Here is a 115343-nt window from a genome sequence, read left to right on the forward strand (position 1 = left end):
ATCTCCTGAAGTTCCCCCAGAACCCACTCCAGGGATGGAGTTATCTCCTAAAGTTTCCTCAGAACCCACTCCAGGGATAGAGTTATCTCCTGAAGTTCCCCCAGAACCCACTCCAGGGATGGAGTTATCTCCTGATGTTTCCCCAGAACCCACTCCAGGGATGGAGTTATCTCCTAAACATGAACAAGTGGTTGAGTCATCTCTTGAGCCATCTTGCGAGTCAGGACGAACAACTGAACTTTCGGTTGAACATCAGCAATGGACTGAGCACTGCTCTGATTCCGGCCAAGGAATTAGTCAGCAGCATGTGCGGTGTCTCAAGAACAAACGGTGGCTTAAAAGGAATCTGGACGCCACTGCTCCGCCAAGTGAAAATAGTGAATCTGCTCAAGAGGCAGACAGCATTTTAAAAATTCCTCTCCCACCAAAAAGCGCTTCAAAACCGTCTTCTGGACACACTGAAAGGGTTAAGCTGTGCTGTGGACCCATGCAAAGGACTGACGTGTGCTCAAGACCTGTTGAGCCCAAATATATCGAGGAGCTCCTTCAATCCCCCCAAGAGTCTCTGGCATCTCAAAACACATGGCATGTATTTGAAAGGCCTACAATGACCAGACAAGGGACTAGGTTGCCAACAGAGACCCATGGCGTTTTTCAGCCACCTATTAAACACCAGCAAATGAATGAGAGGTATCCTGAGCATGATCATGGGATTGAACCGAGTCTGAAGACCCACAATGGTTCTGAGGTCTCTCCTCAGCCGAAACCACAGACTGAGCTGACCCAAGAACCTCAGGTAGTGTTCAAGGTGCCTTTACCCCCAAGAAGAAGGGCAAGGCTATCTTCTGTGCACAGAGAAAGGATTGAGATGTCCAATAAACCTATACAACACAGTAGGGCCTTAGCAAACTCTGTAGAAGAGTTTAAAATGCCTACAGAATCCAAAAAGGCTGAGCAAAGGTTTGGTGTTTTCCCTGCACCTGTGCAACTGACTGAACCACCATCAACAGTGCCTCAAGGAAAGTCCAAGATGCTTTCCACACCCAGGCAATGGTCTGATGAAGATCCCCGCCGCTCCTTCGAGAGGGGCAAGGTTTTTCAAAAGGACAGAAGCGTAACCCCATACACTTACCAAATATTAACTGGGGACGATGAAGAGGAGACAGACAAGAGGAATCTGCATCGAGTAGAAGATTCAATTGATGAGTCCAATGCCAAGGAACAGCAGGCGGACTTCCCCTGTGATGGTAGGGCCCACTGCCCCCTAAAAACAAGCTCGGCGACGAGCACCTTTTCAAGGGCATTTGGACATGATACAGCCATAGTACCATCCACACATCAAGGCATTCTTAGTTCTGTAAATATGACCAAGCAGTCCAGAAAAGCACTTAATTTTTCCTTCCAGAGTCGCAAGGAGAGTAACGACAAACTGGATATGCCTGGAAGAAGCTGCACAGAAACCCGACGCACCAGTGCGATATTCTTTCCCCCTCAGACACCCGAGGCCACTACTTTTGGTCAATGCACTTGTAAAGTGGTGAGCACCACCTTAAAACGCCACTACAGCTATGAGGCACAGGAGGAGAATGAGCATAATGGCAGCAAGACTTTGAAGAGTCGAAGAATCTATAAACCCTCCCTATCCATTCCCATATATTATTCAGGCAAGTGTGTACCTTCCAATGTGCCTGCTCTCCCAATGCCAAGTGATTCATATTCTATACTTGAGGGAGAGCTTAATGATGGCCTTAGTTCTGAAACTGAAGGTGCCCGGTTGAGCTCATCCAGCCACATCCTGGGCGAGGCAAGTTTCTCAGGCAAAAGGAGCAGGAGCGGAACGATGATGAGGGGAAAAGGGAAGCCAGCAACCAGCTCAGAGACAGAGACAGGCAAACCCCCTCGTAAGAGAAGGAAGGAGACAAACACGAAAGCCCCATCAGAGGAGAGAGACTCAGATTTGTAGGGTTAATTTCCCATCACTACTTTGCAACTTCTCTTGTATTACTATGCAACTTGTCTTGTATTATTTTATTCAAACCCATACATTCTGATGTTGAACGAAAATTAAAATAAAATATACAGCATGGTAATCCTCTGTAGCATCATAATCTGTGTTGAAGTTAATTGGTATATCTATTGTGGATGACTATTTGATGGATCAATAGAACAGAATCAACCTGTGAAGCATCAATAGAATACAAGAAAAATTCACAAGCGTGTGTTTCCAGGTGAGATATTTAAGCAATTGACCACGAGAGGCAGTGGGTTACAGGGAATTTTACCACAGCTACGGGGCGTTGTTAGGCCCGACGCGATAGCGGAGATGAGATTGACGGCGCATTAATACTAATTGCTAGCCAATCAGAATCAAGTATCCAAACTCTCCGTTGTAGAATTGCACATTAATCCCATGTGGTCACCAACCTGCGATGTGGTTCAGCCGGCTGTAGAACAGACCTCCACTGCTCCTCTGTGCTGCTGACTGTCTGAAGCACACCCACCTCTGCCCTCCCGATGCCCCGTCGCTGAGTGAGCGTGTGTCCAGCAGCCCTCAGGTCCTCCAGACGAGACTCAGCCTCAGACATCACACTCAGCATGGCCTGCACAGCACAACAAAGGGTAGGGGGTGATACATTTAAAATAACAAACTAATAAAATAAAATAAATAAATAAATAAATAAATAAATAAATAAATAAATAAATAAATAAATAAATAATAACAAGCAATTATTACTTTTTGTTATTATTTTGCCATGGGCCATTTAGAGTATTTTGAAGAAAATGCACATACTGTAGAAGGACAAAATACCTTATTTTATTACTAATATTTAAAGACTCATTGTTGCTTACATTAAGTACCATTGGTAGCCAGAGGCCTCCCTTCACCATAAAACAGGTCTATCCCCCTGGTGGTTAGTAACGATCCCTGAGCTCCCTCACCTGGGCCGTGAGTAGTTTCAGCCTGGCTACGGGTGGCCGAACCATCATCGACTACAGAGTCAACCTGTTGTCGCAGGGCCGTAAACCAGGCGCCGGTGTCTCTTGCCAGCGTCTGGAAGACCTGGGTCTCAGCAGCAAGAGATCTCTGATCGGCTTCGGAGGCGAGTATGATGGTCTGGAGATCGCGGAAGCGCTCCAGTAGCCTGCCAGCGTGCTGAAGGAAGGACGCCTCCTTGAGTGTGCTTCTGTGTAACGATGTCACCAGATCAACAAGGGCCTCCGCCTGCTCACTGCAAGGGGAATTGAAGATGGTCAAGTCTGTGTGTGAGGAGGCCATACAATCTTGCAATGTGTGACTAGTATCATTACGATTCTCATATTATTTTCATCACAGGATATACATGCGTGATGTAGGATATGCATAAAATATGAAATATGAGATGAGATATGAAAAGACTTTTGATAGATTGTTTACCTGTGCTCGAGTACTTCCTTTTGCAGACGACTAAGGTCCTCTCCTTCCTCTGCTTTCGGTTCTGACGCTTTCAGCCACTGCTCTAGACTCTCACACTGCTTCTGCAGACTAGCACACGTGGGAATTCTCATTAGTCGACACACCCATTTACAAACAGCAGTGACATTCAGGTTGAGCGGAGAGATTAGGAAGAAGAATGCATCCTGAATTCGAGAGAGCAGGATTAACTTGTTTCACGACCCGTCATGCATGAAATGACATGGAACTGAACTTGAAGCAGTATGGTGTTATAGTCTGTGCAAAGTCTGCAGTCAGTGGCCATGTGCATATACTTAGAAGTATTTTTTTTTGAGAAAGTGAACAGCTGGAAAATTAGCATAACATTTCACATTTTTCACATAGGGTTTCCCAGGATAAAAATTGAAAAACATATTTTTGAATACATTAGACAAACAGATTTTGGAGTTAACCCCAAAATGGGTGTAAACCTGTGACTGTTAGTACCTCGCCATTCTCCAGACGTCCTCCTCAGCCTGCGCAGTCGTGAGAGCCAGAAGCTGCCGGGCTGCGCAGACGCTCTCCTGCAGACGCAGGCAGTCTGCAGCCAGGTCCTGCAGGCTCTGAGGGCCGGTCACGGAGGCCAGGAGACGCAGCTCCTCCATCAGGCCGTCCGCCTGCTCCGCCTGCGTCTGCAGCTGCGCAGACAGCTCCTACGCCGAGAGAGAAGACGTTTTTTATTTTGTAATTTTTTTTATTTTGTAATTTTGTATCTTTTGTTTTTAATTTTTTAATTTTTTAATTTTGTATCTTTTGTTTATTGTATATTTTATTGTCTTTTTTATCCTGTACGGTGACCTTGAGTGACTTAAAAGGCGCCTTATAGATAAAATGTATTATTATTATTATTATTATTATTACAACATTACTATGTGTAGATGTACTTCTCAATCTGAACAAAAAATGAGGCCTTAGAAATGGCTTCTTTTTAAATTTTATTTTAAATGTACCTGGATTTGTGTACAGAGATCTGTGGGATCCGAGGCAGCGAGGCGGCCCAGTGCATCCTGGATCTTCTGGACAGACGACTCACACTCCGCCATCTTGGCGGTCACCTGTCCCTTAGCTGCCACCAACTGCCTGTGGATTTCCCCCGTCTCCGAGAAGAACTCGTTCACCTGATCGATCTTCTTCCTCATTTGGGTCCCGATAACCTGGAAGAGGAGGATGAGGAGAGTCAACTCTATATGCATAGCACTTATGTAATGTAAAGGGTGCGATAAAATTGACTTTCACAAAAATAAATGAGCAAAAACAGCTAAAATGGTGCCTACTGCAAGGTAACAGAAATGGTGGACTGTTAGACCAAGAATTGTATTATTTTATTTTTATATTATTCCAGACTCTCCTATTTCCCGTTCTTCCGCCCGAGGCTGACCCGCGTCTCACCCACCTGGAGTTCCAGAGGGGTCTCCTGGCTCTGCAGCAGCGCCTGGATCTCAGAGGCCCTCCGCTGGAAGCGCTCCAGGTTGTCCTCCTGGGCCTGGAGCTCATTCTGGGGAAGGACCAGAGATCAGGAGAGGTAGGGACGGGCTAACTAAACTACTCTGTAAGCTTCACAACCCAGCATGAAGTGAAAGACACATTTCACTGAGAATTCAACAATTCAGCCGGAGGATCTTTGCCTTAATTATTATAATTTATTATTATTGAATATTGTATTTGTTCTGTTGTTATTTGTGTATTTGTGTGAACTCGTCAACACTGTAAATGAGGGAAACCTCAGTGCTTTACGAGTATAAATAAAGGTTTGAAATGAAATGAAAATCAACCGTATGAAATCACACACCGCAAAAAAACGCAGAGGATGGCCGGGTGACTTTACCTGCATGGCCGTGACCTCCTCCTCACTCTGGAAGAGGTGTGACTGGGCAAAGGAGGCCATTTTATTGGTGGTCCAGTTCTCCACCTCCTCGCCCAGCTGGAGAAGCCCCTCCCACAGAGCCAGCCCCACACGCAGGTTGTCCAGGTGGGAGTCTGTTCTCTCCGATATTTCTGTTCACTGTTTTTTTAATCCGATCTATATTCCACGTTAGAGAACTGTCTTTCTAACAACTTAAATTCCAAGGTACAGTAGCCACCCTGTAGCCACCAAGTAATTCCACGGCCATTTCCTCTAACATCCTGGTAACTTGTCCCCCGTTAACCAAAGTATTATATTGACAGTTACATCTGGAACAACACTCAGCGGCTCAAACTTGCACAAACATACTACAAAATATAAACAAACAACATACAAACTGGCAAAAAAAAGCGCAACTGACAAGGCTGTAAGACATTACATTACAGTCATTTAGCAGACGCTTTTATCCAAAGCGACTAACAATAATTGCATTTAACGTAGGAAAAGCCAACGTTCTACTACTCACCAGAACTCACAAGTGCATCTCCTCTCTAAAACAAGTGACTAAGAGCATAATCTAGTGCTGAAGGCAAAGTGCAAGAATAGCAATCTAAAATACAGTAGGTGCTTAAGAGAGTAAGAGAGTAAGTGAGAGAGAGAAGGTGTCAGGGTCCAGGGTGTGGTGGGGCGGGGCGGGGCGGGGCAGGGCAGGGCGGGGCGGGGCGAGGCAGGGCGGGGCGGGGCGAGGCAGGGCGGGGCGGGGCGAACTCACATCCAGCCAGCGGTCCATGAGCGCGGCCGCCTCGCCCTCGAAGGGGGCGTCTGCGCAGTCGGGGATCTTGCGCAGCTGAGTCTGCAGTTGTCTGCAGATGCTGCGGATCTCCTCCACCCCGTCTCCAAGTTCACATAGCTCCGCCTTGCTGGCATGCACCTGAACAAAAACAAGCGCTCATAAATAGACACATACATTGATACATACCTATCAAACTAACAAAGTGAGCACATTCACACACATAAAGTAATGCCCACTCAGGCATACACATTTCCACAAAAAAAAAAGTTATTATTTAGGAAAAAGAAAATGAGAGTCTGCTGCCATCTAGTGGTCGCAACTGGATACAGCGCGTTAACACCATGAGTGTTCTCCACAGTGGTCACACTTCACTGAGGATGTTTACTAGCAGCTTGTAGATCCACGACATGTTCCTGCTCTGAGAATCCTTATCATCAGAGTCCACACAACGGCGAATTACTTAGTTAAAGGAGTAGTAAAGGCAAAATGCATGTTTAGCCCTGTTTTAAGGTTACTTATGATCATATACAATGGTTCAGATCAAAACGTTGACAAAACTAGCACTTTTGAGAAAGTCTGATAATAGCTCTACCACTGTTTTGGTCATACAATGGATGTGGGTGGGCTTGAAAAATCATTCAAAAAACATGTTAAACTCTCAATTTCAAAGACTCATAAGTAACCTTAAAACAGGGCTAAACATGCATTTTCCCTTGACTACTCCTTTAATGAAAGTGAACGCTACCTTAGTGAGGAGTCTCTGCAGGTTGTCTTTGCCCATGTAGGAGGCCTGTTGAGCGATGGTGCGCTCTGCCCTCTGTAAGGTGCTGCTCAGGTCACTACGGACGCTCTGGAACCTCTTCAGCAGCTCTGCCAGGTCCCGGCACTGGGCCAGCCTCCATAGAGAACACACACCGTGAGATTAGAGGCTGATCTTATCATACACAAGCAAATAAACACACACACACACACACAGGTGATCTCACCATACACAAGCAAATAAACACACACACATACACACACACACAGACAGACATACACACACGGACACACACACACACACGGACACGGACACACACACAGACACACACACACACATATACACACACACAAATTACATTATTAAATACACACACGGACAGTCATCACACAGTTATTTATTTTACTAATGATTATGTACCAATGATTTAGAGGTGACATCGATTTTATAAGCCCTTAGGGGTTTTCTAGATGTTCACCTGCAAATAAATGAATCTAAAATCTAAATCTAAAACATAAACACCCGTGGAAGAGCAAGTACATGAATAAACAAGCACACACAACAGCAAACGAGTCGAGTCAAACATACTGTAGTTCAGTGACAGAAGACAAAATCTCACACAACCACATCACATTCTCCCCTTAGTCTCCCCCGCGTCTCTCCTCTCTTACCTCTCTGTGACGGCCTGACGCGTCTCCTCCCACAAGCTCTGCAGCTCCTCCCTGGCCCCGCCCCTGTGACCTCGGGTCCCGTGGGGTCTGCAGACGCACTAGTCAGGCGCTGGAGCTCCGGGCGCAGGGTAGTATAGCCTACTACCCACGCCATCCAGTGAAAGTGACAGGCTCCAGTGTTCCATATTGTTCATGTTTGTGACAGACTTCATTTCACTCTGCATTGTGTTTTTGTGCTCCAAAATAGAATGGCCCATGCTACACCCCTCCACTGAGTTTCATGAAAATGGAAAAAAATGGAAAACATCTACTTCCTAGGGCCCTCTGCCTGGTCTTGGTGTTGACTCAGCCTCAACCCCTTAAAGTCTTGGTCTTGTCTTGGTCTCGATATTCTCTGGTCTTGGTCTTGACTTGGTCTCGGGTTAGGTGGTCTTGACTACAACACTACCCAGTATCTTATAAACCCATGAGGAGCCCACCCCCGCAGGTGACTGGAGGACTGGGACTGGAGGACTGGGACAGGCACTCACCAGGAGAGGAGGTAGAAGGAGAAGGAAGCCCACTGTCAACAGTTGTGCCTGGGCGGTTTGGGCATTCTGAGGCAATTATGACTCACATTCCGGAATGTGTATTTTTGAACATCTTTAAATAGCCATGTTTCTCAGTGTAAATTGGCCAGGTGTGGCTAGGTGAGTGGTTAGCGTGTGTGACTGCAGCGGGAGTCCCTTACACTCACTTTACCACACTTCCTTTTCCTTTACCATGTGATTTTTAACATTGAAAGAGTGTTCCTGCATGTTGTTTACAGTTGAATTTCCTCTTCTATTTAAATTTTCTTTTTTTATTAAACCTTTATTTTACCAGGGAAGTCCTATTGAGACAGAGGTCTCTTTTACAAAGGAGCCCTGGCCCTGAATAACTACAGTTAGAATGATTGACATTATATTCACATTAGTGCAATCATTTGTACAAAAAAAAGAAAGAAAAAAGAAAAGTAATTTTATTAAATTTATTTGGAATAAAAGTGTGACATTCCTGCCTTGAAAGGGCTGTGTATAGGCCTAAAACGCCATAAAGGGATTCATTTCAACAGAGCATTACATTACATTAGTCATTTAGCAGACGCTTTTATCCAAAGCGACCAACAATAATTGCATTTAACGTAGGAAAAGCCAATGTACTACTACTTGCCAGAACTCACAAGTGCGTCTCCTTTCTAAAACAAGTGACTAAGAGCATAATCTAGTGCTGAATGCAAAGTGCAAGAATAGCAATCTCAAATACAATAGGTGCTTAAGAGGGAGGGTCCTAGTTGTACTTCTTGAAGAGATGAGTTTTGAGCCTGTGGCTAAAGATGGGCAGCGACTCTGCTGTCCTGACCCCAGTGGGCAGTTCGTTCCTCCACTGTGGGGCCAGGACAGAGAAGAGCCGTGACCGCATTGATCGACCACAGGGGCCTCGGAGTGACGGGGCAACCAGCCGCCCTGAGGTAGCAGAGTGTAGCGGTCAGGAGGGGGTATAGGGTTTGACCATGGCTTTGAGGTAGGAGGAGGCTGTTCCTTTCAGTGCCCTGTAGCCTAGTATCAGATTTTTAAACTAGATCCAAGCTGCTACAGGGAGCCAGTGTAGAGAACAGAGAAGGGAAGTTGTGTGGGAAAACTTGGGGTGGTTGAACACCAGGCGAGCAGCAGCTTTCTGGACAAGTTCCAGGGGTTTAATGGCTGACGCCGGGGCCCCAGCAGGGAGGGAGTTGCAGTAGAACAGGCGGGAGATGACCAGGGCCTGGATGAGCACCTGCGCCGTTTCGTCAGTGAGGAAAGGGCGAATCCTCCTGATGTTGTAGAGCAGTGGTTTTCAAAGTGGGGGCTGCCAGGGAGAACCAGGGGGGCTAGTTGGAAGGAAGATGAAAAGGGAAAAAAAAAAAAAGAGAGAGAGAGAGAAACAAAATCCACTTCAATTAAAATGTAATTCATAATATTATTGTACCGGTTTAAAATAAAATATCAATTGAATACTGTAAAATCCATTCATATGGAAATGAGGCCATGCCCTTTCAGTCATGCCCAATCTAGCTCACGTTATCTTTACCGGATACAAAAAATGCACGACCACAGAATTCGTCTTATATACGCCTATGCCAGTTTTTTTGTTTGGGATTTTTGCCATCTTGTAAGAGGGGAGCTAGCCTGGCATCGCCAGACCCTATTCGCTTTTCGCAAATGCGGAGAGAAACAGATGTGAGCTCACGTCATCAGGATGGCGTTGCCAGGCTAGGGGGCCGCAGCCAGAGGCTACGGTTATTTGGGTGTCCTTGGCATGGAAAAGTTTGGGATCCCCGGTTGTAGAGCATGGATCATGCAGCTGAGGATAACAGCTGGTCATCCAGGGTCACACCAAGGTTCCTCGCAATCCGAGTCGGCGTCACCACTGTGTCTTCAATGGTGATGGCCAGGTCCCGGTGCGGGCAGCCCTTCCCCGGGACGAACAGCAGCTCAGTCTGGACCCAAAAGCACTCTTCAGTGTAGACTACCCTGCCAATCCTGCTACAGTCTTGCACCACAAGGCTCCAAGACATTAATCAAGCACAAGTTATATTTCCAACAGCAACCGTAGAGCATGTGTAGGTGTAGGCTACTCCCCTCTCCTCAGGGCCGGAACTACAGCAGCACTGCCCCTAATGAATTGAAACCTTTATTGCCCCAGATGAGAATTTGTTTAGCACACGTCAAGCATACAGAAAACATTAAAATGTACACCCATCACCAACACCACAATGTCACCAACCACCATCATCGTCATCACCATCTTCACCAACATCATCGCATCAACATCCCCAGAAAGCAAGCTGGGCCATTTATGGGCCGGAACTAAGACACAAGTGCCAGATCTGGCCTGCATATGGCCCTGATCGGATTGCTGTCTGGGTCATCATCACTGCAACAGACAACAGCTGTTCAATAATTTAATGCATCTTGGCACAAAATAAGTGCTGGCTCGTTTTGTCCTTGTTTTGGGCCTTCTAAACCTGCGTCCAGAGGGGAGTAGGGAGAACTCTGAGAAGAGTGGATGGGAAGGATCGTCCAATATCTTCGTCTGGCAAGATTGATGGTATATTGATCAGAGAGCTGAGAGATACTCTGAATATCTGAGCCAGTGACTTTCCTCCCCGTCTTAGTAACCTTGTCCAGCATGTTTCTGTTCTGGATGGACAGACTTCCACCCCAGCACTGGATGGCGAAGGTCACCACGCTCTGAATGAACGTCAGGTAGAACAGTCTCAGTGTTGTTACGTCTGCCTTGAAGCTGCGCAGCTTCCTTAAAAAGCTGCGCAGCTTCCTTAAAAGCTCTCGTGCGCGTGTCAGCCGCTGAGCTGCGCCACTGTGCCAATCGAGTAGTAGCCACCAGGGGGCGCCAGCTACAAGGTGAAAGAAAGTAGAGAAGAGGAGAGAGTGTGAGGGTGGTTGGATGGATGGGAATGATCATGCTATATATATGTTTTGGACAGTGAGACATTTTTGTGGCAGAATCTTAATTCTTGTTGACAAAAAAGAAGAAAATAGAAAATAATTGGTTAATAACAATAATTGTTTAAAAATAAGAATTGATTTGTTGGAAGAGAGTGGTTTGTTCTAACAAAGGACATACATACACACACACACACACACACACACACACACAGTCAGGCACACACACGCACAGAAGCTGCAAACAAAGCTTGTAATAGTTTGGGGTGGATTCTGTTTGAAATTGTTCTCTTCTGACTCGAGGTGTGATGGGAAGAATATATGTTCTGTGTTGGTCTCCAACTCTGTGTTCTCCGATCCCTGCGTTGGAACCTTCAAATACCTGGATATGTTCTACAACTGTACTTCCACAAGTGAGTAACTGCGCTTGAAAGTAGTTCTCTTCAGTCCAAGCTAATAACAATCTTAATATGTCAATCAATCAATAATTCCATCAAAACTTTATTCATATGTATATGCGCACGCGCCACGATGGCAGCCCAAGTGTTTTGGTCCAAGGTGCGTGTCCCCACATAGATAGTTAGAATACGGGGCACTGTGTGTGTGTGTGTGTGTGTGTGTGTGTGTGTGTGTGTGTGTGTGTGTGTGTGTGTGTGTGTGTGTGTGTGTGTGTGTGTGTGTGTAGGATGTGATCATGTAGGCCCTATGACAGACTTCTTCACCTATGAGACCACCAAGCCTGTGGAGTTGAAGAGCTGGACCATCAGTGCTAGTGCAAGTGCTAGTCCAACTCCTCACCATCATCTACTTCATAGGGTGTGTGTGTGTGTGTGTGTGTGTGTGTGTGTGTGTGTGTGTGTGTGTGCGTGTGTGTGTGTGTGAGATATAGGATCACAGACAGTGTGGTTTCTCCTGTCCAGTGACTCATGAGAAAGATGCAATTGACTGTGTTAGCTTCCTTATTCTGTGTGTGCAGAAAGTTGAGTTCTTATCAGTCCTTTTGACTAAATAGTATACTGCATGTAAACACCTTTGAAATATTGCTCCAAGCAATACTTTCCACACATGGGCCCCGAGTTCCTAGTTGGGTTTTATCTATTCATGTGCATCATTGTTGCTGTAATGTGGCCTGAGCCACAACAGAGCATTGTGGACTTGGTTTCATGTCTTTTCCTTCACATATTTGAAAAAGAAAGAAAGAAAAGAATCCAGCTGCTGTTTTATGAGTTGGCTCATCTTTGTTCACCATAGAGGTCGAAGAAGCGGAACATTTCCGTTGTTCCTTTTGAGGCAGAAAATGATTTATTTCTTGTGAATGGTGCTCGTGTCCTTGGGTGTTTCTGCATAGCCAGTGCACGGCACAGAACAGCTTTTTCGATACCGTATAAAAGACTCCAGGCTTCAACACAATGTTCTGCCAAGGAAAATAGAGGCAGGGGAAAAAGAGCTCTGGCCCATGATTTTAACTGAGACACCTCCTGATGAAATAGCCTGCTACCAACGGCTCAGCTCATCAGCACAGTTGCACTTATTCAGCCCTCAGCCAAAAAGCAAACATACAGTCTAATGCAAATGAGAGGAGGATCAGAGGATTTCCATTTCAAATTCAGTGTTATCAAAAAAGACATTTGCATCTTGAAAACGTTTCCCAAGACTATTCAGTGGGATTTTTCTAACAGAAAATGGCTTTGTTTGTCAATGTATTGCTTAAACTTGGTGACTAATGGGAACATGGGCATTTTGTACTTCTTGTTAGTGCCATTCCATCCTGGTCTTGTGTCTTGCCTACTCTCAAATTGGACTTCTTTGAATATAATTCTGCGATCCCATTGTGTGGTCATTATTGTGCCCCACATTGATAATGCCACCTTGTCTTATATGACGAAGGACTTTTGCATCCAATTCAAACATACAGTATTAGCACTACAGTAGCTTATGTGGAGAGCATTGTACTGTAGACACGTCTTGTAATCTTTTGGATAAGCTCAGGTCACGGCACACAAGTAGTGAATGTAATGTTTTCATTGTAAGAAAGTAAACTTTCAGTTGTATCTGATGTTAAAGGAGTAGTAAAGGGAAAAATCATGTTTAGCCCTGTTTTAAGGTTACTTATGATCATATACAATGGTTCAGATCAAAAAGTTGACAAAACTAGCACTTTTGAGAAAGTCTGATAATTGCTCTAATAATAATAATTGCCGTTTTGGTCATACAATGGATGTGGGTGGGCACCGTGAAAAAACATTCAAAAAACATGTTAAACTCTCAATTTCAAAAGAAACTCACCGAGGTGTTAGTTGGAGTTCTGACACATAATTCGGCATAAAGTAAGATTCTAGTTCATCTGGAAAGGCTTTTTTAAATATTTAGCATAGAACTATTTAGTTGCAGCACAAACGTGTGTAAACTTCCGCAAACTAGGTAGCCTAGCAACATAAACAATAACAATAGCTACCGTAAGTAGTTCCGCTTCCTGAATCCCCTCTGCGGATTGATCTACACATCTACAACGGTCGCGTCAATACTGTTCAATCAAGTCAATGGATTTCATAAAATGATCAATAAAACCCTACAGGATTCATACTTTGCGGCGAATTTGATGTCAGAACACCAACGGACACCAATTACCCCCTCAGTGAGCTTCTTGTCTTTGAAATCGAGAGTTTAACATGTTTTTGAATGATTTTTCAAGGTGCCCACCCACATCCATTGTATGACCTAAACAGTGGTAGAGAAATTATCAACTTTCTCAAAAGTGCTAGTTTTGTCAACATTTTGATCTGAACCATTGTATATGATCATAAGTAACCTTAAAACAGGGCTAAACATGATTTTCCCTTTACTACTCCTTTAAGGGTGTGTAGGTTTTGGAATGAGTTTTATTTGTAAGGGAAAATAATGTCTACAAATGTGTTATATTCATGATGATTACAAAAAGTCATAGATTTATAAAAGTGTTATTTGCTGGAAGCGTCTGCCAGAAATCTACTGGAACTTTGCCACGCTAAGCACATGCAAAACAGGCAAAGCAGTTTGGCAAAATCCTTTGTGTGAATGTACAGTATGCGTGTGTGTGTGTGTGTGTGTGTGTGTGTGTGTGTGTGCTTGTTTCTGTGCAAGCTTGTGTTTGTAGACCACAGAGAATGCTGTGATGGTTGGGTTTGGTGTGTACAGTATACTGTAGTATGGGTAGGTCAGAGCATGAACTGTAATAATAATAATAATAATAATAATAATAATACATTTTATTTGTAAAGCACTTTTCTTAAAAAATCTCAGAGTGCAGTAGGCTAAATGACCAGTGAATAAGAACTCACTGTGCGGTTAGATCCCTATAATATCACCCCGGTCAACACATCAAAGATGAGAAGCTTCACTCTGGTCCCACTGTTACCCCCTGCTCTCTGTGGCCTGGTCCTCAGTAGGTGGCATGTCCATGTGCCTCAGCCTATGACATGGAAGGATGCTCAACGTTACTGCAGAGCAACGTACACCGACCTGTCCTCAGTCGCTAGTGACACAGAGAGCCGTCCCTCTCCACGGAGCGATCCACTTCTGGAGGCTGGAGGGGGTCTGAGGGGGCAAACCCACTCTGGGAGCCGGGATACTCCGGCATCGCTGGTTGGGACTGCGTGACTATCAAGAGAGCGACATGGAGCGAGTCCACTTGCGAACCCACGCCAGCTCTTCTGCTCTTCTGGACGGAAGCTGGTTGTGACGAGGAAGAACGAGATCAGGATGGAGGCCCTGGTGCACTGCAGGGAGAAGTACAACCACGTCGCCAGCTTGGATTCGCCGCACGAGTTGGTCAGGGCCTAGGACCGTATCGCGGAGGGCCAGGCGGGCCGGCCGTGGACGGGCCAGCGCTACCTGGTCGGGTGATGGCTGTGGGTGAACGGGGACACCCTGGGGCACCAGGCATGGGAACAAGGGAACCAGCCACCCTTTCACTGAAGGAAGAAGAGGGAGTTCTGGCAGAACTGGGACTTTGCAGAACGGATGAACTTGCTCTGTTACACAGGGTGGGAGGGAGAGAGAGAGAGAGAGAGAGAGAGAGAGAGAGAGAGAGAGAGAGAGAGGGAGAGAGAGAGACTGGTTTAATTGATGGTCCAACCAGGCTTTATTCAATATAATTATTTCCTGCTTGCTTTTTTTAATAATCATCTAGAAAGCATTCATTATGATTTGGATGTAGGCCATTTTTTATAAGTTAATGTGTGAAAAATGAAGATGTGTGAATCATATCCTTTTTATTATTGTAGTATTGCATGTATTTATACTTGTGTTTGCATTGTACTGTACTGTAGCATGTCAATTTTTAACACTTAAATAATATAATACCATCATTCTAGTGTAGGTTCCTGGAATGTTCAAACATTATAACACTTCAGACCAAATACTCCAACTAATAAAGTGGACCTCAGAACCTGGAAAGGATTTTTATTTATCCTTTATTTATACAGGTTTGTCTCATTGAGATTAGCATCTTCAGGAGAGACCTATTCAGTGGTAACACGACATACAGTAACATACAGACATAAAACAATGGACACATAGGCTACAGTACACATAACAGTACATACACATAACAGTACACAGAGCAAATACATGACATAACAGTACATACACATAACAGTACACAGAGCAAATATATGACATGATGATAGATGATAAATATGATAAATAATGTTTTACTGTAGGTGTATGGTTGAAGCAAAAGGCTCTGTATCCGGTAGCTCCCACTGTTAATGTGATATTACATCATATACTGTATGTCTACCTTACTGTATCATACCGTATAATCTGAGTCAGTCCTGAAAACACCCCTTTTAAACAGAACCTTGACAAGTACTGAATAACGTTCCTCATTTTAAAGATAAGATAATTTGCAGATAACACTGGGACAGCCAGACTGATTTATAGTGCTTTTTTCCATTATGCATCTGGAAAGACACATACGCATGTGCATGCACACTCCCACGCATGCGCGCACACACACACACACACACACACACACACACACACACACACACACACACATACACAGACACACACACAATGGGTTTTGGATTCTGTCTCCAGGCTGCTTTAGTGTTCCGCAAGAAAATTTAAATTACTGACATTAAAGCAATTATTCTGTCCTTTTATAATGTGATAGATACAAGTGACAGACACTGGATCTGCCTTTGACTCAAGGATCAGATTATACAATGAACCTTGAATGATCACAGGAACCAGACAGAGTTTATGAATGACCATTATATAATTAGCAAACTGTACCTGTTATTGAGTAGCATCAACTCTTAGTCTTTTCTAATGAATTGCATAAAGACAGCCAACTAAACTACTGTGTTTGAGGTTGGAGTCTTAATGATAAGACAGTTGATAATTGACTGTCGAAATCCCCATAGCAAGACTTAAAAGGCTGACTTGAAAGATGGGCTTAGTTTAAGTATGTCTGGAGGGATATTCACGAGTAGGAAGAAGAGAAGATTCCATTCCATTGCTTCCAAATGATGTCATGTGGGGATATGAAGTAGGCTACTTTGCTCAGTCTGGAGTCATCCCAGTGGACTAAGCCCCGGGGGGGGGAGAGGAGAGAGAGAGAGAGAGAGAGGGAGGGAGGGAGAGAGAGAGAGAGAGAGAGAGAGAGAGAGAGAGAGAGAGGGAGGGAGGGAGAGAGAGAGAGCGCAGAGCAAGTCAATCAATGTGGAACATTCCCCCCCTAGCTGGATGGGCATCATTCGTATGTAGGAGTCTCCGTGGCGCACGGTCCCACTGGCACTGACGTTCACCTGTTACTTCGGTTTCATTGGTTGCATTTAGCGCCAGTAGTGAACTCGTCGCGGTGTGAACTGAGTGGAGGGTTCGAGACCCACAATTTCGCTCGTCTGGGAGTGGAGCAACTCGACTAGTGACTTTGATCGATCGATCGATACCGTGAATTGCGACACAGATTAGCGTCGTTAAAGGTCAATGGTGGATTATATTTTATGTGGCTGTTAATATTTTTTTCTTCTAGACTAGCGGCGTCATGGAAGTGTCTAAAAGTTTCTTTATTTTAACCTTATCCTGCACGTTTGGAATGGTGAGAATCGCCTTCATCATTTCTTCCTGTTTGTATTTTGTTATTTATCGAACTAAAGTTGAACTCTTTTGTGAACATGTTCTTATGTAGTAGCCCCGTACGTTTGTTTTGGTCAAAGGCAATCATGGAGACTAATAGGCTAGAGAAATCAAGCTTCGTGGCAAAGGCAAACAATTGGACACTCCAACGAAAATAAATAGTCAACTATGTAACTAGTAGGCCTACATTTATTCTGTTCTAATAGGAATTCAAGATAAAGCCGTTGATGTACCCGGGATGATGTGGACTGATCCAGGTGATCTTGTTCATCACTGGGTTGTTCGCTGGGTCAGTGTTCTATCGTATCCTGGGTGATCCACGGTGCGCACAGACCCCCAAACTGTAAAGAGCGCATGCTACTGGTGCGCTTTGGACTATATATGCAAAGTTGTGCTTAAAAGCTCTAGAAATACCTAGAGAACAGAAAGATGGTGTCACCTTACACCTGATGTTGGATATTGACCCTATAGAAATGAAACAATTTTGAACAGATTATATAAACTTCCAATTGATCTTGTTTTTGTAAACCTACCTGATGTCAAATTGATCAAAATGTATGAACCAACAATTTTTAAGGTGTGTGCATGTCACACCAATATGTTTGTGTGTGTGCGTTTGTGAGAGAGAGAGAGAGAGAGAGAGAGAGAGAGGGAGAGAGAGGGAGAGAGAGAGAGTGTGTGTGTGTGTGTGTGTGTGTGTGTTTTGTTTTTTGGATGGAGCCAGTAAGTGTTTCCATTACATTATGTCCTGAGGCCCTTTTTCAAACCTTCCATATCTTCATTCCTTAATGCCCGACTGATATTTATTTAAGTTCTGCTACTGTATCACATTTTTACACCCAGGTTAAAAGGTGGGTTCCAACAATTGCCTTCCTCTGACACTTTTTCACATTTGAGGCTCTTTCTTATGCCCCCTACATGTACCTACATGTACCCTCAGTTCCCATATGAATGCCCAACCAGAGTCCTCTATTGGAAGCCACCAACACGCCGAAGGATAAAAGCTATGTCTGCTCTTCTCATCACCTATACTCTAGGTGTATTGGTACCTCTCAACAGGCATCCATGGCAACAGCCTCCTTTGTGTTGCTTCATTGCTGCTCTCACTTGTCCTTGAACACAGTGCTCTCCGCGGAGGATTTGCCGTTTACTGCTGATTTACCGTGTCGCTGGCTTTTGTAAGGGTAAAAATTAGTTCTATACAATGTTCCAATGAGAAGACGAGGGGTTGGTCACAGAGAGGTTTGGAGGACGTGTGTGTTTGGAAAGGGGGGATAATTGCCTTGGCCAGTTGGTTATCTTCACACTTATGGTGGTGTGGAAAAGGCAGCCCTTCGGTCTGTGTTCTGGGAACTTCACAGCTGGGACTGGGAGGGTCAACATCCAGGTTTATGGAGGGGAAAGGGGGAGTTGCAGAGCTTCTGGTTAAAAGCAGACACAGATCAAATTGAGGTGCTCTCTCAACTGACCAGCCTTGCTGCAGGTTGCTTGACAAGAAGCCACTCGAGTGTTCGTAACAATCCTTGGATGAATAAACTGGTAACTCTGTTGAACTGTTTTGCTTCTTAACCCATATTGAACGAGGAAAGGAACACTTTCCGACCCACCGCTAGCTGTGGTGGCCTTCCTCACACCCCTCGCGCTCCTCTTCATCATTATCAACGCCCGTGGTTTGGCTTGAATGTAAGGAGTCGTCATCCGTGTCCTTGGGTATCATGTGGGCTGTGATATCATGTGGGTACATGAGGGGAGTCATCTCTGTGGCCATGTGGGCTGTGATATCATGTGGGTACATGAGGGGAGTCATCTCTGTGGCCATGTGGGCTGTGATGTCATGTGGGTACATGAGGGGAGTCATCTCTGTGGCCATGTGGGCTGTGATATAGCATGTGGAGTAGCTGGAGAAAAAAGGAAAGGGACAGTGATGAGGGTGTTGAGGAAGAAGGAGATGATGATGATGATGATCAATCAATCAATCAAAGCTTTATTTGTATAGCGCATTTCATACAACACAATGAGCTTTACAGAGAACAAGGGAGGTGGGCACACGACCCACCTCTACATATTCCAGAGGGAAGCTGATGATGGGGGTGGTAATAATGATGATGACGAGGATGATGGTGGCGATGATGATTGATGATGATGCTGATAATATGATGATATGATGTTGATGAGGATGTTGCTGATGATGATGACGAAGGTGATGATGATGATGATGATGACAATATTGTTTGTGATGTGGAAGATTATGCCCATCCAGCCTGGGCAATGTCATTACGGCAACACATTCTCCTGGTTGCTCTTGCTGGTAATTTCGCTTAAGGACACCGGAACACTAATTCTGTCACCATCGGTAACAGTAACAGGAAATAGGCTACATTTAGTCACCTAGAGGGGAGATCATGGAAGAGCAGTATATATAGGTTCTACACAGCCTTAGGAGGCACATTTACACACACACACACACACACACACACACACACACACACACACACACACACTAGTTGAACCTCAAACCCTAATGGGGGACTCTCCTTGTGCAAGAGAGGAGAACCTCTAGCCATGTGGACCCTAACCGAGGCTAACAATAGCATGATGGTGCAACCTTGATTAATGTCTTCACTGACGGTCTCATCCACCTAAGTGAAGTCCATAAATCACCTCGTCCTCTGGATGACTTTGACAGAGAGAACTATTCTCTGATGATGAACGTCAACACCAAGAGCAAAATTGGGTTCAGCTACCAATAAAGTAAATTGATGATTCATGGCATAATGACCTAAGGTATTTCCCAAACACATATTTATCCAAAGCGTTGGAGGAAGGAATGTTGTTTTCAGTATCATAAATTAACATGCAAGGTCAGGAATCCAGTAAGTACAGTATACAGTATCTGACATGCATACTGTAGTAGTTGAAATTATTGATTTGTTTGCTTTGGTCTTTGTAACACCACACGGAAGCTACTGTGTTGACACGGTGCAATAAATGAAAAACCAACCACACGATCTTCTCTGGTCTACCTGGATATGACGACATGAAGAGTCGGGATATGTTAAAGACTGTCTGTCTTTAGAGGGTCTGTCTTTCAAGAGTAAAAGTAATATTTCTGACATTCTCTCTCCACAGATGTTTGGGCTACATATGTGTGACATCATGATGGAGATTGAGAGGGAGAGAGACATGTGCCTGTCTCGAGTGGACAATATTACGTCAGGTATGATCAGCAGCTCAGCATACAGACAGAATTCAGAAAAACTCAAGGCTAATATAATTAACTTTGATTCAGAGACTGTAGTAAGCATATGGATGCATAGTTAGACATAATTAGAGATACTATAAATGTGTTTAACAATGTGATATTGACATTACAATATGATATTACATGATCAAATAGCCCAGTAAGCTTGCTAACACCACGGTCACACTCTGTATTCCCATGGCCCGTGAAAGCTCCACCATTCATTATCATTCTAATTTAGACGTGAGTTTTATCTTGTAGCGCTACTGTCGGGTAGGAACACGGCTAAACCCCTGTGGATGATGCTGCACACATCATAAATTGCCTTCTCAGACTCCAATATGAAATGAAAAGGGAGTGTGTGTGTAGGCTGTTACTCCACCGTATCACTGGAAGCAAGGCTCACTTGTTTGGGGCTACACTTGGAGAGAAAATGTGAAATGTGAAGAGATGAAAGTCAGTGTTTTATGCAGGACGACCCTTGATTAGAATAGTCATGAGACTGGCCATGTGGCTGCCCTGTTCCTCTGTGATGCAGCACGACCTTAGATAGATCTGCTGTCATGGAAACAAGCACACTCGGGCTCCTATGTCACAGCAGAAGTGCATCAGGTTGCTCTTTGTCATGGCTTCATTATTCAATGTTGTTTTCAGTGCAGCCTGTTTTTCTTTTAAGAACAGCTGTTTTCCAATCGTTTTTTATTTATCACATGAACAAAATATGGTTGTATGATATAATACTGTAATTCATTGTACAGTGTTTACAGGTGCATCTCAGAAATATAAATATTATTTTAATTGAATTCAAAAAGTGAAACTTTCATGTATTCTAGAGACTTTTTTTCGTTTTAATCTTTAGGATTGTACAGTATGTTTACTATGTTCATTTATACACTTACTAGTCGGGGCTCTTTTTGCACAAATTACTGCATCAACGTGGAGCGTGGCATGGAGGTAATCAGACTTGAAATATTTCACTTCATGTGTAATGAATCTATAATATATGAAAGTTTCACTTTTTGAATTCAATTATGGAAAACAACAAACTTTCCACAATATTCTAATTTTCTGAGATGCACCTGTGTTACGGCATGGCTCAATTTTAATACCATAACACAAAGGGGGGAACGACACCAGGTTTGTATTTTAAGAAATAACAAAATGTATTTTACAGAACTAAAACACCCAACACAAACATAAACCTAAATCTACATATACACAACACACATAAGACCAACTAACAAACAGATGGAGTCAAACTGAACCTAAGAAACACAAACCAACAGAAGAAAAGAGAACCAAACACAAGAGCTGGTACAGGCAGGTGGGAGCGAGAGAGACACACGGGGAACCGCCACCTCTTATCAACTCTCCCCCAAGTGTCACTCATCACTCATCAGCATCAGCATCCTAGACAGGAAGGGGAAGAGACACAACAGCTGCCACCTGGAGGAGGGAGGAGTGTAACAACCTGTACTGTACAATGAAATACAGTATTATATCTTATGTTGATAATGTTCTTGTGTTCTCTCTCCTGCCCTCTCTCCCTGTCTCTCTCTCTCCCTGCCTATCTCCCCCTCCCTCCCACTCTCTCTTTCTCTCCCTCCTCTCTCTTCCTATCTCGCTACCTTGTTCTCCTTCCAACTCTCCCTTTCTCTCTCTCTCTCTCTCTCTCTCTCTCTCTCTCTATGTCTCTCTCCCTCCCCCATTCTCTCCAGGTTGCAGTGGGGTGTGGGACAAGGTGGCCTGTTGGCCCAGTGCCAGTGTGGAAGAGGTGGTCACCATTCCGTGCCCCACGTACTTCATCCTCTTCACCAACCAATTCCATATGGGTTAGAATCGGACACTATGTGTGTGTGTGTGTGTGAGAGAGAGAAAGAGAAGGAAAGAGAGAGAGAGAGAGGGAGTGTGTGTGAAAGAGAGAGAGAGAGTGTGTGTGTGTGTGTGTGTGTGTGTGAGAGAGAGAGAGAGTGTGTGTGTGTATGTGTGTGAGAGAGAGAGAGAGAGTGTGTGTGTGTGTGTGTGTGTGTGTGTGAGAGAGAGAGTGTGTGTGTGTGTGTGTGTGCGTGTGTGTGATTGTGTGTGTTCTCAAGAGAGTGCTTTTTAAAAACAAGTAGCATGAAAAGATGCAGTCATGCATCACTGAATGCTCTCAGGCTTTATTGAAATGTCTGATTAGAGGAACTTGCGCGCAGGACTTCAAAGACAGCTGAGAAGAAACGGTTCCTGTAAATCTCCTCTTCGCTCACCATTCTTGAAAGTGTCATAACATATAATGATGTTTTCTAACTACAGAGACAGGCGTAAACAGCTGCTGAATCTCCTATTATTACTGCTGCTTAAAATCACTCCTTAAAAACTCTACAAAGGAACGAGGGGAGGACATCTGAATACAAACATACATTTTCACTCAACATCGCAATATAATAATAATAATAATATATAATAACATAATAATAATAATGTTTCCGGTGTCAGGTCGCTGGTGGTTCAGCAGATGTATGTCAGCAACTTGACTTTGACAAAGGCAGCAAGGCCGAAACGTTGGTTTTTTATTGGTGTTTTATATTTTTTGTTAACTTTTTTTTAAAGGATATATAATTAGCAGAATGTTTTTATCAAGACATAGGCTAAATTAGCAAACTCTTAGCGTGCACACAAAGAAAAAGAAAAAAAACAACATTAATCAAGAACAATAGCTCAGCCGCCCAACTAATCTACCGCTCAAGATAAACATACACCAAAACCGTGTAAAGAAGAGCAGGACCAAAACATGTGACTATGTGGTCGGGGCCTGATGGCATCTGTCACAAATGGGGTCAATATACAGTATTGTTAAATGTAGGCTATTGTTAAATGTAGGCTATTCGATGAAGGATTTTACAGATTGAAGAGGAGTTCAAGTATATCAAATCCACTGACAGTAAACTTATGGGACGGTAACTTTCACAGGAAATTGTTTCCTTGTTCTTTTTTAGGATTCAAGAGATTCATTATACATATCAATAAGAATCGGTGCTAATTTATCAAAAAACCTCCTATAAAATTCGACTGGATAACCGTCAGGACCTGGGCATTCACCTGCTTGCATAGCATGAGCGGCCTTCTTAAGCTCCTAGTTATCGGTTCATAGCTTCTTAGCTGAGTCACTCTTAGGAAGGTCCAAAGAATTAAAAAAAACAGTCAAAAGAGGATGGATCATTTGATTGCTCGGCTGTATAAAGAGAGGAGTAAAATTGTTTCAGTTGTTCATTAATTTGTTTGGAGTCAGTAGCCTAGTTATACCTGTTGGAGTTCGGATTTGTGGAATGTGATGTGAAGCTGACTCTTGTCTTAATTGGTGAGCTAATAATGCACTTGCTTTTTCACCATATTCATAATAAGCACATCTAGATTTAAATAGCCTAACTATTCTTCAGTGTGGGCATTGGAAAGAACATCAAATTCTGCCTGTCACAAAAGACGTTCCTTATACAAATCTGGCGATGGAGTGATAGAGTAGACATCATTAATCTGTGTGTTTGGTTAAATATGTTAATTCCCTCCAGCCTAACAGCTTAACTTTTCTCAATCACATTTAATATTTCTCACAATGTTCTCCTAATTTACTCCTGTGAACGCCGCAAGCCTCGTCCTCTGACTCTTTGTTTGTGCATTCCTCTCCTGAGAGCTTTAATGTAGGAGAGAATCATAAATTATGTATTAAGGAGAGTTCGCTGGCTTCAGAAGTAGTTCGCTGAATGACAGCCGGTTTGAATTGCTGAAAACATTTTCCTTTGACTTCATCTCTTCTCTCATCCCTTCATTAATGACCAGTAGCCTGGAGGCCCTTGTTTTCAACCACAGAGGTCCAGCAGGCATATTTTAATAGCACTAGTTTGGGATGAGAAGGTTTCAAACAATGACATCATATTGCTCATAATTAAGACATTGATAGTGCACTTCAGGCTGCTTGTGGACAGTTGGTTATTGTCACAGTAGCCACAGTAACGGTCAAGTATGATTGACTCGTGAAGTATTTACAACGGGATTACTATCACTTGACAAGTCCGAACAGCATTTGCTTATCTAAATTAACTGAATCGTATCTGTGCATGCAGCCTAAGCCCCTCCACCTGGTTTAAACAGCATCAACATCGATATAAATCAGTATGCGGTCGCTGTGTAGATGAACTACCCTCGTGAGCTATCTAACATTTCCTATGTCACATTCGGGTTACGAGGCTGTGGATTTATCTTCTCTATGGGGCGCGGAGAGTTCGCAGCGAAGAGAACATTCCGGGAACCAGCGAGGATGGGAGTGCGCGGGTGACCTGGGAGCGAGCAGCGCCCCGGGGAACGGGGGGGCAGGGCGGAGATTAGAGGGGGATGAAGGGCTGCAGGCCGGAGAGGTGTATTTCACTGACCTGTCAGAGGAGCCTACCGTGAGAGAGGGACCGAGGGGAAAGGGCAAAAGCAAGAGAAAATAAATGGAGTCTAAACCTACGGATGGACTGAGCAATGATGGAGGTAGAGGAGCCGGAGTGGCGGTGGTGCAGTCATGCTGGATACCAATTATCTAAGGTGTGCTGTAGGCTAAACGGCAAAAAGCTATGTTTAAATAATGTGTGTTTTTTTTATGAATAGGTCTATTTATAGTAACGCAACACCAAAGCACTGACTGCTAGAGTCTTTGATATTTTGAAAGTGCCGCAAACAGATGGGCTCCAGTGTTGGAATTCATTTTGCTTCTCAACTCCACTACCATCAATCACAATTTCTAACGCATTCAACTGTAGGCTACAACCTAAAGCCACGGTGCCACAGCGACAGGATCATAAATTCTGCAAGGGTGGAGCCCACAGTTTACACACACACACACACGCACGCACGCACACACACACACACACGCACGCACGCACACACGCACACGCACACACACACACACACACACACACACACACACACACACACACACACACACACACATCATCCACACACATCATCCATCTCTTTAAACATCTCATGTCCAATTCTCGATTCACACACTCCCCAATTCTGACAGAGCATGAGGAATGCGTTCAGCGCACCGACATGTTTTCAAACTCTTAACGACATTCATATGAAGATGAATCTGAATATGAATCTGAATCTACACACATCACATGCAAGATTTCCATCCCGAATGAATCATGTACCCCAAGGCAGCCCTAATCAGTCTTCTTCACTGACATGATAATGCGGTGCGGTGAAGCAGCCCGCGGAGGCGACAGCCAGCGGGACCGTATGTTCACGGCGGGAGAAAAGTCCCCCATCAAAACAAACCCCTGAAACGACACACTGCTGGGGTGATTAACTCGTTTGAGCTCTTCCCGTCGTTGCGCAAGACATCAGAAATCCTCCCTCGCTTGTTTCGGTGGAGGATGAAAGCATTCTTCAGGCAATCCCTCACAGGCCGGGACCACGCGGCGGCACGGGCTGAAACACCGGAGGCTTCACTTGCCCTCCATGTTTTCTCCCACTGTTTAAGATAGCTGGAATAGCCAAGACTCAGCAGAAACCATGGCATTTGTTATCAGGGTTTTTTCAGATTTACAAATGCATCCCCCCAAAAAAGGATTATTATACTTATTTTGAGGAAAAGCTAATCTAAGAAATAGCTTGATCTTATATTGTTCACCGAATATGTGAAGGTTGCCTTCACAAACGTCTATTTTTGCAGCGTTTAGGCTGCAGCAGTCTTTGAGTGACAGTCTGCATCTGGAGGATTACCTAAGTGGGTATACACTAATGACTGTAATGACTGTAAATATCTCATTGCATCGGGGATAGGAATGGCACGATATAGGCCTGACCAATCCCAGGAGATGTGCATTCCTGGATTACATTCATCCACCAGTCTCGCACACAGGCTATTTTAAGGTATGCCTAGATCTGACAGGCCTTCTTAGTAGCCTACATTGTTATTACATTTACAAACATCAGCCTATTGCACTATAATGCTACTTATTGTGTTGTGGAATGATGCTAATCATTAGAGTAACTACATATTGTCTTCTGATTTTGGCCATTGCTAATGATATTGTATATAATAATAATAATAACTAGAAAGTTATTACATTTCCTGGAGAAAATGTGAGGTGGGCTAACAGCTACTGCTAGTACTACTACGGACCGGGCAATCTCCTTGCACCCACCGGTGAAGACCATGTGTCTCTAGCCCACTCAAGGGCTGAATTGTGGGGTCCGTGACGTGGACAGTGGCGTGGTGGCGAGACTCCGCCCCCTAAGGTCAGAGCTGGTCGGGGACAGTGTACCCCTCTCTGGGTGGATGGTGGATGCATGGAAATTGCCTGGAGGTCACTGTACTGTCCCCAATTAGCTGTGACCCAAGGGGGCCTAGCCTAACCAGCACGCCACTATCCACGCCACGGGCACCACAACTCAGACCCTGAGTGGGCTAGAGACACACGGTCTTCACCGGTGGAGTCAGGTAGGTGGCCTGGAGAGGGGTACACTGTCCCCGACCAGCTCTGACCTGAGGGGGCGGAGTCTCGCCACCACGCCACTGTCCACGCCACAGACCCCACAATTCAGCCCCTGAGTGGGCTAGAGACGCACTGCCTTCGCCGGTGGGTGCATGGAGATTGCCCGGTCCGTAGTAGTACTAGCAGTAGCTGTTACATACAGCTGCAGCAGCTAGCCCACATCACATTTTCTCCAGGAAATGTACTTTCTAGTTTATATAGAGCTTTTCAATAACCCAAAGGCGCATTACAGAGGTGTCGGCAGGAGCAAAAGAACACAAAACACACATGGAACAAGCAACAGATAACAAACAAGGTAGAGACATTCAACAGCAGGAGCAGGAAAAACAGCACAGACAACGGCAGGAGGGCTGGGGCAGGTGGGAGACAGAGGGAGGGCTGGGGCAGGTGGGAGACAGAGGGAGGGCTGGGGCAGGTGGGAGACAGAGGGAGGGCTGGGGCAGGTGGGAGACAGAGGGAGGGCTGGGGGGCCGAGGGAGACAGAGGGAGGGCTGGGGGGCTGAGGGAGACAGAGGGAAGGCTGGGGGGCCGAGGGAGAGAGGGGCAGGGGCCCAGGAGGTGGTCAAGGGCAGGGACGGTCATAAGCTAGGGAGAAGAGGTAGGTTTTTAGCCGGGATTTGAAAATGGGAAGTGAAGGTGAGTCTCTGACAGGCTGGGGGAGAGAGTTCCATAGTCGGGGTGCTGCTCTGGAGAACGCTCGATGTCGATAGGTTTTGAGTTTGGATGAGGGTACGGTGAGGGTGAGAGTGGAGGAGGACCGGAGGGCTCGGGTGGGGCGGTGGGGGATGAGGAGGTCAGACAGGTAAGGGAGGGGCCAGGTGGTGGAGAGCTTTGCAGGCGAGGAGGAGTACTTTGAAGTTGATGTGTTGTTTGATGGGGAGCCAGTGGAGAGTGTGGGGGACGGGGGGGATGTGTTCACGGGACCGGGTGTGGGTAAGCAGGCGGGCAGCAGAGTTTTGGACCATCTGGAGTCTGTGGAGGGAATGGGAGCTGATGCCAGTGAGGAGGGAGTTGCAGTAGTCGAGGCGGGAGGAGATGAAGGCGTGGATGAGGGATTCAGCGGCAGAGGGGGAGAGAGGCAGTGTCTGATTTTGGCGATGCGGCGGAGGTGGAAGTATGAGGTCTTGATGATGGAGCTGACGTGGGGATCAAAGGAGAGGGTGGGGTCCAGGATGACGCCAAGGTTGCGTGCCTGGGAGGAGGGAGTGATGGTTGAGCTGTCGATGTTGAGTGAGATGGGTCCGGTTTTGAGTGTGGATTTTGTGCCAATGAGGAGGAGCTCTGTTTTGTCACTGTTGAGTTTGAGGAAGTTGAGGGTTAGCCATGTTTTTATTGCAGAGATGCAGGTTTCGGTGTGGGTGAGGGGTGGGTTGTTGGGTGGATTTGGTGCTGAGGTAGATCTGGGTATCGCCGGCATAGCAGTGAAAGTCCAGGCTACCTTTCGCTACATTTCGTCAATATGTATTCATTATTTAAACAGGGTTTAGTGTTAGTCTATTGAGACCTAGGTCTCTTTTACAATGAGAGAAAATAATAATATATTGCTTCAGAGACACACTTTCCCCTAAGCTCTCCCCCTTTAGACGCCAGAGCAGAAACAGTTGAGTGGAATATAGGACGGCCCCTTGCTCTGTGAAAGGGCGGAGTAATTAAGAAGAACACCGAGCCCTGGGACGCGTGGGACGACCGCCTCTGAGTGTCGGCCGGTGGAACCCGCAGCGAGCCTGAGGCCGTGACTTCTATTTGCTCAAGTGTTGGAGGAGGGGGGGGGGGGGGTCCAGTGAGACTGTGCCGTGAGATGATTGAATTTGGATAAAGTTTTGCCTCCGAAATCACGAAGTCTTGTAATACCTCTGTGCAACACTGGCAACAGTTTCTCTCTCACTACTAGTTCACTCAGGGCATTTTGCAATCTCTGTAAAAAAAAAAAATGGCATGGTTATGAAAAAGGCATTAATAGTAGTCGTAAAACGTTGAACTCAAATAACACGACTGAATGAAATCTCATGTTGCAACCATTAAATTAGTGGAAAAACCTTTAAGCAAACTGCCGTTCTTCTGTCCATCAGGTAACCTGTCTAAGACCTGCACCGTTGACGGCTGGTCTGAGATCAACTCCGAGTCCTACGAACTGGATTGTGGGTACAATCCCAACAGTACCGTGGGGGAGGAGGTGGCGGTAGGTAGGAGCCTAACTAGTCCTGTGTGTTTATTCAGGGCTGGGATTAAGAATCCAATCTGTCTTGCATTACAGTAGCTATAGAAACTGGGAACTCTATAATTGCACTGTTAACACTGATAAAGCTGGCTGTTCGTGACTTGACTTGTTGGGCAGAGGTACAGTGTCAGGTCATGTGTGGTGACCGTGTGTTTGATTGCTGTGTCCCAGGGAGAGTTCTTCTGGGCGGTGAAAGTGGGTTACACCATCGGCCACAGCGTCTCTCTCATCTCCCTCTTCATCGCTATCATCATATTGTGCACTTTTAGGTAAGAGCGCTTCCCTCTTAGTAAACTGGTTTATATGGAACGACTTATACCAATCACACACTAACACACAATTTCCTGTTCATTGGCCTACCGGAGCTTTTGTCACATTGCCAGCAATAACGGCTGATGTTGTACTAAAAGCCTTATTTTTTTGCTGGGAACATCGAAGAGCCAGTTGTCCCAAGCTTTCTCAGTGAGTCCTTATCTCACACTTTACACCCTATTTGTTGATTTTCATGGTCATTTTATGGTCATTTTACACACATTTAACACAGGTAGCTTCTTTTGAAAAGTCAAACTGATATTGTCAGGCTGCTACAATGTCACAGAGTCTCTCAGAGAGCACAACCGGTTGTAAAGTCAACCACTCAGAGGTACCCAGGCTCACAGTATGTTCTTTACACCATGTTCTTTTCTTATGCTTTGCACAGTAGGGGATGGACTGTATGGATGATTGTATACGTCTGTGTGAGGTGATTCAGGCTCAGCTCATTACTTTGTGGTTAAGTGCCCCCTATGTGTGCCTTTTAAAGGATCACACAGTCTATTTAACAGATCACCCCTCTGTGTGTGCGTGTGTGTGCGTGTGTGCGCGTGTGTATATTTAGGTCTGTGTATTCATGTGCGTGGTTGTGTAGTAAACACTGAGGGATGTGTTTATTCGATGGAGTCATGCGATGGCAGGACTTACATATTTCTGGACTACTCATGATAGCAGAAGTCTGGACTCCTCTGAAGACACCGGATGTAGAGGGCAAAGGTCGTTTATACACACTGCCTGACAGACACTCCTCCTTGACAGCTGGCTAGCACGCTCTGTCATGACACCCACACTGCGCTGAGTATACAACCGTAATGGGCGTTCCTGGTTTCTCACAACTCCAGCGCCATCAGGAAGACCTTTGGGTCTCAAATTTAGCATTAAAAGGCAAGTTCACTATACTTCACTGCCCCGGATGGGAAATTCATTGTGCACCCAGGAGTGTGACTCAAAAAGGGAGCCATCAAATACAACATCACACAAAAACAACAAACATACTTGTGTGAAAAAAGAGCATGTGGATATAGCCCTTTAGTTGTTGGGCAATACCCTTAACACGTGGAGAAAAACACATCACATCACTTTTTTTTTTTTTTTTGTATATTACTGTATTTTATTATTGTTGTTGTAAATTATGTGTGCATAACATGTTTATTTTCAGCCTCCCATTTCCCCCTTCCTCAGGCTGCTTTTGTATATAAGAATTTGTTCTTAATTGCTTGCCTGGGTAAATAAAGGTTAAAAAAATAAAAAATAAAATAGGTATTATGAAATCAGACATGGACCGTGTCTGCTTTAACCGTGGTACCGTACAGTATGCACCTCAGCCTTGTTTCCTCCTCCAGGAAGCTGTATTGCACCAGAAACTACATCCACATGAACCTGTTTGTGTCCTTCATATTGAAAGCCATGGCCGTCGTCATCAAGGATGTGGTTCTGTACGAAGTCGGGGAGTCCGATAACTGTCAGTCCGCACCGGTGAGTTCTTTATTTTAGCTCGCAAACTCCAGTTTATGTTTTCCACTTGAAAGGTCCAACTATTACTAATGCAACATAGCTAATGCTTCTGGGTCTATTAATTCATTCTCAAGATTGGCCCTCCCACACAGTTTGTGGTTTGAGCCACAGTGGAACTGCGTTTCACAAGAGTTCTTTTTTCTCTTTCACTTGAGCTGAAATAAACCGCATCTGAACCATTACTCACCGAGCTTTGTCTCTGCGTTTACTTTTGAAATGAACATTCAAGTGCTCTTTTATGGGAAATTGGGTGTAGCTGTGTTTGTCAAGTCCTTAAACTCATCTGAGGACATTTGCTAATGAACTCATGCAGCAGGATGTGGAGAGAGGTCCTGTTAGCTGCAGTACCTGCAGGACTAGAAGAGCAGTAGATGAATCACACTTCAGATTTTGTAACTAGTTAAATAAAGGTATCACTTAAAAACACATGAAAACACGCTGAACAGAACCTGGCTATAGGGTGGAAGATAAGAAAGAAGGTTTCAAATAATGAAAGCCTACCAGAATCTCAAGTTTAAATATCAACACATTGTTTGATGTCACACTTATAGTACTGTAGCTTATAATTAGCAACACTCTTTGTTTATTTTTCCTGTCCCTGCGACAGGCTACTAACGTCATGTCCAGGGCGTGTTCTTGTACATCAAGCTGCCTCACGCTAAGGAACCGGGAGATAGGCTCCTGCCCTATGGGCCACTGTAGGCTCGAGAACCATTGGTTCTCAATGCTACTTACTTTGTTTATTTTTAAATATTTATTATATTCATTCTTTTTCTTTAAATTGTTTGATTCTTTCACATAATCCTCCCTGTTGTCTGCCCCTTGGTAGTAGTAGTAGTAGTAGTAGTAGTAGTAGTAGTAGTAATAGTAGTAGTAGTATAGTAGTAATAGTAGTAATAGTAGTAGTAGTAGTAGTAGTAGTAGTAGTAATAGTAGTAGTAGTAGTATAGTAGTAGTAGTATAGTAGTAGTAGTAGTAGTAGTAGTAGTAGTAGTAATAGTAGTAGTAGTAGTAGTAGTAGTAGTAGTAGTTGTTGTTGTTGTTGTAGTAGTAGTAGTAGTAGTGGTGGTAGTAGTAGTAGTAGTAGTAGTAGTAGTAGTAGTAGTAGTAGTAGTAGTAGTAGTATAGTAGTAGTAGTAGTTGTAGTAGTAGTAGTAGTAGTAGTAGTAGTAGTAGTAGTAGTATTAGTAGTAGTAATAGTAGTATAGTAGTAATAGTAGTAGTAGTAGTAGTAGTAGTAGTAGTAGTAGTAGTAGTAGTAGTAGTAGTAATAGTAGTAGTAGTATAGTAGTAATAGTAGTAGTAGTAGTAGTAGTAGTAGTAGTAGTAGTAGTAGTAATAGTAGTAGTAGTAGTAGTAGTAGTAGTAGTTGTTGTTGTAGTAGTAGTAGTAGTAGTAGTAGTAGTAGTAGTAATAGTAGTAGTAGTAGTAGTAGTAGTAATAGTAGTAGTAGTAGTAATAGTAGTAGTAGTGATAGTAGTAGTAGTAGTGGTAGTAGTAGTAGTAGTAGTAGTAGTAGTAGTAGTAGTAGTAGTAGTAGTATAGTAGTAGTAGTTGTAGTAGTAGTAGTAGTAGTAGTAGTAGTAGTAGTAGTAGTAGTAGTAGTAGTAATAGTAGTAGTAGTAGTAGTAGAAGTAGTAGTGTAGTAGTAGTAGTATTGGTAACACTTTATAATAATGATCAGTTATAAGGCATTTATAGTTAGTTACTCTGCCATTCTCCACCTGAAACCAAGGTGACCCATTGCTGTTGAGCGACAGCTCATTCATAACGGGTCGGTCATTCATTCACATAAGTAGATGTGTGTGTACTGTATATGACTGGGCTGTTTGCAAAATGATTTCACTTTCAGTTAGAGCTCATAACCCCATTCTGTATGTACATTATCAAGAGGCTCTCCCTCAGTGTGCACAGGTAAATATTTACTGCTGGAAACACAGCTGATGGATTCAAAGACATGAGGACACACATGATTTCCTTTCCACGTGTTTTCCAATGAACAGAAAATGTTGAAAATCCTGTGAAATTATAATAACTATCGCTGAATTGTGGATAAATGGAACGAATGGAAGAATGGCTCATGTTGATGAGTTTGTTACATGCCTCCACCTTGTGTCTCGAGAACTCATTTGTCTGCCACCTACAACCAACTTACCCCCAATCAAACCCCGCCCCTCCCCAATCAAGCCCCCCCAAATTCAAGCCCCACCCCTCCCCAACCCCAGGTTGTCATGGCTACATTTGTGATTTGGCTGACTTCTTTATCTATCCCAACGCTCACTACAGCAATTAGTGGCATTTCACTTCATCATGGATATGTGCGCCGTAGAGGTTTCCCCTGAATGGGGTTGCTATGACAACCCTCAAGCATGTCTGTGATTCTGCAGTAGAATGGATTATTAGTACTTGCATTCAAGTAAACAACCGGTTTGTGTTTGATCTGAAAAGCTCAAGTCAAACGACCCTGGTCATGACATTCAGCGATCTGGACTCACTATTTACTCAGCCGCAGGATGTAGTGAGTGTTAGTGTACGTATGACCTCACCCTGTTATCTTAACTTGGCGCCTTTAAGGATCACACGGTAGGCCATTGATGAATGTCCTTCATCTTGTATCAGTTTGAGGAACGTTTTTCCAGGTGACACCATGCAGTGAAGGTGACATATCTCCTCCCACTCTGTTCTCTCTTCCCCTGGAAAGTCAAATTCAGGTCCTGGCTTGAGATGTTGCTGGCAGTTTGAAGGGTATTTCCTACCCAGTGTTTCTGATCCAACACATCACCTGTTTCACATCGTGTTTGTCGGTCTATGGGAGTTTCCATGCCAGTTTCTTGGTGATGTCACACAGCTCCTTCATGACTGTATGTGCAGCTGTGTCTCCAGCCTCCTGCCATTCAATGTTTCAGGTGCTTTCATGCGTCATCGATGGGGCTCTTTCTACTTCCTCTGTCAGTTCCTCTTTGTGTTTGTCTGATAGGGTGTCTTTGAATTAATCTATTGTTTGTGTATAATTAATATATTCAGTTTTGGTCTGTCATCATTGTACGTTCATCCAGGGGTTGTCAGTCCTGTTACTATGCATCACATTAACATTGTCTTTCATCGCATAGTGCTGTCAATGTGGACAATAATTTACCTTCTGACCAACATTTCAATACTTTGTTCTCTCTAGGTGGGCTGCAAGGTGGTGATAGTTTTCTTTCAGTATGGCGTCATGGCTAGCTACTTCTGGCTGCTGGTGGAGGGTCTGTACCTCCACGCTCTATTGGCTGTCTCCTTCTTCTCTGAGAGGAAGTACTTCTGGTGGTACATTGTGATTGGATGGGGTAGGTGTAATGTTATTTGGACTATGTGTGATATTCCATTGAATTTAGATTTATCACACTTTTAATGTGGTTTTCCGGATTTTCATTTGACATACTGAATTCTTCTAATTTCATTTTAGGAATCTCGTTTTTGATGTATTTACTGTACATATAGTACCAGTGTTTCATTTCCAGATTGAGAGGCAGAGTCACCTTGCTCTTAGTGAAACTGTTTGTTTGTCTGATAGAATGCTTACGCCATAATGATTGTGAGGCTGGCTTTGCTAACTGAGCCTGGCATTCCCATGTAATTAGAACGCTCTCCGAGGAGTGACGGTCTGGTCATTACCACCGAGGACTCCATGCACTTGTAGTCTTTTTGAAATATTTTAATTAAAGCCGTCTGTTTTGGTTGAAGTCATTTTGTCTTGTTTCTCTGTTCAAAGGTGTTCCAACCATCTTTATCACTGCCTGGGTGATTACAAAAAGCTATTCAGATGAGTTTGGGTAAGTTGTAGCATTTATCTTGTTGGTTAAAAGGGAAATTAAATGGTGCAGATCTTGTGATTGATGGGAATGACAGTAACAGCTGCCAGTACCCTATTTCAAAGGGCCATATCGTCCCTGAGGGGTTCGGTGGAGGACCACTTATATTCTATCATGTAGGTAGACAAGGACATCCGGGAGAGAGATGCCCCCTTCAATTTTTCATTAACACGGCTGATCACATTACTGGAGGGTTTATTTGGACAGAAGCAGTCAACACATGTTGAGTAACATTGACACCTTTCCTCCATGTTGTTGTACTGTATCATACATACATTCTCGTACATTCTCTCTGCCTGTGTGTGTGTGTGTGTGTGTGTGTGTGTGTGTGTGTGTGTGTGTGTGTGTGTGTGTGACTCTATTCTGCTCTATTCTAGATGCTGGGATACAATTGACAACCAAGCTTGGTGGATCGTTAAAACGCCAATCTTAGTAACGATACTGGTGAGTCACACAAGCACAGTTTGATGATTTACATGTGGTGTCCTACAGCATCGCATCATGTGATTGGACTGAACCAGGATGTTATTCTCTCCACAGGTGAACTTCATCCTCTTCATCTGTATCATCCGAATATTACGACAGAAGATAAATTGTCCAGACATCGGGAGAAAGGAATCCAATCAATACTTGTATGTTGTTTTGAATGGTCAACACCTCAAGTTTTTAATGTGATTTTTATTTATTTATTGGCAATTTCCTTAAGGGATGTGTTTTTTATGTCATTGTGTTATTTACAAGCAAACACATGTCTATTTCTCGACCAGTTCATAGGCCTATAAAGCTCTCTATTGCGTGATTTTAAGAGGGACACGTTATTACACAAGTGCATTAAGGAATGGGGCACGGTGGGCTCTTAAAAAAAAAGAATAAAGTTCATATCTATCTATTTTCAGAGATATGTTAAGTGCAACTGGGGAGCTCCCATACCTTGTTAAACTTGTTTATTGTCCTATAAATCAAGTCAAACTTTATGTGTATAGCGCATTTCATACGCAGAGGCAACACCATGTGCTTTACAGAGAGCAATGGGGGGTGGGCATAGGTCCCACTCCTATATATTCCAGAGAGAAGCAAAAACAAAACCTATTCAGTATGCTACAGTGTGCTGTGAAGCTACAACACCAGATTACATAGTTGCATTTATATGCTGATTATATAGTTACATAGTAATAAATGTCAAATTCAGATAAAGTGTTACCAACTACTCCATATCAATGAAAATCACTATAACATTCAGCTTGGTTGTGCCTTCACTTGACTATCAGTTAAATAAGTAATAGTTCAGAACTATTCAAACATACAGTATATTCTACCCAAAATGTATTTAGATTCCAACAACAAAAGAAGATGCATTAAGTCTTGTGAGTTCTGGCTAGTTGCAAACTGACTACCGATGTTAAATGCAATTATTGTAAGTCACTTTGGATGAAAGTATCTGCTAAATGACTGTAATGTAATGTAACAACTATTTTGATACACAGGAGACTGGCGAAGTCAACGTTGCTGTTGATACCTCTCTTTGGGATTAACTACATTGTCTTTGCCTTCATTCCCGATGACATACACCCACAACTGAGGCTGGTCTTCGACCTAATTCTGGGGTCATTTCAGGTAGGATCCAGCAATGCTATTTTAATAAGCGCAGTTGTCATAGGCAATCTCATATAGATAAAATTTTATTGCGATTGCTAAATAGATGGAACCTTCCAGATGTCAGACTACAGCTAGAGAATTTCAGATGAACACTGGGAATTCATTTCCCCAGTCCCCATTCAACCCTTCTGACATCCTGTCATAATCTAACCAGATGTTTGGCAATTTGAGGTAAACGATAAAATGGAGAATGCTTAATTGAGGCTGCCTGGTAAATGGAATGATGTATACAAGCTAAAAGTTTGGGCCCAATTCTGAACAGTTGAGCCCCAGCTCAACTGTTCAGCTACAAAACCAAAACACCCCTGATGCTTTCAAATGAAAAAGGCTAATGTTTTCTGTTCCAAATTCTTTGGCCATTTATGACCATGGATATGGGTATGAAATCAGTCTTAATTCGCATCTCTCCTGAACTCAGATTTCCCTGGGGAAAAACTCCCAGAATCCTTTCTGAGCACACATTTCCATCGTCAGACATTTAAATTGATGAACCTCGCGTCTCAGTCTGAATTTGGTCGTAATCATAGATCATTTTTCAAACAAGAACAACAAGAATCCTAGCACAGCTGCCCTGGCAGCATCCTGGTGGCAACCCATCCGTTTAACACAACCCTTACCAGGAATTAGAATGTGTTTATTATATATGCCCCCCCCTCTCTCTCTCTCTCTCTCTCTCTCTCTCTCTCAGGGCTTTGGAGTAGCAGTCTTGTATTGCTTCCTAAATGGAGAGGTAAATCCTTCACACAGAAACATAAAACATCTTAATCGCATTGGCTGAAAAGATTCCTTTGGGGGTCATTCTAATACTATTTGGTCACTAAATCTTACTTGCATGTTTCTTTTATTACCCACCGTGCTCCCTGTTCTCTCTAATGTTTTCTTTGTCACCCACCCTTCTCTCTTACCAATCTCTCGTTCTTGTTTGTCCTCCTGCCGCTGCTCTGCGCCTATCCCCTGTCCCCTGTCCCCTGTCCCCTAGGTGCAGGCGGAGATTAAGAGAAAGTGGCGTCGGTGGCACCTCCAGAGGTTCCTGGGCGCCGACACCAAGTACCAGCAGCCCTCGCTGGGCAGCAACGGCAACAACAGCACCCAGATCACCATGCTGACCAAGTGTAGCCCCATCACACACAGAGCCTCCGGCAGTCCAGAGAGCCTCTCGGCTATCTGACCACCAGCCCCGAGGCCATACTAGCAACGCCGGCCAAGCTGAGACGGCAGACAGTCATTAGTGGATTAGGGATCAATCAAATCAAAGGTTACTGTGATCTTCTTTTACGAGTCACAGGTAACCTGGTTCCAGCCACCGTTAGATCTGTGTGCTTTGCATGTTTTACAGTACGTGTCTCTTTTCTATCTCACTTAATCTCCGATTGGTCCTCTGGCCTGCAGCCAGTCATTGAACTATGTGATGCGCTTGATAAATCAGGAAGTGTGTGTGTGTGTGTGTGAGTACGTCACAGAACACTGGATTCAGCGAGAGACTTCCGTCGTGAAACTCAATCCACAGAGCCAGCAGAGTGGTTTATGCCTGCCTCACATCAGCGCACCATAAAGATCACAGAGGTCAGGGGCACCAAGTTTAGGGGCTTTTAGTGACACTACAGGGAATACTAAATCTCGGTCAACATTTGGAAACACTAAATAATATCCCTCACAGGGAGGCTACAGCGGGAGTGTTGCGACATACAGGGGGACAGGAAGGGGAGTGTCACTTAAGAGAGGCCCAGACCACTTCACTTAACAGCCTGCCATGCTGGTGTGGAAGGGATGCATTGTTTTTAGGCTGAGCAGATCACGTTGAAACACTGGCGTTCGTGTCCTGGCAGCAATGTGTAATGGAAGCGTCGGGCCACCTACACCGCAACAAAATGCTTAGCCAGTGACGATGGCAGTCTTTTTTTGGGGGGGGCGGGGGGGGGGGGGGGGGGGTGTATATTATGTTGCAATATATAGCTGAATAGCATTCCGAAGTAGAGGGGAAATGGCTCACTCTTGTGAAATATCTTTGGGATCACAGATAATCCTAGTTGTATCCGAGGCCAAGCACATAGTTTGGTGGGCAGTCATTCATTTTTAAAAGCCTCCTCAACTACGGCAGATGTATTCAGTATCAGTCTATAAGCACAAGTACTGTCTGTCACTTTTGTTCCAAACATAGCTCGACGCATGGAGTATTATCTAATAATTGTTATAAAGTATTTATATAACAGCCCATAAAGTTATTATTTGTTTAAAGAGTGAATTTTGTGTCTGTGAATGTGAATGTTCTGTAGGCTACAGTACCTAAAATAAAATGTCACATGGTTCGAAATTAAATATATAGGACTGAAGTATGGGTTCCTACTGTGTTGTATCATGATGATTTATAGTTTTCGGGTGTTGACTGGAATGGAATGTTTACAGCGTATTACAGTAAGCAATGTACATAATGCACATACATGTAATGTGCAGTATAGTATGTTCCTCATGTGTGGTATTTTTCTCTAGTCTAGTTGTATTGTACCTTTATTCTAAATTACTTCATCTTTTCATGTTGATGTTCTGCAGTGCTTTACTTTGGAATTTAAAGTAAAATACTGTACATTTTTACTTAAATATTCTAGAGTACTGTAATCTATATGGAATCTGTTTCAAGAATAATAATAAATCCCTTGCATTTACAATCTGGTTTGAAAAATCATCCTTTGTCACTACCAGGAACTACAAGATTTATTTTTGATTTCTAACAATTCATTTTTATGTCAAAGGTAGGTCGAAAACAGTATGATTTTAAGTCAGACCTTTTCATGTGTGAGAATCATACTGTATCTCAGTTCCTCTTTTTGCTTGTTTAAAAGTTTACAATCAGTCTTCTGAGTTTGCTATAGCTCGTCCTTATCTATACATTCTGCACTAGACAACACTCCCTACCTGTATGCTGCAATTAATTATTATCCAGGTAGTTCTGTAGCACAATCACAATCCACTTAGAAAATAAATACATGCGCTCACTTAAGGATACATCTAGCGCCCCCCAATCCCCATAGAGAAGGACTTGTAAAGAGTGGCAAAACGTTTTGATACGAGACAAGACTTAACCAGCATTTCATTTAAGAGATTGAGGGTTAGGGTTAGGGTTGTCTCTCTGTATGTATAAATAATAGTGCAGTAATATGTCCCTGGTTCTGTTGACAGGACAATATGGTAAGCCAGCATTTTAAATCAATGCTGCTGTAGATTTCAGGATTTATCTTGGTGATATCGTGGTAATGGTGTGTGGCCATATTTAATATCAGTGGTCCAATCCAGCCTGCAGATCCAGGAGAAGACCCCTGAGGACACTTGTAAATCACAGATGAATCGTCCTTGTCATCATCAGTAGAGAAGGTTAAAGGTTAACACACTCCATCATGTAATTTTATTTTGCACTGAACTGTGCTGTTAGCCCTCTATTGAAAGGTTACTTATGAAGAGCATCGGTTTGTATTTGACAAGCTAGACATGCGTATCGTTTCCATGGCACTGCTATCTTGTATCAAGTTGCTATTAGTCCGAGAGCCATGGTGTTGAACCTGGTATTATCGGGTCAAGTTTTTTTCTCTCTCTGCTGATTCTTGTACCTCTTCAAAATACAGGAGGGTGTCAGGTGATGATGGTGATTTCCACTTGAGCATTTTCACATCTTTATGCCCGAAGCACCAAAATCCCCGAAAAATAGGGATTCATGAGATTTCATGAAATAGTCAAATGCATCAGATTTGCTTTATTCATAAAGGAGGTCATGTCCAACCAAGAATAGATTTGTTAAACTTCATTATTGTGCAGACAGTTATCATACTCAAAGTTGAAATGGGATTTGATTGTTATTATTGTCTTTAGATACTTCACCAGTCTTATTCTCCAAGCAAACAACATGTACACTGTATGGACTACAGTACAGTGCTTGGCTAAGATGCTCTGTTGGCTGTTTTGCAGAAGCTCAGCCAGCCTTCTCCATCAGAGAAGATAACGTGGCCATATGACTGGTATCACTGTTCTCAGGCAATCCTATTTTGTCAATGTTTAAAAAGACTAACAGGTATCCCTTTATTCATAAGAAAACCTATTCTGCAAAGTGTCAGTTAAGCCCCGCCTCAGGATTCCTTATATTGAACTTGTTTGTTTTGTTTACATGATGGTGTGATTATTAAAGAGAAGGGCAAGAAATAGGAGAGGGGGGGGGGGCGAACAAGGAGAGGAGACTGGGGCAAGCTAGGAAAGAGAGGAGAAAGAGAGAGAGAGAGAGAGAGAGAGAGAGATCATCCTCCCCCCCTTTCCCCTGTCTCCCCTGTCTTCTCTTCTCCTCTCCTCCCCACAGACGTTCTAAGCCATCGCATGTCGGCGTCCATTGAAGAGAACGCCATGTCTCTCTGTTCTCAGGTGTTTATATGAGGGTGTGTGAGAAGACAGAGGGGCGGCTAAGAAAGACAAGAGGAAGGAGAGAGAAGTCTTACTCAGTCTTGCAACAGTCGTTCTGTTTGTTCAAGTGAGTTTTACTGAGCATTCGTTAATGAGCATGATATAACAGCTTGTCAACGCAATGATGAAATATAATGTTTTTAATAGCTGATGTGGATCAGATGAATCTGTATCTGTATAGGTGACAAACGGGCTGCAGTTCGGATCCAGGGGTCATTGTAGGAAGAACTTGTGTGAAGAATATCAACTGCTGCTGGAGCTTTGGTGTGAATACCCAATGAGCCTGAAGAGGTGGACCTGCCTGCAGGAGACCTTCTGTAGTCGATCACAGGTGGTAGAAGTGTCCAGTCACACATGGACTCTCAGTTCTGTTGTGCAAAGCACATTTAAATATTTTCAAGGCATCATAACATTGCTACACCAATTTAAGGTCAGCAGTGTAGGATCTTTTATAGTCATGGAGATTTAAATGATGAGACATGTGTCCTAATCATGTATTTGTTGTGCAATGTATAGACTCTCCTAAATATTCTGAAACATGGTTTTAATTTTAAGTCACTTTAACAGTTTCAAGTATGGATGTGTGAGTTTCAGTCTATCCCACATCCTGATCAGACACCCTGGTTGTCACACCCGTCACTGTGAACTCTAGACGGTGAACCACAGCTCACAGGAAGTGATGTAACCCTAACCCTAGATCGGGACAGGCTGCACAGTGATTTGTGAAAGTGCAACATTGAGCACCCTCTTCCTGATGGTGCATGGTGTAGGCACAGAGGCCGCTGCGATTTGTTATTTGTAAAGATAACTATGTATGAATGGTGATCAAGATTCTGAATTATATGTATAACCTTACCTGCCAGAGTGCATCATGTAGGCTACTGTGAGCAAAGGCTCAGTGGGTGTACAGGACGGTCCATTCAGCTCAACCCGTCTCGCCACCAAAAGTGTGTTTTGCGGGAACGGCTTAAAAGGGTTGATATTCATTAGTTTGGGAATCAAATACACTCTACATGATCTCCTTTATGAATACGCATTGGAGAAAGCAAATTTGATGCATTTGATTTCAGTATTTCGCATGAAATCCAAAGCTTTACCCGGTTCATCAAAATAGCAGCCTGAGACAAAGGACAAGTTGTCCACCTGTTCAGCGTCCTTACATGACTGATACTATCTCCAAACCTACTTCTCTCTTTCTCCATGAGAGGATAATTGTCATTATTTCACCTGTTTGAACAGTGTAACCGTGTGAAAGGATTGTCCAGTTGTCACCTACAGTACTTTACACTGTCTGATTATGCACAATCTTTAATACAATTAATACAAAATTCCAAAAGAGAAAAGCAATCAGCTACAGTTTTTATTTCTGCCTCATAAAGCAATCAATTAATAACAAAACAACAACGTGTAATAAAAACAAAAGTGATGTACAAATTGTATTTAAATAAACACACCAGTGTCTTTATGACTGTAATGTCATGTAATATCAGTGGAGTACATTATACTGTGTATATCTGCCGCCCCCTACTGTCAACTCTTTGAACTGCATGATGGAAAGCAGAAACTGATGAAGCCTCAGTGCCATTGCTTAATCTACAGCCACATACAGTAATACTACATATCAGTTTCTCCCAAAACAGTTCATCTGAGTGACATATCCTCATTTGTGGTTAAGGTTCTTCTTCTCTACGCCCGTCGTGAGTTTCTAGGCTGCATGGTGATTGGTTACATCTTGGTGAGACGCAGCGTGTTCAGGCGAACGGGGAGGACGGTGGATCCAGCTGCATAGCTGATCTCTCGCAAGATCCCGTTCCAGCACCTCTCCTCCTCCTCAAATCTGAACAGAGGAAGTAAGATGCAGGATAGTAGTCATAAGATTCAAGTTTTCATCAGACATGGGCCAATTACATCGATCAATTGCGTAAGAATTTGTTTTGTCTCACAGTTAGTACTTAATGTGGGACTGATTTGTTTGTGTCATTGCAATAGTTGAGATAAACCAAATGCACCCCAAGTATTTGATTGTATTTGACAGTATTTGACCCCGGTTTGGTTGAATTCTCATGGCCTTTGGGACGGGTACTCGGTGGCCCCCTCACCTCCAGATGTCGTTCATCTCGGTGGGCGCCAGCTCCTCGCTGGCCTCGCTGGGCATCATGGCGAAGCCCCCCACGGCGTAGAGGCAGCCCCCCATAGTGATCAGACTGAGGGAGCTGCGCTCCTGGGGAAACTCCACGAACTCCGACCACCTGGGGCACGCACACACACACACACACACACACACACACACACACACGCATGCACACACACACACGCACACACACGCATGCACACACACACACACGCACGCACACACACACACACACACACATGCACACATGCACACACACGCACGCACAAACACACACACACACACACACACACACACACACACACACACACACACACACACACTAGTTGAACCTCAAACCTCAGCGAACAGTGACCTCAGAGAAACATAAGATACACCAAGTGGCACAGCATGTAGTGACATCAGAACATGATGCACATGTGTTATGAATCAAACATTTTTTTTACGGTTATGATTCACCTTCTCAGCAGTCACATTGCTATCAGTGGGAGTAATGCTACCAGTACCAAACCACATGTTAATTCTATGACTTGAAGCAAAGTCTCACTTGTTGCTGGCGATGTCGTAAACCTCCACGGAGCTGGTGAGGCCTGAGTCTGTGACCCCGGTCGCCACGGTGATCTGGTCGTTGTGGACGGTGACACCGAACAGAGAACGAGCTGTCTTCATAGGAGCCAGCTCCTTCCACTCAAACTTAGTGGGGTTGTAGACACACACCCTCCGTATGCACTTTCTAGACCGGACAAAAGAGCAGTACATGTACGGAGCATGGCTAGACGCATGACAAGATAAGTTGCTGATGTGAAACAAAAATGCTATACCCTCTGTAACAATAGAAGAAAAAGGTTATACCGAAAAAAGGTTCTTTAAAGAACCCTTTGGTTCCAAATAGAACCTTTTTCAGCTCTATAAGGTGCTGCGTGAAAACCTAAATAGTTATTTCTGACCTGAAAACGGTTCTATAAGGAACTTTTTTGAGGGTTTTCTACTATTTTTTACAAAGGGCTCTATACAAAAGGTTCTGTTGTTTTTAGACAGCATCAGTATACAGCAGAATCACAGATGTGCCTTACTTGCTCTCTGCCTTTCCTCCGATGACGTAGACGAGCCCCTTGTGTGACACGGTCCCGTGGCCGTAGACCGTGTAGGGAAGAGGGTCTGACTCTCCCCATTTGAACGATCTGCACACAGGATGGAAATGAAGTTAAGACGTCCCCTGATTATCCTACAGTTGGCTGACGTGTGAATGAAAGAAATTGTGTTTCCCGGTATCTGGATAAAAAAAATGTGCGTTATTGAAGATTGTAATGTGCATTAATATTGAATAGCTTCCATACTGTCTGTCGTAGATCATGACTGAGTCGAGGACATGCTCTCCCTCCTTCATCTCCTTCCCTCCCACAACAAAGATGGAGTTCTCAGCTTCGGTCAGGCCAAACAGGCAGCGAGGGTTGGGCAGTGAGGGCATCCCCAGCCATTCAGAGCTCACCGGGTCAAACTGGGGTTGAAGAGAAAAATGAAAGAGTTTTCTAACAAAACATTCACATTTTCTAATAAAAACAACAAGCCTGTGTTTAGCTCTATATATTTGGCATAGCGTTGATGTTATTATGTTGCTTCTATTATAACAGTATGTAAATACACACAGTTTGAGTATATATAAGTGATATATACAGGAATTTCATAGAAGGAGGGGATCAGATAATACATACTACAAACCAGAAGAGGCACACTGGCATGTGACCGGTCATGTTGACCAATCCTACACAGCGATGCTGAGCTGAGAGGCCTACCTGGAGGAAGTAGGAGCTGAGAGGCTCGTCTTTGTTGTCCTTGTTGTACAGCAGACCTCCCGCCACGAACACCTGGTTCTGCCCCGTCACCAAGCTGCAGTGGTTCTTGGGGATCTCCGTCGACTCGGACGCCACAAAGCACTCGTTCCCCACCGGGTCGTACGCCACAGTCCCCCTGTCACTGATCATCAGCAACAGGTCCGTCTCAAACATCCCGAACCGCGGGTTGTCGTTGAGGATACCCGGTAGTAAACCCTCCTCTTCGTCGACATCATCCTCTTCGTCCTCTCCGTCCTGTCCCTCTGCCGCGGCCGTCCTGTGTTCGGGCTTCTTGGCCTTGGGGAGAATCCCTCTGTGGGCGTCTTTGATGAGCTGCAGTTCCTTCTTGATATCCGGGCTGGACTGGATCCACTTGTGCTGTTCCACCTTCTCTTTAAAGTATTCCATGGGCAGAAGACGGAAGCGGACGCAGTGCAAGAGTTCCGGCAGATCTTTCAATCGGTCGTCCTTGTCGTATCCCACCCACTCCATCAAAGACTCAAACACCACCTCTTCTCGGTCCACGTTGAGAGCGTCCGAGGTGATGATGGCCGCCAGCTCGCTGGGCCCGAGCTGGTGAAAGTCCTGGTCCCTGACGATGAGGCGGTAACGCTCGCAGATGAAATCCCTAGCGGTCACCGCCAGCCTGGGGCAGTCCAGCAGCAGACCCAGCCTGAAAATAGCCAGGCAGTTCCCCAGGACCAGCTTCTCCTGCAGGTAGGAGACACACACGGAGAAGATGGAGGGGATCTGGTACATGTTCGCCACCATGAAGATATCCTGGACGTTCTGCTCCGTCAGGTTAATGTCGGAGGTGTAGATGTAGCGAAGGATCATGCCCATGACGCCGGGCTCCACGTCTTTGAGGACGATCTCCTTCTTCTTGCTCTCCTCCAGCTCAGAGAGGAACATGGCCTTGAAGAAGGGGCTGCTGGCGGCCAGCACCAGCTTGTGGCAGGGGAACTCCCTGTCCTGGATCTTGAGAACGCAGTCCACAAACTTCTCGTTCTCCAGGAGGTCGCAGAGCCCGTCCTGGAGCAGAGTCTGCTGGTACATCCGTGGCTCCTCCACCGGGTCTATGGTCAGGGAAGCCATTTTGTCCTGTCAGCTCTGCCTCGTTCTATTACATGGGAGGGACTAGGCTAGGATGAGGGCCGCTCTACTTACTCCCCACGACAGAACAGGACTGCCTGTATTCACAGCGCTACGCAAAGAGAGAGAGAGAGAAATGGGGTTAGCTAGTCCATTCTGGAAGGCCTGGCTAGCTTCTGCAGCTGTCTCTGGCTGTCAGTGTGTTTAACTCAGAGTGTATTTATAGACAGGGACTTCACAAAGATGAGGAATCCATTTTGGTGGACTGGACAGATGATCCCTACTCTTGCACTGAGCAGTCACCCCCCCCCCCACAACAGCTGAAAGACTATCTGAGAGACGGCCATCATGCTCTCCCTCAATTACTTGACTGACAGTCAGCCTGTCCCAGTCCTAATACCTTGGAGACGCGTCCTCTTAAGCGTTCAGCCTGCTCACTGATCTCAACAAGACTGGACTAGTGACAGTAACTTGACAGAGAGAGATTCGGCATAGAGCAAGTGTCCTCCATATTGTTGTCGCCTACACAGTTGTGCACAGATCAACGCCAGCGAAACAGGAGAGGACGGAGAAGCTTCTCGAGGGCTATGAGACAGCGCCAGTCACAAGATTTTACATCACGAACCACGCTTGATACCTGACCTCACCCTAATCCCGTAGTTTTGGAAAGCAACACCCATTATTCTTTCAACATCCCACCACCTGACTCAAGTTGAGTAGGAGGATCTAAGTTGAGTAAAGAATATCAACTGACTGAGCCACTTGCTATTTTAATTCATGATTCATCTCATGCGGGATACCATGTTTGAGCCAACACACTATGGGGGATAGTGGAGTGAAGACGCATGTGTGGTGCACAACATGGCCCTCTTGTGGTTAAATTCACATCCCTCTGGAGCTGATATAATATGGAGGTGTCCAGTGCCTTATCAGTGTGAGGAGAGTAAATGTATATAAACCTACCCGCTTTATGTGCATGCAAATGTGTACAATGCACCAGCAGATCAAAAAGGGGCTTTTTCCCCCAATCAGTTTATTTATTCATCTCCACATCCCGACAGATCACAAAGATCACAACCCAAACAAACGGGATATGATCCCTGATAACCCGGCTACAGGCATTGAATAGAAGCAGTAGAGAGTAATAGAGAACCCGGCTGTACACCCTACTCTCTCCAACAGCAGCCACACGTAGCAGATTTCGGTGACAGGACTGTCACTGAGGCGTATTCCCCGCTGAGCCTTTCATGGTGTGATGAGGTCCCCAGCCTCAGGGTGGCATGCCTGCAGCCTGGGTCATGTGGCAGAGGGCGGGGACAGATATGCAGAAATGTCACAGCTAATCTCTTGGGGCCCAGAGAAGATAATGGAAGCTGGACAGCCAGGATCTCTGTATTGTTGACTGGAGAATGCCTTCAGTTCAGTGGCTGGGACAAGGTTCAATTCGATTTACGATCAATAGAAACGTAATTGATTGATCCATTCTGTATGGACTGAGAGTACAGCTTTTTTATTTCTCCAGTACAGTATTTGTATTTCTCTTTGGACAGAGGTTCAAATGACACAGTCAGTTAATATACAGTAGACCATAGCCTGGAAGACTAATGTCTTTACTGTGGCTTGTGTGTGTTTACTAAACAAGATAAGAACTTTCAAGTTATTTCGAGTCAAAAAGTATACTCTTCGATGTAAAGTTAAAAGATCATTATTACAGTACATTACTGTTATTTCGAGTCAAAAATTATACTCTTGGATGTAAAGTTAAAAGATCATTATTACAGTACATTACTGTTATTTCGAGTCAAAAAGTATACTCTTGGATGTAAAGTTAAAAGATCATTATTACAGTACTGTATATAACTGAATAAAGATGTTGTCATTTTGACCAATGACATACAGCTGCAGCACCTTATAATTGAAAACAAACATTGAAGACATTCAACAAAACATAGAATTGTCCATTGTAATACTACTGCATTTTCTTCAATATATTATTCTATTTGATTTAAATACTACTGCATTTTCTTCAATAATTTTAGCAATATATCTGCAAAAAATATTTGGCATGCCTATCTCCTCTAAAAAAACATTCCTTTGTTAGAATAAAATATGATAATAAAATGCACTGTCGGTGTGTTTGTGCCAAAGGACATGGTGGCGATTATCTACAGCAATTGCACTTCAGGACATCTCACAGTCAAAAACAATGCCTTGTTTTTTTGACAAACAAAAGCAATACACTGGTACACCAGCAAGCAATGCAAGACTGGTACGGTTGTTGTTGTTGTTGTTGTTGTTGGACAGTTCAGGAAGATCAGGGACGGTTTGTTCGTGTCCTTAAAGACAGGCTCCTTGTATCCGTTCCGTTACTCTGTTTTCTCTTTGATCTCCTCCACGGCCTTTTCAGCTTCCTCCCGCAGGGCTGTCTGGCGCTCGCGCTCCTTCACCAGCTGGACCCCGCAGTAGGTCACCAGCAGCACGGACAGCGAGGAGAGAGGGAACCCTGGGAGAGAGACCACACAGAACCACGTCAGTACGCCTGAGAGGGAGACCACACAGAACCAGGTCAGTACGCCTGAGAGGGAGACCAGACAGAACCAGGTCAGTACGCCTGAGAGGGAGACCAGACAGAACCAGGTCAGTACGCCTGAGAGTGAGACCACACAGAACCAGGTCAGTACGCCTGAGAGTGAGACCAGACAGAACCAGGTCAGTACGCCTGAGAGTGAGACCAGACAGAACCAGGTCAGTACGCCTGAGAGTGAGACCACACAGAACCAGGTCAGTACGCCTGAGAGTGAGACCAGACAGAACCAGGTCAGTACGCCTGAGAGTGAGACCACACAGAACCAGGTCAGTACGCCTGAGAGTGAGACCACACAGAACCAGGACAGTACGCCTGAGAGTGAGACCAGACAGAACCAGGTCAGTACGCCTGAGAGTGAGACCAGACAGAACCAGGTCAGTACGCCTGAGAGGGAGACCACACAGAACCAGGTCAGTACGCCTGAGAGGGAGACCACACAGAACCAGGTCCGTACGCCTGAGAGGGAGACCAGACAGAACCAGGTCAGTACGCCTGAGAGGGAGACCAGACAGAACCAGGTCAGTACGCCTGGCCAGGAACAGGTCTGTAGAGTTGGAGTTCTTCCTTCGGCACACATGTACATCTTAACCACACAGTATTGTACTGTCTCTCTCTCTGTAACGTCTCTTTCTTGTGTGCATGTTTACTTTAGGTGGGAAATGCAAACATGCATAGAGTAGCTCTGGACTATCATTTGCCGTCTACTGTTTCTCAGGATATTGTCAAGGTTGTGGACGTGGACGTGGATGTATCACAATGACTTATCTACATGGCTTTGGGAGATGAAGACAAGTTCTTTACTGTCCAGTGAAAAACGTACCTTTAACAATCAGCCTATTGCCCACCAGTTTTGCAAACTCCAGGCTGTTGAGAGCAAGAACGTTGTAGAGGACGATGGTCCAGAAGTTGACGGCATTGAACACCCCTCTGATCCTGCGAGACATGGCCTCTCCCATAACACCCTGGAGACCGTGAAGACAGACAGGAAGACAAAACTCAGACACATGACCATAGATAGGGGGTGGGGCGGCTGTGGCTCAGGAGGTAGAGCGGGTCGTCCAATGATCGTAGGGTTCGAATCCCGCCTCCTCCAGTCTACATGTCGAAGTGTCCCTGAGCAAGACATTGAACCCCCAATTGCTCCCAGTGAGCAGACTAGCGCCTTGTATGGCCTTCTGCCGCCACTGGTGTGTGAGTGAGTGTGTGTGAATGGGTGAATGAGAGGCCATTGTAAAGCGCTTTGTCCCTTAGGGGTGAGAAAAGCGCGATATAAGTGTAGTCCATTTACTTTTTCTTTCCTTAGTGCTGCCAGGTTTGATTGATATTCAGAAATTGAACGGCTTACCTCAATGGTGGAGAAAGGTGGAATGGAGAAGAACTTGGCAACCCACAGCTCAAAGTTCAGACCGAAGCAGTTGAAGAAAGACCAGATGTAGACCAGCTCACACGGACCAAGCCACAGGGTGGTGATGGCGAAGGTGCAGATGGTGGCAAGGAGCTCTCTGAAGATCTTGTTGTGCTCTCCTCCAATGTAGTCATAAACATACCTGTTCAAAAAGAAGTTCAGTTTGATGATGTCTGGACGCAGTAAAGCATAATGAAAACATCATCCTGTCTGGGATTTGATGCTAAAATGTTAATATTTAACCTGTCCGCAGGCGTCGTCATTAAAAACTTACTTGCACAGCCAGTCGTTGATGCCCCGGTCAAAGTGCCTGAGAACAGAAGAGAACCAGTCTGTTGACACGGCTGTGGAACGACCTCCCACTGACCATCAAGTCAGCCCCTGACCTACAGACTTTCAAGACTGCTTAAAACCCACTACTGTCGTCAACTAGGCCACTGAGATGTTTCTGTTGTGTTTTTATGTAGTATGAATGTTTGTCTTAAATGTGTGCAGTTAGGAATGTTGGTTTCCCCCATGTTTATTATGTTGTCCTTTCTCATCTTGCCATGTCACCTTTATGTGTTTCTGTTCTTTAGAGTCCGCGCCCAGGGAGCCCTAAACCGGTGTCATTTGGTGCGTGTTTAAATAAAAGTGACTATGACTATGACATCACCCTGTATTTACCTACGCCAAATGGTGGTCTTTTAATGTACCCCTCCAGTCTGACTAGCACACTCACTGTTCCCAGCTGAGTCCGATTGAACACTCACGTCTCAGCGAAGACATAGAGCATGGTTATACACTTCGGTGGCTGAGGGGGATCCAGGTGGTCCAGGCGAGCTACAGTGTTAATGACCCCGAACATGACCGCTGCTTTCACCCAGTCGTACACCAGGTTGGAGTAGGCCAGTCCAGCTGCAAGGCACACACACACACACACACACACACAAACAGGGTCTTGTAACAGCATGCATAGTTCCGACCGATTATCACCACGGTGCTTTTTTATGTGCTCGGTAGGAGTTTGACTGGTGAACACTCACTGACCCAGAGACCAGTCAGACAGCTGCTTGACCAGCTTCATGTCCGTAGGGATGGTCAGGATATAGAGGTAGTGGAACAAGATGTCCACCACCAGAATGGCTCCGAGGTGCACCAAGGCCTGGGTGGTGATGTTCCACACCTCCCTCTCCTTACGTGTCAGGTTAGGGTTGTTGGCCTGGGGGGTATTATTAAAAATGGAGCAACTATTAAACCTTTTATTTTCAATGTGAAACATACATTACAGAAATCAATGGATGTGAACAAATCAACTGAGAGGAGGCTAGGAGAGAGAGTTGCCTCCAGGCAAGGAGAGGCGTCAATGGAGAGAATTTGAAATGTGTGCTACAGTACAAGTAAACCTGGGGGAGCTCGTTGCAGAGTAACGAATCTTAGCTACATCAAACACAGACTGGAGCTACGCGTCTGTTCAAGTCCCCTCTGACCTCTGCTGACTCTAGCCCCGAGGCTAAAATAAAACAAGTGTTGCCTGGCATTTTCATTTGATTTGGTTGTCACGGCGCACAACAGAGAGACAGAGAGAGAGAGAGAGAGAGAGAGAGAGAGAGTAGTGGTTGGGCAGGGAAGGTGCTATTATACAAGCAAAGCGGCATTGCAGTTGGAGTAATGTACTGTACAACAAAAACAAATTGGAGCTATATCAGGTTCACTCACTCACCTCTACCGTTTGGGGCTTATTACCAAATACCAATCATCTGGTACGTTTGGATGTAGCCTAGTATTTCCGTCTCAAAATTCACAGCTCAAAAACAACCATTTGACCCCTCCACCCCCACACACACACCCCTAAAATCTACCTCCCAGACTTCAACACAAAGTCACACCTCTACTCACCTGAGCGTGAAACCGATCGAACGTCATGATGGGACCAAAGAAGAAGAAGGGGAGGTAGAAGTTGTACTTGAGCAGGTCACAGAACGAGTAGTTGCCGTCCTTCTTCTCACAGTTCTCCAGGGCGAAGCTCATGCAGCGCATGATGGTGAACCCACAGCCGCCGTAGAACAGGACGTCCTGCAGGTCGAAGGAGCCGGTCACCAGCCCTTCCTGGGGGGGGGGGGGTTCCAGATAGAACCGTGAGCGTGATCTCACAAAAGGTACCAATCAATCAATCAATCAATCAATCAAAGCTTTATTTGTATAGTGCATTTCATACCCAGAGGCAACATAATGCGCTTTACAGAGAACAAGGGAGGTGGGCATACGACCCACCCCTACATATTCCAGAGGGAAGCAAAAAAACAGTAATCACCCGGGGGCCATAAAAGTGAGCTATAAAAATTCTTCCCTGACCTCTCTCAACAAGACGTTTGTTTGTCTAATGGCTAAGAATATTTATAAAGCAATAAATTACATTAAATGACATTTTCAAAGTAAGAGAGGCTAAAAACATCATAGGAGAGACATGGCAAACACTGGTGTATGTCTGTGTGTGCGTGAATGTGCCTGGGCCCAGATAGAGGCAGGGGTTGGGATAGGCAGGGTGTAGGAAAAGGATACGGACCCGGGTTAGTGTGAGGGGAAGGGGATCTGAGCCCAGGACTGGTGTATGTCTGTGTGTACAACACTGCAGACATATTCAGGAACACAGATGACTGTTCAGAGAACTGTCGGTATTGTCATGAAATATGAATTAACGTTAAATACTGTAAGTGTAATTACTCTAAGAGTATCTCATTCCTAAATAGTATCTCATTTGTTACTTAATCATCAATGACCTGCAGGATCTGCAACGCTCCTCAAAAGATCATTGTAGCCCACAGCACTCGGCATGAACTGTAGAACCGCGGGGTTCTTTAAAGGTACCCAATGTAGTTTTTGACCACTAGTATGCGCTCTAAAGAAAATTTGAGAAGGTGGTCCCCGAAAATCACGTACTACGTCATTGCGCGGAGCACATAATAGTGACGTTTCACACATCTTTGTTGTTTTCAAAACATTAGCTAAATATAATTTTGCAAAGATATTACAAGGTAGGAAAGACATTCAAGTGATTAAACATGTTTATTAGACTACAAGGAACCATATAATCGCGGAATTTCGAAAATAAACAAAGAACGGATTGTTTTGATTCACGTTTCGTTGGGTACCTTTAAGCTACACAACGGACCTGCCAGTTATTGAAGGGCTCCAGCTTGAAGGTGGCTAGGCTGGTGAGGCCTGCCACGAAGCAGATCCATTTCCTCTTGACCAGGGACACGGTGTAGAGTAGGACGCAGTGTGACATCACCAGGCCCATGTAGGTCCAGCCCATGGTGACCAGGACGGCCATGGCGCCGTAAAAACCGAAGATCAAGGACCTGTGCTGTGGGAGAGGAGGAGCTAATGTCAACCCAACCTTATCATATTGTAATGTCCAAAATTCATCATCTGATACAGATATGATCAGATTATCTGTCTACTATATTCAGGTGCCTTATCATTGCACAACATGCATGGATGCAAGTGACAAGATGTTATGAACAATGATGATGACATACTGTAGGCTACAGTGCAAACTGGGTGAATACAGATGTATGATGGTTAGGATGAAATGTCTGGCTGACAGGTTGTTTATGGAATATGTTAGGTGTCAATATGTTACCTTACATCCATCAATACCAATCTTCATTGGAAGCACAAAACAACATAAGAACACAATCAGTCAAACACAAATCGATACACAATCAATACATTAACACACTTCCAAAACACATTTTCAACATCTACAGACATTTTGAACTGTCGACTGTTGTCATACAAAATCTTTTGTTAAACATGTTTCCTTTCAAAACATCATTTCTTAAGAATTGATGAGGAATACAGTAGATCAGCCATGTTAATCACAGAGCGGACAGTCCAGTCCCATGCCTCATGTCAGAATGAGCACCTGGACATTGCATACTATTGTTGCATGTCATTTTCACAAAGACACACACCCGTGTCTTTGTGAAAGGCACAGGCCCGTGTCCCCCCCTCCACACACACACACACACACACCCGACTTTGTCTCTGTTGCACAACTTGCACATGACCTCTGATTGTACTGTACATCGCGCACGCACACACACACACACACACACACACTGTACACACAGTGCACACCATTTTGTATTGTGTATTTTGTTTTGTTTTGTTTTGTATTTTGCACTGTCCAGTCTAGTCCTTGTACCCTGTCTAGCGTTCTCTGTCCATCAGTGTTCTGCACCAACCTGACCAGAACAAGTTCCTAGTGTGTGTAAAAACCTACCTGGCAACAAAATAGATTCTGATTCTGATTCACACACACACACACACACACACACACACACACACACACACACACACACACACACACCTTGGGAAGTAGCAGGGAGCAAATCTTGGCAAAGATCACATGACCGGAGAGGGCAAACAGGATGTGATTGCGGAATGTTGAGAACCACATCACCCATTCAAAATCAGACACGTCCTGTGGGATCAGAAAATCACAAATGGATGAATTCATGAAATCGGCCAGTTACAGCATACTGTACATACTGTACATACGTGAGAAAATGGTTTCAATCTAGATGGAATAGAGAAAAGGTCAATCTGAAGTTCGTTACTAATGAAACTTGCCATTTTCCTGCCAAAGTAGTGCCATCCTGGCTTCACTGTCTGTTTGAACGCCTTCCTGTTCAAATTCTCTGGAAATCACAAAATATTAATTTACTGGACAATAGACATGGACATGAACAGATAGGTTCTGAAAACATCTGGACACTTTTGAGCAAACTGTATTTGTCTGTTTTTCATTTACAGTACATGCTGTTCTGTGCCCATCCCTAATCTGAAGTCAAATAATATTAACAAAACATTCAAAAGGGATGAGTTTAAAGCAATGATCCGAGGATGAATTGTGACAGGAAAGCAAACCAGAAAGATGACATAATAGACTTATCACAAAGCGTTTCATTATTACAGCACAAATTCTACACTTGCAAAGCTGTTAGCCTATCTACTGGAGATTATCAGCATGGCGCTAAAATGATTAGTCGGAAATATTCCATGCAGGATGGGAAAAGCCCTCCCCGATACTGAAACATGAATAACAAGAAGCAGTAACTATAAGTATATAATTTACATGGGAAACTGATATTGTCAGCTGGAATCAGTTTTCAAATAAGCCTACTGTATATTCCCACTAACTGAGGTTCCCAGGTTCGCAGACACAGCCTTTCTGCAGGTTCTCCCGATTACACTCTGCCATCTCGGGGGATATCAGGTTCTGAGGGCCAGTATGAGAGAGCTCTTAGCCGTGAAACCAGCCAGAGTTGCATTGCTTCGCCGTGGCTTGACTGAATATGTGGAGCACAGTAGGCAAATGCATGACCCACCATGCCTGACTGACAGTCTGACTGAAGATTACCTCTGCAGTGTCCATCCACGACCCGGTCATTGTTAACAAGGGCATGGCAGGAGTGAGAGGGTGAAGGACTGGGAGTACCACAGATAAACAGAACACTGACAGACAATAGAACCCTGTTCCACAGCCTGACAGCGCGGACTGGAAGATGCATAATGGCTTCTACGCATCCGCACAGATAACATAACAGATCAATGCGTAATGACACTGACTGACTCTACTGCACATTAAAATATCAACACAATCATAAAATGACAGCAGACTGATAGGGAAAGCTAGGCTGGCTTTGTTTGCTGCTGAGTCACATTCTCCCACTAGGCACACAAATAAACATCCTCAGGCTCACAAAAGGCTATGATGAGCTGGATGTCTGGCTCTAATTAGGCCAGTTATAACAATCTAGCCCTAATCATATGAAGATTCATCTCAGAATACTTTGAAGGTCATTCTTTTAATAAGATAAGTGCAAATCAAGCACACGCTAATGACTTTAAGACAATGAGTGTAATGCAGTTCTGGCAGCTAGGAGCCAGCCCAGAACCGTGGAGCATTAGGACTGTGGACGGGTGGACGAGAGAGGCTGTGGAGAACCTACAGGACTGTCTCCTGTCCACGGACTGGGGCCTGTTCACAGAGGACAACGAGGAGGACGTGGACGGTCTCTGCCACTGCACGACACACTACCTCCAGTTCTGCAAGGAATGCATCATACCCACTAAGAAGGTACACTGCTTCCCTAACAACAAACCATGTAGCAGTATGTCCGTCTGCAGGGCTGCCTGGCCGACGTGGTGATTAGCAACCCGGGCGCCCCCCAAGGAACAGTCCTGTCTCCCTTCATGTTCACCCTCTACACCTCCGACTTCAACCACAACCCTGGAGCGTGCCACCTCCAGATGTTCTCGGACGACTTCTCCATCGTGGGCTGCATCAGGGCAGACGATGAGGAGGAGTAATGGGACGTGGTCGGGAGATTTGCTGAATGATCTGAAGAGAACCAGCTCCAACTCAACATCAGCAAGACCAAGGAGCTGGTGGTGGACTTCAGAAGGAACAGGAGGCCTCCAACCCCCATCACCATCAAGAGGGAGGTAGTTGAGATGGTGGACTCATACAACTTCCTGGGGGTGCACCTGAACAACAAATTGGACTGGACTGACAATACTGAGGCCCTCTACAGGAAAGGACAGAGCAGACTGTTCTTCCTCAGGAGGCTCAGGGCCTTCGACGTGTGTAGCAGACTACTGAGGATGTTCTACCAGTCTGTGGTAGCAGCACACTGTTATTTGCAGTCTCCTGCTGGGGAAGCAGCATCAAGTCTGGGGAGTCAAACAAGCTGAACAAGCTGGTGAGGAGGACTGGCTCCATCGTGGGGCAACAACTGGACAGCCTGGAGACTGTGGCAGAGAGGAGGATGAGGGACAAGCTGAAGTCTATCCTAGACAAGCCCTCCCATCCCCTCAATGGCGAGCTGTGGCAGATGGGGAGTAGTTTCAGCCACAGGCTCATCCCATCCAGGTGGAATACGAAGCGGTTCAGACCATCAGCCATCATCACTATATAACATTGCCTGAGCGTTTGGAGTGTGTCATGGAGTGTATTACTAGATATAGACTGGATGTATGTATGTATGTATGTATGTATATTTATACTGACTGAATGGATGTAGGTACATATATATCTTATTCCATTCTATACTGTAGTTACTGTACATACTGTATGGATGTATATAGTCCCTGTTATCCCTCTTTTAATACTACCAACCTCTTATTTGGTGCCTTTTTCATTACTCTGTATCTACTGTTTCTTTCCTTCCGGACCTTTCTGTAATTTTCAACTGCTGAGACGTCATATTTCCCCCTGGGGGATCAATCACATCTATCTAGTTAGAAAACTCTAATGTCCTCAGAGAGGCAACTTGTGTTGCAACATACAATGCAAACACAATACATAAACAACACACACACATGCAAGCAAGCATGCACACATGCACACACAGACACACACACACACACACACACACACACACACACACACACACACACACACACACACAAAACACTCCAAACAAAACACAATTCAATACAGGCTCACAACAAATACAACGATAGTACAAATCAATAAAGTAGTCATTTGTTGTCAGGACACTGTAATTTCACTGTAATGGCTTCCTCTGTTCAAAGTGCAGCTCATGGACCACTCACCACTAGAGGCTTCAAATATCCAGCTCCCGGCCCACAGCAGGGCCATGTACAGCACCGCTGTGTAGAGGTACAGCTCATATTTGGGGAGAGCAGCCTTGATTCCCATGTTGAATCTCTAGCACCATACACACGCGCACACACACACACACACGCACACACACACACACACACACACACACACACACACACACACACACACACACACACACACAGAAGACGTGTAGGTGTAAGCTCGTCAGTCAGTACAGGTTTAGATCCGGTTGAGCAGGTAGTGTGTAGCCTATAGGCCTAGTGAAAGAGATAACAACCCAACAAATGTGAAGGCCTATTTGGAACTTACATTACCTCATGATCTAATGATAAAGCTTTTGAAAGAGCTGAAAGTGTTCCTACGAAGAGCCGTCATTGCTTTTAAGCCTGATATTTTATTTATGCCAATACAAGTGTCTCGTTGTAGCCTATGGTGGAATATTTGTCAGCTCAAAAAAAAGAAAAAAATTAATGGAAAGCCAGAACACTCCTTAGCCTAGAGACTACTGTGAATGCCACTTTGGAACCTGAACTACTGGAATCCAACTTGGATTAGGTTACTTGGAAAGTTCCCAAGCAATGCCCTTTATTCGAATGGTTTAAAACTGCTCTAGCTTGAGCTACCCCAAACATAATTAGTCACATCTAATCGCCATAAATTCAATGATCCCTCTGCAGATTATGGGCTACATTTCCAAACTCAATGGTAAAGTTCATTTCAAACTGATAGGCTAATGAAATTTGATTTAGCAATTGAAGCAGTGCAAAATCATTGCTTTTAACGAACTGACATTTCTCTAATAAGCCTTGAGCAGCAGGACAGTCCGTGCTAGTGAGTGACTTAAATAGGACTGCGACGCCTCGCAGCTCCTCAGAATCAGCACCGTCAGCTGCGCAACTCTGGTCTTCCTATTATAGACCTCGCAGTTGCTCTCGGCCGCGGTGCAGCAGCTGCAGCGCTATGTGATCTGAGAGACTCGGCTCGGAGACTCACTTCTGAGTGCGAATTAGAGCAGGCTTGAATGACCAATAATGGGCCTTTAGAATAGAGAGACACTTACTTAGCATTATAAGTTTATGGAGGAATAGACTAGTCCATTATGTTGCCATGGTGAACAAGGCTATTGGCTAGTGGATATTAAGCAGCAGTATTCAAATGATGGAGTTAGAGTAGTTAGAATAATAAGATCTGTGTTTTTGCCAAGATCCCTTAATGCCCAAGCCTAATGGTGGAGTGTGGTGCATACAAATGTAATGATTAAGTTGTGTAATTGTTCCACTCGCCTACGCGGCCAGACTACAAATGATCCATTGTCGCAAACAGTTCTAAGACAACTAACACGTAAAGGGGAAAAGTGCGCTTATTTTACTGACCTTGTATCCGCTTCTCACTGTTGGTCAGAGTGCAGGGGACAAGGTTTATGGGAGCCCCTCTCTTCAAAATGCAAAGAGAAAATAAAAAAGGGGTTGATAATGCGGTTTACTAATTCATCCGTCCTGCCTTTGGTATTGCTGGTGCTGTAGCCTACACCCTGGCCAGGCGCAGCCAGTAAGGATGTTGGGAAGTCAGGGGGGGGGGGGGGGGGGTGCCCGAGGGATATATTTATCTTTCAGAGCAGCGCCGCAGTGAGGGGTGGTCCAGAGTAGGCCCTATAGACTCTCTAACACACAGACGCATGGAGGAGCGTATTTCCTTCGTTTTCTATTTCTAAGAAATTGTGTTTTCCACAAATTGAATATGTCTTAGCTATTGTCGATTAGGCTACATTTTATATAAATGTGTGTAGGCTATTTGCTATTTTCACCCATATCTTGTATTTTGTATTTCATATTTTATTGTTATATTGCTGCTACTTTTCTATCTATTTGAAGCTCTCAATATGTAGTCTACTAGGCCTAAACTAATCAATGCTCTCACTATCTTGAGGGACTGGTAAGGAGCATAGGAATTGCTATTGAATCAGGCCTAACATTCCTGTAGCCTATCACTTCACTGAGACCAAATGGTATATTGTTTCTCAATACAGTCCCCTATTAAAAGGACCAATAACAACTGCCCTTTTTGTGCGTTGGCTGTAAGACGACACACCTAGAAGAGGGAATCCTTTTTGTCGCTCCCTTCCTCCGTCCCTGTTGGCGTTGTTGACCTGCAGTTCTATGTTGCTACCACAAGAGGCAGTGGTCCCAGAACATCAAAAGAAGAAGACTCCACAGATTTCCCAGGTCAGCGGTGGCCGAGTGGATAGTGTGCTGCCTATCACCGCGAAGGTTTCAAGTTAAATCCTTGGTGTGGACATACCAAAGTACCTGACATATTTTGTCACTGGATGTTGTAGAAGTTATGTAACGAGCGTGGGTCATATTTGTTAATTATAGACCCTTTTACAGCCTAGTCAGCACAAGTATGCGCACGCATTCTTGAAACAGTAGCAGAGGACAGACAAAATCGCCATTATTAAGCATACGGACCAATACATCCATGGTACGGACTGGCGTTTGCAGTGCCCATTTTATATCAGGTAAGTTATTTTGACTACCTGGTTTCACTATGAACCTGTGTCCTGCAAATGAAGAATTTTGTTCAGCAGTGCAGGTGCAAAAAAGCTGCATTAGATTGCACAGCCCTCTGTTGAAGGGGAGTGCTGAATAGAATTTCCCATGAGAGACCCTAGGTTTGAGCAGTCATCACTTATTGTGTTTTGAATTATAGCTTCTGAACAATTCTCAATTTCCTAATTCAAATTCTGAATCATAATAAATGTATGATTTGACACCAAGATCATCACATATCAGACTATTCCACGTTACTTTATTGCAATTAGGCCTACAATTTCCATACCAGTCATGGCCGCCATCTTGAAAATTTTAGCCTACTATCCAAATGTCAATACCCAAGCACTATAGATAAATTGAACTAGTTATATCCTCTATATCATATTATATCCATCTCTGATAAGAAAATTGATCAGAAAACGGTCGCCACTGGCGGCCACTGGTGGACATTTTGAAAAATGTTTGCCATTGGCGACATATTTGAAAATTCATGATGCCCCAATATCCTGTTTTGTTTTGAATGCCCGTGGCTATAACTGTACCAAATTCCTGCCATGCTTTTATCACAAAATGGACACTTGTTATGACATTTCTAGCTAAGGTGCTTCAATACTATGGCATCCCATGGCTTTGAGTACAGTTAGTGACATGAGAAATGTGAGCGTTTTAACGGTTCAGACACCAGATGGCGCTAGTGTAACACCATATTATAGGCTATCAAACGAAAACAAACTAAAATGTTGTGACCAAAAGTCCACAGTGCACAGTGGAATTTCTATACGGTGTTGTCTACTCCAGTGGTTAAAATATCTTGGATATTATGGTCGAGTTGCATTTAATTAATACAGATAGCATAATTATAAAAGATATAGCAGATAGCATAATTGTAAAAGAGATTAGTGATGTGAGTGACTCAACATTCAAGGTACAAGGTGGTTTATTCACGTGTAGGCTACAAGATACGGGTACCATTCAATGAAATGCTTAGCCAATCAAATCAGAGGTATTACTTTTACAGATGAGATTAAAGTATGTAAATAAATGTTGACCTCAAACCTAAACCTTGCTTGCATGTGAGATTTCATTGGGGAACATTTTTCAAAACGACAAGTTCAGCCATAAATTATTATGATATTAAACTATTTACATTTGTACTATTGAAGAGCAGTTAGGTGTAGGATCTGGTTCAGACAGTTCAGTTCAGTAGGAGGGAGAGATCCTGAAACCGCCCCCCTCCACTTGAGCGCGCCTGTCTGATCCATCTCAGAATATCAAACAGCTACATGGCGCCTCCATGTTGGACACAAACAGCTTGTCGGATACAATTCCATAGAAAAGTGTATATTATATCGCTGGATTATTGAAACTGTCAGCACATTCGTTTGGCTAACTTGAGATAGGCAATTTTTCTCGGGCGGGATTTCTCATCGTTGCCTCGGTGTTCAAGAACGGCACATTTCTGAGGAATGCGAATGGAGCCTCAACGCTAGCGGGCTAGAAAACTACAGCTAACCTGAACGTTTCCTTACGATTCAGCTGGATAACTAACGTTAACTAGCTGCAGTGTTAACCGTTTACACGCTGGAGGGTTTATTCCCACACAACCCTTGGATGTTTTTCTTACTAAATTGGAAATCGTACGATATTGAGAAGTCGGTGGTGGAATTGTGCATTCGCTGAAGCACCACTAACGTAGCTCGCTAGCCCGTTCCCACTCATGGTGACAGCTAGCTAGCCTGCTAACGCGTTAGCCTTTCTGGACAAGCTGCTTAGCTAGCTAGCCACTGCATTGTAGCTAGCTAGCTACCAGAGAGAAAGTAAACATTGATTCACCAAAAAGGAATAACCATCTGTCTCAATGGACCACACGTCCATAATCACCCAGGTTTCCAACCCCAAGGAGGAGGAGATCATCTCATTTAACCAGGAAAAGGGTAAGAAGTCTGGGCAGTTCGTCAGTGCTATGTTAGCTAGTATAGAGTGGCACAATAACCACATAGGCTAGCGTAACTACCACCCTAGATAATTGAAGAGTGGGTGGTTAATAGTTGTATTTTACGGCATACTTCAAGGCCAACTCGTTTTTACTCAATGAAAAGGGATAATACATTGTGTCCAAGTTTCATTGCGACTCCCGCACGCCAGTACGTTTATAGTTAAAGTAACACTGGAAGCTACAGTAGCTAGTTCCTGAGGGGATGCTTGCTTTAAGAAATATCCAGAACTACGTTAGTGACATGCATGTGCTTGGTTTATTAGTTTAATTTTCACTGTTTGATTTGTGTCTATGGTTGGGATTGTGCTGTGCTATTACAACATTACTACATAGACTGGAATGAGTTTGTATCACTGTACAATGTGTATCTATGGACCTTTAACATATAATTTGCAACTATTTGATATAGTACATGCTATGTACTATACTATATGCACACTAGTTAGAGGAATGTTCTGGGTGAAATGCCAGCTGGAATAATCAACTAGTGTGTGTGATTTTTACAGTAGCTTTAGGCTACTCCTGTGAAGTTCTGTCTTTTGCTTGTGCATAGCACTCACTATATTCTATGATAGTGTCGACATGATATCACCACTCCCACGATGCGGTATCATATTTCTTTCACAGTTAAATATTTAGCTTGACATAAGTGTCAGAGCTACAGCTGCTGTGTCACTCCCTTTCACCTTAAGGTCTAGAATCAAGGAAGCCAGTCAGGAGTTTTCATGTGTGGCTGTGTTTGTGTTGAGATTGGCTCCTGATAGTAGGCTACTTGATTGCCTGTCACTACAGTTTAGATCAACAATTCTAACCTCCATTGCAGCCAGGATAGTCTGGCATAGTGTGTCATTTCACAGTCACATTCACACCTACTCTAGCCCCCACACACGGGGCCAGTGTGCGTTTCCAGTTCAGTCTGAAGCTGCTTATCAATACTATAATATTCTCTTTCAATTAGCTTTCTCCCGATCGTATCCTTAGTTTCGAACCTTGGAGGTGTTCTGTCTGGACTTTTGTGCGCAGTGAGAGCTTCATTGCTAAATTTCCCGATGGTGCAGTCTGTTTGGCCAAGCCTTAATGGGCCTGGGAAGGCCTGTACTGTTATTCTGCTATTGCAAGACAAGACCAAGCAGACGAGAAGAAGACAGGCTCTAAATATTTTCTACTTTTCTCAGTCTAATCGGCAACATGTCATCTGATGTGTTGGCTCGGCTAACTCACTGTCTCCCAGATCGGTCTTTTAATTCGTCAGGTGATGTTCAAAGGTAGACGGGGGTGAAAATTAACTTTTTGGCTCACGGTGAGTCACCTGCCAAGGGGACTGTAGATTAAAAAATCTACCGGCCAAGTATATGTTTTTTTCAGATAGCCTTCCGAAATCTAGTTGCCAATTGGAAATTTTACCTGCATTTGGCCGGTGGCAGGTGTAAGACAAGTAGTTGTCTTAGGAAAGGGTCAAACTCATTTCTGCCACAGCGCAACACAGACAACTGCTGTCCTTCACCAGCCCTGTGGATTCCAACAGGTCATTTAGGGTCATGGTGGGTCAGTTAGTCTGGGAGAGGTTGGCCGCTCCGCGGTCACAGCAACTCATCCTCATTGAAGGACCATGACACAATGGTTCTTACCTATTCACCAGAAAGTAAGTTTCACATGAGGCCTCCAAACTAAACGTTCAAGGCTGCCTGCAAGAACCTGTGCTTTGCATGAGGCTGCACTGCTATCATCAAGGCTGATTATTAATAACTTGGACCGAAGTCGCTGTAGTTTTATAAGATGAACATGACTTGGGTTGTAATCTTCTTAATGATAACTCAACTCTGACAACGACTGCTGCTTGGGGACACATGTTGAGAGATGCACATGTGATGCTCATGTGGGAAGATTGGTTGTGCCTCTGGATTGTTTGCTGTTCATAAACACAAAAAGTGGCACACACACACCACACACACACACACACACACATACACACCACACACACACACACACCACACAGACACACCACACACAGTCTAGTCTGTTCATCCGGAGCCACTAGCAGTGCGGAGGATGTAATGTGGTCTGTGTGTAGTTGAGGCGGGAGTTGTAGAGCTGCTCTCGCGCCAGGCTCAGATGACTGTACTCTACTCCCCGCCCCCGGTGGTAATGACCCACAGAGCAAATCGGAGACCGAGCGAACTGCTTTAAGGGTCTCTGTGGTTGTCATACTTGAGGGCAGAGCAGCAGCGATGCTCTTGTTTGTGTTTGTCTCTCTCTCTTCTCTCTCTCCTCTCTTCTCTCTCCTCTCTTCTCTCGCTTCTCTCTCTCCTCTCTTCTCTCTCTCCTCTCTCTCTTCTCTCTCTCTCCTCTCTCTCTCTCCTCTCTCTCTCTCTTCTCTCTCTCTCCTCTCTTTCTCTCTCTCTCTCTCTCTCTCTCTTCTCTCTCTCTCTTCTCTCTACTCTCTCTCTCTCCTCTACTCTCTCTCTCTCCTGGTCCCTACCCCTTTCTCCACCCCTCCCGCCTCACAGGGGATGAGTCATTACTGAACTCTTCCCAAGGGCCCAACACAAACATTAGCCTACCATCTCAACAAGGATTGGATGTCTGGGGGGGGGGGGGGGGGGGTGTCCCCCTCCACCTGTGCAGGACACTCCTGTCTAGAGGACAGACTAATGTGCCATGGCAACGACAGCGAGGAGGAGGGGCCTGTTTAAGCGCAGCGACTGTTGTTGACTGTTAGTTAGCTTACCGCCTGTTGATTTGTAGTGACAGGGCGGACCCAGCCTACCTTTTTTCCTTCATGTCATCGGCACACGTGAACGTGTGCAGAACAGGCTCCGGACTGTCGAGTCGGCCGCCGTCACCTTTGCCCTCAGTGCACCGTTGCTGGAGGTCTGCCAGCACAAGTGTCACCGCCCCCCCCCCCCCCCACACACACACACACACCTCCACCCCATGCTGTGTCACGCTGCCAAAGCAGGCTGTGCGGTCTAAACATAGGCTTAGTGCTGCCTGCCTGCCTCACTGCCTGTACTGGGATAGGTACAAGAAGGGCTCAGTTCAGCCTTTTTGATTATTGTTTTGTAGTGACATTTGGCTCTGTATTATCCTGGCAGGGCTCAAGCTCGTAAGCCTGAGTGTTATTGACTGATTCTGGCAAGGCTTCCAAAAGCCCCCCCCCCCGCTGTGTTCAACAGAGGCTCTGCAGATTCCACGCCGTAGTCGGGACACAACTCTTCTAAAGCCCGCCCAGGTTTTTCAGTTGGAAATCTTTTCACCCTTTTCCCCAACAGTTGGGGCTGCAGTGTCCGCCACTCTGGTTGACATTAGGAAGGCTCCTGTGGTCGAGAGAGAGAGAAAGAGAGAGAGAGGGGAGGGGACGGCTATTTAAAGCAGCTATTCCGTAGAGTGCCTGGCCTGCTCTGTACCCACAATGGCAGCAATTCCTCAGCAGGCTGAATGGGCTCCTGTTACACCATCCTTTACTCCTCTGGAGACTGTAGTAGTAGTCTCACGCACCCCTCTGGAATATGCTTTTCACGACCAGGCCTATCAGTTCTCACCGTGACATTTTAATCAGCCTCAGCCTGCCACCGTTTCCTGTCTGCCATCCACATATCAGAGGGGTAGCTCTCTGGAAATAGCCTAACGTGACGCATTTCACCTTTACTAGACTTAGTTCATTTTCTCAGCTTAAAGTCGCACTGAAACGGACATTTGAGATCATCCAACTTCCGTAGTTTGACTTATTTCCGACGCATTTCCGACGCAAACAAGCTATGAGGGTGGGACATATATTTAGAGGAATTTGATTGGAACATTGACAAGTGGACGGGTTTTAAGAACTTTAGACAGATTCGATAGAAGGATAGCGGTGATTGACGGGTGGATGTCGTGAGATTATTGGCCTAAAATCTAAGGTACCTGTTGTCGTCATTGCACGTGACCTACCGTTTTCCAGGAAGTAAGAAACTATATACTTTGATATAAGATTACAACCAAAGTAGAATTTTGTAATTTTTTTGGCATACATCGTTGAATAGGTGAACACTATGACCAATCATGTGAACCAAAATGGGACAGAATGCTTTTTTCATTTCAGTGAGACTTTAAAGGTTTTCTCAACACCAGGGGAAGGGGTTGTGAGGCTGTGAGAGGCTGATGAGAGGCTGATGTGAGGCTGCGAGGCTGATGTGAGGCTGATGTGTTGTGAGTGAACCAGCCCGTCCCTGCTGGAGGTCCAGGCCCGTCTCCAGACGGGTAGAGAGGAGCAGCAGCGCCCCCTCCGTTTTGTTGTTGGATGAGGAGGAGGCGGACTGTTGAGTGGAGGTCTCGTGCTTCACTAGGGCATCGAGAAACATGGAAATAATTGACTTGTTGTAGAGCGCTTTATATGTAGGCAATGAGGCTAGCTGGAGAAGCTGTATGGTGAGAGAGGTTTGATGTAGTCTGAGGGCGTTTTCACACCTGAAAGTCCGAGCCGAGGTTTTGTTTGTTAATGTTAATGTTAATGTTAGTGTTCTCACGGTCCTGTGTTAAGCAAACAAACATCTGTTATCAAATGACACGCGGCTGTACTGCTCGTTCATCTATTGGACAGAAAAGGAAAATCTCTGTCATAAAATCACATTGTCGCGGACAACAATGGAGCAACAGCAGAGTATAGCTCCACTGATGTCTTCGTTTTGCAATAATGAGCAGCGAAAAATAGATTTTAGATTTTAATAATAGATTAGTAGATAGGCAGCACAGATGTAAAGCCTTCGATGTAAAGCATGAAGGCTATGTTGGACTTCATAGCTGATTTGTAGGCTATATAAAAATATGGGTCTGAATATATCCATCAACGTCTATAGCTTAAACGCAGTGTTGAAACCAGTGTGCATAATACCCTGTGATAATCAGGGACCCTGTTGAAGTCACAAGATTTCATGGATGCAAGTCAAGGCAGTTGGCCATAGGCCTACATACTGCACACACATCATAAATAAATAACTTGAACTTGAACACCAAGGTTAATATTGTTAAAGGGATAGGGTGTGCTATTTTGGACAATGTGTGCTCTCCTGTGAAATGTATCACAATCCAAATATTTTTACATGTTTGGCATGACTTGGACATGAGCATTCCCCTGGTGCTTGTTTTTACTGCTCCCACAGAGGACTATGTGCAAGTCATGCCAAAAACCTACAAATATTCGGATTGTGATACATTTCACTAGAGAGCACTGAGACTGTTAAGATTACACCCTCAGTGTCTCATCTCAGAAAAGCACATTTATCATAATTATTCCAACGCACGGGTTCCCTATTGACTTCCATTGTAGCCCAGTGAGAGCCTGCATAAAAACTGCAGCTAGATCAATACTGGAACGATCAGTGAAATGATGGTCTCTGTGTGTCAGGTTCATGGTAGACAGATCACAAATAGAGCTAAATGTCACAAAATAGCACCCTTTAAGGCCACAACCACAACTATGGCCATAACTAAGGCCGACACAACCACGCAACAATATGTATGAATCCAAACAGCACACTTGCCCGACACGCAAACACACATTATGCACAGCGGGCAGATCGATCACGATCAGTCACAGAGATTCTTCCGAAGTTTGCAAATAGGCCTGATGAACTTTGTATTTGCTTCCATATTTTTAATGGAGACATCTGTCCTGAGGTCTTTCTGTGAATTCCCACATGGCTGATTAGCATATCATCACAACACCACAGACATTTGCATGCGTTTAGGGCTGGCGCTGTTTTTGTCAGCAAACAAGATTAAAAGATATGCATCTTCAGACTATATCGCCCAAATCCACTGTCTGAAAGCCCTAGCTCCATGTTCTCTTTATCCTCATCTTGGGATCCATTTAAAAAATCTTGTAAGGATATTCTTTTATATTCTATTATATTTTATATTCGATTATATTCTACTTTATTTAATTACCTCTGACTTGAAGAACTGAACAGTCAGATGTCCACTTTAGCATTCTGTGAAGTAAGGTACTTTCCTCACAGATTGGCACTTTATTTTTTCCTCCCTGGGGTAATGTTTGGCAGCTTGTGGAGTTTCCTACGTATCCTGTCTTAGTCCCCTCCTGTGTTTGCCTTTCTCCAGCACGACTCCCTTTTTGTTTTTTGGGGGGAACTTTCATGTGCTTTAGACGACTGCTCAGTAACAAGGTGGCCTGAGGCAGAAGTTCACCGGTCTCGTCGGTGGTTGATGAGACTTCTCGAGCGCTACGCTCAGCGAGCTCCTGGATTGAGCGAGGCCTCTCTTCCTCTATTTACATTTTTTTGCTTTTTTTTTTTTATATGACCTTTTATGTGTTGCACTTTGTCTTGATGCTTTTAATGTCTCATGTAAAGCACTTTGAATTGCCTTGTTGCTGAAATCTACTACACAAATAAACTCCCCTTGCCTCCGCTGACGCTGCGCTAGTCTGGGCCGCCGCACTGCCCTCTGGGAGCTGGGATTGAAGGAACGCTGAATGCCACAGATTGGATTAGAATACTCATCCCAGTGTGTTGAGGCGAGAGAGAAGCAGTAATTAATTTGACAGAGAGAGAGAGAGAGACCTATGGCTTAGTCACTGTCGGATTGCTTTCTGCCATGATTGTGAATGTTTTGTGCTCAGATTATTGGGCTACTCCTCTCTTAGAATTTGCAGCAGGCGCGGTGATTTCACAATGCTGATGTAAAAGTCCTTACATGAAGGTGGCATGAAGCTGATCTGAACTGAACTGAGTTTGGTCAAACGAGGCTGTGGTTGGCAGCTCAGGAGTCTATGGTGACGTTGGGTTTGGGAGTGTGGGCTGCTTGTGTCTTGTGGTTCTACGTTCCAATGTCCTAAAGCAGAAATTATTTTCCACAGAAATATGAACATTCCAATAGAATGCTGATGCCGCTGCTCAAGGAAAAATAGGCTGTTTTGCTACAGTTACCACTGTCTGCAGATTTGACGTTTTATCTCTTTTCTGGTAGGTCATCTGATGTCAATCATCCTCGAGGCGTAGCCTGTACTTTCACAGAAAGGTTACGCAAATAGAAAATAATCACTTAAGAATAACCAGTCAACCATAAAATGATGATGTACAAACAGGGTAGACCCACTGGCCCTGACCTGGAGCGAGGGGTTACCCTCCGCTGGAGAAGGAGGGATCGGCAGCAGCCAAAACCCACACCAAACACTAGTTCCACAGACAACAAGAGTAGGCCTACAAGCAGACGTTCGCACAGGAAACGAGACAGACAGGTCTTTCTCTGATTGGACGACAGGGCAGGGGGGGGTGATTGGACACAGGTGGAATCGATGATCAGATGATTGACGGGACACAACGACGAACGCCCGGGGGGAAGACGCCGACAAGAACAGAGCAGAAACATAGGAGGCCGTAACGATCTCCTCGTTAACCTTTAATGAGATGGGTCAAGGTTGTGACGTGGTTGAAGGGTGCTGAGTGACCGTAGGCGCGCGCGTAGAACCACCTGGCAAACGAGCGGTACAGAAGCGCCCGCTAGCGGAGACGGGCGCCGTGCTGGAGGCGTCGCCCTGCAGTCTGAGAGGGCCGGTCCCAGCGTGGGGGCGTGGGGGGAGGAGGTGGGGGCGTGGGCGGGCTGCTCCAGGGGAGGGTAGAGGAATGCAGCCTTGTATAGGCCACACCGGGGTGTGGGAGCTCACCCCCACCCGACCCGGCCCTCCTCCTCCCCCTCCTCCTCCTCCTCCTCCTCCTCCTCCTCCCCCTCCTCCCCCTCCTCCTCCTCCTCCTCGGGCTGCCTCACCCACTCACCTGCCACATGAAACACGAGAGGGGCCAGAGGGGAAACGCACGGCAAGCCTTCAAAATGGAGGCGTTACGTCTGACCAATAAGTGACGGCCCATGACTGGGTGGGGGGTTCTCTGTGTGTGTGTGTGTGTGTGCGTGTGTGTGTGCGTGTGTGTGTGCGTGCTACAGTCAGTTAGTGTGCAGTTTCCAACTTGTCACTATTAATAAAGGGGCAGTGTCTGGTTTTAGGCTGTGCTCCGCGGGGCTGGAATGAGAGCGCAGGGATTTGCGGTCGGACCCAGAGCTCGCCCCTCCGCCCCGCCACCCCACCCCCCCCCCCCCCCCTCCGCGTGGCTATGTGCGAGCGGTGATGTCACGGCCGCTTGCTCGGGGTTATTTTCTGAGAGCGGCGGGCTTTGTCGGGGCAGGTCAGCGCCGCCTGCTTCCTGGCCTCTCTTCGCCCCGGGGCGCGGGTTACGTTTTGCGACACGTTTAGAAAGCGCGGGCTTATTTACAAGGTTATGGTTTATTTTGGAGGTGGGAGAAATGAACGAATGAATTTGTGCTGTAGTCTCTCTCAGCACGTCCCAGTGAATGGGCCTAAATGTTTTGGCTGTTCCGTCATTGTGTGTCTCCCCCCCCGTCCCCCCCGTCCCCTGTGTTAACAGTGTCCCAGTCCAACAGCAGTGTGAAGAAGCAGAGGGGGCGGGGCATCTTCAGCACCTTCTTCTGCTGTTTCCGCGACTACAATGTCGAGCCGCCGGCCGCCAACAACAGCACTAGCAATAACTCCGCCTCCCCGCCGGTGGAGGAGAACGGAACGCCTCCCAAGGTGAGCTGCTGCCACACACACACACACACACACACACACACACACACACACACACACACTTCTCTCAGTCGAAAGCTAACCTCACCGGACAGTGATTTTGTAAAACAAGAGGCACTATTCTGTTTAGACTGCCCTGTGTGCGTCCACATGTTGTAAATGTGTGAATTTGATTTTCTCCCTCTCTCTCTCTCTTTGTCCCCATGTTGTTTTTCCTCCAACCCCTTACTTTGTCTCTCACTCTCTTTCTCTCTCTTCTTCTCTATCCCTGTCTCTCTTCCTCTGTCTCTCTGTCTCTCTCTCTCTCTCTCCCTCCCTCTGCCTCTCTTCCTCTCTCCCTCTGTATGTGTCTGTTTCTCTCTCTCTCTCTCTCTCTCTTTGTCCCCATGTTGTTTTTCCTCCAACCCCTTACTTTGTCTCTCACTCTCTTTCTCTCTCTTCTATATCCCTGTCTCTCTTCCTCTGTCTCTCTCTCTCCCTCCCTCTGCCTCTCTTCCTCTCTCCCTCTGTGTGTGTCTGTTTCTCTCTCTCTCTCTCTCTCTCTCTCTCTCTCTCTCTCTCTCTGTCGTAGTGTGACCAGGTGGAGGTCATCCCTGTCCCTAGTGTATGTATCCACTTATTTCTTTTCATGTGCATGCTGGGTAGTGGTGGTGATGCCAGCGTTAACAGCCTAGCGGGAGTCCCAGTCCTCTCGTCTCAGGTTGTTCAGCCGAGGGTCACAGGGGTTAAGAGAAGGGCTTTGTTTTGCACCTGTGGTGAAATTATGCTTCAGATACATCCCTTTGAACTATGCTGCTCAATGTTGTTGGAGTTTTTGTTTTTATATAGTAAAAAAACAAACAACCACACACATCTACCAATGGTCTAACCAAGCTAACGTCAAATCTACAGATTTCCAAAAAGCTATACGTTTGGAATGAGCTTACCAAGTTGCTCCAAACGATCTCGCAGACGTAGGCCGCTCGGTGAGAGCATCAGGCCACAGCGCCGCGGTCCTGAGTGTGCAGAGAGAGACCCCGGCCCTCCGATGCCATTAGTCAATCAGGGAGTTACAGCTGATCTCCTTATCTGGGGATCTGAGCTCGCGGCCGGGTCAGGACCCAGGTCGGGGTCACGGCTTCTGAAGGGGATGTTTTCATGCCTTGGGCAGAGCATAGACTACTTGATAGTCTGCTGAACTGCTCCATCCCTGATTACTACAAACGCTGTGTTTCCTAGCGTGAAGGGACTTTTCACAGGGCCTGAACTGAAGCGCAAAGCACACGGCAATTTGGATTGGAGAGCCACCAGAGCCCGGAGGACTAGACTTGAGTTACGTCTTAGCCGGGTCTCACAACTGCGCGTTCTGCGTGCTTTCCATCGTTAAGTCACCGGAATTCTAATGTCTCTCATTGCGGTATAACGTTCATGTCCGGTTCGTGGTGTCTTTGGGCTGTACGGCGGCCATCTTTATAGGGCAAAGCTCTTCTACATCACGGCCCCGACCCCCATCTGGACCTGGACGATGCCCCTTTTCTTTAAGTGAATCACCAACAAGTCCACTGTTTTAATGGAAAATCAGATAACCCCCGCATGGCAACCCGTCTTTTAGAATGTGTGAAATGGTTCATTTAATCTCCCTCAGATTAGACAAAAATCTGGGTGGATTAAAGACAGCAGTGTTGTGTTTTCTGGGCGAGTGTGTGCAGCAGCTCGGGGGGGGGGGGGGGGGGGGGGGGGGGCTCCTCTTCTGAGTTGGGGCCCAGTGGAGAGCGAGCGAATGAGTCTTTGAAGCCCATCGTTACATAGTCCTCCTCACTCCATCTCTCTCTCTCCCTCCCTCTCGTTCTGTCCCTGTCTCTCCATCTCTCTCTCTCTCTCTCTCTCTTCCCCTCCCTCTCCCCACGGGAAACAGTTCTGAATCATTAGTTTCTCTGCTCGCTAATCCGCTCATCCTCACACATTAACTAATGGTCCCTGAGTGTGTCTCTGTCTTTATTTCTTGTTCTTTCTCTCTCTCTCTCTCTCTCTCTCTCTCTCTCTCTCTCTCTTTCTCTCTCTCACTCTCTCTCTCTTTCTCACTCTCTCTCTTTCTCTCTCTCTCTCTCTCTCTCTCTCTCACACTCTCTCTCTTTCTCTCTAATTATCTCTCTCTCCCCAAGCCTCCAGCTAAGTACCTCCTACCAGAGATGAACATATCTGACTATGGCAAGAAGTGTGTTGTGATCGACCTGGATGAAACCCTTGTCCACAGCTCATTTAAGGTATTATTAGGGAAATACTCTTATTGTAAATATTGTGTATTGTGGAAGCGTGTGGTTACCTCCCCCCCCCGCCCCATATGCGTCACTCACTTTATCAGAGCATTTTGAATACAATAGATTTCAGAAACACAAGTCTCCGTTTGTCACACTGATAAAGCACCACGAATTGAATTGAATGCAGTGAAATATAATTTTCTGTGAGAAAAAGGCCGCTCTGTGTTTGTTGCCATTTAGACCCGAGTTCTTTGAGAGACAGCAGCGGTGACCTTGGATGACACTTTGAGTCACTACCCCCCCCCCCTCCTTACTTGGTCTAGTGCCCGACTCTGCCTGCTGCCAGGCGTCCTTCTTGTTTATTAAAAAGATTGAGAAGGAGGACAGGAGAGGGGGGGGGGGGGTGTTTTGGTGGAAAAAGGGACAGAAGATTCGCTTTCCTTGAGCTTGAAACTCACTGACCGACTGCCCTGCGCACAGCAGCTTTGGAGCAGCACCGGCGCCGCCTGCTGCATCACGGCGGTACTGCACCCGCTTCTGTGGCATTAATATACACGTGTGTTCTCTCCGCCCACAGCCCATAAGCAACGCGGACTTCATAGTTCCCGTGGAGATAGACGGCACCGTTCATCAGGTACTGTACAGATTCACTTCATGTCTGAGGAGAAACGAGATACTAGAGGATGTTACCCAATTTCTCACCAATTGTGGCCCAGTGTTACTTGTTACGGGTGCATGTATGTGGGTGTAAAAAAAAGAAAGTCCTCTTTTCTGTACCGCTGTAAATGCTGATGGCGCTTGTTCTTATGCTGACGGTCACTGAGATGTACGGTCAGTTCACTTCATCCAGACATGTGCACGTAGTGTAAGTCACGTAAGTGTTGATACTCTCCTGATGACCGGTCGTCTGGAAGCTGCGTGTGACCCTGCTCCCCACGGGATGACCTGGGCTGTGACCCTGCTTCCCCTGGGATGACCTGAGCTGTGACCCAGTTCAAGTAATCCAGGATAGGCTGTGTGTATCCTGGTGGCCTATCCACGATTACTTGCACTGGGGGGCGACTACTTGACTGTGAAGGAAACTGAGACGATGATGATGATGATGATGCAGCCCCACCAAACCCTGCAGATCCCTGAAGGCAAGCGATGGCCCAGATGGTTCCTCGCAAACATCCGAAACGCGAACGCAAAAACGCGCGTCGGCCACGTTCCGACACCCCACGTATGTCTCTCCGGCCGACTCGTCGTTGGCGCTGGGGGCGTGGGGGGCGATCGGAAGCGGGCGCTGTGTGCGCTGCTCTAAGCGGGCGTGGCTGTGTTGCAGGTGTACGTGCTGAAGAGGCCCTACGTGGACGAGTTCCTGCAGAGGATGGGCGAGCTGTTCGAGTGCGTCCTCTTCACCGCCAGCCTCGCCAAGGTCAGTTTAGACGGTGTGACACACACTCCCGTGACCGGCCGCTCGCTCGCTCGGTGGGCGGAGCACGAGCCTCTTAGGGCCGGAGGCTCAAGCCACGGATGTATTAATAGAACTGGATGCTGTGACTACGTTGACGCCTCGCTCTTGAGAGTGAAGCTTTTTGAACAGGGCCACCGACCCCTTTTGACATGCGCAGCTGTGTTTTCTGGCGTCACAGGCATGCGCAGTTGTGCTTTTCTCACGTTTTAACCACGTGATTTGTTGACCCGGCCGCATCCACGAAGTTTACACGTTCATGTGGATGTTTAATGCGCGTTCACCGCTCTCCCCACTGTATCGCATGTCCCTGCATTAGCATTGTTAAGTAATAAAAAATGATGCAAATAATAATTGCATGGTGCAAACGCGTGAACGCGGCGGGGTCTGAGAAAAGCACAACTGCACATGTCAAAAAGGGGCCGATTTCGGCAAGATGGCGCTGATCAAAATGTTTCAGGAAGTAAATGGCAGCTTGGCCCCTTGGCTCAAGCCCTGTTTGACGAAGCCGTGCGTCTGAACATGGCAACCAGCATCACTTGAGCAGGAGTTACATGGCTGTGTGGGTGACATTATGTTCAGGGTTGTCTGTGTTCGTCTTCTTTCTGTCCTAATTTTGTCACCCTCCTCCCTCTGTCTTGCATCAGTGTCTTGCATAGTCCTCCTGTCCTGGGTAAGTGTCTCCAATGTGGCAGAGAGGACATACCTGCCCGCAGTGCGCCATGTTCTCCACTAGAGGGGGGTGTCGGGTGTTTTTGGAAGCTACAGTAGCTGGTGTGTGAGCTGGAGTAGCTGTAGGTGTGGTAGTCGGCCACCTGTGAGACTAGTTTTCCCATGTAGGTACTACAGTAGTAATTAGAGCAAAGTGAAACTGCTTTGTTTAAGGCCCAGTAGTCTTTGTATAACCAATCCTTTTTCAAATGGACACATCTCGAACCCTGCCTGGCCTGCCTGACCCTCACAAGGTTTTTTGACTTGAACGGTCTTGCTTGCTTAAATAAAAACAGAAGGTTTGATACAAAACAAAAGGTTCAGCAGTACGATGAGAAATGAATCAGGGGCGCCTCTTCATCTTCCCTGTCTGACCCCTGACCCCCCCCCCCCCCCTCTCTGTGTGGTCCGGACAGAAGCCTGACCCCTGACCCCCCCCCCTCTCTCTCTCTCTCTCTCTCTCTCTGTGTGGTCCGGACAGAAGCCTGACCCCCCCCCCCCCTCTCTGTGTGGTGTGGACAGAACGCCTGACCCCTGACCCCCCCCCCCCCCTCTCTGTGTGGTCAGGACAGAACGCCTGACCCCTGACCCCCCCCCCCTCTCTCTCTCTCTCTCTCTGTGTGGTCAGGACAGTACGCTGACCCCTGACACCCCCCCCTCTCTCTCTGTGTGGTGTGGACAGTACGCTGACCCCTGACCCCCCCCCCTCTCTCTCTGTGTGGTGTGGACAGTACGCTGACCCCTGACCCCCCCCTCTCTCTCTGTGTGGTGTGGACAGTACGCTGACCCCTGACCCCCCCTCTCTCTCTGTGTGGTGTGGACAGTACGCTGACCCCCCCCCTCTCTCTCTGTGTGGTGTGGACAGTACGCTGACCCCTGACCCCCCCCCCTCTCTCTCTGTGTGGTCCGGACAGTACGCTGACCCCTGACCCCCCCCCCTCTCTCTCTGTGTGGTGTGGACAGTACGCTGACCCCTGACCCCCCCCTCTCTCTCTGTGTGGTGTGGACAGTACGCTGACCCCTGACCCCCCCTCTCTCTCTGTGTGGTGTGGACAGTACGCTGACCCCGTGGCCGACCTGCTGGATCAGTGGGGTGTGTTCCGGGCGCGGCTGTTCCGGGAGTCCTGCGTGTTCCACCGGGGGAACTACGTGAAGGACCTGAGCCGGCTGGGCCGCGAGCTCGGAGACGTCATCATCGTGGACAACTCCCCCGCCTCCTACATCTTCCACCCAGAGAACGCTGTGAGAACCCCCCCTTATTAATAATAATAATAATAATAACAATAATAATAAGTTGATCTCTGTATAGCGCATTGTGTTGCCTATGTGTATGAAATGCACTATATAAATAAAAGTTTGATTCGATAATGATAATAATAATAATAATACAAATAATAATGACTAATAATAAATTGTTCTCTGTAAAGCGCATTGTGTTGCCTCTGTTTATGAAATGCGCTATACAAATAAAGTTTGATTTGATAATAATAATACAATAATAACAATAATAATACATTTTTATATAGTGCTTTTGCAGATGCTCAAGCTTATTGTCCCATATCCCACGTTGGATGAGCTCTGAGGTTCTGGGGGTCTGTAGCTCTGAGGTTCTGGGGGGTCTGTAGCTCTGAGGTTCTGGGGGGTCTGTAGCTCTGAGGTTCTGGGGGTCTGAGGTTCTGGGGGTCTGAGGTGCTGGGGGTCTGGGGTTCTGGGGGTCTGTGTAGTTCTGGGGCGTCTGTGTAGTTCTGGGGCGTCTGTGTGTCTCACCGCTAGTCTGTCCCCCGCAGGTCCCGGTCCAGTCCTGGTTTGACGACATGAACGACACAGAGCTGCTGGACCTGCTGCCTTTCTTTGAGGGACTAAGCAAAGAGGAGGAGGTGTACGGGGTCCTGCAGAACCTGAGGGGCAGGTAGCAGGACGGCCGAGGAACAGCCCTGAGGGGCAGGTAGCAGGACGGCCGACGAACAGCCCCGCCTGCTCTCTCTCTCTCTCTCTCTCTCTCTCAGTATTCCTCCCGCTTCACCCCTTTAAATCCACCACACATCTCAGGCTCAGGCAGAAGTTCCCACCCGCGCCCTCTTGCCTCTGCCACAAGGGGGCGCACTGGAGTCTCACTGTGGATACCTACCAACTGTCCCCCCCCCTCCACCACCACCACCACCACCCTCCTCTTCCTCCCTGCTGTGATCTCCAGGCAGCGGGAGTCTGACCATCTCTCAGAATAAACTCCAAACCCCAGGATGCACTGTGATTAGGAAACACCGAGGCGCTGGAGAACATGTGTAGAGCATCACACCGACGCGCTGGAGAACATGTGTGGAGCATCACACCGACGCGCTGGAGAACATGTGTAGAGCATCACACCGACGCGCTGGAGAACATGTGTGGAGCATCGTGGTGCATAAAACTCCTCAGAGGTCGGGGGGGCGACAAGATGCAAAGAGACGACGGAACTCTTTATTTTGAAACGAAGAGAAAGAGTTTTACTATTTGGTCAAGTGCTTATTTTAAACCAAAAACCAACCTTTTTCTGGGAATTTTATTTGTGATACAACAGCAGAAAAATGGAGAAACAGATGTTGTCGTTATTATTGTTGCTATGCAGGCAGTATATGGCAGTAGGAAGGACTGTGATTCTCTTGTTTCTTACCGACTGAAGTGCCTTGTGTGAATGTTTTTATGGGAAGATATTTTGTACATGGCATATTTCCAGAGTACTTCAATCTTTTAACAAATGATATATGCTTTAAAACGGAGACGGGCGTGAAAGCTCATTATTTTAGCTGGAGGTTTTGACATTGAAGGCCGAGTACGAGTCTCTGCTCTGTTCTCTTTTAACCGCTTGCTTGTGCCATCATTTAGAAGTGATTTTGTTTTCTCTTGCTGTCATTTGACTTAGAATAGTATATGGTTATTTTGTTTTGGGAAACAAAGAACTATGTTTGCAATTGTGGACTTAGACATTAATCTGGCCCCTAATTCAGTGTGTATTATATATTAGGAAAACAATTGCTCAAATTGTGCCATTTATTTTCCTTTTTATTTATTTTTTTGTATTTTCTGTTTCTTTTGCCAAATAAGGTAAAAATGACCCCATATTTTGAAATCGTAATTGGGTACATCCCAAAGTTTTAACAGTCTTTATTTTTGGTGACTTCATGACAAATTCAGACGTCATTCGTGTAAAGTGAAAACACCTTACTAATAGTTTCTGTTCTTTGTTATTCGTTTAGACTGCTAGTTTTTTTTTTTTAGTGAGCATGCAGGTCATTTGAACACTTTTGAAGTGCTGCAGTTTAATTGGTCTCACCTGGAGGAGCAGATTTCCAGACCTCACCTTGCAAAGGTCTCCCTCTCATAGTTTCTGATCAACTGGTACAGTAACGGATAGAGTGCCATGCTTTTATAGTAAAGATTTCTCCTGGAGAAACATTCACCTTCAGAGCATAATCGCAGGGATTGGACTGGGTCTGGACTGGGTCAATATAACCACACCATGCTGATTCTGACTCGGCGCTGGCCCAGTTCAGTCCGTTAAGTGACGGTGGAGATGGCCTTCACACACACTGCCCGAGCTGTTCCTCACCTCAGTGCCTAGGACCAGGGGACTCGTACTCTCTTTAGCGCTATAGTAACCATGGCAATAACCTTTTGGGAGCCTCCATCTGGGATGATGGTTTCAGGAGTGGGGAGATTTCACGGCTAGCCATGCTGGTTTGGTTGCAACACATTTGGGCACTACAGAAGGACCACAGAGCACCTCATCGTGGGATTGATGCCTTACTGCCTGCGCAGGCATAAAGCAATTGATGTTCATTAATTCCAAGGTTGCTTCTTTGTCACGGTTTTGTTGGTAACACTTGACTCCAAGGCACTTGCTGACAGGGAGTGCAATAAAGCCTCTTATGTGTTGAACTTTTTAGATACATAAGGGGGTCCTAAGGCCATGTATGAGACTTTGTCATTATTCACTATAGACTAAAGAATATTTTTTTTCCCAGTAATGTTGCTATGGCTCCTATGGGTGAATTATAACCTCTTGTCGTTGGCGTAAGCCTTTAACGTTTGTCTTGCTAATGAGGGTGTTGGTTTTAATGCAGTGTCCTTCGTAAGAAGTGCTCTAGTCTCAATATCTCACTGACAAGACTTTCTCTCTCTTGTTTGTATCATTATGATATTTTTTCCAGTTACCTTCATCAGTATTTGGTTTTGAGAAGTTGCATATTACCCATTACCCATTGTATCCAGCTGGTGTTTTTTTGTTTGTTTGTTTGTTCTGTTCCTTTTTCAACTCGGTTACATCCAATTCTCCGTCTTTGGTTCAAGTTATTGATCAGGTCTCTTCCACAGACTGTGTACCGTCTCCTCCTCTCTCTTTTCTCAAGTCACTCACTCACGTAGTCAACTCACTTTCTGTTTGTTATTAACACCAAAGTTCTACCGCACCCATTTCTAGTCACCTGCAGCACGTTGGCGTTTCTTTCTAGGTGTGTGCGTCACTGTTCCTTTAACACAGTCTCTCCTGAGTACTTTCCACTACAGACGTTTTCACTTCAGATCCCCACAATTATTTCTTTGCTGTCTTTCAATTATAATAAAAAGGTTTATTGGAAATACATACATACTGTATTCTTTCATGCATGTCTTGTTAAATTGATTTCCAGCTGTGTGATATATTTTAGCTGACATATAATACATTGATTTAAGCCAAAGGATCCTCAGAAGACTAGCGTGACGGAGTCGGACCTCGGCCCGGTCCAGTTCTCTCCACACCTGGAGGCCGAGGCCAGGTTTGCTGTATATTTTTGACAATGAAAATATATTCATCATTAAGAAGCATATTTCCTTGGAAACCTGTCGAAATAAATGCCTTTGTATGAAAAGACTGCGTCTTGTTTTCTTTTTATATGAAAAGACTGCGTCTTGTTTTCTGATTGTATGAAAAGACTGTCTTGTTTTCTGTTTGTATGAAAAGACTGTCTTGTTTTCTGTTTGTATGAAAAGACTGTCTTGTTTTCTGTTTGTATGAAAAGACTGCGTCTTGTTTTGTTTGTATGAAAAGACTGCGTCTTGTTTTCTGTTTGTATAAAAAGACTGCGTCTTGTTTTCTTTGTATGAAAAGGCTGCGTCTTGTTTTCTGATTGTATGAAAAGGCTGCATCTTGTTTTCTGGTTGTATGAAAAGACTGCATCTTGTTTTCTTTTTGTATGAAAAGGCTGCATCTTGTTTTCTGTTTCTATGAAAATACTGCATCTTGTTTTCTGTTTCTATGAAAAGACTGCATCTGTTTTCTGTTTGTATTGTCTTCTGATCCAAACTGTCATCAGTCGTCCTTTTGAATATGCAGATCACGTGATACAGTAAATATTTGTTAGACTTTCCTCATAACTAAGGAACATAAAAGTGTCTAGGAGTGAGAGGGAAGCCTGAGACTTGGTGTTTTGCTAAAACGACCAAGAGAGTGAAATTAGGTCGTGTAGGTAGTATATCTTCTTATCACAAAACTCCCGACTGGAATGCTTGAGAACTGCACATCTGAAAAGAACATCCATCTTTATCTAATACCAGAGAATACTGTACATGTGCCACAGATGGACAGCACATGGCGCTGAAACGGACAGATTAATGATCTAACTACAGTATATGAGAATGACAGTCAAGATACTGTATGTAAATGAAGATCAGAAAACTTTGTTGGGTTCTCCATTTTTATCAGAGATTGTGGAATCCCTGAAAAAGGCATTTCTAAATCACACAATGTGAATCCTGGTTGTTGAAATACAGTAAAAGCTGAAGTAATACTTCTTTGTTAGATGTTGACTAATATATATTATATCCACACATTAATGAAATGATCACTTGAATAAAAATATTTAAATACGCATAATGCAATATTGAAAGGAATGCTGGACATGCAAAAGCATTTCTAAAATCTGTAGCAAATGAACAACAAATAGATAACAGAAGGAAGCTAACGCGAACCAGTGGAACGCAATGTCATCAGGTGCTCCTATGTGCCGTGTGTGCATTTTGTGTTCCACCACCCCAACAGAACAATAAGCACAAAAAAAGGAGTTCTAGTGTTCAAAACAATGTGTTCAGATATTTGATGAGCTAAAAATAAGTGTGCTAAATGTTTTGTTTTTTAAAAAGTTAAAGCCACTAAAATCGCCTGCTGGATTCCTGAGTGACGATGGCGCGGGGAATGTCTTGGTCACACCGTGAAGGCGAGGCGCTTGCTGGGGGACAGGCCGCTCAGTCGGAGTCCGTGATCATGATGTGAACGAAGAGTCCGGCCGAGGGGAGCACGTCTCCATCCTTGCTGAGCAGAGGCACTTGTCTGTATCCTGTGGGAGCGGTTAAGACAGGCGCCTCGGTCAGTTGGTCAGCAGTGATTGTGATGGGATGAAACTAGGCTCTCTATGCAGCTGGGTTCATTATAAAACAGCCGTTAAGCTTTTTAAATGTTTGTCGTTTTAGAACGTCTCTCTGTCTTGGAATGTTCACCGTGTCCGATCTTTCAGAACTGAGGAGGCCGTTTCAAAACAATGATTCCATTCTAAAACTGCTGAAAACTTGGCTGTTGTATGTGAAGCCAGCTTTAGCTGCTGAGAATAGTGCTGGTCCTGTGACTGCAGCCAGAGAGGGTACAGAGTGCCTCTGTCTTGATTTGTCCAAAGGCAGAAAGGGCACAGTTATCTCTTTAGCGGAAAACGATGTGTGTGTGTGGGGGGGGGGGGGCGGCGGCGAAGCCCACTCACCCAACTGTAAGCTGTTGAAGGGCACGGTGTACTGGGCCACAAACTCATTGCTGGATGTGGAGTCGTAGTCCTCGATGGAGAAGCGCACCAGCGCTAGCTCCGGCACGTAGACGTCGAACTGGAAGTTCTCGTTCCATTCTGGGTTAAAACCTACAGTAGGTAAATAAACCAGAAACCGTGATTAGGGTGGGAGTGTGAAGTTCCCGTTCCGTTCTGGGTTAAAACCTCGGTAAATAAACCAGAGACGGTGATTAGGGTGGGCGTGTGAGGTTCAGTACCGTTGTTGGAGATGTATTGTGTTTCTTTCTGCGCCACGTCAGCCGGTACCCCGTACACCTCCACCTTCACCAGAGGGTCCACGATGGAGCTCTTCTTCTTGTTGACTTTGGGGAGCTGCTGTGCGGAGATGATCTGGTGACAGGACGTGACACGGGAACGCCGCTTACATCAGTATGACACTCCGCTCATATTAACTCACACCCAAGAGAAAAGCTTCTCTGGGAAATGGTATGGAGGTCAAGCACGAGGGGTCAAGCCGGTCGGTTACGAGCGGCGGTGCACGAAAGGTACATGGAACGTATGACGGGCGCGGGAAACGTGCGTCTCACCATGACGTGCAGCGTCTTGGGCTGCAGCCACGGCCCCCTGGTCAGCGTGGCGGGGTCGAAATCGGACACCCCGTCCCTCAGGTACGACGGCTTCAGGACGTAGCCGCTCTTCCCATTGGTCAGGAACCGGCCCTGGTTCACGTCCATGTCCGAGCAGGACGTCTGGAAATTTAGGGCCACTGAGAGGAGGAGAGAGGTGAGGAAAGGAGAGAAGAGGTAAGGACAGGAGGAAAGGAGAGGTGAGGTGAGGAAAGGAGTGAAGGAGGAGAGGTGAGGAGAGGAGACGAGAGGAGGGGGTGGGGGAGTGGCAATGAAACAACAAAAAGTGATTTATAACAGGATTACAGGTTAAAAGTTCACGAACATCTCTTTTCTCTTCCCTCTTTGAGCCCAATCTATGACGCCTCAACTAGTCTGAATAATGCTACTGTTATGTGACCCTGCTATCCATGCTAGTTTGTTGAATTGATTTGTCTCGTGTGAACTCGTCATCACTGTAAATGAAGGAAACTGCAGTGCTTCACGAGGATAAATAAAGTTTTAAGGTTTAAGGTTTGAAATGAAATGAAATGCTGCTCATTTGTGGTGTAGGTGACCGTGGTCCGTACCTATCTGACAGCCTGCGTTCCACAGGGGTACAGGGTTGTAGTTGGAGGAGTCGGTCCGGGACCCTGCAGGGTAGATCCGGCTCAGCTTGTCCACGTTGTGATGGATGTAGCCGTTCGCTGGAAGAGGAGAGGAAGGAAGACGTTTCACTTTCAGAGCAAGGTTTCCTGTTTCAATATCTGTGTGGTTTGTATGGCTCTATGTGCTACTAACCCTGTTCTGCTTTCCCTCTCCCTAGTGCCTCTCTCTCTCCCTCCTATCTTCTAACCAGGTCCAGTGGATGCCCCACTGTCACCAGCAGACCTCCCAGAGTCCGATAGATACCCCCGTGTCTGCTGTGGATTTCGTAGCATGTCCATAGGATGCCCTCTCTCCTATGATGCTTTTTTAGCCTCTCTTACTCTGAAATGTAATTTAATGTAATGTATTGCTTTATAAATGTTCTTAGCCGGTAGACAAACATACTCCAGGAGCTTGCTCGATCGCCTTGTTGAGAGGGGTCAGGGAAGAATTTTTTACAGCTCACTTATCTGGCCCCCGGGTGATACTGTTTTTTTGCTTCCCTCTGGAATATGTAGAGAGTGGGTCGTATGCCCTCCTCCCTTGTTCTCTGTAAAGCGCATTGTGTTGCCTCTGGGTATGAAATGCGCTATAAAAATAAAGCTTTGATTGATTGATTGAGAGCCGTGCTCCTGGCTCCACACCAAATGCAGTGAAAAATGAGAAATCATTTCCCGTTGGCCAGCAGGAATACTGTTCTTCTCACACACACACGAGAGCCGGTGACCCACTTTGCATCGGAAGGAAGACAGTCTTTTATTCATGGTATTTTGATCCTCATTGTAAACATGTCATGGAGGCCATCCTAACCGTGGCGCGCGATGCCAGACTTTGGAGATCTCCGCCTCGGAAAAGTCTGGAGACAACTCCATTGAAAATCGTTGCTAGAACAGCGCCTAAAACGGACACTACCAATCAGGACCACTGTCTACATCTCCAGTAGTGTAAAGGACCTGCCTTACCAGAAATGATGTCCTCCCCCTATCTTTGTCCCTAACTGGAGCGGAGAATCAGAACAAAACAAACTAGAAATGGTGCTCAGAGAGCATAGACCTCCGCCCATGAACGCATTTCGTGGTTCTGTGCGCACAGGACAGGTGTGGTATTGCTGCATTTGTTAGCTTTATGCCCGTCCAAACCCCGTGTCTCTGTGACTTTACCATGTTGAGATATGGTCATTTTCAGGTTAGGACTAGACTTTGCTCCAGAGCCTAAGTCCAAAAAATGAATGGAAGTGAATGGCTGGCCATGTTTGGCCAGCTCGTGGACCCACCCTGTGATTCACATCCGCTCCAAAATTGAATAGGTTCTAAATTGGCCCATGCTACAGCCTTCCACCAAGTTTTGTGAAAATCGGTCTGGTAATTTTTTGTGTAATCCTGCTAACAGACGTATGTACTGACATACGGACGGACGTACAAACACAAGCCACCAAAAACATTCCCTCTCGCCCTGCGCTGGGGTGGAGATAAACATCCCCCAACACATTACGACGGACCACCCTAAAGACTTCGGGTTGTTTCTTTTCAATATCTCAACTTGTTTCCACCCACTTTTAGCAACGAAATCTGGAGGAATGTCTTCAGTGTCTAGTTGGGCGCAGCGTTTAGAGACTGACTGGCGAGTCTCGTCCTAACCTGACTCCTCTGCGAGCTTCACAGCCTTCCCCTCCTTGAAGGAAGACATCTCATAGAAGGAGAGCTGCTCTCTGGCGTCCTCAAAGCCGTTGAAGTGGACGCTCTTGCAGTAGACCACCATGTCGGACAGCTCCTTGGCAAGCTTCAGTTTCTTTCCCTTCTGCAGGCAAAATGGAAACAGGTTTTAGGCCAAACTCAGAGAGAGAGAGAGAGAGAGAGAGAGACTGTAGTATTTGGGGGAAAGGGAAACCAAAAAAGCATTGAACTAAAATGTCTCCCAGGTTAACGTAGGCCTACCTTACTCTTCTTCTCTTCTACCTCTTCCTCTTCATCGTTTGACTCCTCCTCCTCCGTCACGTCAGTCTCGTCTTCTGTGGGAGCCTCCAGAGAGAAGCACGCCTCCAGCTTATTCAACCTCTTCCCTTTGATCAGGAACTTCCCCTTCAGCTCCTGAGGAATGGCACACACACACACACACACACACGTTTATGAAAAGTGTTATTCTTGCACATTGCCTTCAGCACTGGATTATGCTCTTAGTCACTTGTTTTAGACAGGAGATGCACTTGTGAGTTCTAGCAAGTAGTAGTACATTGGCTTTCTTCCAACCAACCCTATATTCCCATACTGTGTTTCCCATAGGCTTCACTCAGTAGTGATTTGAATGCGAAGTGATTCACTCAGTAGTGATTTGAATGCGATGTGATTCACTCAGTAGTGATTTGAATGAGATGTGATTCACTCAGTACTAGTCATTTGAATTTGATGCACTGATTTCTGATTTTCCGGTTTCTGAAAGAATAAAATATGGGGAACTGAGCCTAGTCACCAACATCAGACAATCATGTGGACACAACCCTTCCCCGCCTCACACATGTGCACACACACACACACACACACACACACACACGCACATACCTCTGGGGAGGGGAAGTTGGTGGGCATCCAGTCCCCCGGGGGCTTGGTGACCAGGGCAGTGCCCAGGATGGAGCTCAGGTGCTGGGCCATGACTTTCTGCTGCTCCACACTGCAGTGGTTCTCCAGGGACAGGATCACAGGGTACTCGGACGTCTGCGGACACCCAGATACCCCAACTATTACGATACTGAAGAATCAAACAGAGCACGCGGTACGACACAGCGGTATCATGTGGTGCGTGTCCGCCGGCGGTCTGAAGCGCTTCCTTTGGGGAGTTCACGGGGGTGTCCACCTGCTTTGACTGCGTCTCGGCTGAAATACCTTGAAGGCGTAGTCCTTGATGGCCTGGACGGTGTCTCTGAAGAGGATCTTGGAGGTGAGCGTGTATCCGTGGTAGATGACCGGCTCGTCGTCCGGCCCGTCCCAGCAGTCCAGCTCCACGCAGCGACAGCCCTTCATCAGGGCCCTGCGGACGGGGTTCACAAGCGCCCTGAGTCCCTCTGTGACGGATCGACCGAAGAGCTAAGAGCGTCTGTCCTTGCGCTCACTGGTCAGACGCTCGAACCGCTGACCTACTGTACCGCCAAGCCCGGCGATGGGTGGGGCCGGTCCTTACCTAGTCCGGAGTCAAGCGCCACGAAACATGAGCAGAGGGGCGGAGCCATAGCATTAGCCTGCCTTTCAAATCCAGCTGCATTTGAATGTTTATTTCATCGGGAGCGTGTAGTGGGGACTAAATGAAAAACTAATTCAGGTTATTCAGGTCAATTCAGGTCAATTTTACACTTTGCCGTTTGTGTAATAAAAACCTGATTGAAGTGAGAGCTCACGTGGGAGAAAGTCCCAAGTAAATCGCACCTTGTGTCCCAAGTAAATCGCACCTTGCAGGAGTTCAGAGGTCAAATCAGTCTCTCCACACCGCCCACTATCTGATCCGATAGAAAGTCCAATCAGATTCTCATTGGCGTCCACAAATATCGTAGCTTGTTCGCAGAGGTTCTTGCCGTAGCGAGAGATTCTGGGTAGAGTAGTTCTTACCTGATGTAGGCTTCCGTGCTGCTGGGTCCGCTCAGCTGGTCCTCCACCAGGTAGGTGTTGTGGGAGGAGGAGATGAAGTAGTGGTTGAGGGGCTGGCTCATGTCCTGGTACACTTCCTTGTGGGCGGGGTTAATGAGAAACCCCTCCGATTGGTGCAGGTACATCAGGAAGCCATCTTTGGTCATCAGCTGCTTCTCTTTGGCTGCAGAAATCCAAGGTGTTAAAAACTCAAACAATGGTAGTTTGTAAGGACTCCATCAGAGAGCTACGCCTACTTCTCCTAGATATGATTTCTCCTGAATAGATATTAAGATCACAACAACAAATACAGCAGCTGACAGCTACGGTACTCTCGGCCACGCTTGCTCTTACCTTTCTCATCCAGCTCGTACTTCTCAATGAGCGCGAGCGCGTCGGCCAGTGACACCTCCTCCCTCTGTTCTTTAAGCAGGAAGTCCAGCAGGTTCTGGGCGCTCATGCAGCCGGCGGTTTTGGCGTACTCCCCGTAGATCACGTCTATCTCCTCCCGACGCGTCAGCAGGTTGTAGAAGTGCTCGATCTCCTCCCCGGCCAGGTGGCCCGATTTGGACTTGTCACATTTCTGGAGGGGCGGAAATCGGCGATGGGTTCAAAATAGGGGATAAGACGACTCGGAAGCGGACCGTGACATTTCCGCAAGCGTTCTACTGCAGCGCATAATCTTGTTCTAATGCAGCCTAAGGTCAGCAGATGAATCACCTGGAAGATCTCCTCTGCGTAGTCGTCGGCCACCTCTATGTTGATGCGGTGGAGGAAGTCCTCCAGCTCTTTCAGAGTCAGCTTGTCATCAGCATCCTTGTCTGCTTTTCTCATGCAGTTGAAGATCCAACTGAAGCTCTAATGTAAGGTTCAACCGAATTCATAATATGGGTGCCACACAACACAAACAGTAATGGTCGACGAGTTGAGTTTACCTCAAAGGCGGTACAGTGGAAAGACATAAGAAAGGTGCCACACAAGTACAGAACTATAAATTGCTCTAACTGCCATCGGGATACTGCTCAGTCTTCTGCAGGCTGTTGAGGTTGCCGGCGTTGGCGATGATCTTCTCCAGGCTGGAGACCCACTGCTTGGCCTCCTCCTCTGAGCTGGCTATCAGGTCCAGGTTCTTACGGCGGTTTTTGAAGACGATGGAGAAGCAGCGTCCGTCCACCTGGTCCTCCGTGTTCTTCCTCAGACCCTCGGACTGGCGGCCGGCTCGCACTGCTGAGATGTCATAGATGGAGACTGGAGAGGAGGAGGAGGTGATCACTGACCAGCGGTCATGCTTTTTAACAGTAAACAGTACAGGGGGCGGACAGTATAGATACACACATGATATATACTGTATAAATATACAAATGAGCAGAGAAAAAAACGAATGCAGATGCTTCCATACAAGTGCTGCATGATACAATTAAGAAGTTAACATCCCATCATGCTCTGTGGCATGTATAAACATGCCCAGTTAACCTCAATGTTGAATTAAGGTGGCAAAAGGAAAATATCTAATTGACTTTGAAAGAAGGTTGATTATTGGGGCACTGATGTCAGGAGCTTTAGTCACAAAGACTGGCTAGTGTCTCAGTAGGAACAGTGCCTTAAGTGACATCTGTATTTAGACATATCGGAAAGACATCAGTAAACAGGAAGTTGTGGTGGAAAGCACTCTTTGGTGACTGAGAATGCCAATGCAGAATGTTATCAGACAATCAGCAAGAACTGTGCATCGACAACTGCATAGAGAGGGATATTGGCCGCGTTTCCCGATAAAGAACCTTCTTAAGGAACCATTCTTAAGCAACCCTTTGTATGGGAGCTAAGAAGTACTTTGGAGTTAAGTGCTTCTTAACTCGTTCGGGAAACCCGGCCATTACAGTAAGATTTTGGGCTGATGTGTTAGACAGCGCTCTCCATAACCATCATCAAAACACCAAATGAGGGAATATCTTTAGGAAGATATTCCACCTAGAGTTAATAATTAGGGGAAATGTCTTACACTGGGATTGATACTAATACTGTGTGATGTTTACGTCCAAATTCATTCAAACATATAAGGCAAATGGCAAACGCTGTATCCATTGCACCATAATCCAGTGAACTTTTCTCATGTGACATAAAATATGACAAAGCCATTTCTCACTGACTCACCGAAGTATGGCTATGAGAGCCATAAAGCCATATCACCATAGCTGTTATCAGTCTTGCTCTGATACTGTAGTAGACCTACACTGGACCTACATAATAATACTTGATGAGATCATCAGGTGGAGAAGTAACCTAATCACACAGGTGTTGCCCAAAACCACAGGATGATAGAATAGAAAGCTAAAATACAGGAGCGAGACTGACTGAACACCCCATGGGCAATTGGCAGTAAAAATCCTTCAGTTGATATCTCGTGCTCCACCCACATGTATCATATTATCTACCCACAATAAAAGAGCTCTGTGCCACACCCGTCTGGACCGGGGCCCAGACTGTCTCTGATAACGACCAGGGCCTTGGCCACGCCTCCAGTTCTACTGAGACCTAAAGCTCCAGATGTGGAAGATTACACTTTCCCAAAGTCCAGTGAGATTTTTAAAAAGAAAAGAAAAGCTACCTGGTACTACAAGTGACTCAAAATTGGTCAGTCCCATGTGCTTTACGTGTTTACACTATCAGAATAAATATATAAAGTGTTCCATTCCACCACAACACCAGAGAGAGAGAGAGAGAGAGAGAGAGAGAGAGAGAGAGAGAGAGAGAGAGAGAGAGAGAGAGAGGATCTGGGGGAGGGGAAGGTCTCACACACATGTGGGTGGGATGCCGGGGCTGCAGCACTCACAGGTCTGGTTCGACTTGAAGAAGGTTTTTTTGGATTCGTGCCACATGGTCCTGCAGTCTTCCTGTAGCTTGAAGAAGCGGGTCTTCTTCCAGGAGCGAGACCGCACCTTCAGGAGGTCCCCGCCTGTCAGGAGGAACAGGAGGTCGGCATCTTCCTCCAGCCCTGAGAGGAGCGGACACAGTGTCAGGACTGGTCATGACCGTTTAAACGGGGCATTGACAGCCCTTCGATATCAGGATGAAAAGAAATGTGAAACTGTCAAAACTCAAAAAAGTCTATTGTCATGGGTTTCCACAAAGTAGCGTAGACAACACCGCGCTAGGACAGTGGGGGTTGATAATTGTACACCACAGACAGTTGCACTCACGATCTATGTATAAAAGTTAATACTGTACCTAAAAGCTTTTCATTTATACGTGTCGTCTTCTTGCCTCTCGCACGATAGAGTAATTCCTCGGATCTAGTGCGTTTTGGTTGCTTTTTTAAGCACTGCATTGTAACTTGATTCCGAGATTGCTTGATAAAACACCACAACAAGAATGGGATCTCCCTCTATGGCGTGCAGGCAAAGTACTCAAAGTTCACTGGTCATTTTACGCCCATTGGTAGCAATAAAAACAGCTGGCTTCCGTGAGGAAAGCACAGCCTTTTGCAATGCGCCGCCGCATGCATGCAGTGAATTCATACTGAACCAAGAGGTAGTTTAAAATAGGGGGTCCCTGTCTGCTTGGGGGTGCTAGGTGTGACGTAGGCTACTGGCTCGCCTAAGTGGAATGTCAACAATCCTGGATCACCCCGATCGACCTTTTTATATACTGGGTTAGGCTATATAAAACATTGTTCAATTTATCTATAAGATGGCATGCTATTTAAGGGCACTTTATCACTTCGCTATATTTCCAATAATTCGTCTTTCAAGCCTCAATACAGTACCCTACCTCAGCCTACCTCAGCCCGGAAACCTGAGCTGCAGGAGTAGCCTAACTAGGTCGATCTAGTAAGTGAAGCAACTGCCCCATCTTGTGGTGAAAAAGTATGTAAATAAATGTGGCATAGTTATCCTATAGGTAGTCTATCCTGTAGGTTACTGCGCCCTTTGTGAACTTTTGAATGTCTGTTCTTTATGTTTACAAATGATTACCCATGAGAATGAATTTATAATAATCACTTAAAACTGATGTTGACAGAGGTCTGATCATACAGTTCAACTAGCCTTAGCCTATAGGCATACTCAAAAGTGTTTGCATGTAGGTTTGCATACAGATTTGTTTGTTAACTTAGCATCAATCATGACAAACAGACATGGCATGTAAAAGACCATAGACCTCAAGCCTTGTATTTTGTCTTCTCCAATTACTATAAAAAAATGTGTTGTTTTTATTATATCCCTGAGGCATAACTTTGCGTCATGGACAATATATCTTAGGAGAAACCTCGCCGTAATACAATAATAAGCCATGTCTTGTTTTGATTTTGCTTAAGGCTGCTGTGTACAGCAACAGAAACTGCCCTGAATTGAAAAGAGAATGTACAGCCACACCTTATGGCAATGGAATGAAGCAAGAGCTTCATTATAGAATCTGTTGCAGCATTGGAATAGCAGAATCCAACTTTGACTTAATAAAGAATGGGAAAAAACAAACGTGATATTAAGGACTAGACATACATTAGTTAGTACTTTGTTTTTTAGTCTTGTCTTTAGTCATCTCAAATTACTATTATGAAATGCTTTGTTGTGTTATTCAACATAAGAAAATCTGATGCAACTCTGTAGGATGGACAAGCACATAGGCCTTGCTATCTTAACCCACAGTGAAACTGAATAATGACCCATTAAGAATGCTGGGCCTTGCTCAACGTCACCTCAGTCTACCTTTCGTTTACGCTATGATTTAGGCAGTTGTTTTGATTTTGCTCATTCTGAACTGTAGCAACAGAAACTGTCCTGGATGAAACTGAGAATGTAGAGCCACACCTTGTGGCAACACGTGGAATGGAAAGATTACACCATCATAGAAACGAGAGCGAATTCGCAATAGCTGCGACCACATAGCCCAGGCCACGCACACGTGCAGCGCACAGACCCGATGTTTGTGGATCAACTGACCAACTGACCAACCGACAGACTGACAGGGCGAGCTATAGCCTACAACTGATAGTAAAGTAAAGAATGAGAGAGACAGGTTTTATGGTCAAATTGGTCAAATTATTAGCATAAAGTTTAACTTTATAACACGACAAATCACCGTTTTAATGAAACGAGTGGTTCGTAGGCCACCCTTGATGGAGAGAATAGGTTGCCCAAGGCTATCCTAGGCTACATGTGCGAAGGTGATTGAATCTGGTAAAGGCGCGTTCATGAGAAGATGTTTTAAAGCTCTAGTATCCAGGAGAAGCTTTGGACCAACAGATCGAGCTAGAAAAATACTGTTGCACTAGAATAGCTAGAATCTGACGTTAACTTGTCTAATAAGCTACACCACGATAATCAGGAAAAATATAAAATGTTGAAAACATTTTAGTGTGGGCTATGACTGGTTCTGCATATCCTCTTGTGAATAGTGTCTGACTCATGGGCTAATTTCATTATTGTGAATTGATTACACCGTAAAATATGATGCCCTGTTAACTTAAAAGTCTACGTTCATTCATAGCCTATGTGTTGCTCTGTTGACATATCTGTACCATTTTAACTGAGTTTGTTCTAATTTCTGGTGAAATTGTTCTTAAATGCATTTCAAATTTTATTGAGTTATGTGTTCTATGTGTTATGTGAGTTAAATTATTCTCACAAATAAGTTCCTTTACTTCATTTCCCAAAAGCAAAGTCAATGCATCACATTGTACAGTAGGCTACAGGGACATTTTAAAGGCCAATGACTTGGGCTATGCCTATCATGCCCTCTTTTGAATCTAGTTTGAGAAAACAAGGCTTCTAATTGACTTACCATGTTTACACGCCATACCATTCGTTTCCATTCTGTAAATGTCGTGTCCACGATGTAAAGGTTAGGCTACCGGTCTCTCTGATCGTCAACACACAGAAGTCATGAGATGATTTAGCTTTGGAATAAACGACTTCCTTCAAATATAATGTCAAATGCAAAAATTATAAATAGTTCTATAATAGTCCTGAAAGTAGTTTTAATAACAGGTTCTCCTTAGGTACTGTAGCTTGAGCTTCACAAATGCCACTCCTACAGACCCCAACACCGGTTTGACAAGCCTGAGAGTGGTGGATGTGTGACGTCACGGTAAATAGCCCGTGTGGATAGTGTGGCCTGCTGTGACAATCTGTAGCGAGTGCGAACTGCTTCTATTCATTCATCACAGACTAATGTGAAACCATGAACATGATAAAAAATGTAGGCTAGTTGTGTGCACAGTCACACCCCGAATGTTACACATTCACTTTGTAAATCATTCCCTATCACTGTGCTGAACGATTCGCTAATAGGGTAATTGGCAGTATGACAATATAAAGTAGCATACTTTTCAACACGAAACTAATACGAATCCCAGCACCACTATGTTGTAGATTACAGAGGGTTAGATAAAATATAAAAACTCTTAGAATATTTAGAAATACCAAGCATGGACTTCGAATAGTTAATGGCACAGTCATCATTGTTTCGATTTAACCTATTGAATTTGAATCAAAGATGATCTGAGGATCCTTGTAAAAGGTCATAGGTGTTGATGTTAGAGCCTGCGGCCAAAATTCTAGGTGTAGCAGTTTGAGAGGGGAAAAAGAGGGAGGAGCTGGTGAGGTTTTCTCATTGTCAATCTGTCATAGCCTATATTATTATTATTTATTGAATCTTCCTGCAGGACATTTTTGCCACATTGGTAGTTCAGTAAGAGGGAGAGGGGGAGGCACGAGATATGTGAACTGCCTCAGACACATTTCTGAACTGGGGGGAAAGAAAGTCTTAGCTTTTCTTTTCATGTTCACGAGTAGTGTAGCCTCGGCAGTTACAACAGTAAGGGATGCGTCTGTTTAGCCTCCCTCTCAGCAGTTCCCTTTGAGGCCCAGCTTACCCCCAGTGCTCAGTCAGCTCAGAGCAGGGCTGACTGAGCTCGAACACAGCAGCACCAAATCCATCATATTTCCGGTCCAGAGAAATAGGCAGGGGAAACAATGTGGAATATTGGGGTTTAGTTGTGATAGAAGTCATAGCGATGTGTACACAGCCCACAGGGTGATATGACAAGTCCAATTGACAACCCTTCTCTCTCTCTCTCTCTCTCTCTCTCTCTCTCTTTCTCTCTCTCTCTCTCTCTTTCGGAATGACCAAAACGTGGTTCTCTCCATATGAAAGCAGTAGGCCTGTCATATTGAGAACTACATGCCATAAACTCATAGAGCTGAATGTACTGTGTAGGATGCACCACACTCACAAATCACGCCGCACACACACACACACACACACACACACACACACACACACAGTACACACACTCACTTACACTTACTTACTCACACTTACTCTCTGCATGCTCACTGTATATACTGCACTACTTTTTGTATATTATTTATTTTTCTTAGCCTATTTTTTTTGCACTAACATTTTGTAGGCCTACTCGCTCTTTTCACTGTCCTGTCTCGTCCCTGCACCCTGTCCAATGCTGTCTCAATGTTATGCACGACCAAAAGCAATTTCCTAGTATGTAAAAAAAAAAAAAAACTACATAAACTTTTTTTGTGATCCAATCCAAATCCTAAATCCAATTTTAATTGCTTTTACACAAGAACAACAACACAAAATACGAATTCAGATTCTGATATTACATATACAGACCTCCCCACAGCTGAAGCTGAACCGTCTGTTGAGGAGACAGAGCCCCTGGAAAGCAGCTGGACCAGACTCTGTCTGCCTCTTCATGCTAAAGTTCTGCTCTGATCAGCTGTCCCCAGTGTTCACTGACATCTTCAACACCTCACAAGAGACATGCCATGTTCCAGCCTGCTTCAAGACCTCCACCATCATCCCTGTCCTCAAGAAAACAAGGATCACCGGCCTAAATGACTACAGGCCCATCGCCCTGACCTCTGTAGTAATGAAGGTCTTTGAGTGCCTTGTTCTGCTGCACCTCACATCCATCAAGGACCCTCTCCTGGACCCTCTGCAGTTCGCCTACAGAGCAAACAGGTCTGTGGACGATGCAGTAAACATGGCCCTTCACTACATTCTACAGCACCTGGAACATGCAGGCAGCTACGCCAGGATCCTGTTTGTGGACTTCAGCGCTGCCTTCACCACCGTCCTCCCCGCTTACGTTGTAGTATGAGCTCTCCCAGCTGCACATGCCCGACTCTAACTGCAGGTCACCCACTTCCTGTTCGACAGGAAACAGCACGTGAAGCTGGGCAAAAACTGACTCTGACTCCAGGTCCATCAGCACCGGCACCCCCCCAGCTCTGCGTTCTTTCCCCCCTGCTCTTCTCCCTGTACACAAACAGCTGCACCTCCAGCCACCAGTCTGTCAAGCTGAAGTTTGTGGATGACATCACCCTCATCAGACTCATCCCTGAGGGAGACGAGACTGCCTACGGATGGGAGATCGACCAGCTGCTGTCCTGGTGCGGCCAAGACAACCTGGAGCTCAACGCTCTCAAGACAGTGGAGATGATTGTAGACTTTAGGAAGAAACCAGCCACCCCTCCCCCCATCACATTGAATGACACCATAGTGACCACTGTCGACTCCTTCCGCTTACTGTGCACCACCATCTCTAGGGACCTCAAATGGGAGGTAAACACCAGCTCCCTCGCGAAGAAGGCACAGCAGATGATGTACTTCTGAAGAAATTCAGACTACCAAAGAAAATGATGGTACTCTTCTACACCTCCATCATCCAGTCCATCTTCACCTCCTCCATCACCATCTGGTACTCTGCTGCTACAGCCAAGGATGTGGCCAGACTGCAGCGCGTCATCCGATCCGCCGAGAAGGTCGGCTGCAGCCTGCCCTCCATCCTGGTGCCGGACAACTCCAGGACCCTGAAGCGGGCCAGGAAGATTGCAGCCGACCCCTCCCACCCCGGCGACAATCTCTCCGTGCCGCTCCCCTCAGGCAGGAGGCTGCAGTCCATCAGGACCACGTCTGCACGCCACGGAGGCAGCTTCTTCCCCACGGCCATCAGCCTCTTCAACAAGGCTTGTGTGCCCCTCTGCCCCCCCCGCCCCCCATCACGGACTCCACCACCAGCAGCAGCACCCCTGATTAGGCTACAGTAGGTCTAGCAGCCTAGATGTCAAGTCAACAAGAGATTCTGCATCATGTGTAGAAGAGAACAGCCTAACAACGACAAAGTGGCTATAGGTCCTAAAAGGCCTAGTCTATACAACGATAACATTGGTTTGATAGCCCATGCTTCAGCTGGCCCTTTAATGCCGCTGAAATCTGAATCCCGCCTCAAAGAAAGAATGTCACTTTTCCTGTTGCGAAGCTGAGGAGCAGAGGAAACCCATGATAGGAAAGCAAGTTTCTTCTCGTTGCAGACACAGACACAGTTACAGACATCTGTCAGGAATGTATTGCTGCTATCCCCATATGCCGCTCATGCTAGGCCTACTGCATGCCAGACCATCATCAATCTATAAGAAAGTCAGTAATTTAGATGTATTGCAGGGCACACTATTTGGCCTTATATTTAATCACTACCATAGCTGAACAAAAAGCCCAAATAGCCTAATATTTGTATCAAACTTGTCAAACGGGTTTTATACAACCGTGTTTTATACAACCGGTTCGACATGCCTGCAGCTGATGCTGAGCAATATTTTATAGTTTTCTTTCCTCTGTGTAGAGACACTATGAAATGCTCAAAATATGCGCCCTCTGCTGTTCAAATCTTGTAACTACGCCAGAGGAACTCCTGTTTCTGGAAGTCTCTGTTATTATGCCACCTCGAAAGACACTTCGGCTCGGCAATTTATACATATTTCACTCCATCTGGATTACATGCAGGATGTTTATGCACTCAGGGGCCTCGTTTTTAATAGGCCTGCCCTACATCACTGGTATATCATCTGAGTGACCACCATTGGTTACTACGGACTGCCACACACAATATGGCGGCCTTTTAGGTCCTCCTCTTGTTACGTAAATGCGTGAGGCGCCCGACAAAAAGCAGCAGGACCTGTCAAAGTGAACTAGCTAGCTGGCAAGCTAACGTCCCCGAAGCTGAATGGAGAAAATATAACGTTATTTTTCAAGAAAAACAACCCAAGTGTCCCGGATAACACTGTCTACAGTGTACATCTACACCGCAGCAATGGCAGAGGACCAGAGCTCTCAACCATGGACCATCAACAAGGATGACTATGTTCTCAATGAGGTGATAGGTGAGTACAGCTAGCCTGCTAGCCTGCTAGCATCTCCCACTGCTTCTCTGAGCCTTCTTGCAAGCTAGCTAGCTTGTTAACGTTAGCTCATTTGTAGCAGCCTTCTTCAGCAGGCCAGTTGCACTAGCCAGCTGACATTGAATAAACATATAACTGGCATCAATTTGTTCCTCGACTCTGTTTTTACTTGTCAATTCATGTTAATTAGCTAACATCTAAATAGCTTACTTTTAATGATAACTTGAACAATAGTGCTTCTAGCGAGTTAGCCAGTCAGTTAGCTCCCTAGCTCGCTAGTGGAACAGGGCACGCAGGCTGAAGCGACATGGGTGGTGCTCTTTTACTGGAAGCATGATATGGCTTAGTGAGTCATGCATGCTTCCAGTCCGGATTAGATGTTAGTGATTATCAAGAGAGAACAATATGTATCGCTATTATAATTATAATTGGGGGTATTGATGAACCAGTGACGCAAGATCTGACGTCGTTCGCAGAAACTGCACACAGTGCAAACTCTCACGGAGAAAGACCAAGTAGCTAAATAACCACAGTTTGACAAGTAAAGTCACTTGTCTTTTGTTATGAAAATCATCATAAGGGCTTTGTAAGACGTTGTGATTGCATTCTGACCCCCCTCCCCTGTCTGTGGTCCCAGGGAGTGGAGCTACAGCGGTGGTGCAGGCAGCCTACTGTGAGCCGAGGAAGGAGAGAGTCGCTATCAAGCGCATTAACCTGGAGAAGTGTCAGACCAGCATGGACGAGCTCCTGGTAAAACACTGCTAAGGTTCAATCCACTTAAAAAGGGTGGCTCGGTATTTCAACAAGCATGGCGACTTTCAAAGCCGTTTATTTTCCATACGGCTTGTGACACACACAAGTGCAATGGACGGCGACAAAGAACACACTGAGGCCGTTTAGATTTAAGCAGAGCTGTCCACCCAACCGATACGAATCACCAGAGCAAACCTGCCAAACGATGGCTGCTGCTCTTACAGACCGACTGCAAGGTGTCAGGAGAGCTGAGAGTGCTGCAGCAGATCGGTACAGGCTGTCAGGGGGTTTAAATCAAACAGCCTCAGTCCAGCAGCTGGACACCGCCACCACCACAGTGTGTTGTAGCCCTTATGTAACACTGGCCCTGCATGCCACCGGCCATGTTGCCTCAATTAAGAGTCCTTTGGCTCAGAGAGTGTGCGTGACATAACCCAGGTCACTCCTCCTCCACCTCAGCCGGTCGAAGCAAGACACCCCCAGAAGCAGGACTGATATCCCTGTTATCAACAAGACCTCTCTCTCTGTTGGAACTTGTCTCGTAAAATGGATGAAGCTCTCTTAATGTTGTAATTGTCAGTCAATTTGATTTATATACAGTAGCACATGTTCATACAAGCAAATGTAGCACACAATGCTTTACAGAATCAGAAAAGATAAATAAAAACATTGTTTATTAGTAAATGCCAATGGTATAAAAAATAAAGCAGGATGGATAATAAATAAGAAAGAGTAAACAGTAAATTGTGATGCTGCTCCACTTGATGTCACTACTAGTGTGTGTGTGCGCGTGTGTGCGTGCGTACGTGCGCGCGCATGCGCGCGCTGTGCTGTGCCTTTTGGTATACTCGGTCTGTCTCGACTGACTCATTGCTCTGTGTTGGCCGTTCCCCAATCTCATTTGCCTTTTGTCTGACCCTCGCTCACCTCTCCCTGCAGAAAGAGATCCAGGCTATGAGCCAGTGCCACCACCCCAACATCGTCTCCTACTACACCTCCTTCGTTGTGAAGGATGAGCTCTGGCTTGTGATGAAGCTGCTCAGTGGTGGTAAGTATTGCCGGCTGGGATCATCTCTAATCTATGTAATATGGTCGGCTTAGCCAGAGCTTTTCTGGATGCAGAATCGACCGGGGGGAGGGGAGGGGGGGGCTGCAGGTTGGTTCCAATTGTCGGCCCTGGATTTCGCATCAGCTGCTGCTGAGTCAGGTCAGCTTGTAGTGGTGTCTAAGTCTTATCTTATATAGTCTTAGTTTATCTTATCCTAATGAGCAGCCGTCCTCCAGCTGTGCCTTGGCTTTAAGCCGGTCCCGTCCTGGCATGCGACTCCACTGATGGGGCGTCTCCCTCCAGACTGGGTCTCCCTCTGCACCTGTCACCGAGTCCTCCTCCAGGCTTGCTTTATTATTGTGTGTGTGTGTCTGTGTGTCTGTGTGTCTGTGTGTCTGTCTGTCTGTCTGTGCGCGCGGCTGAGCGCAAGAGAGACGAGAGACGTTTCAGCGCACGGAGCGGTATTAACGTGCTCCTGCCTGCCTCCCCCCCCCCCCCCACCCTCCTCCCCCAGGCTCGGTGCTGGACATCATCAAGCACATCATCTCCCGCGGGGAACACAAGAACGGGGTTCTGGACGAGTCCAGCATCGCCACCATCCTGAGGGAGGTCCTGGAGGGGCTGGAGTACCTGCACAAGAACGGACAGATCCACAGGTGGGGGGGTCAGGGAGCTGACCGGCTGGGATGACCGCTTTGGTTGTGGGAATAGGCCTTAGATCGCTTATGACGCGCGGCGGACTGTTCCATTTCTATCTGTTCTCAGGTGTGAGTGTATATATTGGTTTCCTGCTTCCGGAGGTACAGTAATACATTTAGATGAAGCATCACAGTATTTGGTAGTTTCACGCCACCATATTGCCATTCATTATATAAGCGTTTTGAACGCGGGCTCCTCTGGCTTTCGCATCGTTACGCGGATCATTAATGTTTCATACGCAGACGTGCATTATTGAAGAGCCTTGTATTACATAACCCGTCCTCCCCGTGAACACGGTGGACCCCCAGCGGTGAAACGGGCGGCCAGGGATAATGACCTCGCCCGCGCTGCCGGCGCTGGAGTGTGACCGGCGCTGTTGTTTTGGAGTCAACAAACGGCTCGTATGGGGTTCCGGTTGGCTGTCGTAGGGCCACATGTCACTCATCCAGACAGGGTTGAGGCGCTGCGATCGTCCGTTAAGGTCAGTCCTAGTGTACGCTTTCCTATAGGGGGCTGATTGAAAGCGGCGTACGGTGTGGGGGTTGTAAGGACTGGAGGAGCGCGTGGCCGGCTGACTGGGTTATCTCCGTGGGACGGACCTTTAACAGGATTGTGGTGGTGCCAGGGAGAGGGGGAGTGGCCCGGTCGCTCAGCTGGGCTGCACATCAAAGGGGGTCAGAGTCGCTGCAGATTGAGATCAGATGCTGCGGTTAAACTGGTTACCCTCTGGTCCGGGAGGGAGGAGGAGGAGGAGTAGGAGAGTGTGAAGGGAGGAGGGAGAAGGGAGGAGTGAGAGAAGGGAGGAGGGTGAAGGAAGGGGAGGGAGGAGGGAGAGGAGGGTGAAGGGAGGAGGGAGGAGGGAGAGGAGGGTGAAGGGAGGAGGGAGGAGGGAGAGGAGGGTGAAGGGAGGAGGGAGAGGAGGGTGAAGGGCATTCAGAGATCAGGCCGTGCGTGGGGCCGTGCTCTGCCGGAGAGATAATCAGGTCTACTCCCTCACGCACGGTTCGTCAATGTGCTCCTCACGCCTCCTACATGCTTCATGTGCGCAAACAGAAGGGCCGGGAAGAGAGCACAGCCAGGAAGAGAGCACAGCCAGGAAGAGAGCACAGCCAGGAAGAGAGCACAGCCGGGAAGAGAGCACAGCCAGGAAGAGAGCACAGCCAGGAAGAGAGCACAGCCAGGAAGAGAGCACAGCCAGGAAGAGAGCACAGCCAGGAAGAGAGCACAGCCGGGAAGAGAGCACAGCCAGGAAGAGAGCACAGCCAGGAAGAGAGCACAGCCAGGAAGAGAGCACAGCCGGGAAGAGAGCACAGCCAGGAAGAGAGCACAACCAGGAAGAGAGCACAGCCAGGAAGAGAGCACAGCCAGGAAGAGAGCACAGCCAGGAAGAGAGCACAGCCAGGAAGAGAGCACAGCCAGGAAGAGAGCACAGCCAGGAAGAGAGCACAGCCAGGAAGAGAGCACAGCCAGGAAGAGAGCACAGCGATTGAAGGCGCAGCTTTGATTTTATGGAGGGGGGAAAGGGAACGAGGCAGTTTTGTCTCTTGGGTTTATCAGATTAGGGTTGGTCGTGATGTTGTTAGAGAGGTGCGTTTGTGTGTCCATCTGTCAGTTTGTTTGTCGGAGAGTCATTGGTTGTTTAGACGCGCGTCATCCGACCTACTTTGTCTGTGCGCAGGGATCTGAAGGCTGGGAACATTCTGCTCGGAGACGATGGCTCGGTGCAAATCGCAGGTATTGTGTCCCAAGCTAAGTGTGCTGACCACTACCAACACCGTTTAGTCTCTAACCGGTGTCTGGACTTTCAGGTTTTCAACGGATTACCCTGCTTATGTAGTTTGAATGTTGATAATTGTAACAGCGAGGCGCTGCCCCCTCCCCTCTGTTGCTCCTAGATTTTGGTGTGAGTGCCTTTCTAGCAGCTGGAGGAGACATGACCAGGAACAAGGTGCGGAAGACGTTTGTGGGAACTCCGTGCTGGATGGCCCCGGAGGTGATGGAGCAGGTGGGTAGTACCTCCCAGAATCCCCTCTGATCTGTCGGTTGGCGTCTCCAGTCATCACTGTTTGGTATCCCTGCTTTTCCAACCGTGTCTGACTTGGTGGTGCCGTCTACTCTCCACAGGTCAAGGGTTATGACTTCAAAGTGGATATGTGGAGTTTTGGGATTACAGCAATTGAACTGGCAACAGGAGCTGCACCATATCACAAGTACCCACCCATGAAGGTAACACAGTGGTAGTTAGCAGGACGAGAGGTTCTGTTTTCGGTGGCGTGCGTGTGTGTGTGCAGGCGTGCGTTTGTGAGCAGGATTATGCAAAAACTACTGGACCGATTTTCACAAAACTCAGTGGAAGGGTGTAGCATGGGCCCACTTACATTTTGGAGCAGATCCCAAACGCCGCCGGCCTGCCCATTCACCTCCATTAATTTTTTTTAACCAGGATTACGCAAAAACTACCAGACCGAATTTCATGAAACTCTGTGGAGGGGTGTAGCTTGGGCCAACTTACAACCTCTTAAACTTTGGAGTGGATCCAAATCACGGGTCGGGTACACGGGCTGCCCAAACACAGCCGGACTGCCCATTCACTTCCATTCATTTTTTGGACTATGATTACGCAAAAACTACTAAACCGATTTTTATGAAACTCGGTGAAGAGGTGAATCATGGGCCACCTTAGATTAATATCATTCAATTTTGGGGGTGTGCAGGGGGAGAGCCCGGAGTGCACCGCACTGCCCCCTGCCGGCTGTGACCTGAGGGGGGGGGGCGTCACGGAGCCAGCCAAATACATCCACCCATTCACCTCCAATCATTTTTACCTCCGCCCCAGTGGATCATGAGGCCCGGATCACGGCCCGGCTGGCCATTCATCTCCATTCATTTTTTGGGCTAGGATTACACAAAAACTACCAGGCTGTTTTTCACGAAACTTGGTGGAGAGGTGTAGTATGGGCCAATTTAGAACCCATTCAATTTGGTGTGCACAGAGCCACGGAATGCAGTCAGGGGCGGAGGTCTGTACTCTCTGAGCACCGTTTCTAGTTATTGTTGTTGTTCTTCTTCTGGGTGGAAATTGCACTGCTACAGCATCAAAAGACAAGAAAGTAACGGTCTAGAATAAAAATGTACAATGTACAAATGAACAGATACGAAACATACAGAAATCCTAAAGTACAGCAGAATAAATACATTTGCACAATAGTACAGTTCTCTTCGATGAACATCTACAGTACAAATACTGATGTTTTGTATTGATACACAGCAGCATGTGGTGTCCGAGACCACACCCCCTCGGGGGCCAATAAAGTGTGATCTCATCGTACCGCTGGGCTCCGCGGGAGGGTGTGCTTGTGTGTGTGTTGTCTCCTCTCTGCTAGTTGAGAGATATATAATACGCACATCGGCAATGGGTGCTGGGTTAAAGATGAGTCATACGTTGTAGGTAGAACCCGCACACCGACTGTAGTTTAAAAGACTTCTTTATTGAGCAACGTTTCGATCCTTCCGGATCTTTCATCAGGTCAATAAAGAAGTCTTTTAAACTACAGTCGGTGTGCGGGTTCTACCTACAACTTATTACTCTCTGCTAGTCTCAACACCAGACCCATGAGAGTTCTTTTGCTGATACACCACGTAAGCTACGCTAACTACGTTACTGCATGCTGCAGATCTCTCTGTGGGTCTGGGACACAAACAACTGGGGTTCAAATCCTGGCAATTCATTGGTAGCGCCAGAATCCCGTCGACACCAATCAGTAACGACTTTCGCGATCAGGCGCTCCCACCCATAGATATGCCCCGCCCATCTAACCTGGGCTAGCGTCTCTCATTTGCTGCTACGACCTGTCACTCTTTCAATTCTGACCCGTCGATACGCCCTCAGAACACCAGCTTGGGTGGCGAAGTGGCACAGACTCATGTAGTATGCAGAGCGCAGCGATTCAACGTAATATTTGAGTCTGGAGAGACTAACTCTGCTGACTGTGTGGTGTGTGTTCAGGTATTTGAGTCTGGAGAGAGACTAACTCTGCTGACCGTGTGGTGTGTGTTCAGGTATTTGAGTCTGGAGAGAGACTAACTCTGCTGACCGTGTGGTGTGTGTTCAGGTATTTGAGTCTGGAGAGAGACTAACTCTGCTGACCGTGTGGTGTGTGTTCAGGTATTTGAGTCTGGAGAGAGACTAACTGACCGTGTGGTGTGTGTTCAGGTATTTGAGTCTGGAGAGAGACTAACTGACCGTGTGGTGTGTGTTCAGGTATTTGAGTCTGGAGAGAGACTAACTGCTGACCTGTGGTGTGTGTTCAGGTGCTGATGCTGACCCTGCAGAACGACCCTCCTTCTCTGGAGACGGGCATCGCAGATAAGGAGATGGTGAAGAAGTACGGCAAGTCCTTCAGGAAGATGATCTCCCTGTGTTTACAGAAGGACCCGGAGAAAAGGTACCTCTCCACGCAGCTCCCCGTAGCGTCGTCCTGGTAACAGGGACTTCCCTTCAGATGGAAGTTAGCCTTGATGTCTCCTGGTTTAGCCTGGTAAACAGGTCCTCTGGTTCCCGGAGATGGATGAACAATTTCTGGTTTCCACAACCATTTCCTTTCTGGGATATTTAAAGTACCTATCTATCTACTGTACCTATCTCTACCCGAGTGTTGTACAACACATAAGAGAGCAAACGAATGTTCATTGTCTCATTGTGTCTGTCAGGCCAACTGCCGCTGAACTCCTGAAGCACAAGTTTTTCACAAAGGCAAAGGTGAGGCTGCTAACATAGCAAGACCATTGATACGATTGATGCGAAACCTTTTCTGCTTTGATAAAAACCATTGTCTTTCTTGTCATTTGCAGAATAATGAGTACTTGGAGGAGAAGCTGCTTCAGAAGGGGCCAACAATAACAGACCGGTCGAAAAAGGTGGAAGACACTATCCTTATAATGTACAATTACAATCTGGTCATTTAGCAGACGCTTTTGTCCAAAGTGACCTGCAATGTTTTGAGCTAGTGTTGGGATTAAGGAACTTGCCCAAGCTTTGCTTCATATTGTGTGTGTCCGTGTGTGTGTGTCCGTGTGTGTGTCTGTCTGTCTCTGTCTATGCGTGCGTGCGTGCGTCTGTCGGTGTGTGCGTGCGTGCGCATATGTTTGTGTCCGTGTGTGTGTGTGTGTGTCTCTGTGTGTCTCTGTGTGTCTCTGTGTGTCTCTGTGTGTCCGTGTGTGTCCGTGTGTGTCCGTGTGTGTCCGTGCGTGCGTGCGTGCGTGCGTGCGTGCGTGTGTGTGTGTGTGTGTGTGTGTGCGTGTGTGCGTGCGTGCGTGTGTGTGTGTGTGTGTAGGTGCGCCGGGTCCCTGGCTCGAGCGGGCGGCTCCACAAGACGGAGGACGGGGAGTGGGAGTGGAGCGACGACGAGCTGGACGAGGAGAGCGAGGAGGGGAAGGCGGCGGTGGCGGCGCTCAGGGTGAGGCGGCCGTCCAGCACGGCGCTCTGTAGGACGCCTTCTCTGGCGTGTGTGTGTCCTGCCGTCTTGTTTGCACGCGGGTCGACTCGTCTTCACTTCCTGTTGTGCCTGTTGACTGTTGCCTTGTTGGAAACCCGCGGTACGAGAGATTATTAATTCCAATGGGATTACCTGCAGTGCATGTGTTTCTTAATCCTTACAATCTCTGTATCGTGTCCATTCTACAGTCACCCAGAGTGAAGGATGGATCTCAAAATTTAGAGGTGAGTCCAAAGAATCGTGATTAATTGTTGATTTAGTGGACATAATCTTGATTTCTCCGATGCAAATAAAAGAATGGCTTGTCCTTGAATTTCCCATGAAATTGCATTAGGCTCAAACCAGAAGAAGTAGGCTAAGGTGTGTTTTTCTTCTTTTAAGATAAGATGATGTACTTAAATAAATAAAAAAATTTGGGGGGGGGGGGTTAGGTGATATTTGGGGAATTTGGGGAAATTTGAACACACTAATGGGAATTTTTCACATTAGGAATTAGTCTCAGTGACACTGAACATGGAGCTCCATTGATGCGTGTTCTCTGTGCCTCCCAGATCTTCCCTCCCACAGACGGGACTGGTCTCCTTCACCCCTCCGGTCCGGTCCCGGACCCCGCAGACGCCGGCCAGGCGCCAGGAGACGCCACGCATGCCAGCCTCTCACATGGCCCCTCCGCACAGGTACACACACACACACACACACACAATTCGATTTTCTAATTCAATTTTTCTGAAAACATTTAGTGGTGACAAAGCGCAGCCCTGTCGGAGGCCAACCCCTACCGGAAACGAATCCGACTTCCTGCCGAGGACGCACACATCTGAGGTTCCACTATCGTCCGGACCCTTAGATCGTTCCAGAACCTTGGAGTACACTTTCCCTGGGAGGCTGAGTGATGTGATGCCTCTGTAGTTGGCACACACCCTCTGGTCGCTGCTTTTTGCAGATGATGTGGTCCTGATGGCATCATCAGCCTGTGACCTCCAGCACTCTCTGGATCGGTTCGCAGCCGAGCGTGAAGCGGTTAGGATGAGAATCGGCACCTCCAAATCTGAGGCCATGGTTCTCAGCAGGAAACCGATGGATTGTCCATTCCAAGTAGGGAATGAATCCTTAGCCCAAGTGAAGGAGTTCAAGTATCTGGGGGTCTTGTTCACGAGTGAGGGGACTATGGAGCGGGAGTTTGTCCGGAGAATCGGAGCAGCAGGAGCGGTTCTGCAATCGCTTTATCGGCAAAGCTCTCGATCTACCAGTCTATCTTCGTTCCTACTCTCACCTATGGTCATGAAGGATGGGTCATGACTGAAAGAACAAGATCGAGGATACAAGCGGCTGAGATGAGTTTTCTCAGGAGGGTGGCTGGTCTCTCCCTTAGAGACCAGGTAAGTTCAGTCACCCGTGAGAGACTCGGAGTAGAGCCGCTGCTTTGCATCGAAAGGAGCCAGCTGAGGTGGTTCGGGCATCTAGTGAGGATGCCTCCTGGGCGCCTCCCTAGGGAGGTGTTCCAGGCGTGTCCAGCTGGCAGGAGGCCGCGGGGTAGACCCAGTACTAGGTGGCGGGATCACATCTCCGCACTGACCTGTGAGCGGATAAAGATTCCCCAGGCAGAGCTGGTTGATGCTGCCAGGGAAAGGGATGTCTGGGGCCCTCTGCTGGAACTGCTGCCTCCGCGACCCGACCCTGGATAAGCGGATGACGATGGATGGATGGATGGGAAATATTTAATAGAGAAAGTCGAATATCATTTCTGAGCTCATTTGACAGCCCTAACACACACACACACACACACACACACTCACACACACATTCGGTCACACTGCAGATGCCGCATTGTAATCTTTCTATTTGTGCGCTATAGGACCCAGCTGCACCCAATGCGACCAATGTTACCATCAGCCTGGTCCTGAGGCTGAGGTCAGTATTCTCTTCCTCCGTTTCTAGTCTTTCAAATCCAGTGCAGTCTAGTGGTGATCATGTCATCCACCCCGAACCATCCTAACCACTTCCAACTTTCCTCCCTACAGGAATTTGAAGAAAGAACTGAATGACATTAGATTTGAGTTCATGCCAGGCAGAGGTGGGTTTTATTGTCATACCAACAAACAACCACACGCCAGCAAACACGGCTCTGTTCAGACCTGGAGCTCAGTGTCTGACTCTGATCTTAAGCTTTCTAGCAGCTTCTTTAGAAAGTGTCGTACCGTAGGCTTCATCAGAATTGGCCCTCTCCTGACCACATATCTCTCCCTCCCTCTACCCCTCCTCCTTCTTCTCTCTCCCTCCCCCTCTCCCTCCCTCCCTCTCTCTCTCTCTCTCTCTCCCTCCCTCCCTCTCTCTCTCTTTCTCTCTCTCCCTCTCTCCCTTCATCTCTCTCTCTCTCCCTCCCCCTCTCTCTCTCTCTCCCTTCCTCTCTCTCTCCCTTCCTCTCTCTCTCCCTCCCTCTCCCTCTCTCTCTCTCTCTCTCTCTCTCTCTCTCCCTCCCTCCCTCTCTCTCTCTCTCTCTCTCTCTCTCTCTCTCTCTCTCTCTCTCTCTCTCTCTCTCTCTCTCTCTCTCTCTCAGACTCAGCTGACGGAGTCTCTCAGGAGCTGGTCTCAGCAGGGCTGGTGGACGGTAAAGACCTGGTTGTTGGTGAGGATGATCCCCTGATCCAGAACTCTCTAGTGGTTTTGTGTGTCCTCATCCTGCTCATCCTCCCTTGGTCAAGGAGCCACCCGGGTCGCCTAGTTTAGCCGGTCTCTCACCAACATTCTGTCTTCTTTCCAGTTGCTGCCAATTTGCAGAAGATTGTTGACGATCCCCAAAACAACAAAAATGTCACTTTCAAACTGGTAAGTTCAGAGAACGTGAATGAAGCTACAGTCTCCTGTAGCATCCTGACACATTTATTGGCAAATTCTACATTCAACATTACTTTCTTTAGTAAGCTCATCCCACCTACCTCTTGTTCCTCCCAGGCATCTGGTTTGGATGAGTCTGAAATTCCCGATGATGTAAAACTTATGGGATTTGCACAACTCAGTATAAGTTAACTCAAGGAGAGCCCACAGGAAAGGACAACAAGAGATGGTATTGCACAGCTGCATAGTACTCGAAATCCAAGAAACCATTACTGCCAAAGAGAGGAGCGACGTCGTCATCCCTGCAGGACTGCTGGGTGCATGTGGACCAGGTTAAGAACGGGCGCAGTACATCACGGGCATCACACTCGGAAGAACTTACAGTGGGCATGTACATGGGAGGATGCAATCAACTACGTGGACTTTCTTTTTGTTTTCATACATTAGCACAATCCATACTAACTCCTGCCAGTACTGGAAGTCAATACAACGAATGCCTTTTTATTAAATGTGCCACTGAACACACAACTTGAGCGTTGTGCCACTGCTATTTGGCGTCCTTACATTAGTATCTGAAATTATCAGATATAAATGGAGCCTTAGTTTGTCAAGCTGTGGATTTCGTTGGTATGATATTCTTGATTGAGAGTGAGTTCTGTGGTTAACGTTTGGAATCGGGACAGCATAGGCAGACCACATTTTTAGTGTTGTGTACAGATTATTTGGAAATCTCTTCAGAGTCCTACCATATATTGACAGTTTTGATTAAACTAAGAATCTTCTGGGTAACCTCAGTCCCCCAGGGTTGTCCGCCATAGCTAGCTCGTTTTGTCATTCATAAGCTGAAGAGTTCTGTCAATTCAGAACCGAATATACACTATATTGGTATAAAGCAGCAGTAACGGCTGTCCTGAAAGACTGCAGTAAGTCTGCCACTCTTGTCAGGTGGAGTCTGGTGTTCACAGATGGGTGGACTACAGTTTGGAATGAGATCTTGTTTGTTTTCTTGGACTATGCAACATACTTTCATTGTCTTTGACCATTGCCTCTATTGCTGTTTTCAGAAGCTGTTTTTCAGTTTACTTACTCAGTTTTCATTTCTAGAATAAATTGATTGATACTATAGTCTGTTCTCCATTTTCACTCTCCTACGAGACACTGTTGTCACTCCCATTTTAGCTGTATGTTTTTGTGTGGTGTGCCAGGGCTGTGTGATATGTGGTTGTAGTTCAGGTACTGTTGTAAATGGTGTATTTAAAAGATATTGTACTTCAAAAGGTATGTGAAATGGATACTGATGCAACATGCACCTTGCATTGGTCACTTCAGTGGTGAGTCAAGGCATGGACTGTTCTTGAATACATTTCAGATATTGGGGAAGAATAAAAAATTAGTTGTACATAATGATTGTGGACAAACAGACAACTGGTATACTTGATCAGTAACTCATCCAGTACAGTACCTAAATAAATGAACTTCTATGAGTTGTTCGTTTTTATATTGTTTTCCACTGTTGGCCTTTGTGTATTAGAAAGTCACTATCACATCATTTTGATGCTAATCGTGCACAAATATGTCAAATTGGCACCTTATAATTGACCTATTAACATGCTTATTTTAGTTCTCTAGGGGCTTGTAATCACGCATTGTGTGCTCGATGTCATGATGTATGCAATTGTTTTCACTGAAATCTGTCAAAGTAATTTGTTTTCCAGATGAAACTGACATGTATTCTGTTTTTCTTCAACAAATGACAACATGACAACTGGCACGATTCTCTTGTGGGTGTGGGTGTGTCTCATGATTTTTGCTCAAGTAATGCGTCAAAGAATTATGTGGGCTAATTGCAAAGTGTCCTCTCTTTTAAACTTGTATCTCTTTGTGTAACCAATCGGAAAGCCACTGTTCTCTCTTTAAGTCTGTGAATGATATGCATTTAGCCAACTGACCAATTTATATGGTGTTACTAATTTTCATTCAGATAAATTGTTAACCAATAATTACACAATTTTCACATGTATCTTCACAAAATGTGAAAGTGATCAAAAATCACCTGCTTTATTATTTGAACAATATTATGTTTTATAATTTAATGACATTCAAATTCGATCACTTTTGGAATGAGTAAATGTATGAATGAAAATTGCCGACACAATGGCTATATGAAAATTATTTCGAACAGACCAATAAAAAGTCACATGATGGAACTCACCAAAGTAAATTGTTTTTATTTATACACACGAAAATGTGTGTATTCCTTTTCATTTTACTTTTCTTTGTTCCTGCAGGCTACAGTGTGTTGGGTAAAGCCCAGCAGTGAGACAGGCAGCTGCTGATGTTCGTTGGCGTGGCAGTTTGCCTCAACAGGTGAATTATCCACATGTTGAGTATTGTCAGATGGTTAAAAATTCTTTGCAATAATTTCAAGGTGTGTCAGTCACACTGTTGTCGTCTTAAAGAAATCGGTCCCCTGTGCTAAGAATGGAGGTTGTGGGAGATCCTGGGGACCATTAGAGACTTCGCATTGCTCCACAAGCTACTTGTGCTTGGCCTCCAGCCTGCTAGCATGTCCTAGAGTGAGGTGCTACTGTAGCACAGATTGAATGTTCAGAGCTAGTCCTAATCTGACCAGAGAAGAGCAGCCTGTATCTGAGCTCCTTACATCTCAGAGACCTGAGGGAGGCCAATAACAAGTTGACCGGTCAGGAGACGGCACAATATCCCATCCATTGGTCCATTATACCATACATGCTCTTTACTGACCATTGAAGGATATTGTATTTGCCTTTTCAACTTGCTGCGACTTGGTATTTGGCTCAGTCAGGAACTCATGGTTTGTGTCCCATCACTGTGTTCCTGTCAACTACTATTTTTGATCATCACCACATAGCGGAAATTCATCAATCTTTTAACCATATTTTGTAAATGCTTCATAAACATATGGATGATAATCCTGGGGGTTCAGACTGGGGCTCAGCACATCTGCACCCTGTGGGGCTTCGCTCCACTCATGGAACTAGGGTTACAATACTGTACAGTAGCAGTGGGAAAGGTACAGCAGAATAGATAGATCTACATACATACATACATACATACAACATAATAGATCAAGTTAAATTACAAGGGGAAAAAAATTACTAGAGAAAAAACATGCTAACAATATATATGTATATATATAAAGTATGCCTAGATGTTGGATACACACATACAGTACATACAGTATACACATACATACAATCTGTATAGACATGTATCGCTGTACTCCTCCTCACTGTCTGCCCTGATACAGGAGGTGGAGGAGTCGTCCGAGAACTTCTGGAGGTGGTACGCTCCTGAGTTGTGGCTGAAGTCGGAGGTGTAGAGGGTGAACAAAAAGGGTGACAGGACTGTTCCTTGGGGGGCGCCCGTGTTGCTTATGACCACATCGGACAGTCAACCCTGCAGACGGACATACTGTGGCCTGCCGGTTAGGTATTCTTTGATCCAGGCCACTGTGTCGTGGTCTATCCACATACTGTAGCTGGGAGCTTCTCCGCGAGCCGGAGGGGACAGGTGGTATTGAAAGCACTGGAAAAGACAAACATGACTCTTACTGAGCTTCCTGGCCACTCCCGGTGTGAGTAGGCTCTGTGGGGAAGGTAGATGATGTCATCATCCACGCTGATCCGGGTCTGGTACGCAAACTGCAGGGGGTCCAGGAAGTCGCTCACCGTGGGCCTCAGGCGCTGCAGAACCAGCCTCTCAAATACCTTCATGATCTGTGATGTCAGTGCCGCTGGCCTGTAGTCATTGAGAACACTGGGGCATGCTTTTTTGGGAACCGGCAGAATGCAGGAGGCTTTCCACAGCTGTGGCACCTTGTTCAGCCTCAGAGAGAGGTTGATTAGCTGTTGGAACACTACTGCCAGCTGTCCCGCACATTCTTTAAGCACCCTGGAGCTGATGTTGTCTGGGCCTGGTGCCTTGCTGATTTTAAGCTTTCTAAGCTCTCTCCTTACCTGGCTAATGCATGGACTGGTGGGGGTAAGGGGGGTGGAGGGGAACTGGAGTGTTTGGTTACCCTTTGAGCTTGCAGGGGTGGGTGTGCCCGAGGGTTGTGGTCTGTTTAAACGGGGCAGGAACGAACTGCTGGACCCCACTGAACACAGACCTTTTCCTGCCTCAACAGTGAGTCCAGCGGTTGTCACATCTGCTGCGGGGAAGACACCGCAGCTCGAACTGGAGGCATCAAAGTTTTCAGATGGGGCAGGAGTGAACAGCTGGACCCCATCGTACTTACAAGCATACCCCCACCCCTTTTCTCTGTGTGAAGGAGCTACAACATGGCTCTGCTGTTTGCTAGCTAGACTAGGCACAACATGAGATGCAGACTGTACCATCCATCCATCCATCCAGCTCTGCCTGGGGAATCTTTAGCCACTCCCAGGCCAGTGCGGAGATGTTGTCCCGCCACCTAGTTCGAAGGTTTCTCCGAACTCCTCCCACACCCGCTGCTTTGCCTTTGTCACGGCCGAAGCCGCAGCCCTCCGGGCCAGTCGACACCCTGCAACCGCTTCTGGAGTCCCCCGGGCTAACATATCCCGGAAGGCTCTTCCTCCAGATGTTCCCAGTTCACCCTCACTACGCGCTTGGGTTTTCCAGGTCTGTCCAGAGGTTTCCCCCGCCTTCGAAACTAGCTCACCACCAGATGGTGATCAGTGGACAGCTCTGCCCCTCTCTTTACCCGAGTGTCCAAAACACATGGCCTGAGATCAGATGATGCGATAACAAAAACGATCATCGACCTTCGGCCTAAGGTGTTCTGATGCCAGGTGTACTTGTGGGCATCCTTGTGTTCGAACATGGTGTTTGTTATGGACAAATCAGGACTAGCACAGAAGTCCAACAACAAAACACCACTCGGGTTCAGATCGTGGTGGCCATGCCTCCCAATCACACCCCTCCAAGTTTCTCCATCATTGCCCATGTGTGCATTGAAGTCCCCCAATAGGACAGTGGAGTCCCCTGCAGGAGCCCCAAATAGGACTCCACTTAGGGTCTGCAGGAAGGCCGAGTACTCTGAACTGCTGTTCGGTGCATAAGCACAAACCACAGTCAGAGTCCCCCCCCCCCCCCCACAGTCCTAAGGCGCAGGGAGGCGACCCTCTCGTCCACTGGGGTTAACTCCAGCACAGAGGCGCTCAGCTGGGGGCTAGCTAGTATAGCCACACCTGCCTTACGCCTCATACTGTGAGCAACTCCGGAGAAGAACAGGGTCCAACCCCTATCCAGGAGTTTGGTTCTGGCGCCGGTGCTGTGCATGGAGGTTAGCCCCACCAGATGTAATCTCGGCAGTTCCTCCCGATGGTGGTGGGTCCACGGGATGGAGGATGAGATGGTATCTCCACGTTGCTTTAAGTTGTAAGCCCGGCCACCAGGCGCTCGCAGGCAGGCCCTCCGTCTGGGCCCTCTGTCTGGGCCTGGCTCCAGACGAGGGCCTCGGACTTCCTCCGGGCCGGGTCTCTCTTCCTCTTGTGTTGTTTTCCATCAGGGTTTTTTTCCTGTAACCCCAGGTAGGGGGGCTAGAGGGTACTACCACTTGCCCAAGGTGGACCCCCAGAGTAGTGGAGGGAAGGAGGCGTCTTACTTCTCCATTCTAGTTTGCACTGAAACTAGCCAATGCCCTGATGCAGACTGTACATTTAATGGAAATGTCCCCACGGCCACTCTTACAAGAGCGTTGGGGGCAAGGCAAAGGACAGTCACGCACCTCGGCACACCGTCAGTGGGTGCTTCTTTCCCCAAGCCTGGAGGTGGGCAGCTTGCACGCCGGTCAGGACCAGGCCGGGCTGGGCTTTCTGAACTGGCCGGGCAGGGACAGCGGTTCTGCAATCGCTTTACCGCACTGTTGTGACGAAAAGACAGCTGAGCCAAAAGGCAAAGCTCTCGATCTACCGGTCTATCTTTGTCCCCACCTCACCTATGGTCATGAAGGATGGATCATGACCGAAAGAACGAGATCAAGGATACAAGCGGCTGAGATGAGTTTTCCCAGGAGGGTGGCTGGTCTCTCCCTTAGAGACCAGGTGAGAAGTTCAGTCACTCGTGCCCGACCGGAAGCCCCGAAGTCCGGCGGAGGAGCCAGTCGTCAGTCGTCAGGCGGGTGAGACACCGTAGCAGGTTGTTTGGGCTTGTTCCTGGACTGCCGCTTGCTCACGGTAGCGGCAGGAGCGGCCGGGGCACCAGTGTGTGTGTGCCCACTAGGAGCGGCGAGCTGTCAAGCTAGGAGGAGCCTGTCTTGCTTCTGACTCCGACATTGCTCTAAAAAGGTTGGAAACAGCTGCACCAAACAAACCAGAGGGACGCCGCCGGCTCCACGGCGAGTCGCTGGCTAGTCATCTTCTTCTTTCTTCTCAGTCATACAAGAGCTGAACGTTTCTAGGAGCAGTTATGTGGTCTCCGCCCACCTTTATAGTGGTGCACCGGACCTGTTTGGTCGCAGGTGCGTGTTTTTTTCTTTTCTTCAGTCAATGTAGCTAGCTACGATTGGTTAAGTCAATAAGGAGCTTGCCCTGTGGGGGCGGAGCTCCACGAAATAGAACTGATTGCTTTTTCTCTCTGCAGCATTGGCATGGTTTGTGTTCAGGGTCATTTTAATGATTCAGAGCTCCCCAGTTTGGAAGGGGTCCAGAAAGCTCTGGATGGATAGGGCTTTAAGGCCTATCCATCCAGAGCTTTATAGACATTTAGAACACTGCAATCAAGAGAATCTGTTATGAGAAGTACAATTTAAATACATTTTACTGGCAAATGTTTATGTTAGTTTACCTTTATTTAGCCAGGGGAGCCCATTGAGATCCAGGATCTCATTTACAATGGTGCCCTGGGTACACAGTAGAAAACAATATAAAGACAATATAAACAATATAAAGACAATATAAACAATATCAAATCACATTCATAAATTTTACACAGGCTCCCCAGACCCATGAGAAAAGCTTTAGTCCTCATTACTGTCATACAACTGGTTTCCAGAAACTTAAAGAAATGAGAGAGAGAGAGAGAGAGAGAGAGAGACAGACCTAAATGCTGGCAGACAAACAATTATATATCAATCACGGGTTTGATCATCTTAGAAGATTGAACGGGATTGATCATTCAATTACTTAATCAATTTAATAATTTCCATAGTAATACTGATATATTATCATCAGGCTAGAACAGAATATCAACATGGTGAATAAAACTTTGTCAACAAAATACCATTGAAGAGGTCTGCTCATTGTATTTTTGCATAGTCACCTTGCAAAGTTGAACAGACCACATGAGATCACACTTGTCATTACGTAATGGTCATTCTGTGTGAGGTTATAATCTGGCATTCATTGACTAGTAACACCAACACCTGACTAATCACACACCACACATGCTGCCAGTGGCAGCAATTCCACATGAAGGCTCAGGAAGGTGAAATCATATCGCAATTGTAAGAGAGACCAATTATAATTAGCTCCCAGTACATTTAAGAGCACCCATGACAAGCGAACTTAAGTCTTGTCTGAATTTATATGCAAAATGAAAAATTCCTTT

At 46.1% G+C, this 115343-nt stretch overlaps 6 protein-coding genes across 7 annotated transcripts; 3 read left to right on the plus strand and 3 right to left on the minus strand.

Annotated features, from left to right (window-relative positions):
• Positions 1 to 20273: 20273 nt before the first annotated feature.
• LOC311325486 (vasoactive intestinal polypeptide receptor-like) lies at positions 20274 to 37617 on the plus strand (the record flags this gene model as incomplete). The annotated part of the gene is made up of 13 exons (XM_084458200.1): positions 20274 to 20346; positions 22089 to 22202; positions 27783 to 28127; positions 28967 to 29076; positions 29287 to 29384; positions 30771 to 30903; positions 34115 to 34268; positions 34694 to 34754; positions 35171 to 35237; positions 35334 to 35425; positions 36278 to 36407; positions 37138 to 37179; positions 37429 to 37617. The coding sequence occupies 13 exons, from the start codon at positions 20274 to 20276 to the stop codon at positions 37615 to 37617; spliced, it is 1608 nt and encodes a 535-aa protein (XP_084314326.1).
• A 4994-nt stretch (positions 37618 to 42611) lies between these two features.
• Positions 42612 to 45944, minus strand: LOC311325096 (kelch-like protein 40a; the record flags this gene model as incomplete). Its single annotated transcript, XM_084457749.1, has 6 exons — positions 42612 to 42723; positions 42986 to 43135; positions 43565 to 43750; positions 44091 to 44198; positions 44355 to 44515; positions 44811 to 45944. The coding sequence occupies 6 exons, from the start codon at positions 45942 to 45944 to the stop codon at positions 42612 to 42614; spliced, it is 1851 nt and encodes a 616-aa protein (XP_084313875.1).
• A 2363-nt stretch (positions 45945 to 48307) lies between these two features.
• Positions 48308 to 57650, minus strand: hhatla (hedgehog acyltransferase like, a; the record flags this gene model as incomplete). Its single annotated transcript, XM_084458469.1, has 12 exons — positions 48308 to 48444; positions 49349 to 49490; positions 49874 to 50075; positions 50208 to 50243; positions 50686 to 50830; positions 50963 to 51134; positions 51812 to 52021; positions 53085 to 53279; positions 53559 to 53579; positions 54291 to 54404; positions 54554 to 54621; positions 57545 to 57650. The coding sequence occupies 12 exons, from the start codon at positions 57648 to 57650 to the stop codon at positions 48308 to 48310; spliced, it is 1548 nt and encodes a 515-aa protein (XP_084314595.1).
• A 4178-nt stretch (positions 57651 to 61828) lies between these two features.
• Positions 61829 to 79884, plus strand: LOC311325690 (CTD small phosphatase-like protein). The gene is made up of 8 exons (XM_084458426.1): positions 61829 to 62061; positions 70538 to 70701; positions 71270 to 71302; positions 72840 to 72941; positions 73513 to 73569; positions 74260 to 74352; positions 76156 to 76341; positions 76887 to 79884. Exons 1-8 carry the CDS (start codon positions 61986 to 61988, stop codon positions 77010 to 77012), a joined length of 837 nt encoding a protein of 278 aa, XP_084314552.1. The 5' UTR covers positions 61829 to 61985; the 3' UTR covers positions 77013 to 79884.
• Positions 79885 to 80973: 1089 nt separating this feature from the next.
• Positions 80974 to 90096, minus strand: LOC311325644 (1-phosphatidylinositol 4,5-bisphosphate phosphodiesterase delta-1-like). Its single transcript, XM_084458367.1, has 15 exons — positions 89971 to 90096; positions 89576 to 89737; positions 87765 to 87993; positions 87466 to 87595; positions 87100 to 87328; positions 86728 to 86929; positions 86011 to 86155; positions 85690 to 85842; positions 85069 to 85221; positions 84772 to 84931; positions 83077 to 83193; positions 82469 to 82647; positions 82139 to 82271; positions 81861 to 82010; positions 80974 to 81446 (listed from the first exon to the last, which is right to left on the minus strand). The coding sequence occupies exons 1-15, from the start codon at positions 90068 to 90070 to the stop codon at positions 81355 to 81357; spliced, it is 2334 nt and encodes a 777-aa protein (XP_084314493.1). The 5' UTR covers positions 90071 to 90096; the 3' UTR covers positions 80974 to 81354.
• A 6660-nt stretch (positions 90097 to 96756) lies between these two features.
• LOC311325448 (serine/threonine-protein kinase OSR1-like) lies at positions 96757 to 109917 on the plus strand. 2 transcript variants are annotated; one of them, XM_084458156.1, is made up of 18 exons: positions 96757 to 96926; positions 97582 to 97694; positions 98637 to 98745; positions 99260 to 99401; positions 101123 to 101178; positions 101340 to 101449; positions 101569 to 101670; positions 103756 to 103889; positions 104155 to 104203; positions 104296 to 104361; positions 104778 to 104900; positions 105128 to 105163; positions 105491 to 105616; positions 106795 to 106850; positions 106961 to 107013; positions 107497 to 107565; positions 107701 to 107765; positions 107892 to 109917. In XM_084458156.1, the coding sequence occupies exons 1-18, from the start codon at positions 96857 to 96859 to the stop codon at positions 107964 to 107966; spliced, it is 1554 nt and encodes a 517-aa protein (XP_084314282.1). In that variant the 5' UTR covers positions 96757 to 96856; the 3' UTR covers positions 107967 to 109917. The 2 variants fall into 2 exon arrangements, with proteins under 2 accessions (XP_084314282.1, XP_084314283.1); XM_084458157.1 differs by lacking the exon at positions 105128 to 105163.
• The last annotated feature ends 5426 nt before the right edge of the window (positions 109918 to 115343 follow it).

Source organism: Borostomias antarcticus (genome assembly GCF_949987555.1).
Source record: "Borostomias antarcticus genome assembly, chromosome: 24".
In the NCBI taxonomy this organism is placed as follows: domain Eukaryota; kingdom Metazoa; phylum Chordata; class Actinopteri; order Stomiiformes; family Stomiidae; genus Borostomias; species Borostomias antarcticus.

What these genes read in the sequence shown, in the direction of transcription:
- LOC311325690 (XM_084458426.1), top strand. Translation starts at nt 61,986, where the DNA reads ATGGACCACACGTCCATAATCACCCAGGTTTCCAACCCCAAGGAGGAG. An exon ending in AGGTCATCCCTGTCCCTAGT is followed by an intron (nt 71,303 to 72,839) that starts GTATGTATCCAC and finishes TCTCTCCCCAAG; the next exon opens with CCTCCAGCTAAGTACCTCCT. An exon ending in TCACCGCCAGCCTCGCCAAG is followed by an intron (nt 74,353 to 76,155) that starts GTCAGTTTAGAC and finishes TGGTGTGGACAG; the next exon opens with TACGCTGACCCCGTGGCCGA.
- LOC311325644 (XM_084458367.1), bottom strand. Translation starts at nt 90,070, where the DNA reads ATGCAGTGCTTAAAAAAGCAACCAAAACGCACTAGATCCGAGGAATTA. An exon ending in GTACGAGCTGGATGAGAAAG is followed by an intron (nt 86,930 to 87,099) that starts GTAAGAGCAAGC and finishes GGATTTCTGCAG; the next exon opens with CCAAAGAGAAGCAGCTGATG. An exon ending in GAACGCAGGCTGTCAGATAG is followed by an intron (nt 82,648 to 83,076) that starts GTACGGACCACG and finishes TCCTCCTCTCAG; the next exon opens with TGGCCCTAAATTTCCAGACG.
- LOC311325448 (XM_084458156.1), top strand. Translation starts at nt 96,857, where the DNA reads ATGGCAGAGGACCAGAGCTCTCAACCATGGACCATCAACAAGGATGAC. An exon ending in TGTTCTCAATGAGGTGATAG is followed by an intron (nt 96,927 to 97,581) that starts GTGAGTACAGCT and finishes CTGTGGTCCCAG; the next exon opens with GGAGTGGAGCTACAGCGGTG. An exon ending in AGCCTGGTCCTGAGGCTGAG is followed by an intron (nt 106,851 to 106,960) that starts GTCAGTATTCTC and finishes TCCTCCCTACAG; the next exon opens with GAATTTGAAGAAAGAACTGA.